Source organism: Odocoileus virginianus, unplaced genomic scaffold (assembly GCF_023699985.2).
Source record: "Odocoileus virginianus isolate 20LAN1187 ecotype Illinois unplaced genomic scaffold, Ovbor_1.2 Unplaced_Scaffold_6, whole genome shotgun sequence".
NCBI lineage: Eukaryota > Metazoa > Chordata > Mammalia > Artiodactyla > Cervidae > Odocoileus > Odocoileus virginianus.
The window spans coordinates 2,857,866-3,002,044 of NW_027224268.1; the positions used below are offsets into that span (position 1 = coordinate 2,857,866).

Below are 144,179 nucleotides of genomic sequence, written 5' to 3' on the forward strand. Positions count from 1 at the left end.
GCTGCCGTCTATGGGGTGGCACAGAGTCAGACACGACTGAAGCGACTTAGCAGCAGCAGCATACAAGTGCAGAGTTGCCATTAAGTGAACAAGCAGTATTGGAGAGAGCCTTGATTTTAAACATGTTAAGGGTGAGATGTTTATTAGACATCCAAGTAGACTTTTCAAGTAGGCTGTTAGACTTCTGGGCCTGGAGTGCAGAGGAGAGATGTGAGCCTGAATATAAGGAAGGGAAGTCATCAGCACAAATGGTACAGAAAGCCATGGAACTAGATAAATCAACAAAGGAATGTGTGCAGATATCCAAGGTGTCCAAGGACTGAATTCTAAACCCTCCAAAATTAAGAAGTTGGGAAAATAACAAGGAAGCAGCAAATGATATTGAAACAGAGTGGCCAGTAAGAGGGAAAGTCAAAGAAAGCACAGCCTACTGCAAGTCACCTGGGAAAGGTGTCCTCATGATGGAAGCTAGTATGTCAACTGCTGCTGCTAGGGCTCCGGCCTGAGACTTATCCCCTCAGTTTAGCAACATGGAGGGTGCAGGCGGCCGGTAATCAAGACAGGTGGGGAGAGCACAGTGCTGGTTAGGAACTCAGGCATTTCATCCAAAGGTATATGTAGGAAGACAGAGTTCATAGGCCCAGTTCCTGTGGACGAGTCAGCAGCCCACAAGTGGTAACATACATAGGAACCACTCAGAGTTTTGTAGAAAGACAGACTTGGATTCATTAGGTCCGGGATGGGGCCCCCATTTCTGAACTGGATCCCAGGTGATGCTAGCACTGCCGACCCCCTGGCCACGCTGTGAGGAGCAGGAGTATAGGGCAAACTTTATCTGCAGCTTCTTTTCTGAGTGCAGATCTAACCACAGACATCAATGTCAGCCCGCTCTGGGTTGATTCTGTATGATTTTCTGTGTTCCAGGGGCTTGATGTCATTGATGGCGTAGCTCAAATGTGTGGCTTGAGAAATGGGGAAGAAACGGAAGGGGCACTGATCATGGAGGGAAGCTTTAGCTCTGTTTGTTGTGCGGCTGAAAGAGGTAGGAGCCTTCTATGCAGAAATGCAGAGGCCAGGTCCAGCACGGCCTGGAGACAGGCCAGGGTTGCCTGCTGGAAGGCTCCTCTTTTTTTTTTTTTTTTTTCCGGAAGGCTCCTCTTTATAGTCAGTGAGCTGGCGGGGTGCCTCCCGGAAGGCCCCTTTGAGGAAGAGTGCCAGTATTTCTCCATGATATGTGTGAGTAATCGGGATCCTAAAGGTTCAGAATGACTCACTGAGATAAATATCCGATAGAGATTCTATCTTTGCTTTCCTTCCTCACTCCACCCTCATTTGACTTTTTAAAATAATACTTTAATTGAGGTATAATTCAGACCATAGAATTCACCCATTTAAAGGGTATAATTCAGGGGACTTCCCTAGTGGTCCAGTGGTTAAGACTCTGAGCTTCCAACTGCAAGGGGTGGGGTTCGATCACTGGTCAGGGAACTAAGATCCCACATGCCACATGGCATGACCAAAAAACAAATGAAATAAAGGGTACAATCCAATGGTGTTCAGCATATTGGCGGAGTTGGGCAACCATCACCATGATCAATTTTTGAACATTTTCATCACCCCTCCAAAGAAACCCCCAAGTCCTTGAGTCACTGGCTCATGTAAAAATGATATCAAAATCCACTATGATGTTTGGAAACTTTCTGCTCAGTCATTTGTGAGATTTAACAAAGTTGGGCACAGGGGAAGGTTAAAAGTCCATCTGCTGCATGAAAACACTCTGCAGAGATGGAAGTTGTCAGTCTAAGAAGACACTAAAGACCAGATCACATGGCCTGGTGGACTCAGAGATGCCAACACATGATCCACTAGGAGCTCTTTCTTGTTGGACATGGGTGAATGTCACTTGACCTGACTCACACCATCCCAGAAACCCTTGGAAATGTCTGTAGTTTTTGTTTCCACCCACAAAGGTGAAAGTAGCCAATTATGATCCTATTTTGATTATTTAAAAGCCACTGCTGGGAGCTCTCTCTATTTATATACTAAATATATTCCAAAAAATTTGAAGTTTTAGAACAGGCCCTGTTTTTATTAGCTTATTAATTAGAGCTGTAACTTTTCCATGGCTGTTTTAGATTTTTTTTTTTAAATACACGTCATCATATGAGAAAGATTAATGACTACTTAGAACCTACTCCTATTTGTACCTTGTTTGCATTTTAAAAGAAAGCAAGACTATGTAAGACAAATGTATTTTAATTCTATTTATTTTCAATGTCTAGCATGCACATCTGTAGTAATTTAACAAAGGATGTAAAACAGCTTGCCTCTCTTGTCATAACTGATTATCTGTGTCATATATTAATAGTTTCCCTAGGTCATAAAGAAAGAGAATGAAAATGTACAGGCCACTATATTTTATAGGAAATGGTATTTGCAACTGCATTTATATAGTCTTCAAACTCATAAAAGACACATACATGTCCCTTTAAAGTGTTAGTCACTCAGTCGTGTCTGACTCTTTGCAACCCCATGGACTGTAGCCCACCAGGCTCCTCTGTCCATGGGATTCTCCAGGCAAGTAATACTGGAATGGGTTGTCATTCCCTTCTCCAGGGGATCTTCCCAACCTAGGGATCAAACCCAGGTCTCCCACATTGCAGGCAGATTCTCTATTGTCTGAGCCACCTAGAACTACATGTTTTTGTATGTTATTATTAAAATGTAAGTATTTTATACATAACTAATGAGAACCTACTGTTTAGCACAGGGAACTCTACTCACTGCTCTGTGGTGACCTAAAGGGGAAGGAAATCCAAAAAAGAGGGGAAATATATATATATTTGTTGCTCCGTCACTCAGTCGTGTCCAACTCTTTGTGACCCCGTGGACTGCAGCACACAAGGCTTCCCTGTCCTTCACCATCTCCTGGAGCTTGCTCAAACTCATGTCCATTGAGTCAGTGATGCCAAATATGTACACGAATAACTGATTGACTCTGCTGTACAGCAGAAACTACCACAATATTCGAAAGCAACGACACTTCAATAAAAATTCATTTTGAAAAGTTTCAGTATTTTAAAAATCACTTACTTTTCAGAAAACCAGATTAAGGCACCTGGGTATCACAAGAATGTTCAAGAAGGTTCCCCTGTGTCAGGAGCACCAGCAACCACTGCCAGGCATTCCTGGGTGGTCGCTCCATAGAGGGACCCGCAGCACTGTGCTGAGGTGACGGCTGCAAACCACACACTCCTGTCATTGGGAAAACAAACCACAATTGAAAAGCAGCTGTACCTTGCATGCCTGGATGTTTCTGGAAGCAAACTGATATGCAAAAATAAAATTTAAAAAAAACCCACCTGTTTTATATGAATAGCCCTGGCTTTGTCTCTATGTACCCTAGGCAAGTAATTCAGTGTCTCTCAGCCTCAGTTTTCTCATCTCTAAGTTGCTGGCTGGCTAGTTGTGAGGCTTAAATGAGATGCTATACATAAAGTGTCAGGATCTAGCAGGTGCAGTGATAGAACATCATCCTTGTTTCCTCTCCCTGGCTTACTTCCTCTCAAGATTTACCCTAGGGGTCACAGCCTCTTAAAGCCTTCCCTGACTCGCTGGGTCCTTTGCACCTGTGCCTCTCTTACAGTTCTTGAAATATAAAATGACTGTGGCTACACCACCTGCACGTTGTGGGCCCTGAGATGTAGGATGACATCTAGCTCATCTCTTCACCCCCAGCACCTGGCAGAGTATAAAGCAATGTGCAATCATTACTTTATAGCATTTCTAGTAAACCTTAGTAACATCTCTGGAAGTTCAGTTCAGTTCAGTCGCTCAGTCGTGTCTGACTCTTTGCAACCCCATGAATCACAGCATGCCAGGCCTCCCTGTCCATCACCAACTCCCAGAGTTTACTCAAACTCATGTCCATCGAGTCGGTGATGCCATCCAGCCATCTCATCCTCTGTCGTCCCCTTCTCCTCCTGCCCCCAATCCCTCCAAGCATCAGGGTCTTTTCCAATGAGTCAACTCTTCGCATGAGGTAGCCAAAGTATTGGAGTTTCAGCTTCAACATCAGTCCTTACCCAACGAACACCCAGGACTGATCTCCTTTAGGATGGACTGGTTGGATCTCCTTGCAGTCCAAGGGACTCTCAAGAGTCTTCTCCAACACCACAGTTCAAAAGCATCAATTTTTCAGTGCTCAGCTTTCTTCACAGTCCAACTCTCACATCCATACATGACCACTGGAAAAACCATAGCCTTGACTAGATGGACCTTTGTTGGCAAAGTAATATCTCTGCTTTTTAATATGCTGTCTAGGTTGGTCATAACTTTCCTTCCAAGGAGCAAGCATCTTTTAATTTCATGGCTGCAATCACCATCTGCAGTGATTTTGGAGCCCCAAAAAATAAAGTCTGACACTGTTTCCACTGTTTCCCCATCTATTTCCCATGAAGTGATGGGACCAGATGCCATGATCTTAGTTTTCTGAATGTTGAGCTTTAAGTCAACTTTTTCACTCTCCTCTTTCACTTTCATCAAGAGGCTTTTTAGTTCCTCTTCACTTTCTGCCATAAGGGTAAAAGTGAAACATCTCTGGAAACCTAATTTTAAATAATAATGTAAATGAGACTATATGAAGTTATCATACTGTAAGTGGGACTATAGGCGTTTTCATCAGTGGGACAATAGGAAGTTATCAATAATGGAAATGGGACTATATGAAGTTGTCAGATTGTGGGTTCTTCTGAAAGCAAGAAGGCACCTTTTACAATCAAGGTAAATAACCTCTGAGGGATGAAAAAATATTTTAGGAAAATATTTACCATTTACTGGGAAGTTATAAATAACAAAGCAAATCTGACCTAAAAGATGAAGGCCCAGTCCTTGCAAAGGCAGTGGAGCCCTGCTGGCTGCAGGCTTCCTGACTGGTGTTTAGAAATGGTAATCGGGAATGAAAGGAACCTCTCATCACAGGAAGTGCTCAGCGAAGAGACAGAGCTGCAATTGTATCCAATTTTTAATCTAAAAAAAAAAGCAGCATGGACAAAAGGAGAGTGATGTGTGAAATCTCATGAAGACACCCTGCTACAGTCAAGTGTAACACTGATGTTTATGTCCTGTGCGGGTATTCCCCAAACCAGGGCAGGCAGGAGCCAAGCTATACTTGTGCTGAATTTCTGTGCTGTTTGTTATTTTTTTTATTATAGGTCATGGGTTGGGAATTCAGGGTTGTGGTGTTTTATGAAACATCCATTTCCAAAACTGACAATGTAGGAAAGGAAAAAAATAATTTTCTCTCCTAACCATCTAGTTCTTGGCTGGGGCTCTGAAACAAAAGACAGATTAATAAAAAGAAAGTACACACGGTTGGGAAAACTGGACAGATACATGTAAACGAATTAAATTAGAACACTCCCTAACACCACACACAAAAATAAACTCAAAATGGATTAAAGAGCTAAATATAAGGCTGGATACTATAAAAACTCTTATTAGAAGAAAACATAGGCAGAACACACTTTGCCATAAATAGCAGGAAGATTGTTTTTGATCCATCTTCTAGAATAACGAAAATAAAAACAAAAAACACATGGGATGTAAAAGCTTTTGCACAGCAAAGGAAACATAAACAAAACAAAAAGACAACCCTCAGAATGGGAGAAAATATTTGCAAATGAAGCAACCAACAAGGATTAATCTCCAAATATACAGACAGTTCATGCAGCTCAATATCAAAAACAAATAACTCAATCAAAAAATGGGCAGAAGATCTAAATAGACATTTCTCCAAAGAAGACATACAGATAGCCAAGAGGCACATGAAAAGATGCTCAATATCACTAATTATTAGAGAAATGCAAATCAAAACTACAATGAGGTATCAATGGTCATCATTAAAAAAAATGTACAAACAATAAATGCTGGAGAGAATGTGGAGAAAAGGGAACCCTCCCACACTGTTACTGGGAATATAAACTGGTGCAGACAGCCACTATGGAAAATAGTGTGGAGGGCTCTTAAAAAACTAAAACACAGAACGCAATCCTGGGCATATATCCAGAAAAAAACATATTTGAAAAGATACATGAACCACTGTGCTCACAGCACTATTTACAATAGCCGAGACATGGAAACAACCGAAATATGCATCAACAGAGGAATGGATAAAGAATATGTGCTACACATATACAAAAGAGTATTAGTCATAAAAAGAATGAAATCATGCCATTTGTAGCAACATGGATGGACCTAGAGAGTGTCAGACTAAGTGAAGTTACTCAGACAGGGAAAGAAAAATACATGATATTGCTTTTATGTGGAATATTTTTTTTAAAGGTACAAATTAACTTATCTACAAAACAGAAACTGAGTTGCAGATGGAGAAAAACAAACTTATGGTTACCAGGTGGTTATGGGATGTGGGGGGAGGATAAATTGGGACGTTGGAATGAACATACACACACCACAGTATATGAAATAGATAACCAACAAGGACCTACTGCATAGCACAGGGAACTCTACTCAATATTCTGTAACAACCTATATGGGAAAAGAATCTAAAAAACGAGTAGCTACATGTGTATGTATAATCGATCCACTTTGCTGTATACCTGAAAGTAACACAACATTGTAAATTGACTATACTCCAATAAAAATTAAAGGGAAAAAAAGCACACACATTTCTGTAATATAAATTTTATCCAATCTGGGAGGCTTCATAAGGAAATGAAGACTCACAGAAACGGTTACCCCTGAGTTTCTACACTAGATCTGATGAAGGGTGGAAAGTTGTGGGAAATTTCAACCGGGGGAAACCCAGCAAGGACAGTTCCTTCAGATTCCTTCCAGCATCGTTCCATCTTCAGAGAAGGGAATGCTCCTCTCCTCCGGTATAGCGGTGAGGGGCACCTCTAACCTGAGGGTCTTATGACCTGCCTCAGCGGAAGGGCAGAGTCCTTCCTGCACCTGCCATTTCTCAAATTCCTTCAGCTTAAAATATTCACTATGCCAAAGTGCCAAATGGGGTAGCGTGTCCTCAACCCCATCACTGAGGACTCCATCAACTATAAGGATGCAAGGAGCGCAGTCTTTGTGCACTCTTGCTAGAAACCAGTTAAATGACACTGGTGCCCCTGCCTCTGTTCTTGCCTCCCTCCTCATCTGCCTTCACACAGCAGCCAGAGAGATGCTTCCTGAGGTCATTCAAATTGCATCACTACCCACCCTCAGCTATCATGGCTTCCTATCAAGCTTGGCAAAAATTTCAAAGTCCTTGTCATGACTCACCAGTGCCCTCAAGAGCCTGATGTCTCAGGCTCCTTCATCCCCTTCTTCCTACTGTGCCTTGTCTGTGTCAGACACCCTCCCATCCTGGGCCTTTGGACTTGCTATCCTTGTAAAAATGATTTTAATGGAAACGAGAGCTCCTTTACCCCATGAGTGCCTTAAAAGAAAACCCCTTTCTTTTCAGGAGATAAGCATAGGATGTAAAAGAACTCTTATCTATACTTAGAAAATGTAATGCTCTCTCATTGACTAAAAGAAAACAAAAACAGATTACTAATTTCCTATCTATAGTTGCAACAGTCACTGACAAAGTTGATACAAAATGAAGAAGACATGCATACATGTACATATGTCGGTTGCTCAGTTGTGTCCGACTCTTTGTGACCCCATGGACTGTAGCCTGCCAGGCTCCTCTATCCATGGGATTCTCCAGGCAAGAATACTGGAGTGGGTTGCCATTCCCTTCTCCAGGGGATCTTCCCTACCCAGGGATCAAACCTGAGTCTCCCGCATTGCAGGCAGATTCTTTACCGTCTGAGTCACCAGGGAAGGCCATAAACTTAGAAAATGTAATGCTCTCTCACTGACTAAAAGAAAAAAAAATTACTATTTTTCTATCTATAGTTGCAACTCACTGACAAAGTTGATACAAAATAAAGAAGACAACTCAGATTTTTAGATCTTGGAGAATAAAGGAATTTCCATTTCAAGTGCCTCTATTCATCGGCACATTCAGTTTGCAAAATTCTGGTACAAATAAAAAAATACCAAAATAAAAAACAAACAAAATCCTACCCGCTAAAACACACCCCAAAAGCCCCAAACCAAAAGACAAACCCTGACATGAACTAATCACACGCGGGTTTCATGTGCTGTGCTTTTTTCTAACCACTGAATAGTTTTTAAGACCGCTCCAAGCAAGTCACATGAAACCACACTTGGTGAAACTTGAAGTTCTAGTTGGCTGTGCAGAGTTCTTCTTTAAAAGACTGTTACATCACAATAGGCAGTGCTGGGAAGCCTCCCGGAGAAAGATAATCAAAACAGAATTCCTCCCAGAGGGCCTCAAGCTGCTTTCTTTAAAACTGTTTGAAAACACAAATATATTTGCTTTGTGTGTTCTGCACATTTGGGGGAATTCTGTCATGAGGCAGGTAAACTGTATAGTCCCTGAAGACTTCAGAGCTCTGCCAAAGGGACTTAGGAGAGTAAAGAGAGAAGAACTGGTGAAAATGTGTAGGTTTAGAGGTAACTTACAAACTATAATGAAAATGATAAAAAGTAAAATTCTATGAACTTCTAAAAAAAAATCAGCTGTAATCACACAGAAGGACTGTTGTATTTCAACATTATACAGGTTGGTTCGACACTGCTTACAAAAGCCTCATGGAAGTGATTCCCTTTTCATCGAGGAGACAAACATTGGGAGATTCAAAGACCGAGCTAACGGACTTCCTCTGAGAGGTTAATGCCAGTTTTTACAAAGTCAGAATTGGCACTTTAGACCTGAAGGGGTTTGGAGCGTGCCACCCTCAAAATACAAGGGCAGAAGGATCACTGCAACTGAAAGCACATGAAAAAGAGGAAACACAGCTAAGCTGTCTGCCCTCCCCCAACTGCCTGAAAGCAAAACCTAAATTCCCCTTGTGAATTCCCTACCAGGGGATAACCACCCGATCACTGGAGGCAGCATAGCACGGGTAGGCGTCTACACAAACCATGCTAGATGACCCATGTGGTCCATCAGTTCCCTAGCTAAAGGACCTTCCCACAGCCTGCTGCCCCTAAAAGCCTACAGCCATTTGCCTTGGTATTAGTTGGAATTTCACTGAAAGTTGTTGTCTCTGCTCTCATGGCTCAGACGATAAAGTGTCTGCTTACAATGCGGGAGACCGGAGTTTGATCCCTGGGCCAGGAAGATACCTTGGAGAAGGAAATGGCAACGCACTCCAGTACTCTTGCCTGGAAAATCCCATGGACAGAGGAGGCTGGCAGGCTACAGTCCATGGGGTCGCAAAGAGTCGGACATGACTGAGTGACTTCACTTTCTTGGTCTTTCTCTGCAAATGGACTGTTCTTTCTTAAAATGTTGTCTAAGCCCAAGTTCTAAACATCCCTTTGAGTTACTCATCACTGAGTTTCTCCTGCAGGTATAGGTGCTGCACATGTAAATAAACTTGACTTCTCTCTTGTCCATCTATCTGTCTTTTGGCATTTCTAACTTGCAGGGTCCCAGCTATAGAGTCTAGGGTTTGTTTTTTTTTTTTTACTTCCCTACAGATCTAAACACATGCCCTTGAGAACATGAAGATTCCCTAACATCAGTAACCAAATGTCCTAAAGAGTTTATGTACCCTGGAGAAATTGTGTGGAGGAAAAACAATGTGTCACTCCTATGACTGAGCAAGAGGGCTGGAAACAAAATTCTAACTGGAATTAATAGGGGAACTTTCAGGGCTCAAGGGAGACCTGTAAAGTGGAAAGAGAAAAGAGAATGGAAAACAACAAAGCTCCCGTCCCCCGATGTGAGAACTTGAAGGCACTATTCATTTAGTCCCACATTTCCAGGGCTGTATTTCTCAGGAGTCAATATGGAAGCTGTCTCAGACAGGGAATTAGAAGGAAGAAAATCTAGCCGCAGGTCATATGTGACTATTTATGATTGTGCTGTGGAGGCGAGCCACAGGACCTCTGTGGACGTTTCCTCAACTGTGAAGTGTACAAAATAACACTCTTTTCTTAAAGGTGACAAAAGGATAAAGTGCAAGCCTTTGGAACTCTGACTGCATCTTCAAGTAACTTGAGGAAAGAAAACAGAAATGTTGATGCTGGGGCTGCATCCCCATAGTAAAAAGTCAAAGTGTTAGTCATTCAGTCATGTCCGACTCTTTGTGACCCCACAGACTGTCTGTCCATGGGATTCTCCAGGCGAGAATACTGGAGTGGGTTGCCATTTCCTCCTCCAGGCATTCCACAGATCTAGATGTAATTGTCCCAGGGTGGGGGGTGGTCAAACTATCCCCCCAAAAGCACAAAGAATGCTCCAGCTACCACACAATTGCACTCATCTCACACGCTAGCAAAGTAATGCTCAAAATTCTCCAAGCCAGGCTTCAACAATACGTGAACCGTGAACTTCCAGATGTTCAAGCTGGTTTTAGAAAAGGCAGCAGAAACAGAAATCAAATTGCCAACATCAGCTGGATCATCGAAAAAGCAAGAGAGTTCCAGAAAAATATCTATTTCTGCTTTATTGACTATGCCAAAACCTTTGACTGTGTAGATTACAATAAATTCTGTGGAAAATTCTGAAAGAGATGGGCATACCAGACCACCTGACCTGCCTCTTGAGAAATCTGTATGCAGGTCAGGAAGCAACATTTAGAACTGGACATGGAACAACAGACTGGTTCCAAACAGGAAAAGGAATACGTCAAGGCTGTATATTGTCACTCTGCTTATTTAACTTATATGCAGAGTACATCATGAGAAATGCTGGGCTAGATGAAGCACAAGCTGGAATCAAGATTGCTGGAAGAAATATCAATAACCTCAGATATGCAGATGACACCACCCTTATGGCAGAAAGTGAAGAAGAACTAAAGAGCAAGAGATTAGCCATCTATTTGATGAAAGTGAAAGAGGAGACTGAAAAAGTTGGTTTAAAACTCAACATTCAGAAAACTAAGATCATGGCATCTGGTCCCATCACTTCATGGCAAATAGATGGGGAAACAGTGGAAACAGTGGCAGACTTTATTTTGGGGAGCTCCAAAATCACTGCAGATGGTGACTGCCAGCCATGAAATTAAGATGCTTAGCTTACTCCTTGGAAGAAAAGTTATGACCAACCTAGATAGCATATTAAAAAGCAGAGACATTACTTTGCCAACAAAGATCTGTCTAGTCAAGGCTATGGTTTTTCCAGTAGTCATGTATGGATGTGAGAGTTGGACTATAAAGAAAGCTGAGCACCAAAGAATTGATGCTTTTGAACTGTGGTGTTGGAGAAGACTCTTGAGAGTCCCTTGGACTGCAAGGAGATCCAACCAGTCCATCCTAAAGGAGATCAGTCCTGAGTGTTCATTGGAAGGACTGATGTTGAAGCTGAAACTCCAATACTTTGGCCACCTGATGCAAAGAACTGACTCATTGGAAAAGACCCTGATGCTGGGAAAGATTGAAGGTGGGAGGAGAAGGGGACAACAGAGGATGAGATGGTTGGATGGCATCACCGACTCAATGGACATGAGTTTGAGTAAACTCTGGGAGTTGGTGATGGACAGGGAGGCCTGGTCAGTGCTGCAGTCCATGGGGTCACAAAGAGTCAGACACGACTGAGTGACTGAACTGAACTGAATCACTTTGCCATACACTTGAAACTAATAAAACATCATAAATTAACTATACCTCAATTAAAGAATAGTATGTATAAGATTTAAAAGACAAGCATAAAAAGGTGGTACAAATAAATCACTTCAGTTATCTGCTCTTAAAAGAACATTTATTTATAATCACAAGCACACCCACTTGTTATGATACCACTGCTCCCCACACTCATTGCAGATGACATAGGTCATCATTTCTTCATCTGGGCTTGAATTCCGCACCCAACTTGGAAGGAAGAGTGTCCCTCTGGGGATGATGGTGACCTGGCAGTTGAATTTCTCGCAGCGCTTGCATTTTATTTTCCTGGTTGGCGTACCCTCCACCACTTGGGGCAGGTAATGTTCCCGTAAGGCAGATTTCGTATAGGAGGCTCTCAACTGCTTCAGTTCCTGGCTGGCCATCTCCATGGCGGTCATTTCGGCAAATTCCCTCGGAGACGTGGTCCCAGAAAGCAAGTTCTGCTGTAAGTGAGAATTGCGGGGGTTCTTCAGATTGGCCACTTTGCTGCGGATGCACGTTTTGTATTTTTGGAGGTTCTTGGGGTGAAGGGCAAAAATGTGCGCTTCGATTTCTTGTGCCAAGTTGTGCCACACGTGGGCTCTGGGCTGGCCTGGGGAGGAAGCAGTCAGAGCTTCGTACAGCAGCTCTGTGCATCTGGCTCTCACGGGCACTGCAGGGTCCGGCTGCCCACTCGCTGCCAGGTCAGTGGACTGGGGGTCCTGGGTGCTGACAGGCACTGCCTTAGGCTCTGCTCCGCCACAGCTATCTTCCGGCACGATCGTTTCAACGGCTCCTGCCACATCTTGGGATGTGAATAGAGAATTATACCTGGAGCTGCTCCGTACCACCTCCTCCTGATTTGGGTCAGGAGGAAGGCCTTGATTTTCTTCTTGACTTCCACCCGGAGGAAATTGTTTAGGGCTGCCCTCTGGCTTGCAGAGAGTATACTTATACAGCGCTTTCCATTCTGACAGCAAATGCTTGGCTTTCTGCTTCAAAGCCGCTGTGGGGCAGTTTTTGAGGACTCTGTACACCACCCTGACCACCTCCGTCTCCTGAAGGTGCTCTGGAGTCACATGCAGAGTTTCCAGCACAGTGAGGTGATTGCCGAGATCCTCAAAATTCCTCTGAGACATCAGCTGCTCGATAAGGGAAACTCTGGCTGTTATCTGGTTTTTGTCAGACATCGTGAGAGTTGCCAAGAAAAAAGGGCTTTCCGTGTTCTCAAGCTTGCGTTTGCCAGGCGCAGCTCCCTCATACATGCACCGTGCTCTCTGCCAGGTACCTAGGCAGAGAAAAAGAAGAAGAAAGTTGCTGAGTCATGTCCAACTCTTTGCGACCCCATAGACTATACAGTCCATGGAATTCTCCAGGCCAGAATCCTGGAGTGGGTTGCCATTCCCTTCTCCAGGGGATCTTCCCAAGCCAGGGATGGAACCCAGGTCTTCTGCATTGCAGGCGGATTCTTTACCATCTGAGCCAGGCAGAGAAAGAGTTAGGTAATAAAGTGGGTGTGACATGTTAGAAAATGCAATCCACAGTGCAGTATGGTTCAGTCTCAAAAGTCTGAGTCTCAGTAGTTAAAAACAACAACAACAAAAAAAACCCAGCAGCCCTATAAATAGCCTCTGCATTAACAATCACTTAAAGGAAGCTTGCTGAAAGAGCTGCTGTAACTTTCCCATCTCTACTTTTACAAATGAATGTCCTTTCCAGATCAAGATTAGTCAACTCCTTTGTGTGGAATTTGGTGGTTATGTTGGGAACAAAAACATGCCAATGTCAGCGTCCATGGGGAAAGGCTGAGGAGGCCAGACTATTTTCCCCTGTGTTCAGCTATTTAAACTGAACTCCTTGCTGATTTTACAGTTTTTTTCTTTAATATATAGCTTTTATTGGCTGTCCTGTGGCTTGTGGGATCTTAGTTCTCCAATCAGGGGCTGAACCTAAATTCTTAAAGAGATAGTAATACAAGACAACCCACCCTGCCTCCTAAGAAATCTGTGTGAAGGTCAAGAAGCAACAGTTAGAACTGGACACAGAACAACAGACTGGTTCCAAATCAGGAAAGGAGTACGTCAAGGCTGTATACTGTCACCCTGCTTATTTAACTTATATGCAGAGTACATCATGAGAAACGCTGGGCTGGAGGAAGCACAAGCTGGAATCAAGATTACTGGGAGAAATATCAATAACCTCAGATATGCAGATGACACCACCCTTATGGCAGAAAGTGAAGAAGAACTAAAGAGCAAGAGATTAGCCATCTATTTGATGAAAGTGAAAGAGGAGACTGAAAAAGTTGGCTTAAAACTCAACATTCAGAAAACTAAGACCATGGCATCTGGTCCCATCACTTCATGGCAAATAGATGGGGAAACAGTGGAAACAGTGGCAGACTTTATTTTTTGGGGGGGGTGGGGCTCCAAAATCACTGCAGATGATGACTGCAGCCATGAAATTAAAAGATGCTTGCTCCTTGGAAGAAAAGTTATGACCAACCTAGACAACATATTAAAAAGCAGAGACATTACTTTGCCAACAAAGGTCCATCTAGTCAAGGCTATGGTTTTTCCAGTAGTCATGTATGGATGTGAGAGTTGGACTATAAAGAAAGCTGAGTGCCAAAGAATTGATGCTTTTGAACTGTGGTGTTGGAGAAGACTCTTGAGAGTTCCTTGGACTGCAAGGAGATCAAACCAGTCCATCCTAAAGGAAATCAGTCCTGAATATTCATTGGAAGGACTGATGTTGAAGCTGAAACTCCAATACTTTGGCCACCTGATGCAAAGAACTGACTCATTGGAAAAGACCCTGATGCTGGGAAAGATTGAAGGTGGGAGGAGAAGGGGACAACAGAGAATGAGATGGTTGGATGGCATCACCGACTCAATGGACATGAGTTTGAGTAAACTCCGGGGAGTTGGTGATGGACAGGGAGGCCTGGCGTGCTGCAGTCCATGGGGTCGCAAAGAGTCAGACACGACTGAGCGACTGGACTGAACTGTGGCTTGTGGGATCTTAGCTCTCCAATCAGGGGCTGAAACCTGAGTGTTTCCACTCCAGGGTTCCCTGGAGTGGAAGCGTGGAGTTCTAACTGCTGGACTGCCAGGGAATTCCCTGATTTTATAGTCTTGAAGTAGGACTTTTCTGAATATAAAAGCATAAAAAAAGAGCCAAAATCAGATGCTGTTCAGAAAGTCCCAAGGAATCTACAGAAATGATGAAACACCACAGGTTGGGAGGCAGCTGGACACAGGTCAGATGGGCCCCAACAGTCCACCAGGCCACACGATGCTGACGTCTAAGTCTTCTGAACATCGGGGTCAAGGTTCTGACTCTGCAATCCAGAGGATTTAGGACTTTGGACTAACGGGTCCCTAGGCTAGAATTCTGTTCCATTAACTCCCCCCCCCCACTTTTAGGTGTAAAAAGCTGGTTATGTCTGTGTGAACCTCATCCGGAGAAGGCAAAAGTTCATTTTATCTATTATCTGTCTCTTTTTCTCTCCACCTAATGCACACAACCTTGCCTACAAAATACCCTTGGATCTGTATCTCCCTGTTTGGTCTAAATGTGAACATAAGCATTTTGATGGCAGGGATATCATATTTTCAAGACTCCATGGACTCTTGTTTTATAGCATGTGATATTAAATAACAATCACCAAAGACACACAGTCTCACAACACTGAAGTGATTATAGAGATAGTTAATGCAGTCTTCCTAGACACCATCTGACAAGGGCTGTAAAGTTTAAGGTCCTTTTAGTCAGCAATTCTATTTCTAAACATTTACTTTTAAGGAAATGAGAGATGTGGAGGCTGTTTTTGTAAGAATTTTCTGCAAACTTAGAAGAAACGATGAGGTTCCAAATGGTTAGGCTTGCACACGAGCATTCATGGCAGCATTGCTCATAACAGACAAAAAGTGGGAACAATCCAAATGTCTATCAACTGAGGAATCGAGAAACAAACCATAATATATCCATACAATGGGGTGTTGTCAATAAAATGAAATTCTGATAGAGACAACATGGATGAGCCTTCAAAGCTTTATGCTAAATTGAAGACACAGATTGTATGATTTCATTTACATGAGATGTCCAGAATACACAAATCTAGAAACAGAATGTAAATTCACGGTGGACGAGGGCTGGGATGGAGGGAATCAGGGAACCAGTGGGGTGGAATGAAGAGGTGGTGGCTATTAATGGGTACACAGCTTTTCTTGGGGGAGGTACAAATTCTTCTCTCAAATTGACTGTGATAACCGTTGTACAGCTGTGAATATGACTTAAAAAAACCCACTAAACTGTACACTTAAATTAGGTGAACTTATGGTACAAAAAGTGTATCTGAACAAAACTGTTATTTAAAAACATCATCGAGGGAATGCCTTGGCGGGCCAGTGGTTAGGACTCAGTAGTCTCACTGCTGAGGGCCCGGGTTCAATCCCTGTTCAGGGGACCAAGATCCCATAAGCTGTGCAGTGTGACCAAAAAAAAAAAAAAAAAAAAAGCTAAAAATTAATAAAAATAAAACAACATCTAAAGTCTATTTATTTGTATCTTTAATATTTTTTCTGGTCATGCTGCACAGCTTGTGGAATCTAAGTGAAGTGAAGTCGCTCAGTAGTGTCCAACTCTGCGATCCTATGGACTATAGCCTACCAGGATCCTCAGTCCATGGGATAAAGTCTGATCCAAATTTTATTTAAAAATCATAAGTGAAGAGAAAAGGCTGAAAATAGATACAAAAGACTTCCGACAGTGTTATTTTCTGGATGGCAAGATCTCAAGTGATTTTTGTTTGTTCTTTTACTCTTTTTTATATTTTCTATTGATGTTTACATATGCACTGTTTTCCTAATCAGAAAAGTTATGGGTCTATTACAATTTCATGATAAACCCTATATGTTCCAGAGATTTGTCTACTGAAAAATGACATGGTACATGGATCACTCCAGTCCTACTGCCCTTTGGAATCAGGACACCAGAAGGGAAGCGCCTCACCTCATCTGTGACTCTGCATTCTTATCAGCTCTCACCTTCCTCAGAAGCCCACTGCTGCACTAGAAACCGTTCCGTCTCCCCTCAAACCTGATCCCCAAATATGAACAGGTGATCACCCATAGCTACAACTTTGAGGTTCCTACTGGTTTTTCCCCATTGCATAGTGCACATGATCAAGGTTCTGGGTCTTGTATTTTTTACCACTTGGTGGTCTTTTTTACTTATTATTCTTTTTTAGTCAGTTAACAAGAATGCAATGGGCCACTGATTCTGGATTGTAAGTGGTATTCTCTAATTATTGAGAACTGGTACCTCAAGATCATTGTTTTTCCTTTTTGAATTCCATTTCTTTTTTTGAATGATCAGAATGAAGATTTATGTGTTGATTAATTTTTCTGTACATAAAGTTTTATTGGAACACAATCCTACCCATTTACTTATATATTGTTCCTTTTAAAATTTTATTGTAGTTGATTTACAATGTTACGTTAATTTCTGCTGTATAACAAAGTGATTCAGTTATATATATATATTGTTTTTCATATTCTTTTCCATGATGGTTTATCACAGGATGTTGAATATAGTTCCCTGTGCTCTACAGTAGACCTTGTTGTTTATCCATTTGTATATAGCCAGTTTGCTTCTGCTAATCCCAAACTCCCAATCCTGCCTCCCTCACCACGTCCTCTTGGCAACCCCAGTCTGTTCTCTATGTCTGTGAGCCTGTTTCTGTTTCATAGAGAGGTTCATTTGTGTCCTATTTTAGATTCCATATATAAGTGATATCATGTAGTATTTGTTTTTCTCTTTCTGACTTACTCACTTAGTATGATAATCTCTAGGTCCATCCATGTTGCTGTAAATGTCGTTATTTCATTGAAATCCACTGCAACAGTAAAAAGGGTCTTCCTAAGAATCAAAGGCTCAGTCAACAAAGAACAGGCAAGACAGCACAGAAAAATTAAAAATACACATCCTCACTTGCTGACTACTGCTCTCAGCACTGTCTGCTTGAGATCTCGGGACCTGGAGGAAGAAGGGAGTCACGACGGTCCGGTCACAAGGAGCTCAGGGCACTTGAACCCTCCCCCACGTGTGGGAACATTTCTGAGCAAGGACACAGTCTCCTCACGTTCTATACTCATTCTCTACGCATCGTTACCTGAGAAAGCAGGATTGAACTGGGCTGGATGTCAGCAAGGGGGTTAATAAGACACTGGTCTAGAGTTCCCCCAAGGAGGTTAGGCAATCTTTAACTCAGGTCAAATTTCTCAATGAAAGGTCAGAGCATTAAGGAGACTCTAAAGGTGAAGTTAATTGTAGCTTCAGGGCTTCAGGGAGATGGAAGCACTGTTTGTTGAAACTTTTTCTTTACTCATGGAAATCTACTGAAGTTAAAGGTTTCATATATATAAGCACTCTGCTCTTCATTTCATAACCTTTTTATTTACTGTTCCTCTACATTTTAAAATTTTTAATTGTGGTAAAATGCACATATAATTTATTGTCTTAACCATTTTGACATGGATGGTTCATTAAGTACATTGACACTGTTGTGCAACCAGCTTTTTGAATGCTAGTTGTCTTGCAAAGCAAACTTTGTACCTATTCAACAGCTCTCCACTTCTTTCTCCCCTGCATTCCCTAGTAACCATCATTCTACTGTCTGAGTTTGACTACTTTAGATACCTCATGTAAGTGGAATCATACAGTATCTGCTTTTTTGTGTCAGGCTTATTTCACACAGCATAATGCTCTCAAGGTTCATCCACATCAGAGTGTCTGTCAGAATTTCCCTCCTTTCAAGGCTAGATAAGATTCCACTGGATGGGTAGATCACATTGTGTTTATCCATCCATCCGCTGATGGACACTTGAATTGCTTCCACCTTTGGGCTCTTGTCAATAATGCTGCCATGAACATGAATGCATAAATATCTTTCTGCTTTCAATTCTGTCAGGTATTTACCCAAAAGTAGGGTTGCTGGATCATATAGGCATTCTATTTTTAATGTTTTGAGAAACTGCCATATATATATATTTTTTTTTGGAGGAGAAAGTGGCTTTATTACTTTGCCAGGCAAATGGGGAACACAGTAGGCTAGTACCTCAAGAACTGTGCACCTCTCTTCCACATTTTCTGCAGCATTTCAATGATGTCAAACTTTCTATTCTCCCTGTGGGACAGTCATGTGGATAGAAAGCAATTTATTGCCTTAGGAGGCTGTAGTATGTAAGCAACTGGGATATAAAATGTTGAGAACTGCCATAAAAAGATGAAGTAGGCTGTGTGTCCAGTTTAGAGTTCTACACAGTTCACTGAATAAATATCTGTTATGTATCTCGTACATGATAGATGCTAAACCTAACGAGATACTCTCTGCCATAAAGGAGCTGACAGCCCAGCAGAATACAGACAAGAAACTGGCAAATACAAGGACAGACAACGCTGCTAAGAGGCACACGCAGGAGGGATGCACAAACCTGAACTGCTGCTATCTGGCTGGCTTCAGTTCTTCACTGCTTTCACTCTACTCATGACATGTTGTTAGAGGGATCATCTTCCACTAGAGATTTCAGCAAAAGGTCCCCTCCTTTTCTCGCGTAAGGCCCTTCAGAGATTCCCCTCTGGTCTCAGGATGGAGCCCAAGGTCCCTGGCCAGTAATGAAAAGCCCCTTCCCAGCCTCTTCTGTGATTTCACTGAATCACTGGCAGGCACTTGCATCCCCCAGCTCAATGCCTTTGCTCCACTAGCTCCCCGAGCCTGTGTGTCTCTCACCAAGAGTGGTTCTCACTCCTGCCTGCCAAGCCGTGTCATCTGGAGAACTTACACAGCCAAAAGAAAAACAATGCCAGGGCCTCACCCCAGACAGAATGAATATGAATCTCTGCGGGCAGGCCTGGGCACATTGCAGCTCTCCAGGTGACTGTGATCTAAACCAGAGCCATCACCACGGCCCCGAACACACAGGCACAACCCCTCTCCTGCAGCAGGACCGACCCGGCTCGTGGGCCTCCACCCAAAGGCAGTTCCCGACCTGCTCCTGGGCTAAACGCACACCACCTCTCCAACTTCACATTCTGCTGGAGGGAGCCTCATTAAGTTGTGAAATGTTTAAAAAAAAAAAACAAAAACAAAAAACCTGCTGTGCACAACTCACCTGAAAACCTTCTCTACAAACTCCAACCGGCGACTGCAATGTTTTCAGCGTCACTGTGTACCCAACCCCCTGCATTCATTCCTGCACTTACCTCCTAACAGTGGAAAGCAGTGCACGTGGAGTAAGTCTGCGTGCTATAGACGCTCATCTCCATCCTCACAGGTACAGGGTTTACCGCCATCTTACAGATGAGGAAACCTGTTAAGAACATCAAATATTTGTACATTTTTTCCCCATGGTGCATATCACACTAAAGAGGAGAGTGAAAAAGCTGGCTTAAAACTCAACATTCAAAAAACGAAGATCATGGCATCTGGTCCCATCACTTCATGGCAAATAGATGGGGAAACAATGGAAACAGTGAGAGATTTTATTTTCTTGGGCTCCAAAATCACTGCAGATGGTGACTGCAGTCATGAAATTAAAAGACGCTTGCTCCTTGGAAGAAAAGCTATGACAAACCTAGACAGCATATTAAAAAGCAGAGACATTACTTTGCCAACAAAGGTCCATCTAGTCAAAGCTATGGTTTTTCCAGTAGTCATGTATGGATGTGAGAGTTGGACCATAAAGAAAGCTGAGCACTGAAGAACTGATGCTTTTGAACTATGGCATTGGAGAAGACTCTTGAGAGTCCCTTGGACTGCAAATGAAATCAAACCAGTCAATCCTAAAGGAAATCAATCCTGAATATTCATTGGAAGGACTGATGCTGAAGCTGAAGCTCCAATATTTTGGCCACCTGATGCAAAAGAACTGACTCATTGGAAAAGACCCTGATGCTGGGAAAGACTGAAGGCAGGAGGAGAAGGGGATGACAGAGGATGAGATGGTTGGATGGCATCACCGACTTGATGGACATGAGTTTGAGCAAGCTCTGGGAGTTGGTGATGGACAGGGAAGCCTGGTGTGCTGTAGTCCATAGGGTCACAAAGAGTCGGACATGACTGAGCGACTGAACTGAATTGAATCACACTAAATAATTTTTTTCTTGTCTGCTTTCCCTACAAGACCACAGAAGAATGATGTCTGTTTCATTCACTGATACACATTTGGCAACACCTGGCCAGGGCTCACTATTACTCAACAAATTCTCTCCTCTCTGCTTGTGAGCATCATCCTTTGCACCACAGACTGGCTTGCTTGTACCCACTGCACCTAAGCCCCTCAGCTTCTTCCATGGGAAACCAACCTTATTTCAATTTTAGTTCAGAAAATCATTTTAAAATATTCTAGTGTAAAAAAAAAAAAACAGAAGCACAGTGCCTCCTGTGAGCTAATCAGCTGGACCACAGGAGTCAAGTCATTTGGGGATAAGGAAGGACTAGAAGGTACAGTTCCCAGAAGTATGTTGAGTATGTTGGTGGTGGAGGGAGAATGCAACATCATAGGATTAATATGAGAATTAAAAGGGATAGTCCTTACAAAGTCCTAGGAACTATGTCACACACTAAGCCCAACTGAGAATTATATAGTAATGAAGAGGAATAATATATATTCATTATATATACAATGAAGAGGTTTACATGTATCTACCATACCTGACATTGTTCTAGAGCAGAGGTTCACAAACTTTTTCTATAAAAGGCCAGATGGTAAATACTTAAGGCTTTGTAGTCCATCCAGGTTCTGTATGGACTACTCAGCTTCACTGTCTTTGTAGTAGGAAGAGCAGCCACAGACAATAGTATCGTGTTACTGGGTGGTTCAGACGGTAAAGTATCTGCCTGCAATGCGGGAGACCTGGGTTCCCTAGGTCGGGAAGATCCCCTAGAGAAGCAAATGGCAACCCACTCCAGTATTCTTGCCTAGAGAATCCCACGGACAGAGGAGCCTGGTGGGCTACAGTCCATGGGGTCCCAAAGAGTCAGATACACCAGCCACAGACAATATATAAATGAACGGATATGGCTTTGCTACAATAAATCTCTTTTTCAAAGACAGAAAGGCTGGATTTGGTTGCAGGCAGTGCTGTCCAACAGCAGTATAAAAGCAAGCCAGACAAAGAATTTAAAAATCTCTAGAGGCCACAGAAAAAATATAAACAGGTGAAGTTAGTAAAACATCTTATTTAACCCAGTGTATCCCAAACACTGCCATTTCATGTTAATTGATATAAACAAATTGAGATAGTTTGCATTCTCTTTTTCATACTAATTCTCCAATATTTGCCATTTTACACTTAACGCACATCTCAGTTCCGACTAGGCACATTTCAGGTACTCAGCCTTATGGACCTAGTGGCTACCATACTGGACAATTCTAGAGCATATGCGAGAACCGATAATGCTGAGGTACACACTTATACCCCTAGCTACTCAATACATATCAAAAACAGAGTTTATACAGTGCCCGAAATATCTGTTGAAAGAATGCATACAAAATCTTAATATTAACTGATGTTACAGGTATATGCAGAAAGTACGCACATCTGCTCTAAAAGCTAACAACAGATCAAAGAGAAATCTCCAAAAGCTGGTAACAAATCAGCAATAACCTAGCTCAGTTTAGACCTAAGATCTAAAGAGAAATTTTAAATTTCTAGCCACAACCCAGGTACACCTCTTTGGCTATACAGGCAGTCCCTTCATCTATGGCGAGAAATTATGCTGTCAGGAGCATCGCGGTTTCTGAAGTGGCACAATACTGCTCTCGCGCCCTTCTGCTTTAAGACGACCAATAGCAAATGTGCAGAGAGCGGAAGGGACAAGGGGAAGGGACTGGCACAAGGGCCCACTCTGGCCCGGGTTCGGGTGCCAGTGGGTGGGCTGGAGTGACAAGCAAAGTCTGCTGCAAGACTTCCAAGGGTGACAGCCTGGCACCCAGCGCGCAGGGAGCGGCGGCCCTGAGGGATCTACCCACGCTCGGCTGGAGCAGAGGGGAAGGCGAAAGCACGTCCGGGTCTACCGGCCCCAGCAACACCGACAGCCTCCCCGAGCGGGGTGGGCTTCCACTGGGAACAGTAGGTCGCCTGTCTGCAGCCAAAGAGACATTGGCGAAACCTGAACACCGCTCACCCAGAGGCACGGGCGAAACCCAGAAGTCCTCGGGGTCCTCGGGGTCCAGAGAGGACTTCCGGTCCCAGGGCGGGACCACGAAAGCTCAACCAATCCATCCAGCGGACTGGAGAACAAGGCCCGGGACCAAACGCATGCGTGCTAGGAAAGTGGTGTCTGCGCAGAGCGATCGATCGGCAAGAGGCCGGCCCCACCCCCACCCCCCCACCCCCTCAGCTCCCAAATTCGGGTCCCGGTCTAGGGCCGGCAATCTACAGCCGGCCACGAATTGAAAAAAATAAAAAGAAATAAACAAACAGCTCTACTGTTGCTTTTGAGCATCGCAGTTTGTTGAACTACCCTTTCTGTTTCCCATCAAGACAGTGCTCGGCTAAATGTTGACAACACTTAGGCCGAAAATGAATTTACTTAACGCGGTAATTAATTCAACAAATACTTATTGCACCCCTCGCATGCATCAGTTGATATGAAAGCAGAAGACATTCATTAAGGAGCCTGGTGCATGCTGCGTGTCCCACCTGTACACATTCTTTCCCTGCCAGGGTCCCGTAAAGACACCCTGATGGTAGGACTAGAGAGAGTGGCAGCCTTCTTTGCTGATCCTTTACTCTAGGGTAACTTGGGGGAAGGTTCAAGGAAGCAGGGTGACTGTATGATTGAGCCACGTGATAAACCTTACCTAGAAGGAGGGAGGACAGGACCAGGACTAACGCTGTAATCAGTAACGCAGGAGCAGCGACTTCCTCTTAAAAACCTGAAACACTGCAGATTTATCCTAGATGAAATCTAAGAGACTAGTTTCAAAAGGCTATTGCTATGAAATTGTTTCCAGCACAAGAACAAAATGCTGCTGCTGCTGCTAAGACGCTTCAGTCGTGTCCAACCCTGTGCAACCCCATAGACAGCAGCCCACCAGGCTCCTCTGTCCCTGGGATACTCCAAGCAAGAATACTGGAGTGGGTTGCCATTTCCTTCTCCAAGAACAAAATGAGACACCTGTTAATCTAATTTATTGAACAGCCCTGGCTCTGTAGGGTGTAAGTAAGAAGAAACTTTAAAATTTTTCTCACCATTGCCTTGAAACACACTCTGTTGACTCTCTTCCTGTATCTTGGCTCCTCTAGGGCTGGAGCTTGAGGCTTGAGCAATCCCACAGCTTTTCTTTTCCTTCCAGTTTTATTGACATATAATTGATGTGCGGCACTGTATAAGTTTGGGCTTCCCTTGTGGCTCAGCTGGTAAGGAATCTGCCTGCAGTGTGGGAGACCTGGGTTTGATCCCTGGGTTGGGAAGATCCCCTGGAGAAGGGAAAGGCTACCCACTGCAGTGTTCTGGCCTAGAGAATTTCATGGAATGTATAGTCCATGCAGTCACAAAGAGTTGGACAGGACTGAGCAATTTCACTTTCACTGTATAAGTTTAAAATGTACAGCATAATGATTTGACTTATATACATCATGAAATGATTACCACAGTAAGTTTAGTGAACATCCATCATCTCATATAATATAAAAGAAAAAAATTGTTTTCCTTATGATGAAAGCTCCCAGGATTTACTCTGAACAAATTTCATATTAAACATACAGTGATTGTTAATTATCTTTATCAAGTTGTACATTATAGCCCTATTGCTAACTCGTAACTGGAGGTTTGTGTCTTTTGACTACCTCCATCCAATTCCCCTTCCCCTTACCTCCCCATAGATTTTTCTAGTCACTTTCAGTATAAAGAAGCAATCTTAAGTTGTTAAAAAGTCCAGACCTTCGATTACTTAACCAATTCAAAGCACCAATGCTCCCTCAGTTCAGGTGTGATCTGTAATTCTGTGGACCAGCAAAGGACACATGGATCTATTCCTTCACTATTCTTCTTGTACCCTTTATTGGCTTCCTGTGCTTTTTTTGGGTCTCTCTGGGATAAGGACAGGAAGAAAGAGGGGTAAAACAGCTTTATCTGATTAGAATTGTGGATTGAATGGTACTCCGCCTCCCCAAGAAAGATATATTCTCTTCCTAACACTAGAACCTATGAATATCACCTTATTTTTTTAAAGGGGGGGGGGCTCTTTATAGATACAATTAAGTTAAAGATCTTGAGATAAGATCATCTCGGATGACCTGGGTGAACCCTAACCCCAGTGATGAGTATCCTTAGAAAAGACAGAAGAGAAGACACAGAGACAGAGGAGAAGCCATTGAAGATCAAGGTGGGCATCAGGGTGATGCAACCACAAGCCAAGAGACTCCTAGAGCCACCAGAAGCCACAAGAAGCAAGGAAGGAGTCTCCCCAGAGGGTTTTGGAGGGGCATGGTCCTGCCAACACTTTGAGATTGAACTTGTAGCTCCAGAACTGAGAGAATAGATTTGTGTTGTTTGAAGCCACCCAGTTTTTTATGGCAGCCACAGGAAACTAATTAATGATGGTGTTACCTGGTATCGGAGCACTCCAGAGGCTGATATTCAAAGACTGCCTCTTTTGTGTGCTCACTTTGGGGATATTTTTTGGAGACCCCCACCCCCTTGCTGGGGGGCCCCTACTCACCCGTTCTCTGGTTCAGATGGTACAGTGGTTGACACCAGCTCCTGCATTTACTGGCATGTTGCACCCAGCCTTCTGTTGAGTCAGGCCACCTGCAGACAGACCTCCTAGGTGAGGTCCTTCCAGAACAACCCAGCTATTTGCTTGCTACGCACTTAGCCCTTGGGAAAGTCCTAGCAGCTCTGCCCCCCTCCCCACCCCACCACAAGCCCTGGAAGCAGAGGCCGCTCCCTCTGCCATCAGAGGTTGACTTAAGCAACCCCTGCTAGCGCCTCACCTGTAGGGTTTTTCCAGGGAGTCAAACACCTTGTGCCCTTTCAATTCAGTTCAGGAGCATCTGTCAGTCTCTCTTGAGTGGTTCTCTCAAGTTCCCCTCCATTTGCTGGAAAGGTCTGAGGAAGTTTCTAGAATTCTAACAACCAGCTTCCAATTTTGCCTTCTCTTGTGCATCAGCTGAAAAGGGGTGACAAACCATGGTTGGCAGATGTAGTGTTGAGCTCCCCACTTAGCCCCATGTAGACTGTCTCTCGAGAAGAGTGCCCAGAGGACACTTAGACACTGAGCTCAGATCTAGGTGAAGTCAAAGTCAGGAAATTCCCGTTTAATATCCTCTTGCCCCTGAGGTGACCCGGAAGTCATTTCCATACCTCTTGTTCTCCCCTCCCACACCTTCTGTCCATTCTGCCCTTTCTCTGAAAGGGAAGTTCTTTTACCATAGATTTGTGGCAACAGAGTAGGAGAGAATGAAGGATCCACAAGCCTGGCTTCCATTACTTGGTGGTACATATCATTCAAGAGTCAGCAAAACAACATTGATACTACTTGGTCACTGTTGAGGGGAGCTTCACAATCCATGTAATCAGAAAAATAGAGAAAAAGTACAAAAAGAGATGGGATGAAAGGATGCCAACTCAAACACCTCTGCCTGTCTATTCAGCTGACTCCCGCATTGCTGTTAACAAGTTTGAGCTGAAGCCATGAGGAACACGTCTACATGTGATGTGGACTCTTCCATGAGAGCCCCCACTGCATTTGGTTCTCAGGGTTTTCTTTTACAAGGATGTTGTTTTGTAAGAGCATTTCATCAGAGGAGCAGCATGTGTCCAACTTTTTGTGACTGTAGCCCACCAGGCTCCTCTGTCCATGGGGATTCTCCAGGCAAGAATACTGGAGTAGGTTGCCATGCCCTCCTCTCAGGGGATCTTCCCAACCCAGGGATCAAACCCAGGTCTCCTGCATTGCAGGAAGATTCTTTACCATCTGAACCACCAGGGAAGCCCAAAATGTAAGCAGTGAACAAAAATCCACTGCTTCCTTGGTCTTTCGTGCTTGTACCCCACAGCATGAAGGCTTATTGTCCCAGATTCACCACTGTACACAGCATTCATAGACCCCCTTTCCCCACATAACCAGGGCATGCTGCCAGAAGTGACCATTCATCAGGAACGACAATATGAAGGAGAACCATGCTCATCCCAGGTCTTCTGAGTCTTCAGTGGGAGATGCATTTGCCCAGAAGTGTACCATTCTGATTTATGGTGCCCAAGAGAAGCAGTTTTTCCATTTCAGCCTCACTTTCCCCCCATAACAACCTCCCACATTCTAGTTGCTACGTCATTTGGTGCATATAATAGTATTTATGTTATTATTCATTTCAAACCTGACTGAATCACCACCTAGGTTTCTAGCTGCTGAAGATGATGGTGTTCAACTCCTTAGTCATGACGAGAGTAAATCACTTAGCTTGCTATGTTGGCTGGGACAATTACATGTACTCAATACCAGCTTTTATGTGACAGAGTTCATGTGGTGGACTCGGACAGGTTTTTCAATCCAGCTTTCACCCCACCTTCTGCAAAGCCCATCAGGTGCCCTGCTCTGCCCTAGCCAGGGGGCAGCTACATGATCCAAGGCGGCCTGATCGCACACCCCTCCCTTGAAAGTGACTTTTGTGGAGCAATGTGGAGAGTAATTTGGTAAGAGATTATTCCAGCAGATGGTGGCTTCCTGATCAACAATGGCTTTTTCCTATCTACTTGTAGCCCTGGAGCTCATTTCCAAGGCTGGGTTGCTGGGCTTTCCATCCTCCTACACGCTCATCTTTCCTTACTTTAACTTCCCTTTGCTGTAGGTTAGCAGAGGTCTGTTTTCTGTTGCTGGCTACCAGCAAACACTGACTCAGCTTCCATCTTAATGCAGCTGTGTGATCTGACTCATCAGAGGAGAATCCCTGATCTTACACAGTGCTGAAAGTGCCTTCTTACCTGTTCCTTGGTATTAAGGCAGTGGAAGCTACTATTATAAAAGAGTAAATGTTATTTGGGCTTCCTTGGTGGCTCGGTGGTAAAGAATCTGCCTGCCAATGCAGGACATGGGTTCGATTCCTGGGTCAGGAAGACCTCCTGGAGAAGGAAATGGCAACCGGCAACAGGTATATACTCCAGTATTCCTGCCTCAGAAATCCCATGAACAGAGGAGCCTAGCGGGCTACAGTCCATGGGATCGCAAAAGAGTCGGACACGACTCAGTGACTAAACAACAACAACAATTACTTAGTAAGGTTACAGTTCCAGCTCTTTATTCCTTAAGCCTGAGTTTTTTTTTTTTTTATAAGGGTAGTTTCCTTTTCATTTGTCAGAGATCAGCAGAATGGGACACAGGACAAGTCAATGTTGACAGGGTGAAGAGGGAAAGACTGAGAGGCCTGCAAGCTTGGATTCTTCAAGATCTCAGGGGTGAGTGACTGGAAGGTTCTGGGTACCCAGAAAGAAACATGGGTTCACAAGACACTAGGGAGAGAAGAGATGGAATGAAGAGGAAGCAAGAGATGCTGAAGACAGCCCTCTTTGCTGTTTGCCAGCCACACACGTGCATGGAAGTTGCCACGAGAGGGCACTGCTGGAACTTTGAGAGAGGAGCTGGAAACCAAAAGAGGCAAGTGCCAACCATAGCTTTCAGTGGGGGAGCTGTGGGACTCCAGCTCAAATTCAGGAGGAAAACTATTTTAAAAGGACAGTGAGAGGGAGCGCAAAGGGGGATGTGGAAACTTTTATCACTGCCTAGAAAGACCAACAAATGTTGGGGAGATGGGGGTTCCAGGCACCCGAACAGCGGGAAAGAAGGCCCTCAGGCCTGAACCCCTGGGCCTGTTGAACCCACTCCTCAAGATTCCAATGCTGGGATTTCCCTGGTGGCCCAGTGGTTAAGACTCCTGTGCTTCCAATGCAGGGGACCCAGGTTCCATCCCTGATCAGGGAGCTGATCTCATATGCTGCGTAGCATGGCCAAAAAGAGCCAGGGGTGGGTTCCAAAGCCATTTGTCTCCAGGCCAGGGTCCTTGGGTATCCTGGATGGCAGGCTAGGGGACATCCCCAAGGTCAAAGTCATTAGTGGCTGGATTATGCATGAGTCTGTGGAACTGCATTCACAACCTGCCTATATTGAGAGATGAATTCATGTCCCAAGTCAGCAGGCACCAAGTCACACTGATGAGGTTCATTTTAATGAGGGGTAACACTTTCACTTAAGTGAAACAATGACCACCCCCAGAAGTCCCCCTGTGTTCCTTCCTAGCACCCTCTCCAAGGGTAAACACAATGCCAACTTCGCCACCACAGATTCATTGCATCTGATCTCAAAACTTACATGAATGTGTGTTGGGGGGGGGAACATATATACGGAACCATACAGTATATACTATTTTTTGTTTTTGTCTTTTTTACTTTCCAGGTTTGCTGTGTGGCTTGTGGGATCATAGTTTCCCAACCAGGGACTGAACCCAGGCCCTTGGCAAGGAGAGCGTGGAGTCCAACCACTGGACCACCAGGGAATTCCCAGGCTTCTTTTGATCAATGCCATATTTCAGAAATTCATCAGTGTTCCTGTAAGTAGCATTAGTTTGTTTGTTCTCATTTCTTGCTAATATGTCCCTGAATAAATATACAGTTTATCTATCCATTCTACTCAAAAGGGACGTGATGGATGTTTGAGTTGTTCTAGTGTGACTATTATAAACTGTGCCATGATGCCTTTCTATCAAGTATATACCTAGGAGTGGAGTCCTGGGTAGGTAACATGTGCTGTTTTTGGTCATAAATGACATGTGACCATAAATTGACAGATCGTCTTCTGTATGATTTTTGAACCCCCAAAAAGTCACTTCCAAATGTGTTTTGAGCAACATTGCCAGTGAAATACATATATAGGCTCTCAAAGAAATTACTGAGAAGGAAAGAGTAATTAGTTCTTACCTAATTGCACTGAATCTGTCACCCATCATGGTCTAGAAAGTGGCCACAGGGTGGGAGAAACCATAACAAACAAAACCACAACCTAGAAATGGAAAACAATTTCTATAACATTCCCAAACCAACTAGAGATATACACAGAACAAGTTTTGGTCAAAAATAGGCAGATGTAACCTTTCCATTCTAAACCCACTTCGGGGAGCCCTCCTCAGCTCCAGGAGGGGCTCTCACCACCCCACAACTGCCTCTCAGATAAAAGTCAATTTGCAAACTGTTCTACAGAGTTTTTTCACATGTGCGCTAAGGATGGAATTTTTATGAAGCAGGCTAGGGTATTTAAAGATGTAAGAGTTCCCAAGAGGTCATAAATAACTACTCCAATCTACAACTCCATTTTCCACAGGAAGAAAGAACCCCTATCTGTACACATTTACAGAAATCCCAAATTGCTAACTGCTTTGCCATTCCCTGGCCACACAGAATGAAGCTGCCTCCATGTAGCTGCAGGATAAGGCTTTGAGTGAAGACTGAACACAGTGATCTGGCATTTGCAGTCACTGTTTCACTGACTTGAAGAGGAAAAAGAAAAAGGTTGAACTCATTTACAGTGGCCTTTTAGATCTGACCTGGTCTAAACCTTCTCAAAGGGCCTCAGGCCTGTTAAAGGAGTTTTAAAAATATCTACAGGCAAACGTGGTTAGGGGCATTCCTCTATAAAAGGCAGTTTGAAAATAGACACATGTGTCTAACAACTACCCCTAGCCCTCATCCCTGCTTGGGGAGCAACTATCAGGCATTTGGTCTATCTGTCTGATAGCACTTCACTGACCAAAAGAACTGCATTTACTTGAAATGATGCTAAATAGTCATTATCCACTTGGCCATGTCAGATTTCTACAGCACTTTAAATGTTCTAAAAGGCAAGAATATTTGACTTAGAAACAACCATTATTGGAGAAGAAGTATCAAATTATAACATATTCTAAAATTTTTGGATGCCGTTTGCAGCAAGTTGGATGTACCTGGAGATTATCATACTAAGTGAAGTAAGTCAGATAGAGAGAGACAAATATCATATGATATCACTTACATGTGGAATCTAAAAAGATGATACAAATGAACTTATTTACAAAACAGAAACAGACTCACAGACTTAGAAAACAAACTTATGGTTACCAAAGGGGAAAGGTGAGGGGAGGGATAAATTAGGAGTTTGGGATTAACATATACACACTTTATATAAAATAGATAATCAACAAGGACCTACTGTATAGCACAGGAATTCTACTCAATATTCTGTAATAACCTATATGGGAAAAAAATCTGAAAAAGAATAGATATATGGACATGTTTTAACTAAACTACTGTGCTGTACATATGAAATACTCTACCCCAATGTAAAATACAAATAAAATTACAAAAAAATAAAAAAAATTGATAGTTCTTTCTCAGAACATAGAATGCTTTTACTTTATGTCTGTTTATTTTGCAGAAACTAATTCACCTGATTTCTTCTGGTCTGACTGGAAAAAGATTTAAGCATCAGTCCTGGAAAAGTAAGTTCCAGAAAGCAGTAGTATCAAAGGTGAGAATGTTAGTTGCCAAGTTCCAAGCTTCTCAGGAGCCCACACTGCTGCCCAGCTTTTCTCAGTGCCATCCCCTCACCCAACTGACTCCTGGAAGGTCCTACGGGGCTGCTGTCGGGAGGCCATTCTCCGTGGGTCTCGGTGTTTCTGCCCATTTTCTGTAAAAGGCGTTGGCTGCTTTTGTTCTGTGCTGTCTTATCAAGGCTGGTGGTAGGGCACACAGCCTGGGAGAATAGAGATAGTATCTTATTTCTCCAGAGCAGATTTGTTTCCTGACAAAGGCAAAAAACCCAGTCTCCTTCTAGGGCGAAGTTTGGGCAGGTGGGCTAGTGGTCCCCTTATAAGACTGGGGCTTTCCTTAACTCAGGACTCTTCAGCTGGGACACAAGCTCGCCCTGTACCTGGCATCCCTCTGGACCCGCCTCTTTGTTGCCCCGCCCCCTGGGAGACTCGGGGTGGGGGGTAAGGGGCAGTGGGGTGACCCTGAGGCCCATGCTACCTGTTGTCCCATGAGAAATAAAGTCTCTCTCTGACCCAGGAGGCTTTTCTTTTCTACTGATACCTAAGAAAACTGTGACAGGTCAACTTATTAGCTTTGCAAGGAGGGCAACGATTCTTGACATCTGAAAACATCTTCAGGTAAAAGTATTCCAGAGTCATCCCACAAGTCTTCTATGCCTAAGGGAAAAAGAAGAGCACCAAAAATATAGGCGACATCAGGCCACGCTAGAGATCAGTGCAGTCTTCAGGAGGCATCAAGTGCCCGAGCAGAAGGGGTTGTTCAGTATTCCTCCTTGCTTAGGAGGGGAGCAGGCGTGATGCGGAAGGGACAGAAATGGTGGGAGTTAGTGTCCAGAGGAGGGAGCCCCTAACAGCGACGGGAGGAGAGAGTGGGAGAGGATGAATGACAAGGGGAGTTCCATGTTGGGTGGTGGCCAGGGTCCACAGGTATGGGAGTCGTGGATGAATTATTTGACCTTGGGTTTGCCAAAGGAATCCAATGGGATTCCGTGTGCTGCAGGCTAGAGATCCATGACTATAGGCTGTGGACTGGAATTCGAAACAAGATATTGGTATTTAAGGTCCAAGAAGTTAGTCCCAAAGACTGTGGGCTTGCAGTGGACATAGCCCCAGGGCAGCCCTCTGGGGCTCAGGAAGAATGGTCACCTGACACTGGATTGTGTTTTGTTTGAAATCCCAGATAGGCCAAGAGAGGACTTATTTTTGTCTCATGTAACGTCAAGCAGTGACCAGTGTGGGACAGGGTAGACCTGCCACCATGCCATCAGGAACCCAGCTTTCCTCCAGCTGTGTATTCCATCATCGTTTGTGGCCCTTGCCCTCATGGTCACAAGGCAGCTCCCAGAGCTCCTGCCTTCACAATCACATTGCGGGCAGGAAGGAGGAAGCAAAATGGCAAAAGGAACTGCCGACTGAGAGCCTTCTTTAATGATCCTTCCTGGAAGCCTCACCAGTGACTTCAGTGAGCTCCCCCATCTGAAGGAGAGGTTGGGGAACACAGCCTTTTAGTTGAATACACTGCAGTCCCCCCATATATATTTATACATGGTTATACTGGTAAGGAAAAAGGTGAGAAAGGATATTGGGCAGGCAACTAGAAGTCTCTGCTACAGATACTAGAGAAACATGCAATATTACTAAATTCAATTTAAATCAGCTTCATATTGATTTTCTCCCTATATGTAACATAGTTGCAGGCCTCCCTATTTCATTTCAGTTTAACATCTCTTCCTATAACATGGGTTACTGGGGCACTGACTGGCCTTCACTGCACATTCTCCTCTCTATCTTCCTTTACTCTAAGCCATAACTATGCTCTCAAATTTCCTTGGTCACTGAGGAGACACGGTGGGGGAGGTCTTCTTCAGGTTCTAGCACAGTCATATAATAGAAATCACTTGTGTCAGTCAACTTTTACTGTGTAACAAACCACCCCACATTTTCATTTTCACATCTTAACACAACCACTTTATAATATTATCTCTTACCATTCTGTGGGCTGATTTCACTGAGCCAGGCAGTTCTTCATCTGGTCTCACTAGAAACACTGTTTTGGGGGTTTCTATAACTAGTAGTTATCCTAACAGATACAGCCACAGTCCTGTGTCGACTTTCTTGGGCAAAGAACTTCACACTAAACGAAAACAATGTATTTTTTCCCACCATCTTAAAAGTTCGATTTAAACCCTTGTAATCCTTCTTCAGATCCAACCAGTCCATCCTAAAGGAGATCAGTCCTGGGTGTTCACTGGAAGGACTGATGCTGAAGCTGAAACTCCAGTACTTTGGCCACCTCATGCGAAGAGTTGACTCATTGGAAAAGACCCTGATGCTGGGAGGGATTGGGGGGCAGGAGGAGAAGGGGACAGAGGATGAGATGGCTGGATGGCATCACTGACTTGATGGGCATGAGTTTGAGTAAACTCTGGGAGCTGGTGATAGACAGGGAGGCCTGGCGTGCTGCGATTCATGGGGTCGCAAAGAGTCGGACATGACTGAGAGACTGAACTGAACTGAACTGACTGAATCCTTCTTTTTGTCTTTTTTTTTTCTTTTAAATAATCCTTCTTCATTGTTGAAGAAGGATTATTTAAAAGAAAAAGACAAAGAAGAAGGATTACTATGAGTTTCAATATAAAAAAGCTTAAGAAAAAGGCTTCAAATTTTAAGGATTAGTAGGTGGACACATTCTCGCTTTCCTTCCTTTTACAGGTCAATGCCTTCGTCGCTTCCAGGGCTAACAGGCAAATACCTGGGGAATCTTCTGTTTGGGAGCTGTTCTGAACTGCCTTCCAACCTAGAATCTTAAAACAGAATATACTTTCATCCGCATGAATGTACACTCAGGATTCATTACCACACAAAGCAGTTCTTGAATTCAGAAGAAAAGAGAAATAGACAAGGAGGCATTGGTCTTTTTTGGAACCTGGTTACTAGCATCATTTGATTTCGATAATTCTCTGAGACCGTCAGGTCAACAATTTAAGCTAATTGGCATCATAGTTATGAGGCCTAAGAAAGCAGTTGTGTGTTTCCATAGTAGCAAGTAATTTTAAGAATTTTTAAGAATATAAGTCAAAAATAATATAAGTATTTTCACAGAAAAAAAGAATATAAAACATTTTCTAGCAAAGCAAATAACCATACACATAATTAAGCATACAACCAACAACACATTTTATTACTTAGAAAAACTTTAACCATGACACAAGGTGGTTATTTGGATATTATTATTACAAAGGACTTAAATATACAACCTTGGTTGTAAAAGATCTGGCTAAGCCACTTAGGTAAAAGTCTATCTGTGATGTTATAGTTTCTAAGAAGTGCCATAAAAGTCAAACAGTTAAACATTTCTCTGTGCTGCCTTTTTTTTTTTTTTGTAATTCTAGAAACATCACATAAAATGGTTCATCAAGTCATGTAGACACATCAAATGTACTGGGGTGGGGAGGGCTGAACTGATACATCCACATTTTATAGACTCAGAAATGAATGAGAAGACACAATGGTACTATGTTTAAAGCAAATATCAGTATATTGTATACAAGAAAGGCATCTTACAATAATGAGTCTGTTTGTACACCACAATTTTTCAGTCTGTATTTCTAAAATCGGGGGGGGGGATCTATGATTAAAAAAACAGAGAATTGACATAAAAAGTCAAATATAAAGATATAAAAGATAACAGTAACATTCAACCATCCACAGATAAAAGGCCATCTGGACATAAGCCTGAAACCAGCAAGACACCGTCCACTGCAATTTCTCCAGTCTTGCCCTTGCCACGTTCAGCTTCAAAAATGATCTAATAATGGAGAGGGAATAAAATATTACTTGAAAATATTTAAAGCAATGATAAAGTCCCACTATTTAATTGCTATTAAACTGAACTCAATTCATATGTCCCTATTCCATAGAAATAGGCTTTGACATTGAATATATGGTCATTTATTTTCCAGATGCCTGGTATCTATACTGAGTGAACTACAATCAGAGAAAACAGGGCTCCTGCAACACCTAAAAGAATCTGGAAAGCCGTGGAAAGCTGAGAACAGTAAAGTTTAAGAGGAAATTTTGGAATTCCTTCCCATTTAGAAGGAAAAAAAAAAAGCAAAACTAAAGGAATAATACGAGTTTCTTTTCAAAACCCAGGCTAGAAGAAATTGAATTATCATTGTGAACCCTCCTACTTCACTGGTGGGAATGCAAATTGGTACAGCCACTCTGGAGATCTGTATGGTAGTTCCATAAAAAACTAAACACAGAGCTACCATATGATAGGCCAATCCCACTCCTGGGTGCCAAGAAAACTGTAATTTGAAAAGACATATGCATCCCAATGTTCATTGCAGTGCTGTTTACAATAGCCAAGATATGGAAGCAACCTAGATGTCCATCAACAGATGAATGGATAAAGAAGATGTGTGTATATATAATAATGGAATATTACTCAGCCATAAAAAAGAATGAAATAATGCCATTTGCAACAATATGGATGGATCTAGTTGGTCCTACTGAATGAAGTGAGACAGAGAAAGACAAATGTGATATGATTTCACTTATATGTGGAATCTAAAAAAATAGTGGGGAAAAATAGTACATATGAACTTATTTACAAAACAGAGCCACAGACATAGAAAACAAACATGATTACGAAAGGGGACGGGGTAGGGAGAGATAAATTGGGAGACTGGGATTAACATATATACACTATCATATATGAGATAGTAACTGTGAATTCCCTGATGGTCTTTTGGTTAGGACTTGGTGCTTTCACTGCCAGGGCCCAGGTTCAATCCCTGGTCCAGGAACTAACATGGATGGACCTAGAGAATGTCACATTAAGTGAAGTAAGTCAGACAGAGAAAGACCAACACCATATGATATCACTCATATGTGGAATCTAAAATATGACATAAATGTGGACTTCCTTGGCAGTCCAGTGGTTAAGACTCTGCACTCCCAATGCAGGGGGCATGGGTTTGATCCCCAGTCAGGGAACTAAGATCCTGCATGTGGCATATTGGGGCCAAAAAATAAATAAAATAAAATATGACACAAATGAACCTATCTACAAAACAGAAACAGACTCACAGACATAGAGAACAGACTTGTGGTTGCCAAGGTGGGGGGGAGGGATGGATTGGGAGTTTGGGGTTAGCAGATGCAAACTGTTAGAGAATGGATAAACAGCAAGGTCCTACTGTAGAGCACAGGGAACTATATTCAATACCTTGTGATAAACCATGATGGAAAAGATTAGGAAGAAGAATTACAGTTAAGTCCCCTACAGATGAGCCTTCACGTTTCTAGCTTTCAGAGATGCAAATGTATGTTCCATTCATGTCAGGCCTGAGTGACATTACAGCTTGCCCTCCGTCTCCTATTGCTGACGACCCTTCAGCTCTACCATCTCCCACCTCCTCTCTCTCCTCCAGTCAGTAACTCTTCTTGCCTGTTCACTCGATGCCAGCCCCTGTGTGCCAGCTATTGTACTGTACTACTGTACTTTTCAAGATACTGTACTGTAAGATTAAAAATGTTTTCTTTATTTTTTTTGTTTTTTTTATGTATTATTTGTGTGAAAAGTATTATAAACCTATTACAGTACAGTACTATATAGCCAATTGTGTTAGTTGGGTACCTAGGCTAACTTTGTTGGATTTACAAATGCGTTCTAGGAACAGAGCTCATTCATGTGCAGGGGACTTACTATACAGGGGACTTACTCCATATAGAGGTAGAACTGAATCACCTTGCTGTACTGCAGAAATGAACACAACATTATAAATCAACTATACCTGAATAAAATAAATATTTTGGAAAATGACCTTCTAGTTTCCATTCATTGTGATAAGTGCTGGGCACAAAATCAATGAGCAGGATGTGCTTTTATGTAGTAAGGAATTTAGAGCACGGTTTGGAAGGAAGTTGGTGGGAGGAGCCTGACACATGAGCAGTTCATTTCCACAGAATATGATACGCCTGCATCTGACAAGTATTATCATTAGTTGTGCTGTTAAATACCTTGCCTATTTCACTCCAGAATATAAGCTCTTTAAGTGGAGGGGAAAGTCTTATTTATCTTTGTAGCCCCAAGGCCTAGGTAAGTGTTTTGCTTTGTTTGTTAAGTCACTGAAAAAGAATGTAAATATCTCATTTAATACAGTTTTCCACTTACGCTTTTGGGAGTATCAGTTCCATGATACAGCTGAATTTTCCCCATCTTCCACTGTTCATTAGTGCTCCTGGTTTTCTCCCAGGCCAGGGCACTGTTACTATTTTTTGCAAACACTCTAAGCTTCCCTACTTTGTTTCCAGTCAGCCGGTAATGAAAGAGCAAACAGAAGTTGCTCTGGGGTTGCAGGTTGGGGAGGAGAAGTTTCAAACGGCCGATGTCCTTCTTCTGACCTGTCAGGGCCGAAACAGCCATATAGTAGCCAACAGCTGGAAGAGAAGAAAAACCCACAGTTAATGAGGCCATTGCAAAGGGTTTGGCTACAGTGAATAAAATAGCTGTTAAAAAATGAACACTAGGCTCCTATAGGGAAAGCTCAAGTTCTTTTCATTTCAAATATTTAGGAACAAAATTTTCATGCTAACATGAATTTTAGTATCCTAGGGCTGAAATTCTTTGCTCTGTAGAGAGGAAAACTGAGAGTTAGAGAATGAGGAATCTGTTCACATTCACAAAGCTTGGTAGTAGTAAATATGGGGTAAGAATCTAATTTAATAGTCTTTGAGCACTATGGTATTTAATTCACAAGATACATGAATTTGTACTAATGGTATCATGGAGCTCAGCCACCATGTGTAACGTATCACTCCAAGTCCTGTTTGAAGATGGCAGGAACACAGATCACCTTCTGTTTCTCAGATCCTTTTCCCAATAATTTTGTAACCAGTGTAGTAGATGTTTGCTCATCTGCAGCCTTCTGGTTGTGGCTTTGATGGACTTGAACAAAAACTCTCATAGGGTGGTGTTCGAAGAAGTTGACAGAAAGAAGATATTCCTCTAGAAGCCAGGAGAAAGACATGGTGGGTGGTGGAGTTTTCTGGTAGTCCAACTCCTAGAGACATTCTCAGGGCCCAGGTTGACATAGCTTTAGTTTTCACTGGGCCCAGAGACTGTCTGGTCTTCTTCCCTCAGTTAGTAAGTTTGCCAGATTCAGAGAATAAAAGTACAGAATGCCCTGTGAAGTTTTCATTTCACATAAACATGTCTGAGATGTACTAAAAAGCATGTGCTGCTTATCAGAAATTGAGGCATCCTACATTTTATCCAGCAGTGCTACTACCTACAGTCTTTTGTGACCCACCATGGTAGGTTTCCTTTTCACTCCAGTTCAAGCCCACTTTGATCTGTCCTTGAGATTTCATCCTTCTAAAAATGCTGATTCATCCCGTGTTGAGTGAACCTCAGGGTTATTTGCAAATCAGGGGTTTGTAAATAGGGAACTTCTATCCTGTACCTTAATCCCACGTTCTAAAAGGAATTTTTGTTAGGAGATACCCAGGTTTCCTGATTGCATGTAAGAGCTTACAAGGAAGGCTCTCAGGGAGGAATCAGTGACAAGGAAGGATCTAGAAGGATCTTTTACCTGAGGACTGGGCATATACCTCCCCAAATAAACACTTTGATTGGTAAAGAACCAGATTTCCTGAAGATATAACAGTTATTTCTAATTACAGTCAGCCTTAAATGACCAAAATTCAATTTATGCTCCAAATGGGATCTGCTAACCAAATGCTCTGCCTCAAAGGAAGTTAGAGCCCATCAAGAATAGACAGTGGAAAGTAGGCAACTCAAAGCTTCGGCAGAGAAAAATTCAAAGTTAACTGGAAAGAAAGAAACCCTCCAACGATAGGTGGGCAAGTCCAGTCCAGGAGTTCAGAGTGCTGATCTGTTGCTCGATATTATTTCAGTGCTCTGAGGGATGACACTCCTAAAACTCCAGGTTTAGGGAAAGGTCATATTAATATTTTCTTTCGAGATTCATTTTCCCCTCCTCCTAAACTCAAAAGAAAACCACAGAGCACCATAGCTGGTAAACTGGGGAAAAGAAACAACCTCCTTCTACCTTTTCCCAAATACTCTTAAACCTTATACAAAGTGCTACATCTGTGTCTCAGCAGCAGGGGAGTGAATATGGAAGAGGTTTGCTGGAGAATCCTTTACAGGGTAGGTGGGTGGGAAACAGACTAAGTCAATCATTTATCAGGGAAGACTTGGGAAGGTCTAAAAGCTTCCAAACGTGACCAACAACCCTGACTTCACAAGCAATGAGAACAATTACCCTTGAATCATTGGATAACTTTAATTCCGGGGCCGGATCATAGGACATGGATCAGTGAAGACTACATACCATTATCTCGGTCCGCAGGATTCCAGTCGAAATCATCTTCTACGTCCTGTTTCCAGTCACAGACGCCATGGTCAAAGGTGCAGTCAACTGAGATATTTACATCTGCTAAGAAAAAGGGTGCATTTCAGCATCATTAAGCGGATTAGGAAATGTTTTAACATTGGGAGCTTTGGAAGGCATGGCCATGTTTGCAATTGCTGTCAAGAGTTTAGGGAATTTGGGACTAAAAGATGCAAACTAGTATATATAGGATGGATAAACAACAAGGTCCTACTGCACAGCACAGGGAACTATATTCAATATCCTATGACAAACCACAAGGGAAAGAATATAAAAATAAATATGTGCATATGAATGTATGACTGGATTACTCTGCTGTACAGCAGAAACTAACAAACATTGTCAATCAAATATATTTCAATTTAAAAAAAGTTTAGCTAAGTATGGCTGTCTTGGCATCCATTTTGTTTGGCCCTGCAGTCTGCGAGGGCCTTAAACTGGCACCAGCCCTCACGCAAGTGCAAGCCCTAGATAAGAACCCATGGAGTCACTGAGGAAAGTGAATTCCTCACATGACTTTCCTAATGTCCCCTGTGATTGACACCCTCCCCTGCTTCCCAGGGCCTTGTGTCTGCCTTAGATAAGATCCCCCTGAAGCTTACTAACACCCCAATTGTTTTTGTTGGAGTCCATCAATGCAACCTTAGCCCAACAAGCCCAAAGCACTACACACACATGGACCCTCCTAGAGGCGTGTGCCCCACGTTCTGCTTGGACTTCCCTCTGGGGCCCCTGGAGGCCTTGCCATGTCATCCCCCAAGACCTGGAGTAATAAACTTGTCTATTTCAATTTCTTTTGTGGTCTTTTGTTGAAGCATCTGGCACCCAGGGGCTCAATCTAACAAATGTTCACTTAACAAATCCTAACAACTGCATGGAGTACAGGGTCAGCTAGCACAACCTTTGACCCAGTGCCTCCAGTTACTTTTATGTAGATTGGGGTCAGCAAACTAACATCCTGGCCCACTGCTTGTTCTTGCAAATAAAGTTTTATTGAAACACACCATGCCTATTCATTTATATATTGTCTGTGGTTGCTTTTGAGCTGCAGTGATAGAGCTGACAGATGCAACAGAGAGTGTATGGTTCACAAAGCCTGAAATATTCACCCTCTGGCCCTTTATAGAAAAAAGTCTTGACCTCTGATGTAGGTGTCAGAAATTACCACTGGGAAAAAGAGGAAAGACTGAGATGTTTCTGATTTGTAATGAATACCAGACTCTGGCTTGGAATGGGGGGCTTTTGCAGTTTATACTAAGGAATACAGGAAGGGTAAAGAAAGGGGAAAAGCTAAAGTGATAAGGGGCAGCAACTAGTTGTTGATGCATTAACGATTTGCAAAGCATCTTCACGTACATTACATCATTTGATGTGGCTGCCACAAAAATTCTACAATCATGCCCATTTTCAAGAAAGTAAAACTGAGAGTCATAAGTGATTTGACCAAGTCCTCCAAACACTGAAGGCTGGAACTAGACCTGACTCCTAAACTAGATTGGAATCCAGGCTGTCCATCTACATATATCTTAAGCCAGTACAAACACACGGCCTCTTCTCTCACTTTCCTTTCTTCTTAACCAGTATTTTCCCCTATTCCAGAAAAGATATTTTATTTCTAACTTCTAAAATTAAAAGATGCCAGGTAATGCTTGCTTCCATTCTTCAATATTCTTTATGAGTGCTATTACTCCTAAAATATACTCGTTTCTAATATATGTTACTCACCTTTGTGTTTCAGGTGGGATGATGTAGTTTTTCTTTGGACCAGAACCAGATCAACTTCACCCGCTTCATTCACCTTAGGGGCTAACAATGAACACTTGATCAGTAAAAAAAAAATCCCTAAAGCCCCACATACTAAGAAGGTATGAATCAATGAACAAAGAGGGTTTATCATATATGGCTTATACACAGCTGGCCACTCATAACCACGGGCTCCACGTCCACAGATTCAACCAACGACAGGTTGAAAATATATATTTAAAAAATCCAGAAAGTTCCAAAGAGCAAAACGTGAATTTGCCTTGCATGCCAGGAAACCATTTACATAGCATTTACATTGTATTAGGTCTTTTAAGTAATCTAAAGACTACTTAAAGTATAGGGGAGGATGTATTTAGGTTATATATGAATACTGCACCATTTTATATAAAACTTGAGCATCCATGGAATTTTGTGTCTGCAGGGGTTCCTGGGATCAATCCCCCAGGGATACCAAGGGACAGCTGTGTTCTACTTACAGAGTATGTTACAGCAGTGTTTCCCTAACATTTCCAAAGCATTCATATTGGTGCCAGTTTCCTCATCTAGAACATCTTTTTTGAAAGGTGCCCCCAGTGGACCTCATTAGGCATCACCTAACTAACCTAAACACAGCATATTAAAAAGCAGAGATATGATTTGCTGACAAAGATCTGTATAGTCAAAACTATGGTTTTTCCAGTAGTTATGTATGGATGTGAGAGTTGGACCATAAAGAAGGCTGAGCACTGAAGAACTGATGCTTTCAAGCTGTGGTGTTGGAGAAGATTCTTGAGAGTCCCTTGGACTGCAAGGAGATCAAACCAGTCAATCCTAAAGGAAATCAATCCTGAATAGTCATTGGAAGGACTGATGCTGAAGCTGAAGCTCCAGTACTTTGGCCACCTGATGGGAAGAACTGACTCATTAGAAAAGACTTTGATGCTGGGAAAGATTGAAGGCAGGAGGAGAAGGGGACAACAGAGGATGAGATGGTTGGATGGCATCACTGACTCAATGGACATGAGTTTGAGCAAGCTCTGAGAGATGGTGAAGGACAGGGAAGCCTGGTGTGCTGCAGCCCATGGGGTCGCAAAGAGTTGGACATGACTGAGTGACTGAACAACAGCAACAACAATGAGGCAAGCACAGACAAGGCAAAATAGAGAGGGAGCAACAGATGCCTGGTGAGAATGAAAGAGAAAGTCCTAGATTGGGTCAACATGGAAATCACCCTGCAGGAGCCGAGGCTGATGATGGCTCTGCATGGTCACCAGTGCCAATGGTGATTCTCCGGCTCATGTAGAAAACTGAAGCTTAAGCCCTATATAGAATGTTGCTCTGTCTATTTTACCTTTTTAAATTATAACCACACAACTCTGACATTCTCTTTTCACTGAGTGTGCCTGTGAAAAGTGCCTTCAAGAAGGAAAAAGGTAGAGATCAGCAGATCTACCTGGGCTGCAGGGGGGCTCTTTGGGGTTTAGGGGTGCATTGCATGCAAAGCTGGGCAGCCAGATGACTGAGCTGGAAGGACAAGCAGGCTTCCTTGGTCAGGAGCAGAATGAGGGGCTGCATCAAATAGGACACCCCCCAGGTAAGTGGAAAGGACTGACCTTCTGTGCATCCCACAGCAGCAAATGTGATTTTGTATCTGCAGAAGATGTTAGTTTCCAGACCATACAGAGAACCTTGCTTCTTAGGATTTAAAGCTGACCCCATCTTATTTAGGCTTCCCTGGTGACTCAGATGGTAAAGAATCTGCCTGCAATGCGGGAGACCAGGGTTCGATCCCTGGGTTGGGAAGATTCCCTGGAGAAGAGAATGGCTACCCATTCCAGTATTCTTGCCTGGAGAATTCCATGGGCAGAAGAGCCTGGTGGACTACAGTCCATGGGGTCGTAAAGAGCTGGACACGACTGAGCGACTAACTGTCACACTTTACTTCACCATCTTAGTTACGGCATGAAACTATCCTCCTCTTTCCTGTCATTTGCCAGGGGAAACTACAATTCACTTTTCTTAAGATGCATAAATTAACAAAAGTCATACTTGATACTCACAAAACACATCTCCACGAAGGCTTTGCTTCTGCTCCACATGGTTCTCATCTCTTTTCTCATCCTCCAGTTTTTCTTTCTTTCTGTGTTCATTCCTCTTTTTTTCTCCATGAGGGTTCCCATCTCTGGAAACATTGTCTTCAGAACTGAAGGGCTCCAAGTCAACCTTTGGGGTGGGAGTCCCTCTGGATCCTTCAATGTTTTTCATTTTTACCTTCTTTCTCATGCTATTCTTGTGAGCAAGCAACTTCTTAATTCTGTCCTTGATGGTACCGGGTGCTCTGAGGAATTCTTTCACAGAATTTTCGGGGATAACTAAAACCAACAGTAAAAGAGAAGTTCCACATTGACCAATAATTAGATCTCTCACAAAAATGGCGCACTTAAAAAATGTCAAAGTGCAGTCAATGAATGCTTCCAGAATCAACACATATAAGGCTCAATCATCTGATATTTTAGAAAGAACTGCATTTGCATCTGTTTTAAGTGGTTTCAATGGTTACAGCAGGATCTTAACTACCTTAATCATTCGAAGACAAACTTTCATTTTGCTTCATAAACTATGATGATGAAATACCTGCTCCTACCAAGCTGGGTTATAGATCACAACGTGATGGATTTTCCACAATCCTCTAATATTTCTGCTTTCACATTGGTATTTGTCAAAGCTGCTATCGCCCAGGGAGCCCTGTAATTTGTTTAAATGTGATGTTAAAAAATTATAGCTAGCATTATGTTGAACCATATGTACATTGCCTATAATGAGCCATTTATGACATACAAAAATGGTGATTTTTGATTCAGTGTATATGTATCTTTGAATTTCTTCACCTCAACCAACTAGTATCAAAAGCTAAATGATTTTACTTATTATTTATAGAGAGGCATCTATATTCAGTTTTACATTCATTTCGTATTTCTCACCACCAAATTAAATTCTTTTTTAAAATGTAAGTCCATGGCTGATTCATGTCAATGTATGACAAAAACCACTACAATATTGTAAAGTAATTAGCCTCCAACTAATAAAAATAAATGGAGAAAAAAATAAAATGCATCTTTGTAATAGACTGACAGACATAGAAATCAAATTTATGATTACTAAAGGGAAAAGGGAGGGAGAGATAAAATAGGAGTTTTGGATTAACAGATACACACTACTGCTATATGTAAAATTATCAGGACCCTAATGTATAGCACAATCCCTGATTGGGGAACTAAGGTTCCATAAGCCACTTGGTGCGGCTGAAAAAAAAAAAAGAATTTAAAAAGATTAAAAACTCTGACCTTTAAAATCAAATATATTGTCTTTTTATAAAACATCCAGGCATGTGCTAGTCTGAGACCAAGCAAAAAGGGTCTAATACCATCTGAACCAATTCACTTGATTCTACAACCTGGATAGAGTTCAGAGGGAAATGAAATAAGGGAGTAGGCACCAATTTCAGTGTTCACAAAGAATATTACAAAAAGGCATTGGATTGGGATTTCATTAGAATATTTTTCTTGTGTGTGTTAGTCACTCAGTCGTGTCCGACTCTCTGCAACCCCATGGACTGTAGCCTGCCAGGCACTCTGTCCATGGAATTCTCCAGGCAAGAATACTGGAGTGGGTCGCCATTTCCTTCTCCAGGACTAATACAAATAATGCATCATTACTCATTTACTTGACCTTCAGATAGCCCGTTTCAGTTGATTGGCCAGAAGCTGCGTAAGTTCTGATTTTAAGTAATGTGCATATATACATCTTTCTCTGGAGGCCCCACTGTGCAACTCTGTCTACGGGACCCAGATTCCTTTCCCAGGATCCAGAGTGAAAAATTAACAGGAAATACCCATTCCCTGGAAATTTACTTCATGCAATCAGTAACATGACACTAATGACCTTTAATATTATAAATAATGAGGAGAGGGTTTCAATCCACACCAGGCAAACCTAAACATCTGCCTTTGGTTTCTGCTTTGAAGTTTTGAGTTTTCCCACTGGAAAAAAAAATCAATCAACATTTGCGGTGTCAACAATTTCACTTCTTTAGTATGTAAAGGGCTGGGGCAAGGGCAAAACAAACTCTGCCTATGCATGACTATGAATGGATAGATTTAGCTGTGTCTAGGTGCTGCTGTTTCATATTGGACATAGCTGATGACTGTTTCTCTTGAAAATTTCTTGATTAGCACATCTTCTTTTTGAGAATATATAAACGTGGCAGGAAGCTGTGGCAGGAGGGTCTGGCACATTTGGGGATTCCAGACATCAAAACAGGGACTTCCAAGGTTTTCACACGCACAGGCCAGTCTTATGTAAGTGAAACTGACAATTTCTCTTGGGAGAAATCTGAGATTTCTCTAAATATCCACTTTGTCAAAAACTTCAACCTACCTAGATCCTCACTTTACTTGGAGAAGATCACAATGATGTGAGAACATCTTTCCCAGGAGAAGCATGACTCTGACAATTCATTTCCCTGTGCTGAGCTCACCAGATGTTCTCCTACCACCTAGCAGCAGAAACTCCCCTCTCATTCGTGTCTTAGACATAGTCTTGGGTGGAGAGGCTTAGTCATGGGTGAGGAATACACTGCACCATGAGATGCAGGCATTGGGAAGTGGGTAGGACAGCAGAAAAGCTGAGCCAGGAGTGTCTGATGGGGAGGGCCCAGGGGAGGCATCCACCCCAGAGGAGTAGCCATGAGTCATGGACACACCACGCTGCCTTGAGGCACACAGACCTGGAACCCAGGTTCCTGGGTATGACTCCCAATTCCTCACACTTTCTAGTCCTAGGACCTCGAGCCCACTTCTCTTTGCCTCAGTCTCTGCATTTTTCAAGCTGGGATAGGGACTTCCCTGGTGGTCCAGGGGTTAAGAATCCACCTTGCAATGCAGGGGACACGGGTTCAATCCCTGGTCGGGGAACTAAGATTCCCACATGCCATGGAGCAACTAAGCCCACATGCCACAACTAGAGAATCCGTGTACCACAACGAAAGATTCTGTGTGCTGCAACTAAGATCCGACACAGCCAAATAAATAAATAAATGACAAGTTGACTTTTAAAAAAAAGCTAGGATAAAAAGAGGGCATTCATAAGGTTGAAATGAGTGAATACATGTCAATTACTAAGATCAGTGCTCAACATATATTGGGCCTGTGTTTACTATTATTTTTAGAATTCATCACCAGAATGTCAAAAATCTTCTACTAAGTTAAATTTTTTTCCAGATCATACCTCTTCTGCTTATGTTATTACTGAAGGAAAAAGTATTGGAATGGCCTCGTTGTACTCACACCTATATTCTTGAATATGCTCTGTAAAATGTGAACTTCTAATGATTAAAGCATATTTTCAATGACTAAAGAAGCTGCTTTCCAATGGGAACCATCATTGAATTTTGGTAAAGAAGCCATTGTCACTATTACTCCTCCTATGAGTGCATGGTTATAGAGCATTTAACACATTCTGGGCTGGAGTTAAGCCCTACATATGGATTTTTTAATTATTATGAATTATTTCATATAATAGCCAAAACAGTATTAAGGCTCAGACACTATTATGGACTTCCCAGGTGGCACTAGTGGTAAAGAACCCATCTGCCAATGCAGGAGACATAAGAGACACAGGTTCAATCCCTGGGCTGGGAAGATCCCCTGGAGAAGGGCATGGCAACCCACTCCAGTATTCTTGCCTGGAGAATCCCATGGACAGAAGAGCCTGGCAGGCTATAGTCCATAGGGTTGCAAAGAGTTGGATATGACTGAAGCGACTTAGCATGCATGCACGCACTATTTTGAAGAGAGAAACTGAGACCCTAAAAGTTTAGTTTGTTCTCAGACCATAGGCATTAGGCTAGGGAGCCAGGAATCAAGCCAATGTAATTTGATTCCAGAAGCCATGCTCTTGGTAACTAAATGACACAGTGTCCTTTCTTAAATTGACTGTTACTAACCAAGTTGGTTAGTACTAGAGTTCTGATTTCCTTAGAATGACATATAACTGCTGTCAAACTAAGGCCAAATTATCTAATGGTGCATTATTAATACACACATATTCCCTGGTGGCTCAGATGGTAAAGAATCTGCCTGCAATGCAGGAGACCTGGGTTTGATCCCTGGGTTGGGAAGATCCCCTGGAGAAGGGAATGGCTACCCACTCCAGTATTCTTGCCTGGAGAATTCCGTGGACAGAGGAGCCTGGTGGGCTACAGTCCATGGGGTGGCAAAGAGTCAGATATGACTGAGAGACTAACACATACACACACATATAAGAACAGTAAAAAAAAAAAAAACTACACACATCCACATTTAGGTTGCATTGTTCTTTGGATATAGGTGAATAAGGATAATTGACTAACTCTTCTGTACTGCCATGTAGGGTCTGGACTTTTTCAAAAACAATAAACTCATAATAAAAGCTGCTTTATTATTATATACAAGCAGTTCACATGGATACAAATGTATTTTACAACACAGCATTTTATAATGCTGAACACTAATTAGATGTGATTCTCTCATTTTTTCTATGATTTTTCTTTGCATGTAAGGGTGGATTTTTGCCATGCTTTCAGCAATATGTGTTAAGAAGTTAAGATCAATTTTCAAAAGAGACATGGCTGTTTATTTTACAGAGAATCAATCAAAGCAGAATGGAAAGGACTGGGCAAATAACATAGTGAGCGCCCTGAAGATAGTTTTCTCTTGTAAATAAACATTTTGGCAAAAGACTAGAGAAATGATTCTGCTGCAGAATGGATAGTAACAAAATGGATGATTTTTCAGATATCAAAAAGAACATTGTGAAGAGTTTGAGGTTTTGAAGAAGCAAGAAAAATTTGTTTTAAACTACTCCCCTAAATAAGCTTAGAGCTGGATGATCAAAGGAAAAAAAAGTTTTCTTAGCATAAGAAATGTTTAGGTTGACCAAAATAACAAACAGCTCATGCAACTCTATGTCAAAAAAACAAGCCAATCAGAAAAATGGACATTTCTTCAAAGAAGACATACAGATGGCCAAAAACCACAAGAGAAAATGCTCAGCATCACTAATTATCAAAGAAATGAAATCAAAACTACAATGAGCTATCACCTCATACCAGTCAGAATGGCCATCATCAAAAAGTCCCCAAACAGTAAATGCTGGACAGGGTGTGGAGGGAAGGGAAGTCTCCTGCACTGTTGGTGGGAATGTAAATTGATACAGCCACTGTGAAGAACAGTATGGAGAGTACTTAAAAAACTAAAAAGAGAACTACCACACTATCCAGCGATCCCACTCCTGGGCATGTGTCCTGAGAAAACTCTAATTCAAAAGATACATGCACTGCTATGCTCATTGCACTATTTACAACAGCCAAGACATGAAAACAACCTAAATGCCCATCAACAGAGGAATGGATAAAGATGTAGTACATATATACAATGGGATATTACTCAGCCATAAAAAGAAAAAAAACAATGCTATTTGCACCACATGGATGGACCAAGAGATGATCAGACTAAGTGAAGTCAGTCACATAGGGAAAGACAAATATCATATGATATCACTTATACATGGAATCTTTAAAAAGTGATACAAATGAACTTATTTACAAAACAGAAACAGACTCACAGATTTCAAAAACAAATTTATGGTTACCAAAGGGGAAAGGCGGAGGGGTGGATAAATTAGGAGGCTGGGATTAACACATACTCACTACTATATATAACATATATGAACAACAAGGACCTACTGTGTAGCACAAGGAACTCTACTCAATATTCTGTAATAACCTATATGGGAAAAGAATCTGAAAAAGAATGTGTGTGTGTGTATATATATATATGTCTGAGTCACTTTGCGGTACACCTGCAACTAACACAACATTGTACACAAACTATACTTCAATAAAATTTAAAAACTGTTTGGGTTGATGTGGGATTTATAATCTCTAAACACTGGGCTACAATAACAAAAACATGGGTTGCAAACAGCTACCCACTGGCACGCTTGCAAACGGTGCCTTCATTTGGACGTTGACGACACACTGCGGTTTCAAGAGGGAGCAAGTGATTAAGAAGGAAGAGCACTCCAGGCCTCTTTTGGCCAGTTCGTCCTAATCTCTGTGATTCTTTGGTCTGGGGGGCAGGGATGAGTACGTGGAGGTGAGGTGAGTTGCTGCCTTACAGACACAAGTATTTTCCCAGTGCATCTTTTTTTTTTTTTCTATGCACAGCATTTTTCTGCATTTTGCTTTTACAGGATTTCAGAGTCAGGAGGAGCTAGACCTTAATGAATATGATTGAAACTGTGCTAATAACAGTCTGAGCCAGAGCTAACTTTATTGAGCATCTACTATGTGCCCAGCTGAACTAACCCGTCTATCTATACTACCTCATTCAAGTCTCAATGAACCTATGAGAGAGGTATTGGGAGGAATGTGGGGGCCCCCAAACATAACCCAAGAAAAAGATTGGGGTGCTGGTGGTTTACTTAACAGGTGATTCCAGGAGGCGGAAGAGGGGTAAGAGGGACAGTGAGACAGGAAGGGAGGAGAGTCGAAAATGGTGCCTCAATGGACAGGTAATCACAGTGGGTGACGAGGGATATCTGGGGACCAGCATAGAACCCACCTCAGAGTTGGCCTGCTGCACAGGGGAGGCCGGGGGATTGAGGTGTAGACCCTTGGCCCTCACGGCTTGAGGACTGACTGTCCCTGGGGGTGAGAACTTGGGGGTTTAGCCCCAGGGGGAAGCTACAAGGCCACAACGCAGACAGAGTCCACTGCACTGGGGCTTGGGACATGCACAGAACTGTCCCCCACCTCACTGAAGTCAAGGGTCTCTGAGGGATGGTGGCCTGGCCCCTTCTGAGGACTCGCTAAAGGACCACCATGGGGCCCATTTCAGATAGAAAGACACAGAGTTTAGAGAGGTGAAGCACCTGGCGAAAAACCACAGGCAATACGGGGTACAGCTCAGATTCAAATTCAGGCCTTCCTAGCCCTAAGCTGGGCTGTCGACCAGATGACCTGAGACCAGTGAGGCCAGAATGGACATGTGCAAAGTTGGTGGCATGAAGGAGCCCTTGACCACTGATCCTGTGTGGAAAGTGTACTGATTCCATCTCTTCTCTGCAGGTCTCTCAAAATTATGGTATCTTTCCCACCATCCCACCTACCCATGCACATCCCTGCATAGGAAGCCAGTCTCTCAGTCTTTCTTTGAATAAAGTTTCAGAAGGACGCCACAGACACGTCTACACAGAGGGACAGAAACCACAGCAACAAGCTATTGGAGACCGAGGAGTTGCTGAATCCCATCTCCAGCCCAAGGCGGGGCCCCTCCTGGAAGCCATGGTCCCCACTCTACAGATTTTCTTCACTCTGAGACCCCACATGGGGAAATTTGTCAGAGAGAATGCAATCCTGCCCTTGGCCTACTTCGGCTATGGGAAGGCACTTTTACTTTTGTTGCTGTTCAGTCACTCAGTCGTGTCCGACTCTTTGTGACCCCATGGACTGCAGCACACCAGGCCTCGCTGTCCATCACCAACTCCTGGAGTTTGCTCAAACCCATGTCCTTTGAGTCGGTGATGCCATCTATCTACCTAATCCTCTGTCGTCCCCTTCTCCTCCTGCCTTCAATCTTTCCCAGCATCAGGGTCTTTTCCAGTGAGTTAGCTTTTTTACTTTACGTTCCTCAAAATATTGACAGGCACTATGTCTGCTTTTCCACACTTTTTTTTCCTTTTTCTTCCAGGTTAAACACTGCCCAGTTCTTTTGGCAGTTCTTCAAGGAATGTGATTTCCAGACTCATCTTCCTTGCTTATACTCTTCTGTACATCATCTCATCCAGTGCCGCTGGGGTATGATGAATCTTTTATGAGTGTGGTGCTCAGAGTCCAACATGGTGTGTGGACTGTTTATTTTTGCTATCACTGAGTTCGGCTCTGTTGTCATCAGGAGTATCAGCCAGGTGGGGGTACAGGATGGGATACAGGTCAAGGGACGACTTACAGCCATATTTATTGGAATATGTGGCCATGCTCCTAAGGCATCTATGAGAGAGTAGTGTCAGGGTGGCCAACGAGTCTTGGCACACAATGAGCCAATGCTAAAAGGGACATGATCAGAGGATAAGCCCAGGTGACTAAACAGAGTGGGACATGGTTGGTCAGGCACATGACCATCCTGTAATCTTTGCTGGCTGGTCTTGGAAGACATTCAGGGTGCTCACCATGATTTCCAGTTTTCTTCTCTTTCAGGATGCATGACCGGATTAAATATATTTTCTCCCCTGCTTCCAAGCTTAATCAGATTGTCGACACTTCTTTAACTGCTGTGAAGAACCCTCAGCCTTGGATTGACACCATGGTACCATAAGACAGTGGGACCTCTGTCAGCTGGCATTCCTAAGTGACAATGTGGACAAGAAACGCCCTGACAACTCTCTCTGGGTATAGCACAAGTGGCAAAAGAAACTGTGATTATTGTAGCTTTTGACGCAGTGATGTTTTCTTATTATACATTGAGTGTATCAGAGTTTACCTGCTGAGCATTAAAGAATTTATCAGCAAAAACCATGGGACTTGACTCTACATCAAAAAAAAAAGTTTATAGAGGCTTGAGGAGGATGACAAAGGGAGGTTAGCTTCATTGTACTTTTTTTTCAGGTGTACGTTCTGAAAAAAGTCCTGACTCACATGGTTAAAAACCTTCTCTGGTTCTAAGCCACTGATACTTCAGGACTGTTTGTTATTGCCCCGTAACAGAGCCTCTCCTGACTGATACATTTGCTCAGTGTCATTGTCCTCAAATCTTATTTTCAGTATTTGAAAACATGTCGTAAGCAGAAGACCCTTCAGTTTCCAAACACTGTATGCACGCATCTTGCCCCCTCCCCCGCCCCCACCCCGCTCCCGACACACAGAGGGAAGGAGCAGGGAGAAGGAAAGGAGGAAGGAGACAAGGCGTGAATGCTTTATAGGGAAGAGCGAAGATACTGTGACCAAGTGTACTTACGGGCACACTGCAGTCCGCTGCCTTTATACCCCTGGTTGCACTTGCACTTGAAGGATCCCTGGGTATTGAGGCAATTGGCATGGACGCTGCATGTGTGTGTATTCGCAGCGCATTCGTTTATATCTGAAAATGTGAACAGTCCCATGAATCATCCTGTGGTAACAGCACTTGCTGAAAGACTATCCTCAGAACTTGAGTAACTCCAGGGCCAACCACTCCACCCAGCCAGCGAACCCTGTGTGGCCGGGGAACTGAGAAGCACTGAGGATGCCTGGTGCCTTGGCCCAAAGCCCTGGTTTTGCTTGCTGCCCGCCACCTCCCCCACAGCAACTGCTTCTCCGGCTTATCAATGCTACTGACATCTCGAAGCTGTTTGGGCTTGATTGCTTAACATTGTCATCTGCCAAACTTACCACTAAATAACAATATCAGAAAGTAAATTCTGTACATGGAAGGGCTTGGGACTCCTAGTCCACAAAGAACAAGATGCACTAGGAAGCACTGACATCATCTGAAAAATGTGAACCTTTTCTTCATAGGCTGCCAGGAGCAGGGGTCAGGCCGGTCTGAGCTCGTCTGTTGGGTTTAGACTCAGAAAGTTTACTGAATTCCACCCATGTGACAGCTTCCTTGGCCGTCTTTTCCCTCCCACTTTTTTTCTATACTTCTCAAGGGCTTCCCAGGTGGCACTTGTGGTAAAGAACCCACCTGCCAATGCAGGAGACATGGGTTTAGATTCCTGGGTTGGGAAGATCCCTGGAGAAGGAAATGGCAAACAACTTCAGTATTCTTGCCTGGAGAATATGCACACAAAACAGGCTATTGTTTGCTTGTTTAATTAATTAATTTCTTTATGGCCGTGCCACGTGGCATGTGTGATCCTAGCTACCTGACCAGGGATCGAATCTGGGCCACCCTGCACGTGAAGTGCAGAGTCTTAACCACCGGACTGCCAGGGAGGTCCCCTACTATTGTTTTTAACTCTGCCACAAGGGGGCTCAGGTGCTGATCTTAGTTCAGTTCAGTTCAGTTCAGTTCAGTTCAGTTGCTCAGTCGTGTCTGACTCTTTGCAACCCCATGAATCGCAGCACGCCAGGCCTCCCTGTCCATCACAAACTCCCGGAGTTTACTCAAAACTCATGCCCATCGAGTCGGTGATGCCATCCAGCCATCTCATCCTCTGTCGTCCCCTTCTCCTCCTGCCCCCAATCCTTCCCAGCATCAGGGTCTTTTCAAATGAGTCAACTCTTTGCATGAGATGGCCAAAGTATTGGAGTTTCAGCTTCAACATCAGTCCTTCCAATGAACACCCAGGACTTATCTCCTTTAGGATGGACTGGTTGGATCTCCTTGCAGTCCAAGGGACTCTCAAGAGTCTTCTCCAACACCACAGTTCAAAAGCATCAATTTTTCGGCACTCAGCTTTCTTCACAGTCCAACTCTCACATCCATACATGACCACTGGGAAAACCATAGCCTTGACCAGACGGACCCTTGTTGGCAAAGTAATGTCTCTGCTTTTTAATATGCTAACTAGGTTGGTCATAACTTTCTTTCCAAGGAGTAAGCGTCTATTAATTTCATGGCTGCAGTCACCATCGGCAGTGATTTTGAGCCCCCAAAAATAAATCAGTCTTACTGTTTCCACTGTTTCCCCATCTATTTCCCATGAAGTGATGGGACCAGATGCCATGATCTTAGTTTTCTGAATGTTGAACTTTAAGCCAACTTTTTCACTCTCCTCTTTCACTTTCATCAAGAGGCTTTTCAGTTCCTCTTCACTCTCTGCCATAAGGGTGGTGTCATCTACATATCTGAAGTTATTGATATTTCTCCCAGCAATCTTGATTCCAGCTTGTGCTTCTTCCAACCCAGCGTTTCTCATGATGTACGCTGCCTATAAGTTAAATAAGCAGGGTGACAATATACAGCCTTGACGTACTCCTTTTCCTATTTGGAACCAGTCTGTTGTTCCATGTCCAGTTCTAACTGTTGCTTCCTGACCTGCATACAGGTTTCTCAAGAGGCAGGTCAGGTGGTCTGGTATTCCCATCTCTTTCAGAATTTTCCACAGTTTATTGTGATCCACACAGTCGAAGGCTTTGGCATAGTCAATAAAGCAGAAATAGATGTTTTTCTGGAACTCTCTTGCTTTTTTGATGATCCAGCGGATATTGGCAATTTGATCTCTGGTTCCTCTGCCTTTTCTAAAATCAGCTTGAACATCTGGAAGTTCTCGGTTCACATATTGCTGAAGCCTGGCTTGGAGAATTTTGAGCATTACTTTACTAGTGTGTGAGATGAGTGCAATTGTGCGGTAGTTTGAGCATTCTTTGGGATTGCCTTTCTTAGGGATTGGAATGAAAATTGACCTTTTCCAGTCCTGTGACCACTGCTGAGTTTTCCAAATGTGCTGGCATATTGAGTGCAGCACTTTCACAGCATCATCTTTCTGGATTTGAAATAGCTCAACTGGAATTCCATCACATCCACCAGCTTTATTCGTAGTGATGCTTTCTAAGGCCACTTGACTTCACATTCCAGGGTGTCTGGCTCTAGGTGAGTGATCACACCATTGTGATTATCTGGCTCGCCCATGAAGATCTTTTTTTGTACAGTTCTTCTGTGTATTCTTGCCACCTGTTCTTAATATCTTCCGCTTCTGTTATGTCCATACCATTTCTGTCCTTTATCAAACCCATCTTTGCATGAAATGTTCCCTTGGTATCTAATTTTCTTGAAGAGATCTCTAGTCTTTTCCATTCTGTTGTTTTCCTCTATTTCTTTGCACTGATCGCTGAGGAAGGCTTTCTTATCTCTCCTTGTTATTCTTTGGAACTCTGCATTCAAATGGGTATATCTTTCCTTTTCTCCTTTGCTTTTCGCTTCTCTTCTTTTCACAGCTATTTTTAAGGCTTCCTCCAGACAACCATTTTGCCTTTTTGCATTTTTTTCCATGGGGGGGATCTTAATCACTTCTTAAATCACAAATGTTTGCTTCCTTTGACAGTTCCCCATGTGGACTACCCCCCTGTCCTGTGGCATCTCCCTCTAGGTCTCAGGAAACAGGCTCCAGCTCTGTGACACAGCCTGAAGATGGACCCCAGAGATGGTGGGGTCTGGAGCAGCTTGGAGGATCCCAGCTCACAAGAAGTGAGGATTTTACAAGCCGGATTAGGATGGCCTTTAGGCTTGAGGGAAGAGCTATGGAGGCTTCATACGATGTGTTCAAAACCCAGGAATGGATACTACCCCAACACGATTACACAGGACATGTCCTGGTCAGCTCTGAGCTTGGGGTGGAAAGAAATCCTACTTTCCCTGCTGCTGTTAGCTTTCCGTGTTACACACACATGTCTGTCATGTGCACATCATGTAAACAGGACACTCCAGGGGGACGAGATGTCTGCGGGACCAACCCCATCCATGCTCTATCAAGGGCAATGGAAAGCCGTCCAAGGGTTCCCCAAATACCCCACTTCATTTGCTCATTGAGGCTTGGAATTCCTTCCCTAAGGGACAGGATCTCTGATTTCACCCGTATAGGGCTGAGAGCTGAGTGATATCTTAGTCTTATCATAGAGTGATCTTGATGACCCCAGAAAGTGAACATTTTAGGGGACATAGAGCTGGAACCATGGAAGGGTTGAAGGAGGAGCGAGGAAAGAGCACATCGCACCTCCTTCATTCATTTTTCTAAAGCCACTCCTGATGGAGACTTAGGCAAGGGCCACTGAGATCAAGATTAAGCAGGACTTGGTATTCCTCCTTTTATCAAATATAAATATGCTTCACTGTCCTCATTTTTAGGGCTTCCCAGGTGGTACTAGTGGTAAAGAACCCTCCTGCCAATGCAGGAGACATAAGAGATGCAGGTTCCATCCCTGGGTCAGGAAGATCCCCTGGAGGAGGAAATGGCAACCCACTCCAGTATTCTTGCCTGGAGAATCCCATGGACAGAGGAGCCTGGAGGGCTACAGTCCATAGGGTCACAAAGAGTTGGACACAACTGAAGTGACTTAGCAATTTTAGCTATACCTGGAGATAGAATAAAAAATATCAACAAAACAAAACCAATAATTTTTTTTTTCAAAAAACCCACAAAAATCATCTCAAGCTATTTATCTCCAAAATAGAGCTACAGAGACTGCTATTCTTTACTTTAAACTTTGACAAACTTGGCTTCATGTAATTCATGTCATCAGAGTTCCCAAATGACAAAAATTTTTTAAAAATATTACTTTCTCTGTGTTGTTAAGCTGGTCAGTACAGTAGATGGTTCAACTAATAGAACTGATGTCTCAATATCTGTAGAGAAAGCCTATAGGTTTCTTACCTACACAGTCGTACCAGCCATTGATATATTTCAGTTCAAAACCAACATGACATTTGCAATAGTAGCTTCCAAATGTGTTCACACATCTTCGATTGTAGGGGCAGAAGGCTTTATCAGAGACACATTCATCGATGTCTAGGATGGAGAACCAGGACATGTCAGACACACCAAGAAAGCACCCTCCCTCAAACACTCTGATGCCCGCACCCAGAGCACACAGTGCACACACGCACGTGTGGTTTCTTCACTGGAAAACTCTGATTATTTTGCTACCAAAGTCCTATCCTCCGGGAAGAGTTCTGGATCCCCGAGGCACATTCACTGGATTTCTATCACTTTATACACATTATTTTAGAGGTATTATCTTGCTGTAATGGCATTACTTATATGCACATTTTCTCTCTCATTAGGCCCGGCCTTTTCTGAGGCAGGGAACTTGGCACTTGGTACACAGACACTCTGTTTTGCCGAAGGAATTAATATTATTCCAGCTATGGATATTGCATGGCAAACCTAATACACAAACATTCAAAGCTTGCATTTCACAAAAGAATTATTTCGTTAGCAACTGCCTCCAAATCCTTTCATATTGTTCCAAATCACAGAAACACGGTTTTTAAAGAACGTACTGATACATAAATTGTGGGTCAAATGGCATAAAGCCATGATGCAACTTAGGAGACAAGAGGCTTCCTTCCTTTACTACCATGGAAAGTCACATCACAGGGGGGCCGACAACTATGCAGACCAAACCATTAAGACTCAGACTTTGCCTTAACTTTCAGATGTCAAATCAAGTAAATTTGGAACCATCATTATTTTGTAACAGTGGTTAAACATGAAACTTGGGGCTGGCTTCTTGTTCTTTTTGCATTCTTGATATAATTAACAAGTAAGTGTTGGATTGACCAAAATTATTTTTCAGGGATTACTTTCATATACATCAAGTTTCTCCTCCAATAAAAATGGCACTTGACAAATCAAAGAGGCGTGTGAACACTTGGATTCATTTGGCCAAGAATTAGCCTTGACATAAATCTGATTTTACTGAAGAGCACTAAACTCTGTGAACTGAATTAAATATTTGCCTGCTCTCAAAGAGCAGAACCAAATTTTTAATTTATACAGACTTCTTATTAAAGTGGTTAACTGATTTAGGATCTATTTGGGTGAGCTTTATTTTTTTTTTCTTCTTTTGTTAAATTTATTCTTAAGTACCTTGTTTTTTTTTATTAAAAAAATTTTTTTTTCATTTATTTTTATTAGTTGGAGGCTAATTACTTCACAACATTTCAGTGGGTTTTGTCATACATTGACATGAATCAGCCATGGAGTTACATGTATTCCCCATCCCGATCCCCCCTCCCACATCCCTTGGGTGAGCTTCCTAAATGTGGTTTATCAAGTTATGTATCAATACATTTAGGGTAAATAAGCACCAACCACCTCAAATGAAAAATCTACTTCTATTGTAGTCCAGAAGTTAGAATATTAAATCATAGTGCTATTTGCTTGCTTCCATCAAAAAAGATTAAGAACTCTTTTGAACATTCTGTTTGGTTTGACATCCCATATTAATGCTATGTGTTAACTTGGTCATAATATTATCTATCTTTAGTGCAATATATTTAAATACACTAAGAGTATATACAACTTGGTAGTTGAAGCAAAAAGTGCAGGGTAAATATACAAAAATAAAATTACTTTTATCTTTTTCCATTATGGCATCAGGCAACCCAACAAATTATAGAGAAGTGTTTTCTCTAGCATGGCAAAGTGTGTTTAGAACATATGTGCTATAAATGTTGTCATGGAAATGGACATAAATCTGTCATTTCAGGAACTTTCGATGTCTAGTCAACAAGTAGGCTGTGACGGATGAAAAAGGAGGAATGGAATAAAAAGAGAAGTCAGGGGAGGAGGTGACCCCGGATACTCTACCTAGACAAGCTCTTCCATTGGGGGCCAAGCGGAGGCCTGGGGAGGGACACAGACAGCGCGGCCCCTCTTCCGTGTCTTTACAGCTGTACTGGCAGTTGGTCATGGCACACGTCCTAGAGTCTGCAAAAAGAGGCACGGGTCAGCCTTTTCCCCAAGAGATGATTAAAAAATGCTCACTAAGGAACAATCCCTGACCCCTGAGACATGAAATGTAACACGTGGAATGGTATCAGAGGATAAGCTTTATCATCTGAGTCCCAGATGGAGATCCAAACAGAATCTGTGCAGGGGTGGTGTCTTGATGGCCCCATGGTTGATTCTGTTGGCCAATGCATTGCACTTGACTGTCTTTAGGCAGAGCATGCACCCCTCAGTCACCAAAGACGGCATCTCTCTCTCTTCCTATACAAGCTCCAATCTCCTTCACGTCACCTGGTTGGTCTCTACTATTGGTTGAAATGCAACCTCTGAGGAAGATGATTCATTTGAATAAATAGGGTAAAAAATGCCAATTCTATCCATCTCTCTATTCATATCTAGCCTCAGTGAGAGTCACTCAAATCACAAAACCTTGTCTTTAAGGTGCGTGTATTAAAACGCGCAGCAGATAAGGCTGATCAGCTACCCAAAAGCCATTCCCATTACTGAGGCTGAAAAGCCAGTTACACATCTTTTTCCTAGCTTCCCCTGCAGCAACAAGGGAGTGGCCATATGATTCAGTTATAGCCAAAGAGATATTAAGATAAGTCTGCTGGAGTTTCTGGAAAAGATGCTGCTGCATGACAAGACGGATGGACATAAAAGAGGCGTTTGTTTCCTGGCATCACTCCTTTCCCTTCTGTCTTGCCTACTTTTGATGTGTGTGTGATATCTGGAGCTAGGGCAGCCATATTGTGACCACAAGGCCACAAACATGAGGATGAAATCAATACCCTGAAGATGGCAGAGGCTGAGTCCTTGCTGACCTGTTCTGGAACTGCTTGCCTCCAGCTTTTAAAAATAAAGATAATTTAGTTCAATTTTTCTGTCACTCATTGCTAAATAGACCTTGTCTCACAAAAACACATATCCCTAGTAGGGTTCCGGTATATATGGATCAAAAGTGCCTATAACAGGGTAGCACAGTGAACATCCTCTCTTTATCCACCCGCATCTGTAACATGCCAGTCAACCAGCTGGACAAAAGAGGCTGCAAAGGGCTGGATAAATAAAATCAGCATTCAGGGCCACCTGGTCACTCTAAGCTATAAACAGGAAGGCAGAGGCAACCCTCACATGTATGGTAATAGACAAAGAGGGTACCAGGACAAACACACAGGCCACGGTAATATAGAAAACACTGACCAATGGTTATATTTCTAGTTTATCCCTTTTCTCTTGAGTTGTCTTCTTTCAAAATTAATCTTCAAAATTTATCTCATTTTATCCTTCCATTTGGAGAAAGATATCTTTTTTGGCACTAATTAGGCTCTTGTGGAATGTTTCAGAAACATCCACTAGCATATATCTTTTTAAAAATGTTAAGTGATGACTAGAAAACTCTGGACAATTGTTCCCAAGGGGCTGGGGGGTGAAGGGGGTAGCTCTGGCAAAGTTCTATTTGGTAGTGGTTACATGGATGCTGGCTTTATAAGAATTCATTAAGCTACATATTTGTTTCTTGGGGATTTCTGTTTAATTTATAATAAATATTTTTTAAAATACTAAAAAAAAAGACTCTGAATGCCTGCTTTATCTCTTAAGCATGCTTGCTAATGGAGACTGTAGTGGTGTTGGGGCACTTTGCCAAGTGGGGTGAGCAGCTAAAGGATGAGGCGGGGTGGGGGAAGCGAGCTATGCATGAGCCTGGATTTTACAACCGAGGGAGAGCCCAGGATAGGCTGGGGAGTCAGAGGACCCTGCAACCATGGGAAGCTGGCAGAAGGCACAAGCTGCAGGCTTTTTGGGGGCGGCAGGGTGGATGGACTTGCTTTTCAGCTGCAACATAAAACCTGAAAAGCCTTCCTTCTCAATAAGTGAACAGATATAGACATTTAGGCTCCCACAGGACATGGGTTCTCTTTATCAGAGAAGGGCTTTTCTTTTCAGGAATGTGAACTGGAATGGACTTCCAACAAGAGTCACTAATCTTTGAGTGTGGGGCAAGGGGCGTGAGAAAGAGAGCTGGTGGGAAGAACTGATGTCCTGAGATGGAACTGAGATTTATCACCTTCCTGAAACAATATGCTTATATTTTCAGTATGCTTATTTTTTTCATGAAGAATCCTAGTTCATCCCTGTATATAGAGAGATACTCAATTTATCTTTCTCCTCAGTTAGTCTTTTTATTTAAAAACGACGTGGCCAGAACAAGCAAATCCAGAGAGACAGAATGCAGGGCTGGGGTGGAGGAGATGAGTGGAGAGTGACTGCTAATGGGGACAGGGTTTCCTTTTGGGGTGATGGAAATGTTCTGGAGAGTGGTCATGGTTTGCACAACATTGTGAATGTACAAAATGCCTGAATTGTACACTTAAAATTGTCAAAATGGTGAATTGCACAATATACGTATTTTGATACAATTAAAAATAAGTCCTAGACGGAAGGGACATATATATATGGCTGATTTGTGTTGATGTTTGGCAGAAACCAATACAATTTGTAAAGCAATTATCGTTCAATTAAAAAATAAATAAATTGAAAAAAATAAGTGCGCAAAGATATTTTAGTCTAGGGTGATGTGAGTGTCTTTGGGGTGGGGGGTTTTCCCCTCCAATAACTCAAGTCAACTTTGCCCCAAGCATTAAATGGCAAAAGTCAAGGCTCTGGGTTGACTGAGAGCAGACCAGCTGCTGAAACTTACTGGAGCATGTGGCGTCCGAGCAGGAGACCTGGGTTCAATCCCTGGGTCAGGAAGATCCCCTGGAGAAGAGAAATGGCAACCCACTCCAGTATTTTTGCCTGGAGAATCCCATGGACAGAGGAGCCTGGCAGGCTATACAGTCCATGGGGTTGCAAAGAGTTGGACATGACTGAGCAACTAAACCACCAAAAAATCACATGCTAAAATGATCACAGTAGCACTATTCTCAACTGCCTCAAACCAGAAAGAATCCAAATCTCTCCTCCCAAAAGGATAGATAAATGACTTGTATACTCATGCAATAGAATACTATGCAGTAGTGAGACTGAACAAACCACAAGTACAAACAACTGTGGATGAAACTCACAAACATGATATTGACTGGGAGAAGCTGGACACAAATGAGCACACTGAAACCCAGGCATGAGTGAAAGAAGCAAAACAAATCCAGGCCAATGACTCTGTGGTGTGAGAGACAAGGTACAGTTCCGTGTTGGGGGCTGGGGGCAAGTGATGGAAGGGAGCATGAGGGGTCTTCAGGAGAGGCTAAGTTTCCATTTCTGGATCTGAATGCCAGCTACATGGGTGTTCTTGAACACTCATGGGGTTGTTTGTGTGTTTCCTACTTGAATAAAAAGTTAAAACCTATCATCTAGATACTGCTGCCTTTAATGCTGTCCCAGGTAGCCTATGATAGATGCCAACCGCACAATCTCCTTTCAATTATTATTCTGAGCGGCCTCATGCTGGCCAAATAGCCTTGTCTCACATCTTTCCTGAGGGGGCCCTGCCAGGCAGCTATTACTGGTAGTCAGGTCACAGGACAATATTTAATCCCACATAAAGGTGCTCAGAGGATGCTGTTACACAAGAAGGTTACAAAAATATGTATATAGATACCACATTTTTAAAATAAGCATAGGAAAAAACACCTAGGGAAATTCCCTAGCATTCCAGTGGTTAAAACTCAGCATTTTCACAGCTGAGGTCCACTGGTCGGGCAACTAAGATCCTGTAAGCCATGTGGCACAGGCAGAAATAAAAAACCTTGGGAGACCAGGCTCTACACATTTATAATGGCTACCTCCTGGGAAGATTGAGAGGGACTTTCTTCTCTGAGCTTTTCAGGGTTTAAAACGTGAAACATTAAGAATGAATTAGCTTTTATTAAAATAAAAAATGATACATAAGAAAAAAAAAACTTGTAAAGCCATCATGGGTTTCGTCTTTGGGTACATGGTGATGTGGGTGCCACATGTCATTATTCCTTCAAGGCAGATATAGAAAGGAGAAAAGAACCAAATTCCATGTAAGATCAAAATTCAGCACAGTAACAGGCAAAGGCCACTGTGGAAAATAAGTAAGTGGCTGCTTCACCTCTGAAAAGAACCTTACGTGGAGATTTTCCAACACCTTAGCTGGACACCTGAACCCCCTTCTCCACCGCCAGTCCCCTACACACTACCATCTCCTGTCTGGATCCTAACTGCTTCAAAGGCATGAATTAAATAATGCTGGTTGGACGTAACAGGAAAGCCAGGGATATTCCATCACTTGGCCCTAAGTCAGAGGCATCTCTTGGAAGAAGCATTCTGGGGAAAGACATCAGTTGGGTTGAGGCCTGTGGCCATCAGTGGATATACATGGACTTTGATTAGGCAGCCCTGGGGCAGGGAGGCTGTGGGGAAAAGCCAGACAGGCCCACATCTGAGCCAACTGGACACTTCCTCAAAGTGAATATTTTGCCGGGACTTGAAAAGCAGCATGAAAAAATACCTTCTCCATTCCAACTCTCTTGAGAAGGGATCTTGGTACAGAATCCAAGACATATGGAAAAAACAGGTCTTCTGATGGGAAACGCTCTGGTAAGGGACATGGTTGAATTATTACTTATGAGAGCAGGGCTCCTGCCGCGCTTCCCTCAAGCCTTCTGGACACGGTTCTGAGGAGCCCCTTGGCGGTGCTGGCCCCCGTCCTGGGGTCAGGACAGGAGAGCTAGAGGGTCCTCCCTCAGCCTGCAGGTATGCCAGCACAAAGAAAGGCTATGTGAGCATCTGGCCTTGGCAGTGAGGTTGGTTGGGGGGGGAGGGCAGCAGAGTGGGGCAGACCCCTGGCTTTCTCTGGAATTCAATTCTCCCTTTTAGAATCCTGGCAGGGCTCATTCTTAAGGGCAGCTGAGCTGGATTTGTTGCTCTTTGCTTAACTGTGTCATAGAACTGGAGACCCTTTCTTAATTAGCGCAGGTTTCTTGGTGCCTGGGCTCCTCCACACTGTGGAGATCTGGGGCCAGATCACCCTTAGCGGGGGGCTGCCCTGTGCACTATAGATGTTCAGCTGGGCTCTACCCACCAGAATGTCTCCAGGCACTGCCAGATGACCTCGCGGGTCAGACTCCAGATTTATCAAATAAAAATACAGGATGCCTGGGTAAATGTGAATTTTGGAAAAATGACTAATATTTGTTCAGTGTACATATGTCCCATACAACATTTGCAACATACATACACTATATAAAATTATTTGTTGTTTATGTGAAATTGCATTTGAAAATAAGATTTAAATCTAACTAGGGATATGTATTTTATCTGGCAAGTCTTCCTAGGGGACAAAACTGCCCACCTTCAGAACCACTGCTCTTAATATTATAACTGCTTTAATATCTTCAGATAAACAGCCTATGACAAAAATCATAAAGTGCCCTTTAAAATATATCAATTGCAATAAAAATATGCATGTCATTCAACCCAACAATTCCATTTTTAGATATTTACCCTATAAAAATACTCAAAGGTGCAAGGATATGCATAGAATAATGACTGATACAGTGCTATTTGTAATGGCAAAAAATTGGGGACAACTTCTATAATAGCGGTTAAAGTATTTTTACATAAATGACACAAGCATTTGCTCGCGGAACTAGGATAGAGCCTTAAAAAATATGAGACAGCTCTCTGTGTGCTGACATGCAGAAATGCCCATGAGAAATATCCATATTTGTAACTATAACAGAAAAGAAACTGCAGAGATTAACTCTTAGCTACGGGTGGAGGATGGACTGTGGGTGTTCACACTCACTTTTTAATTTATATCCTTTTGTTTTGTTGCATTTTCTTAAATAAAATATATGCATTTCTTCCTTAGCTTAAAAAAAAATACACATTATTTGTTTTGAGGGAAAATAATGTTTTTTATCTGGCATCCTAAGAAAAGCATCAGAATGACTTTGACATTTTTCTAGAAGAGACTGATTGAAAAATGTCATTCTGAAACCACTTTCGTTTGAAGATTGGAGTTACAAACTGCAGAATCCTGAGTGCTATGCTGTGTCCCAAACACCACTGCACAGCCTGAATTGATTCTGAAAGCTCTGGGGTAGGTCTGTATTACCACCGTGGTCTCTAGTACTGACCTTGACTGCAGGTTTTCCCGGTGTATCCTGGAAAGCATCTACATTTGTTTGGTCCCACACACTCACCGAACTTGCATCCAGGTTCACACATAGCTGTGGAAAGAAAAGGTATTTTGATGATTAAAAAATAGGAACCAATAGGCATATGAAAAGATGTTCAACACAGCTAATTATCGGAGAAGGGCAAATCAAAACTACAATGAGGTATCATCTCACACCAGTCAGAATGGCCATCATCAAAAAGTCTACAAATAATAAATGCTGGAGAGAGTATGGAGAAAAGGGAACCCTCCTACACTGTTGGTAAGGAATGTAAATTGGTGCAGCCATGAGAAAGAACAGTATGGAAGTTCCTCAAAAAGCTAAAATAGAGTTGCAATCCCACTGTTGGGCATATATCTGAACAAAAATTTAATTTAGAAAGATACATACATGTACTATCAACAATGGCCAAGACATGGAAATAACCAAAATATTCACTGAAAGGTAAACATATGAAAAAGATGTGATACATATATACAATGGACTATTACTCAACCATAAAAAGAATAAAATGCCATTTGTAGCAACATGGATGGACCTAGAGAGATTATCATACTAAGTGAAGTAAGTCAGAAAGAGAAAGACAAACACCATATGATACCACTTACATGTGGAATCTAAAATCTGAGACATATAAACTTATCCGCAAAACAGAAATGGACTCACACACATAGACAACAGACTTGTGGCTGCCAACGGGAAGGGAGGATGAGAGAGGGAAGGACTGGGAGTTTGGGAGTAGCAGATGCAAACTAGTATATACAGATGAATAAACAACAAGGTCCTACTGTATAGCACAGGGAACTAACTATATTCAATATCCTGGGATAAACCATAATAGAAAAGAATATAAAAAAAATACAAATATATATGTATAACTGAATCACTTTGTTGTATAGCAGAAATCAACACAACATTGTAAATCAACTATATTTCAACAAAGAAATTAAAAGGAACAGGGGTAGTCAGCCCAGTGAAATGCACATGTGTTAAACTTAGTTGCCTTCTGTGCGGCAGAGAAATCCACGGTGACATACAATACAGAGGGTGATCTGCTTCCTCTCCAGTTTGTTTTCACCTTTAAAATACTGAATAGTGCTTCGCTTCTGAACTACATTACCAGTCCCCATCCCCTCACCCCCTTCCGCCCCATGAGTACAAGTTGACCATAACTTTGCCTAGCACTGCCATACCTCCAGTGGCATTCAAAGAAAAAGAAAGCCTCCTACATCTCAATTAGCCAGTTTTGTATGTAAACACAAGAGATTTAACAAAAGGAATATGATTTGTGAGCTGGAAGAAACTCCATAGTTATAGTAGGCCAAGGTCCTTCTCCCCCATTCTACTGTTTTTTTTTTCTCTTCTGTATTATTTTCCCCGTTTCTCTTTTGAATGATCAAAAATTTTCAATTCTGTGTGTTATCAGCCAAAATGAACAAAGCACAGGTTGGAGGCAGGGAGACGCTGCCTCCGGTTCCAAGGATGGGAACCACAAGCATGATGGTGATGGTGAGAGTGGTGGTGACGGAGGCATGCCAAAGGCAGGATTTGGTTTTCTGTTTTATCCACTTCTGTATCCAGACACCTGACACAAACTAGGAACTCAATAAATATTTGTTGGATGACTGAAGTGGCAGGAGAAACAAGGATAGGACGGGTAACAGATTGGATTGGGGGCAAGAAAATGTAGTCAAAGATGGTGGAAAGTTTGAGTCTGGCTCATAAGGAGGAGATAGGGAGAAAACACTATGGATAGAAAGAAAGGAAAATGGGAGAACCCAAAGACACGAGGGGAGTGAGAGGAAAAGCAATGAATGAGAGAGAAACTAGGCAGGACTAGGCAGGACTCTCACATTTTCTGGATCTACTAGGAGTTCCAGAAACAGCCAGCATATGAAAGGATGACTCAGCAATTGCCAGAAATGCTTGCTTACTTCTCTGCACATTGATTATCTGGCTCATAGAAGGTCCACTCCTAGGCAAGCCTGTTCCTAAAGACTCTGGCATGTTCCCATTTGACCCAACCCTACCTTTGCTAATGTCACCATTCATCTCCCAGCTACCTGGAGTCAAAATCTCAGCTGTCTCTATTTATTCTTGTTCCCCAAACAATCACCTAACAAACAATCCCCAAACAATCCCCAGACAAGCACCCTACCCCTTGATCCCTGTTTCTACCACCAATTTCCTCAAGTATTGGGTTAGCCAAAAAAGTGTGTTTGGATTTCTCTACAGTCACTTACAGAAAAACCAGAACGAACTTTTTGGCCAAGCCAATATTTATCCAGCTGCTGGGAACCACTTTGCCCATAGATGTCTGGGAGATTTGTCGCATGCCTCTCTCTCTTCACTTTCCTCACCTCAGTCTGTGACCAGGGCTTGGCTGACACACAGGTCTAACAGCCTAGCCCCTGGTTTCTGGGCAGGACAAATGCTGCGGTGTAATTTACACTCCAGAGCTCCCTGTGGGATCAGGATGAAGTCAAACTTCTCTTGAAGCCACATCTTTGCCTCGCTTCTTCCCCAGTTTCCTCACTCCCTTACAGATTTCTCTCGAGTGCTTCTCAACAGGATATTTGTGCAAGAATCACCTTCACAGGTGCTGTTCCTAGGATATCGATGTCCGATGTGACATTAAAGGGATATTCCAGAAGTATAGCTCTGATAATGCCATGCATTGCCTCAGTTCAGTTCAGTTCAGTCGCTCAGTCGTGTCCGACTCTGCGACCCTGTGGACTGCAGCACGCGCCTTCCCTGTCCATCACCGACTCCCGGAGCTTACTCAAACTCATGTCCATCAAGTCAGTGATGCCATCCAACCATCTCATCCTCTGTCACCCCTTTCTCCTCCCACCTTCAATCTTTCCCAGCATCAGGGTCTTTTCCAATGAGTCAGTTCTTTGCATCAGGTGGCCAAAGTATTGGAGTTTCAGCTTCAGCATCAGTCCTTCCAACGAATATTCAGGACTGATTTCATTGCCTAGAAGTCATCAAATAATCTCTGTTGGGTCCTGAATCCAGGACAGGGGTCATAACCATGACCTGGCCTCCGCCTTCTTTTAGTCTTACTCTGTTCCCTGAACCCAAGCAACGATAAGGTCAAACCAGACTGCCTGCTCTTCTCTGACCTACTCTGAACTTTCTACCCAATCTCTATTGTTACCCCACCCTGTGGCACCCCTCCCCGCCACCCCAATGGTTAATATCCTAATAATCCTTCAAGGACTACCTTGTAGGGCCCTTCCTTCCAGAAGCTTGTACAGATTTCTCCAGCCACACATGAACTTCTGCTCATCTCTGAGAACTCCACAGAACTCTGGCAGGCTTCTCCCATGAAACTGATATCTTCATCTTATTCAATAACTAGCCAGATATTTCGCTTCTATGTTTGACTTCTATTTACTATCTGATACTAAGTGCTTTCAGAACAGGGATATAAACATTCATCTTTGTTTCTCCTCCTGCATTTACTAGTGTGAACATGTTAGACATTGAAATAGTTTTGAATGACAAATAAAGCACTAAATGTAGAATTTTGAACAGGGAAACATTTCAAGGCTTGAAGCAGATTGTGAGAGAAGGTAGGGGAAAACACACTTCCCACCAAAATTCTTCTACTTTTGGAGGCAAATGAGATAGAACTGGATTTCCAGGGTCTATTTTGTTATGGTTATGTTCTTGGAGATGCAGCTTTAACTGTAAATGTTAGAAAAATAAACCTTTTTTTAAAGCCCCAAAGACCTCTGATTGCTCCCTGGAAAGTTATTTTCAATGTAGTCCAGACAGGAAAGCCCAGGATAAATGCCAAATAGAAGAGAGGAGAAGTGGTGAACATTAATACCCTTGCTGTTTGGAGGTCAGCACTCCAGAAAGACGTTTTTGATTTACTGTAACTTCGGATCTGTGATGGGAACAGCCAGTCTATGGCACAGGGAAATTCTGTTTATGTCTAAAATGGCCTGAGATTTAAGTGTGTTTTAGATAAAGGAAGCTCTCTTGTTTAATTTCCCTGCAAACTCCTCCATCTTTCTGGAGTGTTGGATGGCTCTTTATTCCATATCTCACTAAGTGACCCATATCTGAAGGCTAATGATACTGAGTGAAGCAGACCCTGCCCTGGGAGCAGATTTAAGCAGGGCGGAGGCTGAGATCTAGAAAGCTCTGGCATAGAAGCAGGGCCTCTGAAGGACTGAGGGGTGATCAGTCAATGGAGGTGAAGGCTGGGGCAGACTGCACCCTCACAGGCTGGAGCCTGGCTCTTCCTGTTCAGGCAAGTTGGCATGCATTTCTATCTCATCACCATGCACCCCACGGCTTAGAAATCAGAGGCCTGGTGATCAGCGACTAACTAGTCTGTTACCTGGTGCTTCGAGAAGCATATGACTTTACCATCAAGAAGGACCATGCCAATTAGATGTAATATGATAGCATAGATACAAAAATCATTGTCATTTACTGTGTCAACATTTGACGGGGGCAGACGGTGGGCTGACCATCTCTTTGGCTTGCCAAACACGCAGTGGGAGTGGTGTGTTGGAATGCCCTTTAGCATCTGGCTTTCAATTCTCTTCAGGCCTCTGGTATGAATATTGGCCACAAAAGCGGTGAGAACGTGATTGGTTGTGTGCACCATGGTCAGACTGCTCTGATCTAGTTATAGAATAGCCCTTCCAGAAAAGCAAAGCTCACCCTCATTTATTCACCAGAGACATGCAAGTTTTATGGCCGGAGGTCCTGAAGTTCGTGTGGCTGTAACAGAGATTCCAAATCAGGTATCCTGTGTGGTTTTTGGCCCTTTCCACCTGACTGACTTCAAAGAAAAATGTATTATGTTGTGTTTAGAAGGAGAAAAAAGCAACACTGAACCCCCTCATCACCTGCTGCTTTGATGGACAGAAGTCTGCAAGGGAGGAAATGGAGCCTGAGGGAGCTTATCTACCTTGCCCAAAGTCACCCACGTCAGTCTGGTTCTCAAGATAATGCCCTTGATCATGACCCACCCGACCAGTGTGAAGACCACCCTTTTCAACCAACAAAGTCCCAGGGAAATGTTCTAACTTTCTTCTGCTAGGCAGGCAGTGATGGCCTTCAAACATTTCTTCTACTATCTTCACACTCTTGTCATCTCCTCGTAAGGAAACTGCGACAGTGCAGGGTTTTACATAATATCAAACATGTGGGAGCGAGATCATTGTCCTCCAATGTTTCATGGATTTCAGACATGATCAAGTTCTGCCCACAGCTACGGTCTACCCAGATTATTTCTGAACCAGCTAAATCAAAGAGGAGGAGGTTGGGGCAGGGAAAGAGCAGAAAAAGAAGGTAGAATTATTCTTCTTAAAAATCACTAACACTTTTGGGCTTTATAGTTTATAATCCAATATGATCCACACCAGTGCCTAAAGTATATGGGATGTGCAAATGTCTGTTCATCCCACTTAACAGATTAAGGATTCAGGTTCTATGCCACCTACTAGATACACAAGGCCTCGAGACCAGATTCCTGCCCTGAAAGAATGCACCCCTGGTTAGTCAGCTACAGAGAATACAGATTTGATTCTTTTACACTGTGAGTGTCCATTATTATAGAAATTTACATGAAAAACAATGCAACACAAAACTGTACTCATCCCTAGCCTCCCCAACTCTTGAAATTGTCAGAGGCCTCTCTTGGAGTTCCTAACACTGGTCTGAGAAATGAGGTCAAAAGCAAATTATGCAAACTTAGTGTGAAATGTACACAATAGAACCATGCATATCTTGCATCCCTTGCATCTTGCATCAGACACCATCTAGAAATTGGCACAATGGACTTGAAAAATGTGAGTAACTGAACTACAAAGTAAATGGCTAACCTTTTTGTTAAGCCTACTGGTTGGGTGATTCATAATTAGAAAGTGGAATTCATTAGAAATCAGTTGGAAAAATTATAATTAGAATGAGGTATTTCTTTACCTGTTTTTGCCTAACTCAGTTTCTCTAGATTAAAACAAAAACAGCCATACTGACTAAGAGAACATCAGAAATAATTGATGAAAGAGGGCTCCTAAAACAAACACATCATATCAAGGGTGATGGTGTCAGCCACATTTTGAATGGGAAGAGATCTCACAAGAACTTAGACCTTGGGTGTCAGTTAGGACTCTGTCCCTGCTCTGGGAAAGCCACTGGTAACCTGGTGACAGCTTATGGTGTCACAGAGAAAAACTGCAGGACCCAGGCCAACTACCTGAACACCGGGTGGTCTGAGTTTTTACAAAAGTACCTTCACAGACTCCCTTGCTGCTCCTTCTCCAGCCATAGCAGCAGGCCAGTATGGTTCCATAGCGACAGACACCAGGCTGGAGTGATGATGCCAACAACTCGTGATCCCTTCGACTGTGGATAAAGAGCCACATGTTAGTACTGAGAAAACAGGAAGCACCACAGAGACTCTGCCCTGCTACTCTATGGACAGGAGACATGACAGTTACCTGGTCAATTTCCACAAACCTGCTGGAAGTGCTAGATCGGATTTTGAAAACCTGAATTTCAGATTGTCAGCCTCTGCTATCATCCCTTGCCAACCTTCACCAATAATTGTGTTAAGTCACTTCAGTCATGTTTGACTCTTTGCGACCACCATGGACTGTAGCCCACCAGGCTCCTCTGTCCATGGGATTCTCCAGGCAAGAATACTGGAGTGGATTGCCATGCCCTTCTCCAGGTCCCCAATATTTAGCATCAGCCATTTCCTTCTTCCCCAGGGTTAAAAGAATTGGATTACATGGGACTTCCTTGGGGGTTCAGTGGATTCTTATCCACCTGCCAGTGCAGGCCACACAGGTTCAACTCCTGGTCTGAGAGGGTTCTACATGCCGCGGGGCAATGAATCCCACGCGCCACAACTAGTGAGCCCGTGCTCTGCAACAAGAGAAGCCAGTGCAATGAGAAGCCTGTGCACCGCCCCTGGAGAGCAGCCCCCACTCTCTGCAACTAGGGAAAAGCCCGCGCAGCGACAAAGACCCAGCGCAGCCATTAAATAAAGAAATAAATAGAACTGGGTTACATATAATCTATGAAACTAGGACACATGAAAGTGGCCCAAATCGTCTGCTTCTGAGCCCTGGAGAGGGCCCGTTTTCAGATCTGCCCTGTACAGACACACTGGCTCCCCAGGTCTGTGTCCAGCTCCGTGCCGTGTGCTCACGTGACTCCCCGGCCCCCAGGGAGTCTGGCTTTGTCCCAGACAAGAACGCTGCCCCCTGCCCCACTGGCCACCTGGGGGCCACCGAACAAACTGGAATCTCGATACACTAGAGACGGTCAAAGCTGGAAAGACGCTATAGAGAGCCATCATGCAAGCCGTCTCCTGTTCCAGATGAGGCAACTCCAGCCCGAAGGAGCAGTCACAAGCCCAGCAGAGCCCTGTCAGCAGGTCCAGCCCAGAGCACCCTCCTCACTCCTGGAAACACAATTCACTCAACTCTTTATCTGTAGAGCAGAGGCTGGCAGATGTTTTCCATAAAGGGGCAGATGGTAAATAGCTTAGGCTCTGTGGGCCACGGGGTCTTTGTCCAAGTGCAAAAGCAGCTGCAAGCAACAGTAGATAGATGGGCATGGCCGTATTCAGTAAATATTTATGGACACTGAAACATTTGAATTTCATAAGCTTTCCACATGTCATGCAATAATATTCTTTTTTTGGTTTAGTTTTAACCGTTTATAAAGTAAAAGCCATTCTTAGCTCAAGAGCCACATAGAAACAGAGGGCCACCTAGCCTTGGCCTGAGGGCTGCAGTTTGCTGCCCCTGACCTAGAGGCCGGAAAGAGTGGGCCCCGACCCCAAGCGCCAAGGCGGTAGCTCACTGTGCACTCAATGACTGGACAGGGTTACCACCAGATTCTGGAGGAAAAGACTTCAGCTATATATTTGGTGGATGGCTAGGGTTGTTTCATCTTGCATATTAAATACACGATAAAATGCATGCATATTGAACACCCGGGCGCTTTAACAGACCAGGAATGTACATTTGACGGTGCTCTTTCTGCTGCAACTGTCACCACCATCCAATTCCAGGACATACCTAACAGCACTTAATTCCCAATTCTCCCCTCCCTCCATCCCCTGGCAACCACAAATTCACATTCTGTCTCTAGATTTGCCTATTCTGGACATTTCACATAAGTGTAATCATATATTATATGGTCTTTTTGTGTCTGAGTTTTTTCATTTAGCATGTTTTCAAGGTTCATTCATCTTGTGGCACATAAGAGTAGTTTGTTCTTTTTTACTGATGAATAATGTTCTATTGTATGAATAGACCACATTTATCTGGTTGTCAGTTGATGGACATTTGGGATGTCACTACTCTTTGGCTATTAAGAATAATGCTGCTATGAACACTGTGTATTAGCTTTTGCATGAACATATGTTTTTGTTTTTCTTGGGTATATACCTAGGAGTGAAATTGCTGGGTCATAGGCATTCTATGTTTAAGTTTTTGAAGAACAGACACACTGTTTTCCTTCCTTTTCTCCTTTGCCTTTTGCTTCTCTTCTTTTCTCAGTTATTTGTAAGTCCTCCTCAGTCAATCATTTTACCTTTGCATTTCAGGAAATGAATGGAAGCCTGGCTGCACTCCATGCAGTAACAAAGAGTCGGACATGACTGAGCGACTGAACAAGAACAAAACACTGTTTTCCAAGACAGCTGTATCGTTTTACACCTCCACCAACAGTGTATGAGGACTCCAACTTGTCCACGTTCTCACCAGCACTTGTTATTGGGCATTTTTTTAATTACAGCTATTCTAGTGGTTGAGAAGTAGTACTGTGCTTTGATTTGTATTTCCCAGATGGCTAATGATGTCGAACATTTTTTATGTGTTTATTGGCTCTTTGTGTATCTTCTTTGGAGAAAGGTCTATTCAGATCCCTTGCCCATTTTCCAATTGGGTTATTTGTCTTCTTATCCTTAAGAAAGAAACACAAAGATCAAAACTAATTGGTAAAAACAGCTGTCCCCATGCCCTGATGAATAAGGTAATGCAATTTTACCTCACCCTGAGAAAAAAAATCTTCCATCTAGATCCTCAAAGAGTCAGTTTATTTTTACCATGTTTGTATTAAACTTTGACAAAGTGCCCACATCTGTTTTTTCTTCCTTTAACAACATGGAGCTGAGTTTGGGGAGCAGAGTGGAGGGAGAAACTGACTCTGCCTGGAAAAGAAGATGTCACATTTCAGGTGGATTTAAAAAGAACACATGACAAAGAAGAAACCTATAGAGAGGGATGTTCTGCCTATGGGAATTTAACTCCATATTTTTTATAAGGAACATGTAGTTCATTTAGTGAGATTTTAATCTATCAACAAATCATGGAGCTGACCTGTAAACTTCTTTTTTTTTTAATATTTTTATTTTGTATTGGAGTATAGCTGATTTACAATGTTGTATTAGTTTCAGGTATACAGCAAAATGTTTCAGTTATACATATACATATATTGATTCTTTCAAAATTCTTTTACCATTTAGGTTATTACAGAACATTGAGTAGAATTCCCTGTGCTATAGAGTAGGTCCTTGCTTGTTATCTATTTTAAATATAGCAGTGTGCACATGTCAATCTCAAACTCCTAAATTATCCTTCTCTCCTACCTTTCCCCTTTTCCCATTTTTCCCCTTCTTGACCTAAGATTTGCAAGCAATCAGTGCCCCAGCTCCAACAGGAAGGGCCTTACCTATTCCCTGATGCCAAAAAACCCAGGTTCATCCTCAAAAGGAGCCATCAAGAACATGAGGGGTGAGTGGCCTGTAAGTTGGAGCAGAGAAAGTGGTGTGTGTGTGGACCAGGGGAGTGAGAAGGGAAACAGACAGAACAGTGGGAGGGAGAAGGAGCAGGAGATAAACCAGGGCCAGAAAGGAAGGGCCTGTGTCCACATGAAACATTTGGCCCATCCTAAAGGCGCCAGAGAGTTATACAGAGATTTCAGACAGTTGGAAACAGCAAGGATTTTGCAAGACAAAAAGCAGCTTCCATAGAAGTGAGGTGAACTCAACAGGCGCCAACAAGATTATTGAAACATTACACCAAAAGCAAAGGCAAGAAAAGCAAAAGCAAACAGGTAGGAACTACATCAAACTAAAAAGCTCTGCACAGCAAAGGAAACCAACAAAATGAAAAGGCAACCTACCAAATGGAAGAAAATATTTGCAAATCATGTATCTGATAAAGGGCTAATAACCAAATATAAAATATAATGTAAATATTTATCATATAAAAGGAACTCAAACAACTCATTTCCAAAAAAAAACCCACTCTGATTTTAAAATGGGTAGAAAATGTGAAGAGACATTTTTTCAAAGGAAGACATTCAGATGGCCATATGAAAAGATGCTCAACATCACTAGTCATCAGGAAAATGCAAATCAAAACCACAATGAGGCATCACCTTACACCTGCCAAAATGGCTATCATCAAAAGATAACAAATAACTAGTGTCGGTGAGGATGTGAAGAAAAGGAACCATCCTACATTGTTGTTGGGAATAAATATTGGTACAGCCACTCTGGAAAACAGCATGCAGGGTCCTCAAAAATTTAAAACAAAACAAAACAACCATACAATCTAGCAGTTACGTTTCTGGGTATTTATCCAAAGAAAATCTATATGCTCCCCTATGTTCACTGCAGCATTATTTACAATAGCCAATACATGGAAACAACCTAAGTGTCTATCAATGAGTGAATGGGTGAAAAAAGAAGTGGTATGTGTATACAATGGAATATTATTCAGTCACGAGAAAGAATGAAATCTTGCCATTTTCAACAACATGGATGGACCTTGAGGGCATTATGCTACATGAAAGACAGATTCTGTATGACCTCACTTATATATACTTAAATGTAGAATCTAAAAAACAGATCAAAAAACCACCCCAAGCTCAAAGATACAGAGAAGAGATCTGTGATTGCTGGCAGGGGCCACAAAACAGGTAAAGGGGATCAAAAGGTACAAACTCCCAGTTATACAATAAATGAGTCCTGGGAATGTAATATACAGCGTGGCCACTATAGTTAATTGTGTGTGCCCATGCTCAACTGCTAAGTCATGTCTGACCCTTTGTGACCCCATGGACGTGTAGCCCACCAGGCTCCTCTGTCCATGGGATTCCCAGGCAAGAATACTGGAGTGGGTTGCCATGCCCTCCTCCAGGAGATCTTCCCCACCCAAGGATCAAACTCACGTCTCCTGTGCTGGCAGGCAGATCTTTACTACTGAGCCACCAGGGAAGCCCCATCATTAATAATACTGTAATGCATATTTTAAAGTTACTAAGATAGTAAATCTTAAAAGTTGCCATCACAAGAAAAAAATGCTGTAACTATGTATGGTTTAGAGATGGTAACTAGACTTACTGTAGTATCATTTTGCAGTGTATCTAAGTATCGAATCACTGTGTTGTACATCTGAAATGAACATAATGTTTTATAACAATTATACATAAAAAAGGATTACTGAAACTGTGAGATGTGAAATTACAAAGAACCAAATTGAAATGTTGGAATATGATTTTTTTTTTTAAAAAAAAAAAGCTTACTTAGAAACTTTGGTGAAAAAGCCCAGGCTTCCCTGTACGGGTGGTCAAACCAATTTCATATATATTTGTCAAAGTCAATTAGTTTTGATTGTGGAGAATACTGCCTGGGGTTAACTAAGAGGAGAAAGTTACCAGAAGGTGAAATTCATATACTGTTTGTACATTAACAGAACTCTACAGAGAAATCTGCTTTCTCGAGTTTTATTGCTTTCACATGTTTGCCTTTAGGTGAAAAGGTGAAACTGAGAAATCTGAGGTGTATTAATTTCTTCCAAGACATCATTTTTGACATTGTACAAATTATCACTTGTAAAGTTCTCCAAAATGTTAATGATGAACACTTAAGCCATCAAAAACTTGTTAATGAAGTCAGATTTCTTATCTACTATCTGGGATTCTTTCCCTGGTCACAAATGCATTTTAGTGTTACAGCTCTGTTGGAAGACATCAGAAATTCGACATTACATCTAGCCTTCTCCTCACTTGTTTAAAATACAGAAAGAACAACTAAGACTCAACTCATGATTGAGAAATATACAATGGATTCTGGATGTTCAGGCAACCACACAAATCATAAAACATCGCTTCGGTCTCCGGCTGCTCTATGGATGCAGAGACATGTTCTGTGCATATTTCCTACAGGAGAGCAAGCACCTTGAAAGAATTCTGTAGAAGAAGCCATCAGAGAACCATGAGAGTCCATAAATGAGCAACGTGCCTGGTAATTAATGAGTGTGCAGTTCATGCAGTCACCCAGTTTTGAGAAACAACTTCAAAGGGACAGCCACAAATGGGGTTTTACTGGTTTAATCATCAAGTTCTACATCTGGTAAGGAAAGTGGGAAAACAGTTTAAAAGAGGGAAATCACTAGTGGATAGAATGGCTAATAATTACTTGCTGATTTGTAGATGCAGGAGGAAATTCACTTATTACACCAAGAATCCAGTTCTGCATTCTATGCTTGCTAATTTTTTAAATTCACATATGGCAGCTATTTAAAATTATGGATAAAAAGAAAACTAATTATTAAAAATGTTTCTGATTAAGCTGAAACAATATTATTGAGGGGAAGAGAGAATCTACCACAGGCAAGCACAATATTGATGATAACAGTGGGACACATTTTCTTATAAAATATTTTTAAAAAACTGCTAAAAATTTTTTTTTAAGTTTTTGTTTCTTGATAGTTCTCAAATGACATTGCAAGTAAATGTTAGAAAACAATTCACATTACTTTCCCAGCATCGTCTCCTACCTGCCTTTTGCCCTAATTCCAGGGCCAATCACTAACTTTCCCACCACTAATTCGACCACTGTTTTAATATCTAGTTGTGAGTACTCTGGGTAAGAAATACAGACTATTAGGTGAAACCATATGAAACTATGATGTTAGAAGTTAAAAATGTCCAAATATCTGTTATATCATATGTTACAATTTAACAATCACAGAAGAGAAGGCTAAGTGCTCAGTAAATCCATTTCTGTGTCTTCTGGGCACAAAGCTACACTATACTTCCCAGCCAGCCTGCTGGTTAGGTGGGGCCACATGACGGGTTTTGGCCAAGAGAATAGGAGTAGACTGTCTTCAAGCCTGTGCACAAAGCCTCCTGTGGGATCCTCGACTCCGTTTCCATCAGCCCAATATAGAGGACACTGTGGCCCTGGCCAAAGATGGCGCCTCAAGATGGATGGAACCTGGTCCCATGTGAAAGCATGTAGCAAATGTGTTGGACTTGAAGGCAGGCAAAGAAATGAACTTCTACTTTGTTCAGCCACTGTGATTTTGGGATGGCTTGACACATAGAGTTAGCCCACCTTGATGAAGAGAGTAATATTCTAAGACCATTTCTTTTCCTAAAGTCTAGTACACATGACGGAGAAGGCAATGGCACCCCACTCCAGTACTCTTGCCTGGAAAATACCATGGACGGAGGAGCCTGGTAGGCTGTGGTCCACGGGGTCACGAAGAGTCGGACACGACTGAGTGACTTCACTTTCACTTTTCACTTTCACACATTGGAGAAGGAAATGGCAGCCCACTCCAGTGTTGTTGCCTGGAGAATCCCAGGGATGGGGGAGCCTGGTGGACTGCCTCTATGGGATCACACAGAGTCGGACACGACTGAAGTGACTTAGCAGTAGCAGTACACATGATCTTTTCCTCATGTGTGAATCCACTGAAACAACAAACAAAAACTTAGAAAGCTATCAGTGTGATTTGCATTTAGTTTCATATTTAGTGAAGCATTTTTTTAAAGTACAAAACTGGAGCAGTGCATTCTGGGAGATCAAGAATGCATGGTTAAGGCATAGTCTTGAATTTAAGAGATGTCTGAGTATAATGAGCTCATATGCATTTGGCTGGATTAATGAAACTCCATGGAACTTGATAAACCTGGGGTGATCAATAAAAAACGAGTTCCTGATTCTTTCAGGAACTTAGAAAGAGAAAGCTAGAAAGAGAATTCTTAGTCTTGGACTGAAAGAATCCCACCAACATTCTCTGCCACCCTGGGAGTCCTGACCAGGCTAGACAGCTGCTTGTGCATGTGTGGTTGTGTGCTCTGCCTCTGACCTCTCTTCCTAAACAACACTGGACATATAGAAAGCACCCAGTCCTGAGGCAGGGAAGTGGCACTGTGAACAGTCTCTGTGGGGAGGAGGCCGTGAGTTGTGGCTGTCTGAGCTACATGCTGAATTGCCCAGAGCTCCTTTCACGCATCATACAGCTTGCTGTCTACATTGATCAGATTAATCACAAATCGCCGTCTCCACAGCTGAAGTTAATTTTTAAAACATTCCAGGGATTGTGTAAGTCATATAGTATTTCTTCATGGGATTCCTTATTTTCTGCACAAATACACTTTGCCAGAATTCTTAGTATGCTTGTTTATGGTAATGTTCCAGGAAACTTTATGATATTCTCCAAGACAAATTGAGATGCTAAAACTTTTTTGCTGATGTTTTTACATTTAAATATTGCCAAACGAAAGAAATGGAAGAGTTTTCTAAATACGGACAACAAGGTCCAGCCAGAAGAGATTTGTTTTTGCTTTCTCCTGTTTTTAACATAACTCCCAGCATGGTAAGTCCACAGTACCCAGTTAGTTAAGATAAACTGTGGGCTCTCATCCATCTTTGACATACAGAGTCCAAGTCCAGCAGGCCCAGGGATGCCCCCAAAACATCTCACTTTACTGGATGTGTAGGCAGCTGAGAACCCAGTCCAAAATGCTCAAGCTATCAAGTGTATCCCAGTGTGTGTTGATGCATCTTCAAATTTCCCATGCCATGAGTATACAAAACTTTGAACTCTCCACTGCTTCTTCTATTTCTCTCACTTATTCTTAATCCAATGGAGACTCACTGGAAAGTTTTAAGGAGAGGGCTGACCTCATCTAATTGATTCTCAAGGAGAAAACTCTAAGACATGGACTAGAGGGGACAAAAGAAGAAGCAAGGGGAAACCCTTGGGGGGGGTGGTTCCAGTGAGAGAGGACAGTTATGTGGCTGGGGGGTGGCAGGTAGGAGGGAGAGAAGGAGATGGACTTGACACATGCTCTGGAGTAGGACTTAGCACCTGACTGCGTAAAGTGGGGAGGAAGAGTGAGTTGTCAGGAATGATGCCCAGGTTTTCGACACCAATCAGTCTGGACACTTCTGGAACAGGGGGAATGGATGAGAAGCAGGGAATGAGTTTTGGAGAGCTGACCAAGAGTTCGGTTCTGGATGTCCTAAGCTCAGTGAGACATCTCGAAGGATAGGGCAAGAATTGACAAGGGATTAATCTCCAAAATATATAAACAGCTCATGCAGCTCAATATCAAAAAAACAAACAACCCAATCAAAAAATGGGTAGAAGATCTAAATAGACATTTCTTCAAAGAAGACATACAGATGGCTAAAAAGCACATGAAAAGATGCTCAATATCACTAATTATTAGAGAAATGCAAATCAAAACTACAATGAGGTATCACCTTACACCAATCAGAATGGCCATCATCAAAAAATCTACAAACAATAACAGAGGGAATGGAGAAAAGGGAACCCTCTTACACTGTTAGTGGGAATGTAAACTGGTACAGCCACTATGGAGAACAGTATGGAGGTTCCTTAAAAAACTAAAAATAGAGCTACCATATGATCCAGCAATCCCACTCCTGGGCATATATCTGGAGAAAACCATAATTCAAAAAGATACATGCACCCCAGTGTTCATTGCAGCACTATTTACAATAGCCAAGACATGGAAGCAACCTAAATGTCCATCAATAGAGGAATGGATAAAGAAGATATGGTACATATATACAATGGAATATTATTCATCTATAAAAAAGAATGAAATAATGCCATTTGCAGCAACATGGATAGATCTAGAGATTGTTATATCGAGTCAAGTAAGTCAGAGAAAGACAAACACCATATGGCATCACTTATACGTGGAGTCTAAAAAAAGTGGGTACAAATAAACTTATCTACAAAATAGCAATAGAGTTACAGATGTAGAAAATAAACTTGTGGCTACCAGGGGGTAAAGAGGGGGTAAGGGATAAACTAGAAGATTGGGATTGACATATACAAACTATTATATAGAAAATAGATAACCAATAAGGGCCTACTGTATAACACAGGGAACTCTATATATTCTGTAATGGCCTATATGGGAAAAGAATCTAAAAAAGAGTGGATATATGTATATATATAACTGATTCACTTTGCTGTACACTTGAAACTAACATTGTACACTTACTTACATTGTAAGTCAAGTATTCTCCAACAAAAATTAGAAAAAATTAAAAAAAGGGAATGCAGCAGAGAGAGCCTAAGATTTAAGATTCACATTTTTAGGTCATCAACATACAGATGACATGAAAGAGTAAGGACTGGCAAGATCACCTAGAGATAGTTTAGATAAGGAAGATAATAGGGTCAGAGACTGATCTCTGTAGAAATGAAGGCTGGGAAAGGAGGCTGAGGAGTAATCAGTGTGAGAGAAGGAAAATGAGAATGCTTTGTGATGTTTTTAAAATATGCCCACCAATTCTTTGATATTCCTCCTTTTAAAAGTTAAGCCCAATTCCCCTTCCCTTATGAAATAGAGCAGGACTCTATAGTCTTTCCCCAACATGTCTTCCTCTTGCTTTTTGTCTGTAGAAAAATTTAATCAGATAAGTGAGAAAATGCAGAAGCAAAGGAGACACAGTAATAATAGTTTCAGTTCAGTTCAGTCACTTAGTCATGTCCAGCTCTCTGCAACCCCATGGACTGCAGCACACCAAGCTTCCCTGTCCATCACCAACTCCCAGAGCTTGCTCAAACTCATGTCCATCGAGTTGGTGATGCTATCCAACCATAATAATAATAGTTTGGTCATTAAGCAAAGTCAAGGACCTTTAGTTCCTCCTCAAGGGCTATAGATAATATTCTGAGCTATATCCTTTGAGTTGTTTCATAGATACTAAAGCCCTCACCATGTGCAAGAATGTAACTATACAGTGACCAGGCTGTAGCCATGACATAAGCTGCCACAATTCTGAGAACTGGCCTCAAAGAAATGGGAACAAACCAACCCTGGAACTGAAGATTAACTGTACTTAAAACAATCAAGATTAACACTGATCAGACCACCACATGATCAATTCCAAGATAGGACTGTCAGAGTTGACTATGTTGTTTCCACTTGTAGCCCCCTCCCCCCATCAATACACCCCTGAAACTCCCCTATGAGAGCTTTTGCCTACTGATTGTCAGTGAGGAGTTGGCCTTTGGACATGAGTTCACCCTGTCCTCTGAAATTAAGCAAACTTCCTTCCCACCAATCTTGCCTCTCAAGTATTGGCTTTTGAGTGGTGAGCAGTTGGACCTAACACTGATGTGGGACTGTAGTTAGTGACTGGTTTCTGATGAAGAGATTATCGTGGGAGTGATGGAGAGTAACTTCTGAGATTAGGACATAGGAGGCATTATAATTTCCTCTTTGTTATCTCTCTTTTGTAACTCTTGATATGTAGGAAGTCAGCTGATAACCTCATAAGGACACTCAAGCAGCCTTATGGAGAGGTCCACAAGGCAAGGAGCCCATGGCTGTGTGAGCACATCATCTTGAAAGAAGATCCTCCAGGTGGAGTCAAGTCTTTCGATAACTGCAGCCTCGGCCAACAACTCAACTGTAACCTGGTGAAAAACCCCAGGCCCCATTCAGGCACACTGCTCCTGAATTCCCCATTCGCAGAAATGGTGAGATAATAAATGTTGTTTTAAACCACTAAGCTTTGCAGTATTTTGTTGACTTGCAATAGATAACTGTAATATATGTGGGGGCCAGAAATCGAACAAAGGGAAAACTTGAAGGACAAGGTGATAATCTTTATAAAGGTATTTGCTGCTTTGGGATTTTGATTTTTAATTTGTATTAATCAAATCTGAGATACTATGGACTATTATTATGTACACTAGGGGAAAAAATGTTGCCAGGTAAACTAACTTATTGCTCATTATCTTAAAAATTATTTTGTGCAATTGTGTGATAATTCTGAGCATGAATTGGAAATAATGGGGTTATCATTAAAGAATTCAGCCAGCGATGCCCTGCTTTGCTCTCTACTGCCCTCAGATCAAAGCTCAAATTCCTTACCCAGACATGCAGGGCTCCTTACAGAGCCCACGCTGCCTGTGAGCATGGCAAGCTGGACACGTAGACTCGGCATCCTCTGAGGCCCTCCACCAATGACTGCTGGGAGCACAGATACCCCAGCTCCTGAGCCTCAGCGGGGATCATTCTAAGGCTTGGGCCCTACTGTCTTCTAGAACTCCCCAGCAGAATTAAATCACAATAGTAACTCATTTACATAACATGTCTTTCCCTTCTCTGTCCTACTAAAACTAGAACTTTTGGGGACAACCTCCCAAATAAACCATGCACGTTTGAATTCTGGTCTCAGAGTCTGCTTCTGAGAGAATGGAAACCTAGAGAGGAAGGGCTTGGGAGAATGGAGCACCAGGAACTCCCCACTTATTCTACACACATCCCTTGATGGTGCTGGGCAAGCATCAAGCTCAAAAGGCTCACTGGTGATAACATGTGAGAAAGTGCTTTGTAAGAACGTCAGCTTTTATGTATTCAATTTTTCTTGAGAAACAAATTTGAAATATTGGAATGTCACTGTTGTTAGGGCAGAAGACCAAATCCAATGCAGTTCTTGAGGAATTATCTAATTTAAATTTTCTCCATCCCACTGTCTGTCAAAGAGACCCAATACTTATTTCTTAGGATTGAAGAGACAGTTGACTGAAAGCACACTGAAAAAGTGTTGACACATAATAGTGTTTCAACAAAATTAGCTGAATGCCAATCTGATTTATGAAGACTAGATAATATACTTATTCATTTTAATGTTTACATAACCTTAGATTATGTACATAAATTACATAGAAATAGGACTTTAACACCCCTTAAACCAATGAAACGATTGAAACAAGACTGCTCAGAAATGATTTCTATACTGTAATTGGGCATTTCATGGTCACAATTTCCTAGAAACACTTAGCTCTTGAGTTTTGGGTATATTCCCACAAACCCTGGTTTTAAGAATAAAGAAAGGAATGATATGCCAACCACTCACAAGTCATTAAAATCAAGTTTAAATATAAGATCCAATCCATAAAACCAAGAACAACAGACTCATAGCTCAGACTTCCTGTGGCAGGCTGAATAATGACCCCCCAAATAATGGTCATGTCATAATCCCTGGAATCTCGAAATGTTACCTTATGGAACAAAAGGGAAATTTCACATGTGCTGTTATGCATCTTAAGACAGGGAGGTCACCCTGTATTTTCTGAGTGGGCCAGGTATAATCACAGGGGTTCTTTTTAGAGGGAGGAACATGATTAAGAGTTAGAGAAAAGGCAAGGTGACAAAGGAAGAAGAGATGCAGTGATGTGCATACAAGCCAAGAACTGTTGGAGCCTCTATAAGTCTAACAGACAAGGAATGGATTCTCCCATGGAGCCTACTGAAGGAACAAATCCTGCCAACAGCTTAGTTCTAGCCCCATAAGACAAATTTTGAACTTCCAACCTCCAGAACTCTAGGAAAATAAATGTATATCCCTGCTCCCACCCCTGCCCTATGCTGCAAGGCTTGTGGGATTTAAGTTCCCTGGCCAGGGATCGAACTGATTTGATCTTAGTTCCCTGTGCCCTCGGCAATAGAAGCATGGAGTCCTAACCACGGAACCACCAGGGAAATCCCAAATTTATGCTATTTTAAGCCACTAAGTTTGTGGAAAATTGTGACAGTGGCAGTCCCTTAGCAGGGCTCTGAGAAGAATCAATTCTCAAACAGGGTGTAGTTTGCAGAAAGCAGGCCTCTGTCCATGAATACATGAACTCAGTAATTCCTTTCTCTCTCACATTATTGTTACTTGAACCCAATAGAGAAAAAAATGTATATTGCATAAATATAAGAAGGGAGTTGTTCCACACATCAAACTCAAGAACAGCAAAGTTAATAGCATATTTATCTTATGTGCCCAAGGCAGAAAGGTACCAGTGTCAGGACCTGGAATGCTGGAGATGGAGTTCAGATCAGTAAGTGTTCTAGACTAACACCATGCAATAAAAATATAATTCTAGTAGCCATATTGTTTTAACTGTAAAAGAAACAGGTGAAATTAATTTTAGTAATATACTTTATCTAATGCACTATATCCACAACATTATCATTTCAACATGTATTCAATATAAAATGATTAGTGAGATGCTTTATGTTCTTTATTACAAAGTCTTCAAAATATATTTTGCAATCATAGCACATTGCAACTTGGACTAGTTATGTTTCAAGTACTCAACAACTACATGGGGCTAGTGACTACTGTATTTACTGTATTGGACCAAGCAGGTTGAGAGCATCTAAATAGTCCCAAAGCCCAAATGGCGTTAAAACGCATGGGGATCACATAGGGAAATAGTCAGTACTTTATAAGAACTCTGTATGGTGTGTCAGCTACAAAAATACTGAATCACTATGTTGTACAGCTGCTGCTGCTGCTGCTAAGTCGCTTCAGTCGTGTCTGATTCTGTGTGACCCCATAGATGGCAGCCCACCAGGCTCCTCCATCCATGGGATTTTCCAGGCAAGAACACTGGAGTGGGTTGCCATTGCCTTCTCCATTAATTGACTACTAATACACTAATCGCCATTTAAGAGGCATATAATCTTCTAGGTCACTGAAATTAAGGTACGGTGTCTCAATTAAAAAATACAACAACGGGTGCTTATCTTAGAAATCCCTATAAAGCAGTCAGTTTTTATTGAAAGTCGTAAAACCTCAGGAAATAACCAGTGGACACGCTCTCGTGCTCCGAGCTCCTTGCCTTTTTCACGTGCCGTCTGTAACCTGGGGGCTGGGGGTGATTACACCTGGTCCCTGGGCAGTTCCTGAAAAACTGAGCATGAGACGTTTCCAAGCATGTTGCACAGATAATGAGCGTACCAGTTCGTGAACCTGAGACCACAGAAAGAAACCACAGCTCACTTCTTTAAAACTGTGCAATTGAAGAATCCTGACATCAAGCCTCCATTGTAATATTCTTGGGTTTAACTTGGGAGCTTTTCGACTTCTGATTTAATTTGGTGGCCCTTTGAAACTGAGGCTCCTGGAGGTCAATTTGTCCACTGCTAAAACAACTATTAATCTCATCTCCAAATAGCACTTGATGTCTCTTAAGTGGGCTTTCTAGCGATGCCAGAACCTCTAGCATTCCAGGAAATGTGATCATGAGCAAACTGCATCTCCTTACATTTTTATCACGAAAAGGAAAATTGAAACTTGCGATCATACATTCTAAGAACCGGGTCTAAAGCTTATTCTATTTGAACTTCAAAATCCCTTAATGGTGTGACTGACACTGATGAAAGATTTTTCCTGTAATTCAAACAAAGATAGCTAGGCTCACCTTTAAGAAGCCCATTCCAAACCGAGGCTCTCAGCCAGCTCTCCACAGAAACTGTTGACTAAAAATCTAATAGTGCAGAGGTCCTCACTCAGCTGGAAACAAATGTGCAACCCCCCCAGCCCCTTATCAGTACTTTGGGCAATGTCTGGACCCAGTTCTGATTGTCACAACCTAGGGAAGTTGCTACTGATCTAGTGTGCAGAGGTTACAGATGCTGCTAAGAATTCTACAATACATAGGATCGCTCTCTAACCACCCTGAACAAATAATTGTCCTGCCCAGCCCAATAGGGCTCAACAGTGCCACAGCAGAGAAAGAAACTAGGCTATGCCTCAGAAAGCAAGAGAAACAGGAATACTTTTTCAGTGAGTGATTCCCAAAAGGCTGTTCTAGGGCTTCCCTGGTGGCTCAAAAAGTAAAAGGTAAAGAACTCGCCTGCCAATGCAGGAGATGCAGGTTCGATTCCTGGGCAGGAAGATCCCCTGGAGAAGGAAATGGCAGGCCACTCCAGTATTCTTGCCAAGAAAAGTCCATGTACAGAGGAGCCTGCAAGGCTACAGTCCACGGGGTCGCAAACAGTTGGACATGACCGAGCGATTAAACAACAGCAACAGTGCAGCACTGGGGAAGAGCAGGGACTCCAGACCAGATGGCCTGGGCTTCAATGCCGGTGTTTTCATTTACTGACTGTGCCTCTTGGGGCAAGCTGCTGGACCTCTCTGTGCCTCCTTTTTCTCTTCTACAACACGAGGATTATAATAACAGTATCTTCCAGGCAGAGCACTTACAGGCTTTAAATAGGTTCATATCTCTCACGTGTTTAGGACCGTGCCAGGCCTACACGATGCACTATAAGTGTGTATTTATTAGGTGGCTTTGCTGATCTCTGGAAAAATAAGTTTCAAGGCTTAGAAAAGTTTGTGAGAGGTAAAGAAACAGCTTCAGACTCTGAATTGCCAGGCAAGAGAGAGTCAATTTCATCTGACAATCCCAGCCTTTCTTTCCAGGTTCATCAACCTTAATCACAAAGGCATTGAGTAGAGGGCCCCCCAGCCCCCCATGGAGGGCTCAGTAAACCCTCACCATGGATCGTCCTCTGGTTTTCTCCCTCCTTCCCCAGCAAAACTAGCCACTGACGATCAGTTGGCCCCCTTCCAATAGAGTGGAAAACACAGGACGGTACAAGCACGGAACACAGCCACCCACAGACAGACACACACGCCGGCCCAACGGTGGATGTCTGCTGCCCACCGAGTCCGAACGCACCGGTGGGTCCGCGCACGTCTCCCTCCTCCTAAGGACGCAGCCAGGTGGGGCACAGCTGATGCCAAGGAGGTGCTGCGAAGCCCGCCAGAGGGGCGCGCGGGGGAGTCCATAGGCGCACCCAGCCTGACATCCTCTTTGAATTCCGGCTCAACGCGCACAGATACACATGCCCACGGGTGCCTAGGGGGACGAGGGACAAAGAAAAGGGGCCAACGGTGGGGGGCGGAGAAGCTCATGGCCCGGGGCCAATCGTCAGCCAGACACTCACCTGGTTGCCTTCCCTACTCCACCTGCCACCCAGGAGAGCAGAAGTGGGAGCGCCAGAGCCCAGGGCTGCAGCATCTTCGCGGGGGGCCTCCTTCTTCCGTGCCTCCTGCTGTGCCCCCTCGGGAGGGTGCGGAACCCCGGGCGCCCCGGGGCCACCACCTCCGCTGCGGTCCGCCGCTCCGGGCCTCGGCTCCTCCTGAGGCTAGGTCCTCGCGGGCGGGAAGGGGACGCCGGGCAACTGCGGCGGGGGCTTCTCGCGGCCCGGGAGAGGCTAGGGGCGCCCCGGCGAGGCGCACTGCGGCTCCTCTCCGGGTGCGCGAGGGAGGGCGGGGCGGGCCGTGCACAAGTGGCCGGGAACCGCCTCCAGCATTCACTCTCTCAATAAGACACTTCTGTCTTACTTTCTGCGCTTTCATACTCTGCGAGGTTTTCTTCCCAGATGGCAAATCATGGGCGGCTAGAGCTGGAAGGTCACCAGGTCCTGGGCGACCCCTTCAGCTGACAAGTGATCTCTCCTGCTCATTTGCAACAGCTTTCCTGACATGGGGGCCGCCAGAGGATATTGTAATATAATAACCAGTGCAGAAATCACGGTAGAAACACCAGTGCTATATGAGCTCAGAGCATCCACGTGGGTTATTTAGAGGTTCTTTGTTTTGACAGCTTGTTATAATTGAATGAATGACTGGTCCCTCCTGCACCCCCTCCCTGCATCCACACCCTGTAGCTTCACGGTGGGCAGAGCCTCTGGTCCCACACTTTGGCTTTAGATGTGGCTGCGTGACTTGCTTTGACTAATGGCATAAGGACTCAAGGAGAATGAGGATCAGGGGGAACAGAGCTACTTGGTCAACTGCAGACCTGTAGCAAGCCTAGTGTATACCAGCCAACCCGCAGATGCATGAATAAACTCAATCATGGTCAGCAGTGCCAGCCAAGCTACTGAGGCTTATTGGGATAATTTGTTACACAGCAATAACAAACAATCTGATACACCTGTGACCTGGTATCAGAAATAAAATGAAAAATATAGAGAAAGAGGAGATTTGTCTTGACTGTAAGCTTGACTCCTGGTTACATAATGGGTATATGCCTTAATTCTAGGCAGTGAAATATGCAAAATGGGGATATGGCAGATGTCTGCTGCAGACCATGGACGTCTGTACTGGTGTAAGCCATGCTCCACTGGATCTTCTGTTTTATGCATGAAGACATCTTAATGGACTCAGTATTCTTGGTTAGTAACCACTTAAGCCTTGAACTGTTCATAGCTAATAGTGACAAGCATTATCCTAAACACTTTACACACATCTTACTGAACACTCACAACTGTATAGGTTAGGGGTGAATAGCTCCCTCATGTTTGAAGCATCCAACTGAGAGGCAGAGAGGTGAAATGACTTGCTCCAGTTCACAGAGATAACAAGTATAGCACCAGGATTGGAAACCAGCGCCTAACTCCCCCTGGGCTGTGCCACTATTATACTGACCCCTTTTTTTCATCTTCTTACTCCTTGGTAACTTCAGATGTCAATGAGTCTCATAAACAAGGTAATAAGATGACCTCTTCAAGGCCATTACTAAAATCCTTTGAAATCTTCATATCATAACTAGTTCTATCAACTGAAAATATCAAAATTGAATGGAAAGAATATAAAGGCATGAACGGTATACCTACAAGTATCTTAAAGCAAATGCAAGATTAAACTTGTCTAAGTGTGGGTTTTTCCACAAGCAGATGCTAAGGCAAGGATTTGAGTGGAAGTAGATTGCTCTACCAGAGAAGGAACTGGCAACCCACTCCAGTATTCTTGCCTGGAGAATCCCAGGGATGGAGGAGCCTGGTGGGCTGCCGTCTATGGGGCCGCACAGAGTCGGACACGACTGAAGCGACTTAGCAGCAGCAGCAGCAGCAGATTGTTCTACAGGCACACAAAACAGTAGTAGGGGAGTGAGGGAGTGAATCGGGAAGGGAGGAAAACAACAGCAGGAATATATCAAGTTATCATGGGGCCACTGAAGCGTCAGGCTGCCAGCATCACCCAGAGCCAGCCTAGATTGTGCATCGCCACATGATCTCGCTCAACAGGCGAGGGAGCTTTTAGACACCATCTGAATTCAGAGATTGCCTAAAGGGCACTACTTTCTATCAGGGCACTGATTCTAGGACTTCTGCTTGCTGAGCTGGAGGCAGAGAAAGCTGAGGGCAGAGAGCTGAGCCAAAGAAAGCCCTTAGTCCTGCAGATGCCAACTGGTGAAGTCCTATTGAAATGTTAAGGCTGGAGGCATGTGGGCAAGGCACCACAGTGACTGTGACCTAAAATCTAGAAATTGAATTGAACTGAGACTTAAGTTTTCACCCATGCCACTTCTCCCCAAACATTCAGACCCAAATCACTCCCTCCTCCACAAACACCATTATTCAAAAAAGTCCTACTAGAACATGACGAACCTCCCACCGGCTTAGCCCTGAGTTATCAAGGGTCAGAATTACATCTTGCATAACATTTATCTGCCACTTCCTAGCTTTAGTTTCAGCATTTTGATGCCATTTCTGCTTTGTTTTTTTCAGCGGTGACTTTTGTTTAATTAAAGGAGGTGATGAACATGACAAGGGGAACATGAAAGGGGAAACTTTCAGAGGAAGTCAAACACTCCTCCGCCAATGCACCCATTATTTCCTGGGAAGAGCTAGTGACGAGGGCATGGTCAGAAAACATGAGGAACAGAGAAGAAAACCTGGAAATGATGTGCGGCCAGGCGAGAAGATGCTGGTCACAAACCGCCACTTAGAGGCAGGTGTTTGTAATAACCACACCGGCAGGGCTGACTTTGAAGAGAACTGCTCTTTAGATGGCCCTACTGAATTCTACAAAGGAAAAGCAATCTTTGATCAGAATCATAAAATCACCCGCCCTTTTTACAGGGATACTTATTTTTTCCCAATCTATTTCCACTTAGCCCCCTGCATGGAACAGGTGTGATGGGGTATTTTTGTGCTTGCTGAATATATACACATAACACACATATAAAGCTTTCAACCCTTATGATCTGCCTGAGGTTGAGATCCAGAAGTTATATTGAAATACCAACACCAGAAGTAAAGCACTGTTGGATGAAAAGGCAGGGTGGGAGGGTGTCCAAGCCAGAGTTTTCAAACTTTAATGTCAATACAAATTACCAGGGGGTCTCTTGTTAAAATGTTCCCAGGTGGCGCTAGTGGCAAAGATCCTGCCTGCCATGCAGAAGACACAAGAGAAATAGGTTCAGTCCCTGGTCTGGGAAGATCCTCTGGAGGAGGGAATGGCAACCCACTCCAGTATTCTTGCCTGGAGAATCCCATGGACAGAGAAGCCTGGCAGGCTATGGTCCATAGGGTCGCAAAGAGTCGGACACGACTGAAGTGACTTAGCACGCACTTGTGAAAATGCAGGTTCTGTCTGTGTGGCTCTGGAATGAGGGCTGAGTCTTGATTACAAAAAGGAACCCAAGTGGTGCCCAGGCAGTTTGTTGAAAACCACTTAGGGCAGTGAGGGTCTAGAGACCACCTGGCCCAGTAGTTCTCAAGTTCAGCTGCATATTGGGATCATCTGGGAAACTTTGAAACTACTGATGCCTGTGACCCACCTAAGGTGAGTCTACTGTCTGGACTACGGCTTGGGCATGGGGACAGTTGTAAACTCCTTGGGTGGTTCTATTGGAGAACCAAGATTGAGATCCATTGATCTGGACCAGCGCTGACATCTTACAGATGGAAAAACTCCATGTGTGAGGCGCCTTGCCTGAGGCCACACCCGGATGAGTTTCCATCACATCAGTCCTCCCCTTCAAACTTTACAACATTTTCTCCATCACCAATCCTACCGAAGAAGAAAATGGCATTGCTTCTTCACCTTCCCCATCAATTGTACCCCAGCAACATGGTCTAGAAATAGATGTCTTTTCCTAGTCTGTTTCTTTTCATGTCTGCTTGTTACATGAAAGGAAGCAGTGAAGAAGTGTTAGACTCAATGCAGACACTGTTAAATTCTGCAGGAGAAAGTGTGTCTTTAGGGACACATTGCTTTCCTTCATCCCGTGCCTGTCAAGGACTCTGTTCTTGGGGATTTATGGTAGAAAAAAAAAATTCCAAACAACTTCATTCTTCCTTTCTTTTCTCCCTTCCCACCTCACTGCCTCCATCCTTCCCTGCTATATTGCTGGCGAGTCTGACTCTTTACAACCCCATGGACTGTAGCCTACCAGACTCCTCCGTCCATGGAATTTTCCAGGCAAGAATACTGGAGTGAGTTGCCATTTCCTTCTCCAGGGGATCTTCCCGACCCAGAGATTGAACCTGGGTCTCCTGCATTGTAAGCAGATGCTTTACCATCTGAACCACCAGGGAAGTCCATAAAACATTTACCTGGAAGCTACAAAATGCCAGGCCTTGGTATTTATTGTCCACTGAGTGAGGACACTTAGTGGAGATGGGTACACAGATGGTCCCTGGTTCCTTTTACTCCCTGGTGACATGGGCTGGACAACCAACAATATAAGAACATATGATCTTTAACAATAGGACTCTCACTTCTTAGGAAGCAGGGAAAAATGAAGGTAAGATTAAAAGAGGAAAAAAAATCATAATCCATATTCTCCTCAAATTTTGCCAACTCTCCACTTGAGATTTGGGGAAGAGAAAGTAATTGATATTTGTTGAGTGATTATGACATGCTAAACATTTTAGTCTTCCCTGATAGCTCAGTTGATAAAGAATCTGCCTGCAATGTGGAAGACCTGGGTTTGATCCCTGGGTTGGGAAGATCCCCTGGAGAAGGGAAAGGCTACCCACTCCAGTATTCTGGCCTGGAGAATTCCATGGACTGTATAGTTCATGGGGTTGCAGAGTTGGACACGACTGAGTGACTTTCACTTTCAAACATTTTAGAGCGAGTAACTGTTTACTCTTAACAACACCTATATAAAGTACATATCACTACACAATTTTACATCAATGGGAGATTTAGAGCAGACAAAATCTTAAGATCACTTATCAACATAACAGAAAGAACATGAATTTTGAAGTTAGATCTCACTGAAGATTAATTTTGCCACCAGATTTCATTCTTCATGACATGAAGTGGTGGTGGTGGGGAGGGGAGCGGGGGTCAGTTCACCGCCAGCAACAGTGAATAATGTTGTATGTGGAGGGGAGGGGAATATGTTATAGTGAGGAGCAATAGGAGTTTCTTCAGATTTTTAAGTGAGTCTATGACCCTTTCAATATGGTTATTTTATAGAAAAATCCCCTTGTCCATGAATAGAATCTTGTTGTCTGCATGTGAGCTCCCTTGACTTTTACCAAATTCATGTTTCCAAATTAAGGCACTCAATCATCAGGGGCTTTTTTGTCTTTATTGGGGGAAGGTATGGCTTGAGTTCATCCTGAGCACTTCCTTCCTGTCCCATGTGTAAACATCTTTTGCTATTTTCTTGTTCACAATTGAATGTAATAATAACTTGGCATACGCCTACCAGGCTTGTCTATTTACTTTTTCCTATGTAAACCCTATAGAATGATTTCTGAGAGCTAAAGCCAGGAAACTCAGTTTAGATAGGCCTTAAGAGTAAAGGCTTTTACTCAAAGTCACTCCAACTTGATTTAGGAAAGTTGGGTTGAGAAATATTCTGTGAACTCTAAGATTAGAACTACATTTGTGGCCTTTTAAAAAAAAAAAAAGATAAAAATAGGAAAATTTGTTATAAGAAAAAATTTGTTAAACATATTTGCCTCTCTATTTTCAAAAAGTTCTCATACATGGTTTATAGATTTATTCATTCCTTTAACAAACATTTAGTGTCTCCTGGCCATCATGGGCTGGACAGTGTTTGGTTGAGATATAAAGATGAATAAGACATAATCTCTACCCCTAGGTGACAGAAATGTAAATATATTATTAGAATAAATAGCCTAAGTCTTAAAGAAGTACTTTAGGGTGCTGTGGAAATAAAAAAGTGAAAGTCGCTTAGTCATGTTTGACTCTTTGTGACACCAGGGACAATATAGTCCATGGAATTCTCCAGGCCAGAATACTGGAGTGGGTAGACTTTCCCTTCTCCAGAGGATCTTCCCAACCCAGGGACTGAACCAGGTCTCCCTCATTGCAGGCGGATTCTTTACTAGCTGAGCCACAAGGGAAGCCCACAGAAATAAAAAAGGGAAAAGGTAAATTCTTTGTGTTCTATACATGCAAATGTTTGTCCTTGCTTGACTCCCTGCATTCATGAATTGTCTTATAAAATGATTTTTAGATGGCAAGATTTCTAGAAAATAGAAAACCCTGACAACTGTATTCACTCAGATAATAGCTTGCCACAAACCCACTGTCCTGACTCGCAGGAGTTCTGCTATTCTTGAGTGAGGCACTATTTTTTTTTAAAGCCCAGAACTGGAAATTAGAAGAATCAGAATTTAGTTCCAAGTTCAATCCAGTCTGCCTGTTTGGGTCTCACTTTCTACATGTATATTGTGCTGGCAAAGGATTCTGGGGGCTTCCCAGGTGGCTTAGTAAAGAATTTGCTTGCCAATGCAGGAGATGCAGGTTTGATCCCTGGGTCAGGAAGATCCCCTGGAGAAGGAAATGGAAACCCACTCCAGTATTCTTGCCTGGAAAATTCCGTGGACAGAGGAGCCTGGCAGGCTATGGCCCATGGGGTCACAAAAGAGTCAGACACGACTGAGCGACTAAACAACAACAAAAGGATTCTGGACCCTTCACCGTCTTTCTCCAAAGTTGCCTGATTCAAACATTTTGTTTGGGAGGAGGGTGGGGAAAAAAATCATCTATGTCCCCAAAGACCGTATTTGAAATGGCAAAGTTGGGTTAACTTCAGCAAAGGAATCTTGATCTCAAGAATCAATGGATAGGCAAATGAGTGGATTTTTTTCTTCCATTGTGGTTAAGATCCATCCTGCTTTGCTTCTAAGAGTTTATTCCACATTCTGTGAGAGCTGTTACATGTACACATTAATTTGTTGAGTGTCCATTTGGGGCCAGGCACAATGCCTGGGGTTGGTAATATAAAGTTCAGGATGTCTAGGGTTATTTGACATTAGTGCCCTCAGCCACCATGCCTACCTTTAAAGCCACTGTGAATTTTCAAAACACCCTCATGAAAGTGGTACTGTCCTGGTGAGAACCACTGGCCTAGCATGCTGACGAGCTTCATGAGCCTGGCTGAAGGGTTTGGACTTCATCCTATGGGCTCTGGGAGCCACTGAGGGACTTTAAACAGGGAGTAACATGATACATGCCAACATCTGTTGGATCATCAAAAAAGCAAGAGAGTTCCAGAAAAACATCTACTTCTGCTTTATTGACTATGCCAAAGCCTTTGACTGTGTGGATCACAACAAACTGGAAAATTCTTCAAGAGATGGGAATACCAGACCACCTGACCTGCCTCCTGAGAAATCTGTATGCAGGTCAGGAAGCAACAGTTAGAACTGGACATGGAACAACAGACTGGTTCCAAATTGGGAAAGGAGTACGTCAAGGCTGTATATTGTCACCCTGCTTATTTAACTTATATGCAGAGTACATCATGAGAAATGCTGGCTGGATGAAGCACAAGCTGGAATTAAGATTGCTGGGAGAAATATCAATAACCTCAAATATGCAGATGATACCACAATTATGGCAGAAAGCAAAGAACTAAAGACACTCTTGATGAAAGTGAAAGAGGAGAATGAAAAAGTTGGCTTAAAACTCAACATTCAGAAAACTAAGATCATGGCATCTGGTCCCATCACTTCATGGCAAATAGATGGGGAAACAATGGAAACAGTGACAGACTTTATTTTCTTGGGCTCCAAAATCACTGCAGATGGTGACTGCAGCCATGAAATTAAAACGACGCTTGCTCCTTGGAAGAAAAGTTATGACCAACCTAGACAGCATATTAAAAAGCAGAGACATTACTTTGCTAACAAAGACATTCCTTAGTCAAAGCTATGGTTTTTCCAGTAGTCATGTATGGATGTGAGAGTTGGACTACAAAGAAAGCTGAGCACTGAAGAATTGATGCTTTTGAACTGTGGTGTTGGAGAAGACTCTTGAGAGTCCCTTGGACAGCAAGGAGATCCAACCAGTCCATCCTAAAGGAAATCAGTCCTGAATATTCATTGGAAGGACTGATGCTGAAGCTGAAACTCCAATACTTTGGCCACCTGATGCAAAGAACTGACTCACTGGAAAAGACCCTAATGCTGGGAAAGACTGAAGGCAGGAGAAGAGGATGACAGAGGATGAGATGGTTGGATGGCATCAAAAGTTTGAGTAAACTCCAGGAGCTGGTGATGGACAGGGAGGCCTGGTGTGCTGCAGTCCATGCGGTCACAAAGAGTTGGAACACGACTGAGTGACTGAACTGAACTGAACATGATACGTGATCAAATATGTGTGTTTAAGGGCACCGAGACTTATGAATCCATTAATTACCAAAGGCTTCTTACGGTGAACACCTGCAACTCTTTGAGAGTTTCTTAGTCACTGATGGCAGCCTGAAACCAACGATGGATAAGGACTTGGTGAGTCAGTACCCCAGCCACCTCACCCCTGGTTGGGAAAACTGAGTCATATCATACATGCTCCCTTAGCACCCCCAGTGGGAATGATGTCCAGAGGCCCAGAGTGGAAACAGGCTTCATAACTTACTCTCCCATGGCTTCCTTCTCTTCCTTGGCTCACTTTCCCCTCCCATGCCAATGTTTCCAGGAATCACCTTCCAAATACCAGCTGGCATTCACCTTCTTGCCTCCAGGGAAACCCCAAACAAGACATTTATGTATTCTGGTAGAAACAATTTCCATTCAAACTTTGAATTATGTCTTATGGCAGATTTGGAAACAGAATCTCCTTTTAATTCCATCTAGCATAAATTCTATTGTATGTGTGAGCTCTGAGGTTCCCCAAGGCCAGTTTGAGAAGAGTGGGGTGTTTTGCTCTTCTTTAGATGGAGAACTGGTCATTTTAGTATGACCCATTCATTTATTCTAGTCTGATTATAGCCAAGTGGATAAAACCCATGAGTCTAATCCTAAACTCATTGTTTGGTCACACACCTTTCACTTAGTGAACTTGTAAGAATGTGGTATTTTCTCTATGGTATAAAATTTGTATGGTGTGAAAATGAAGAAAACACATCTTTTAAATTTTGTTTTCAGTGCAACAAAGTACACTATAAATTCCCTAAATCACAGATTTATGACATATGTGAATTCTGGTATTTCCTTCTTTTGTCAAATGCATGATACTGCTTGGATGCCAGGGACATGAATTTATGTAATGAGAAACATATGGTATAAACACAATATGACAACTATTATATATTTCTTTGATAAACAGAAAAAGAATATGTAATTTTTTTGATGCTAACTACTCTTCAGATTGTAAAGATAAGCTATCCCATGTTTGCTACTTGGCTCCATTAAGATGACTTAATTACTAAAACATTTTAGATGACTGCATATTCTCAAGAATTAAAATACAATATAGATCTGAAGGAAATATGTGACTGTGATCAGAGTTTACTGTTAAAAAGTCTATTTTGTTTGCTTTCAGTCAATAAAGGTTTACATGGCACAGGTCCATGGGACAAAGCAGGGAACAAGAGAAAATTCCTGCTCTGAGAACTTCCTTATAATGAGGGAAAACAAGCAATTAACAATTAGATAAAAGCAAACCAAACCCAACAATACCTAAAAAAGATCATACACCATGATCAAGCTGGATTTATTCCAAGGTCACAAGGACAGTTCAACGTTGGCAAATCAATCAGTGTGATACACAACATCAACAAAAGACAAAAACCACAAGATCATCTCAACAGGAGTAGGAAAAGCATTTGACAAAACTCAATATTCATTCATGATTAAAAACTCTCAAAATGGGTAGAGAGGGACCATATTTTAACACAATAAAGGTTGTTTACAACAAACTCACAGCCAACATAATATTCAGCAGTAAAAAGCTGTAAGCCTTCCCACTAAATTCAGGAATAAGACAAGGATGCCCACTCTCACCACTTCTATTCAACATAGTATTAGAAGTCCTAGCCACAGCAATCAGACAAATATCTAGGAATAAATTTAACCAAGGAGGTATAAGACCTACACTCTTAAGACTTGAAAACATTGATGAAGAAAACTGACGATTCCAAGAAATAGAAGGATAGCCCATGCTCTTTGAATGGAGGAATTAAAATTATTAAAATGGCCAAACTACTGAAAGTAATCTATAGATTTAATGCAATTCCTGTCAAAATACCCATGACTAAAACAAATAATCCTGAAATTTATATGGAACCCAAAAGGACCCCAAATTGCCAAAGCAATCTTGATAAAAAGAACAATGCTGAAGATATGACCCTCCCAGACTTCAGACAATACTACAAAGCTACAGTAATCAAAACAGCATGGTATTGGCACAAAAACAGACACATAGATCAATGGAACAGAGTGGAGAGCCTAGAAATAAACTGACACGCCTACAGTCAATCTACAACAAAAGAGGCAAGAATATACAATGGAGAAAATATAGTCTCTTCAATAAGTGGTGCAGGGAAAATTGGACAGCTACATGTAAAATAATGAAATTAGAACATTTTCTCATACCATATACAAAAATAAACTCAAAATGATTTAAAGACCTAATTGACCTGAAACCATAAAACTCTGAGAAAAAAACATAGGTAAAACATTCTCTGAAACAAATCGTAGCAATATTATCTTGTGTAAGTCTACTAAGGCAAAAGAAATAAAAATAAATGGGGCCTAATTAAACTTTTGCATAGCAAAAGTAGCCATCAATAAAATGAAAAGACAACCTACAGATTGGGAGAAAATATTTGCAAATGATGAGACTGACAAGGGGTTAATATATGAAATATACAAACAGTTCATACACCTCAATATCAAAAAACCCAAACAACTCAGTCAAATATGGGAAGAAGACCTAAATAGACATTTCACCAAAGAAGGCATACCGATGGCCAACAGGGATGTGAAAAGATTCTCAATATTGTTCATTTAGAGAAATGCAAACCAAAACCATAATGAGATATCAGCTCACACCTGTCAGAATGGCCATTATCAAAAAGTCCAAAAATAAGAAAATGTTGGAGAAGATGTGGAAAAGAGGGAACTCGTCTATACTACACTATTGGTAGGAATGTAAATTTGGTACAGCCACTATTCCAGTCACTGTCTGGAAAGCAGTATGAAAGTTCTTAAAAAACTAAAAATAGAGCACCGTATGATTCAGCAATACAACTCCTGGGTATATATCCAGAAAAGATAAAAATACTAATTTGAAAACATACTTGCCCCCCAATGTCCATAACAGCATTATTTACAATAGCCAAGACATGGAAGCAACCCAAGTGTCCATCAACAGACAATGAGGTTTAGAAGACACTATATATATATATGTGTGTATATATATATACATACATACATACATACTCAGTATATACATATTATATATATATATATATATATATATACATATATATATATACACACACATATATATATAGAGAGGCCTCCCAGGTGATCCTAGTGGTAAAAAATCCACCTACCAATGCAGGAGACTTACGAGATGTGAGTTCAATCCTTGGTTCAGGAAGATCCCCGCCTAGGAGGAGGGCATGGCAACTTGCTCCAATATTCTTGCCTGGAGAACCCCATGATGGACAGAGGAGCCTGGAGGGCTACAGTCCATAAGGTTGCAAAGAATTGGACATGACTGAAGAAACTTAGCAGACATGCAGGGTATGTATATATACACACATATATGTATGTTTGTGTGTGTATATACACACAATGGAATACTAGTCAGCCATAAAAAAGAATGAAATATTGCCATTTGCAATGTGGCCGGACCTAGAGAATAGTATGCTTAGTGAAATAAGTTGGACAGAGAAAATACAAATACCATATGATATTATCTATATGTGGAATCTGAAAGATAACACAAATGTATATGCAAAACAGACACAGACTTACAGAATATAGAAAACAAACTTGTGGTTTGAGAGAGGAGAGAGAAGGGGAGGAGGGACAACTTTGGTATATGGGATTAACAGATGCAAAATACATATATACATAAACAACAAGCATATACTGTGAAGCATGGGGAATTATAGCCATTATCTTATAATAACCTATAATGGAATATAATCTGCAAAAATACTGAATCATTTTGCTATATACCTGAAGTTAATACAACACTATAAATCAAATAAACTTCATTAAAAAACTATAAAAATTTAAAACCAAGTACATAAATGCATAAGTAATATAACACGCTTTTAATTGTAGAAAAAATTTTTAAATAATCTGGACATCTTGTTACCTACCTAGGCCCTCTCTTGATTTGGCTTTATAAATCACAGGAAAACAGAACTGGAGATTTTAGTCAAGTCATTAACTTGTGTTTGGCTTTACATGTCATTTATTTAAACTGCAACTGCTTTTTAAAGCCTATCTTTCAGGACTTCCCTGGTGGCCCAGTGGTTAAGATTCTGCCCTTCCAATGCTGGAGTCCTGAGTTTGATCCCTGGGCAAGGAACTAAGACCAGTACATGCTGCATGGTATGGGGGGGAGAAAAACCTGTCTTTCAAAGAAACATTTTAATTAAGATCTTTTAAAATAACAAAACATTCATTTGATCTCCTTTGGAGACATGGAGAAGGGTATTAATCACAGCATGTGTACTTTTCAAATGTGACTTTGGACCTCATGCAAAATAGCAGTCCAAAGCTTAATTATTACTAAGTCCCAACTGATCATGAATAATTCAACATCAGGAAATGCAGAGAAATAATAAAAGTGCAAACTTCAGCAATAAAGCCACACAAAACTTCCTACTTCTCAAATAAGGTCAAATGCCTTTAGAGTAGTTGTGTTATATTATTGAGCTTTGCTTCCACTTTGGGGAGCTAACTTAAGAATATTTTCTCTACTGTTCTTAATGAATCGAACCACAGACATGACCCAAACCTGCAAATGAGTGTCACCTGGATGTCAACACTACTACTGAAGTACAGTCCAGCTCCAATCTCCTTACCCTGAATGTGACATGACCCATTTTCTTGTAATGAGAGCATCATGAGCATGTAATTCTGAGATCAAATATGGCTGGACTTCCAAGACTTACAAACCAAGTGTTCTATCTCAAGCTGCTACCAATTCTTGGTGAAAGTGAATCATTTGATCATGGTATTTCTTCACCAGTTTTTAGGGACAATGAGAATACTCTTAGATGTTTGACATTTAGAAAGTTTGTACTCTGATTTAACTGTAAGTACGAATAGATACAAGACACTGTCATTGGAGGAGGTGACAAGTCTGCTGTGCTGTGCTGTGCTAAGTTGCTTCAGTCATGTCCGACTCTTTGCGACCCTATGGACCATAGCCTGCCAGGCTCCTCTGTCCATGGGATTCTCCAGGCAAGAATACTGGAGTGGGTTGCCATGCCCTCCTCCAGGGGATCTTCCCGACCCAGGAACTGAACCCATATCTCCTGTGTCTCCTGCATTGCAGACAGATTCTTTACCACTGAGCCACCTGGGAAGTTCCTCAAGTTTGCTATCCATGGTTTAATCTCTTCTTGTGCTTTTCCCTTTCTGTCCTATGCAAATTGATGCAAGGCCAGCTGGAAGTTCTGGTTTCTACTCTTTTTCATAAAGGCATGGACATGAGAAATAATGAATTCTAAGACAAATTTTGGAAAATAAACTACAGAAGTAGACCCCATTTTACCTGATTATCCTCTATCTTTATTTTGTTTTGACTTTATTTTATGATATAAAATTTCAGAGCTAGATGGCACCTTGTGCATGATCTGGATCACTTCCACAAATATAGAACTGAGGTTAAAGCCCCACTTCTTACTAACTGCATCACATGGTATGCATTATTTTTCTTCTTAATTTCCTTAACTGTGAAACAGGAAGAAGCTACTTTGCAGAGTCATTGAGAAGTTACATGAGTTGATATAAACTCAGCCCTTAGAGGAGAAGGAAATGGCAACCCACTCCAGTATTTTTGCCTAGAGAATCCTGTGGACAGAGGAGCCTGGTGGGCTACAGTCCATGGGGTCACACAGAGTCAGACATGACTGAAGCGACTTAGCATGCATGCATGCATTGGAGAAGGAAATGGCAACCCACTCCAGTATTCTTGCCTGGAGAATCCCAGGGATGGAGGAGCCTGGTGGGCTGCCGTCTATTAGTCACACAGAGTCGGCCATGACTGAAGCGATTAAGCAGCGGCAGCAGCAGCCCTTAGAATGGGCTTCCCCAGTGGTTCAGTGGTAAAGAATCTGCCTGCAATGCAGAAGGTGCAGGAGACATGGGTTCGAACCCTGGGTGGGAAGATTCCCTGGAGGAGGGCATGGCAACCCACTTCAATATTCTTGCCTGGAGAATCCCATGGACAGAGGAGCCTGGTGGGCTACAGTCCATAGGGTCACAAAGAGTCGGACACAACTGAAGTGACTTAGCACTCACACATAGCCCTTGGAATGGTGCCTGGCACAGGGCAAGCACCCACTAAGTGTTAGATGACATTGGGGTTGGAAATATTTTTTGTGAGACATATCCAAGGCCCACAACTAGAGAAAGGCAACCAGGACTTCTGACTCCCAGCCCCAAGTTCTTTCCATAACACCACACTATAAAACTAACCTTGGTTTTGGAGCTTGGGGGTTAAAAAGTTCACCTCCCAGTTATACTGTTGATTAGTATACCAAAGAGGCTGTATATTGTCACCCTACTTATTTAACTTATATGCAGAGTATATCATGAGAAATGCTGGACTGGATGAAGCACAAGCTGGAATCAAGATTCCGGGAGAAATATCAGTAACCTCAGATATGCAGATGACACCACACTTATGGCAGAAAGTGAAGAACTAAAGAGCCTCTTGATGAAAGTGAAAGAGGAGAGTGAAAAAGTTGGCTTAAAACTCAACATTCAGAAAACTAAGATCATGGCATCTGGTCCCATCACTTCATGGCAAATAGATGGGGAAACAATGGAAACAGTGACAGACTTTATTTTCTTGGGCTCCAAAATCACTGCAGGTGGTGACTGCAGCCATGAAATTAAAAGACGCTTGCTCCTTGAAAGAAAAGCTATGACCAACCTAGACAGCATATTAAAAAGCAGAGACATTACTTTGCCAACAAAGGTCCATCTAGTCAAAGCTGTGGTTTTTCCAGTGGTCATGTATGGATGTGAGAGTTGGACTATAAAGAAAGCTGAGCACCAAAGAATTGATGCTTTTGAACTGTGGTGTTGGAAAAGACTCTTGAGAGTCCCTTGGACTGCAAGGAGATCCAACCAGTCCATCCTAAAGGAAATCAGTTCTGAATATTCATTGGAAGGACTGATGTTGAAGCTGAAACTCCAATACTTTGGCCACCTGATGTGAAGAGCTGACTCATTGGAAAAGACCCTGATGCTGGGAAAGATTGAGGGCAGGAGGAGAAGGGGATGACAGAGGATGAGATGGTTGGATGGCATCACTGACTCGATGGACATGAGTTTGAGTAAACTCTGGGAGTTGGTGATGGATAGGGAGGCCTGGTGTGCTGCAGTCCATGAGGTCACAAAGAGTTGGACATGACTGAGCAACTGAACTGGATACCAAAGAGGTATGCATTTGGTAGACCTAATTTTGTGCATAATGACAAATACAGAGCCAATATTAAATGTAAGAATTCCACTAATGCTTCCTATCATAAAAAGATTCTCTGAAAGTTGTCTTCTTTAGCTTCCTATTTTCTATAATAAATCCTCTAAAGGTTTATTCTTCAGCTATGTTAGATCCCAAACACAATCATGTCAATAAAAAACTCAGTCTAGGACTTCCCCTGTGGCACAGTGGAAAAGAATTCACCTGCCAATTCAGGGGACATGGATTTGGTCCCCAGTCTGGGAAGATTCCACATGCCGAGGAGCAACTAAGCCTGTATACCACAACAACTAAGCCCGCACTCTAGAACCCACAAGCCCCAACTACCAAGCCTGTGAGCTGCAACTACTGAAGCCCACATGCTCTAGGGGCAGTATGTCACAACTACTGAGTTCACGTGCCAAGAGCCTGGGCTATGCAACAAGAGAATCCAGCATAATGAGAAGTCAGCACACCGCAACAAAGGGTAGCCATCACTCGCTGCAACTGGAGAAAGCTCATGCAAAGCAACAAATACCCAGTGCAGCCAAAAAATAAACAAATTAAAAATGTTATTTCTAAAAAAAGAAAGCTCAGTCCAAAAGTGTGTACTATCCATACACCCTAAGATTCATAGTAGCAAATATTAACACTAGCCAAAACATGAAAGCAACCTAAATGTCCAAAATCAGGTGAGTGGATAAAGAAGGTGCAGTACAAAATACAATGGAATATTACTCAGCCACAAAAAAGAACAAAACAATGCCATCTGGACCTAGAGGTTATCATACTAAGGGAAGTAAGTCAGAGAGATACAAATATCATATGATACAACTTCGTGTGGAATTCAAAATATGACATAAATGAACTTATTTACAAAACAGGATGAGACTTATAGTCATAGAAAAGAAACTTCTGGTTACCAAAGGGGGAAGGGAGGGGAACAGGTATAGCGGAGTTCAGGATTTGCAGATACAAGCTACTATACACAAAACAGTAAACAACAAGGTCTTACTCTATAGCACAGGGAACTATATTCAGTATCATGTAATAAACTATAATGGAAAAGAATATGAAAAAGAATATATGTAAATATATTTAAAGCTGACTATATATATATATATATAACTGAATCACTATGTTGTACAATAGAGACTGACACAACATTGTTAATGAATTATACTCCAATTTAAAAAATAGTAAATGGAAAAAATGTATTATCTCATGGTGGTGTAGAGAAACATTTATGTTTCAATGAAAAGTACTGTTTAGATCACACCCTTCCTGGTTTTCTGAGTCTAGCCTTTCATTGTCTTTGAGCTATTTTATTGCAAGCTGTAAGTTACTAGTATAACAATGCAAAATCATTCATATCTACAGACATGTACATCCTGTCTTCTGGAGATTCAAGTAACTACCCTCCCTCATGGTGGAAGAGGACAGTTTTGGTTCCATTTGCAAGCTCATTTCAAAATTTCTGATTTATATGTGTCTGTTCTTTGGCTTCTCCTTTGAACTAGTTGTAATATCTTACTAGTTCCCACAGTAATTAAATAAAATCTTTTTTTTTCCATTTATTTTTATTAGTTGGAGGCTAATTACTTTACATCATTACAGTAGTTTTTGTCATACATTGAAATGAATTAGCCATGGATTTATATGTATTCCCCATCCCGGTCCCCCCTCCCACCTCCCTCTCCACCCGATCCCTCTGGGTCTTCCCAGTGCACCAGGCCCGAGCACTTGTCTCATGCATCCAACCTGGGCTGGTGATCTGTTTCACCCTAGATAATATACATGTTTCGATGCCGTTCTCTTGAAACATCCCACCCTCGCCTTCTCCCAGAGTCCACAAGTCTGTTCTATACATCTGAGTCTCTTTTTCTGTTTTGCGTATAGGGTTATCGTTACCATCTTTCTAAAGTCCATATATATGTGTTAGTATACTGTAATGGTCTTTATCTTTCTGGCTTACTTCGCTCTGTATAATGGGCTCCAGTTTCATCCATCTCATTAGAACTGATTCAAATGAATTCTTTTTAATGGCTGAGTAATATTCCATGGTGTATATGTACCACAGCTTCCTCATCCATTCGTCTGCTGATGGGCATCTGGGTTGCTTCCATGTCCTGGCTATTATAAACAGTGCTGCGATGAACATTGGGGTGCACGTGTCTCTTTCAGATCTGGTTTCCTTGGTGTGTATGCCCAGAAGTGGGATTGCTGGATCATATGGCAGGTCTATTTCCAGCTTTTTAAGAAATCTCCACACTGTTTTCCATAGTGGCTGTACTAATTTGCATTCCCACCAAGAGTGTAAGAGGGTTCCCTTTTCTCCACACCCTCTCCAGCATTTATTGCTTGTAGACTTTTGGATAGCAGCCATCCTGACTGGCGTATAATGGTACCTCATTGTGGTTTTGATTTGCATTTCTCTGATAATGAGTGATGTTGAGCATCTTTTCATGTGTTTGTTAGCCATCTGTATGTCTTCCTTGGAGAAATGTCTGTTGAGTTCTTTGGCCCATTTTTTGATTGGGTCATTTATTTTTCTGGAGTTGAGCTGGAGGAGTTGCTTGTATATTTTTGAGATTAATCCTTTGTCTGTTGCTTCGTTTGCTATTATTTTCTCCCAATCTGAGGGCTGTCTTTTCACCTTGCTTATAAGTTTCCTTTGTTGTGCAAAAGCTTTTAAGTTTCATTAGGTCCCATTTGTTTATTTTTGCTTTTATTTCTAAAATTCTGGGATGTGGGTCATAGAGGATCCTGCTGTGATTTATGTTGGAGAGTGTTTTGCCTATGTTCTCCTCTAGGAGTTTTATAGTTTCTGGTCTTACATTTAGATCTTTAATCCATTTTGAGTTTATTTTTGTGTATGGTGTTAGAAAGTGTTCTAGTTTCATTCTTTTACAGGTGGTTGACCAGTTTTCCCAGCACCACTTGTTAAAGAGGTTATCTTTTTTCCATTGTATATCCTTGCCTCCTTTGTCGAAGATAAGGTGACCATAGGTTCGTGGATTTATCTCTGGGCTTTCTATTCTGTTCCATTGATCTATATTTCTGTCTTTGTGCCAGTACCATACTGTCTTGATGACTGTGGCTTTGTAGTATAGTCTGAAGTCAGGCAGATTGATTCCTCCAGTTCCATTCTTCTTTCTCAGGATTACTTTGGCTATTCGAGGTTTTTTGTATTTCCATACAAATTGTGAGATTATTTGTTCTAGTTCTGTGAAAAATACCGTTGGTAGTTTGATAGGGATTGCATTGAATCTATAGATTGCTTTGGGTAGTATAGCCATTTTGACAATATTGATTCTTCCAATCCATGAACACGGTATATTTCTCCATCTGTTTGTGTCCTCTTTGATTTCTTTCATCAGTGTTTTATAGTTTTCTATGTATAGGTCTTTTGTTTCTTTAGGTAGATATACTCCTAAGTATTTTATTCTTTTTGTTGCAATGGTGAATGGTATTGTTTCCTTAATTTCTCTTTCTGTTTTCTCATTGTTAGTGTATAGGAATGCAAGAGATTTCTGTGTGTTAATTTTATATCCTGCAACTTTACTGTACTCGTTGATTAGCTCTAGTAATTTTCTGGTAGAGTCTTTAGGGTTTTCTATGTGGAGGATCATGTCATCTGCAAACAGAGAGAGTTTCACTTCTTCTTTTCCTATCTGGATTTCTTTTACTTCTTTTTCTGCCCTGATTGCTGTGGCCAAAACTTCCAAAACTATGTTGAATAGTAGTGTTGAGAGTGGGCACCCTTGTCTTGTTCCTGATTTCAGGGGAAATGCTTTCAATTTTTCACCATTGAGGGTGATGCTTGCTGTGGGTTTGTCATATATAGCTTTTATTATGTTGAGGTATGTTCCTTCTATTCCTACTTCCTGGAGAGTTTTAATCATAAATGGATGTTGAATTTTGTCAAAGGCTTTTTCTGCATCTATTGAGATAATCATATGGTTTTTATGTTTCAATTTGTTAATGTGGTGTATTACATTGATTGACTTGCGGATATTAAAGAATTCTTGCATTCCTGGGATAAAGCCCACTTGGTCATGATGTATGATTTTTTTAATATGTTGTTGGATTCTGTTTGCTAGAATTTTGTTAAGGATTTTTGCATCTATGTTCATCAGTGATATTGGCCTGTAGTTTTCTTTTTTGCTGTGGCATCTTTGTCTGGTTTTGGAATTAGGGTGATGGTGGCCTCATAGAATGAGTTTGGAAGTTTACCTTCTTCTGCAATTTTCTGGAAGAGTTTGAGTAAGATAGGTGTTAGCTCTTCTCTAAATTTTTGGTAGAGTTCAGCTGTGAAGCCATCTGGTCCTGGGCTTTTGTTTGCTGGAAGATTTCTGATTACAGTTTCGATTTCCTTGCTTGTGATGGGTTTGTTAAGATCTTCTATTTCTTCCTGGTTCAGTTTTGGAAAGTTATACTTCTCTAAGAACTTGTCCATTTCTTCCAAGTTGTCCATTTTATTGGCATAGAGCTGCTGGTAGTAGTCTCTTATGATCCTTTGTATTTCAGTGTTGTCTGTTGTGATCTCTCCATTTTCATTTCTAATTTTGTTAATTTGGTTCTTCTCCCTTTGTTTCTTAATGAGTCTTACTAATGGTTTGTCAAGTTTGTTTATTTTTTCAAAAAACCAGCTTTTAGCTTTGTTAATTTTTGCTATGATCTCTTTAGTTTCTTTTGCATTTATTTCTGCCCTAATTTTTAAGATTTCTTTCCTTCTACTAACCCTGGGGTTCTTCATTTCTTCCTCCTCTAGTTGCTTTAGGTGTAGAGTTAGGTTGTTTATTTGACTTTTTTCTTGTTTCTTGAGGTAGGCCTGTAATGCTATGAATCTTCCCCTTAGCACTGCTTTTACAGTGTCCCATAGGTTTTGGGTTGTTGTGTTTTCATTTTCATTCATTTCTATGCATATTTTGATTTCTTTTTTGATTTCTTATATGAATTGTTGGTTATTCAGAAGCGTGTTGTTTAGCCTCCATATGTTTGAATTTTTAATAATTTTTTTCCTGTAATTGAGATCTAATCTTACTGCACTGTGGTCAGAGAAGATGACTGGAATGATTTCAATCTTTTTGAATTTACCAAGACTAGATTTATGGCCCAGGATGTGATCTATTCTGGAGAAGGTTCCATGTGCACTTGAGAAAAAGGTGAAGTTGATTGTTTTGGGGTGAAACGTCCTATAGATGTCAATTAGGTCTAGCTGGTCCATTGTGTCCTTTAAAGTTTGTGTTTCCTTGTTCATTTTCTGTTTAGTTGATCTATCCATAGTTGTGAGTGGGGTATTAAAGTCTCCTACTATTATTGTGTTACTATGAATTTCCTCTTTCATACTCGTTAGCATTTGCCTTACATATTGCGGTGCTCCTATGTTGGGTGCATATATATTTATAATTGTTATATCTTCTTCTTGGATTGATCCTTTGATCATTTAAATAAAATCTTTAACATATGTTTATATCTTTATCATTTCACCTTTAAAAAAATTATCTTTTAATTAATCTTAACCTTTATAATAAGAGCTATCTGACATATTAGATGAAATATTTGAAATATAATACAAATATATATATATATACATATGTTTACATATAATTAGGTTTTATTTTATTTGTGAGGCATAGATTTATTAACTCAAACATTTCCAGTTGAAAGTGAAGTGAAAGTCGCTCAGTTGTGTCCGACTCTTTGCGACCCCATGGACTATACAGTCCATGGAATTCTCCAGGCCAGAATACTGGAGTGGGTAGCCTTTCCCTTCTCCAGGGGATCTTCCCAACCCAGGGATTGAACCCAGGTCTCCCACATTGCAGGTGGATTCTTTACCAGCTGAGCCACAAGGGAAGCCCAAGAATACTGGAGCAGGGTAGCCTATCCCTTCTCCAGTGGATCTTCCAGACCCAGGAATTGAACCAGGGTCTCCTGCATTGCAGGCGGATTTTTTACAACTGAGCTATGAGGGAAACCCATTTAAGGATTGGAGGAATGAATATTGTTAAAAAGTCCATACTAGGGGGTGAGAGGAAGATTCAAGAGGGAGAGGATATATGTATACTAACAGCTGATTCACAGTGTTGTATGGCAGAATCCAACACAACATTGTAAAGCAATTAGCCTCCAATTAAAAAAAAATTTTTTTTAATGGAGCAGGGGGAAATGAAAACAAAAACTGGGTCACAGACATCATTAGAGCCTAGAATAAAGCCTCATCTGGAAGATTCCCTCTCAATTAATCAATTAAAGGATCTAGTAAATGTTATTTTTTTCTTAAAAAAAAAGTTCACACTGATCAAGGCAATATACAGGTTTAATGCAAAATCCTTATCAAATTATCAATGGTATTCTTCACAGAATAAGAATGAATAATTCTAAAGTTGATATGGAAACAGAAAAGGTCTCAAATAGCCAAAACAACTGGAGATATCACACTCCCTGCTTTCAAACTATACCTCAAAGCTAATCATCAAAATGGTATGGTACTGGTGCAAAAACATACACATAGATCAATGGAACAGAATAGAGAACCCAGAAATGAAACCACACATATGCAGGCAATTAATCTATGACAAAGTAGGCACAAATATACGATGGAGAAAAGACAGTCTCTTCAATAAATGGTGTTTGGAAAACTGGACAGCTATGCGCAAAAATAATCAAACTGGACTACTCTCTCACACCACGCACAAAAAGAAATTCAAAGTGGCTTAAAGACTTAAATGTTAAGACCTGAAATCATAAAACTTCTAGAAGAAAACATAGGCAGTAAGCTCTTTGACATGACTTCTAATATTTCTTTCCATATGACTCTTCGGGCAAGGGAAACAAAAGCAAAAATAAATAAATGGGACTACATCAAACTAAAAAGCTTTTGCACACCAAAGTAAGCAATACACAAAACAAAAAGGTAATTATTGAATGGGAGAAAATATTTGCAAACAGTATACCTGATAAAAGATTAATATCCAAAATATACAAAAAATTATACAATTCAATACCCCCCCAAAAAAGAAAGCAAACAACCCAATTTAAAAAATGAGAAGAGAATCTGAATAAACATTTTTCAAAGGAAGACATATAGATGGCCAACAAGTACTTGAAAAGAAGCTCAACATCACTAATCATCAGGGATGTGCAAATCAAAACTACAAGGAGGTACCACCTCACACCTGTCAGAATAGCTATTATCAAAAAGACAACAAATAACAAATGTTAGCAAGGATGTGGAGAAAAGGGAACCCTTGTGTACTGTTGATGGGAATGTAAATCGGTGCAGTTCAGTTCAGTTCAGTTCAGTCGCTCAGTCATGTCCAACTCTTTGTGACCCCATGGACTGCAGCACGCCAGGCCTCCCTGTCCATCACCAACTCCTGGAGTTTACTCAAATTCATGTCCATTGAGTCAGTGATGCCATCCAACCATCTCATCCTCTGTTGTCCCTCTTCTCCTGCCTTCAATCTTTCCCAGCATCAGGGTCTTTTCCAATGAGTCAGTTCTTCGCATCAGGTGGCCAAAGTATTGGAGTTTCAGCTTCAACATCAGTCCTTCCAATGAACACCCAGGACTGATCTCCTTTAGGATGGACTGGTTGGATCTCCTTGCAGTCCAAGGGACTCTCAAGAGTCTTCTCCAACACCACAGTTCAAAGCATCAATTCTCTGGTGCTCAGCTTTCTTTATAGTCCAACTCTCACATCCATACATGACTACTGGAAAAACCATAGCTTTGACCAGATGGACCTTTGTTGGCAAAGTAATATCTCTGCTTTTTAATATGCTGTCTAGGTTGGTCATAGCTTTTCTTCCAAGGAGCAAGCATCTTTAATTTCATGGCTGCAGTCACCATCTGCAGTGATTTTGGAGCCCCCCAAAAATAAAGTCTCTTACTGTTTCCATTGTTTCCCCATCTATTTGCCATGAAGTGATGGGACTGGATACCATGATCTTAGTTTTCTGAATATTGAGTTTTAAGCCAACTTTTTCACTCTCCTCTTTCACTTTCATCAAGAGGCTCTTTATTTCCTCTTTGCTTTCTGCCATAAGGGTGGTGTCATCTGCATATCTGAGGTTACTGATATTTCTCCCAGCAATCTTGATTCTAGCTTGGAAGGGAAGGTTATTTTCCCAAAATTACCGAAGTCCTTCCAAATATACACCTTCCCCCCCAAATAGAATCACAACACAAAAGTATTTGGAAACTGAAACTTAAATGAGTAACTATGTCATTCGTCTGAGTTTCTGGAGAATGAAAATACGGGAAACACTAAAACCATTTGAACATTTATCTGTGATAGGTAATCAGAGACAGAACAGTAGGTAATTCAAAGTGACAATTTCAAACATTTTACTGGGTGTTAAACATTTTGGGAGTGAGGGCCTCATCAGACATCATAGGCAATGTTCAATTTCCTGTCAAGATGCTTTTCCCATTGTACACCCAGAATAGATGACTGTCATTTTAGTAAACACTCTGTCCTTAGTATACAGGAAAAGGCAAAGTCACAAATGACCCACGTGTAGAGATTACCATACTAAGAAAAGTAAGTCAGACAGAAAAAGACAGATATCATGTGATACTGTCTATATGTGGAATCTAAAAAAATGACACCAACGAACTTATTCACAAAACAGAAATAGACCCATAGACATAGAAAACAAACTCATGGTTACCAAAGGGGAAGGGAGGGAACAAGTTAGAAGTTTGGGGTTAGGACTCCCTTGGTGGTCCAGTGGCTAAGACTCTGAGCTCTCAATGCAGGGGGCCCAGGTTTGATCCCTGGTCGGGGAACTAGATCCCACATGCCACAACTAAGACCCTGCACAGCCAAATAAATAAATAAAAATAAATACTTTTATTTTTTTTTAAAAAGAACTTTGGGGTTAGCAGATACAAATTACTATATACCAAACAGATAAATAAAGCCCTACTGTAGAGCACGGGGAACTATACTCAGTGTTTTGTAATAATATAAGAGAATAGAATCTGACAAAAAATATATATATATATAATAAATATAACTCACTTTGCTATATACCTGAAACACAACATTGTAAATCAACTATACTTCAATCAAGATTTTTAAAAATATTTGAAACCAGAAAAAAAAATGACACATGTTCAGTGAGTTGTATATGACACACAAAAATATAGCCAAAGACTTTATAAATGTCAACATCTGGGTACTATAAATGCTGATATTCAAAATCTATCATTTAAGCAGATGAAAGAATATATATTTGGAGGGAAACATACTGGCAGGAAGGTTATGGTTCCAGACCTTCAGGAGTTTAATGGTTTGTTTTTTTTTAAAGAGAGTTTGAAGTTGGTTGAGACAGGACTGGTGTTTTAAATAAAATATGGGTTTCAACAGCAGCACATATTTCCTATGCTATAAAGATGCTGTTTTGATTTAGAGCTGTAGTGTTAAGGATTTTTTCCTGCTATTTCCTTCTGGAGAGGCACAGGACAAATCATTTCATCCTGAAGTCTAAGTGACAATAATGGTTCTAAGAAGACTACATCATCCTGTCCTGTTCATTCCTAGAACTGTTGTCCAGGGACTAGATATCTTCCATAGGTATGGAGAGCCTGGACCTTGTTGGAAAGATGAAACCTGTAGGATTCTGGCAGTAGGAACTGAAGAAAAGGAGTCAAAGAAGGAAAAAAAAAAAGAATCAAGATTTGATAACAAAATCAATATAAGTAGTAAGAAAGCAGAAACAAAAGTTAAAGACAATCTTAAGGTTTTCATTTGGGAACCTCTCACTGCTACAAAGCAAGCTGTTAAAAAAGTATCACATCTGTATGAGAAAGAAATAAGAGAAACTTATTCAAAGAATGATGTCCAACGAACAGCTAGAAGCATGGAACTAGGGTTCAGATAAGAAGTTGAGGCTGATCCACATTGAAAGCTAGTTACCCACAATCTTGGAGCATTCTTCGGATTTATAGAGAATGAAAATTAATTTTCTTTGTAGACATTTGGGAAGAGGCTCTGAACTATCATTTATAAACAAAAAGATTGAGATTTACTGCTTAGCATCCTCTGAAGTTGTTATAACGGTGCTGAAAATGTTCAACAGAATGATAATTTCTGGCCACATTTAACATCATTGGCAACAAATTCCTTTGATGAAAACGGGCATTGATCTCAGAGAGTGCGAGGCAGCCCTGGCCCCTGAGGCAGACATGACGTGGACATGGGCCCACTGAGCACAGATGTGGCGAGACCCGGTGAATCCGGGCAGATCTGTCCAGCCCTGAGCTACAAGGATGCTCACCAGCTCTGTCTTAGCAACTTGCTCTCGTGTATTCAGGCCTCAGCAAAGACCACGAAGGTCATGGGCAGGCTGCCAAGGGACGGTCCCTGACCTTACTGCAGAGCGGTGAAGAGTGAAGTTGAGAAAAGCAAACTTCTCCCTGTTGTCAAGGAAGTAGTGCGGGGAAGGCACTGAAGTGAGCATTTCTAACGAGATCCCAGGAGCTGGGCAGTGAGCATTTCTAACGAGATCCCAGGAGTTGGGCAGGACCACCCCTCCATCTCTGTCACACTACCTGTTTCATTTTTCTTGTGACCTTTCACGTTTTGAAATTACTTATCTGTTTGTGTACTGGATTGCTCATGGGTGGGCTGATCTATTCGTCTACTAGTAAATTCCCTAAGAGCAGAAGAGCAGGGACTTTTTTTTCCCCACAATTCTTTCTTATACTTTAATCTTTGTATTCTCAGCGTTAGCAGAGTTCCCCTGGTGTTCAAATCAAGTAAGTAGGGAAAAAAATTGTAATCTGCTTATCTGAATCCTATCTCCTTGTGATAATCTGCTCCCAGTGGAACATACTAGATACAGCACTGCCTAGATTCTGGCCTCAGTGGAGCCAGGCTCACTATGATCTCAGCTAAATGGACTTTGGTAGGAAGGGTGCGACTTCAGTGAACATAGAACATTTGCTGGGCAATTTTGGGGGGAGATTCAGCTGCAGTATTGTACACTGAAGGGAAAATCCTCCAAATGGGACAGAGGGTTCATGGTGCAGGACCTCCAGTTTCTGTTGAAGCTGAGTATGATCACTATCTCATTGTTCAATGTAAAAGACAAGGCCTGAAATTTCTCAACAATGCATGTTTGTGTCATAGACTTGGGGATTAAAACCACATTTCTCTGGATGGGGGACCGGATCAGAACCTGGCCTGCAGTTTTTGTACTTTGCAGAAATCTCCTTAATCTTGGGGTCTTCCAGTAGGGAAGAGTCCTCTGGGTTGGCCTGCGGTTTATCTGGAGAGCCCAGAGGGCTATGCAGGCTTCCCAGATGGTACTAGTGGTAAAGAACCCGCCTGCCAAGGAGACACAGCAGCTGAGGGGTCGAGACCTGGGTCAGAAAGATCCCCTGGAGGAGGGCATGGCAACCCATTCCAGTATTCTTGCCTGGAAAAGTCCATGGATAGAGGAGTCTGAAAGACTGCAGTCCATGGAGTTGTAAACAGTCAGACTCGACTGAGGACACACACACACCAGAGGGCTGTATAGTATGACAGTTATGCCCCTGGAGTGGCATTAGTGGCTCCATTCCTCCTTCCTGTATGAAATAGGGGTGACAACCTGGTTAGTCACTGTATTTTATTCCGGGTCTGCTCAACAGCATTGTGTGCGTGAACATACAACAAGGTACTACTGTAGAGTACAGAGAACATATTCAGTATCCTATAAGTCATAATGGAAAAGAAATGTTTAAGAAAAGATGTGTGAGTATATATGTATATATCTCTATTAATATGTATATTTGTGAATATATATATATATATATATGTATATATATTTCTGAACCACTTTGCTGTACAGTGGAAATTAACACAACATTGTAAATCAACCATACTTCATTTAAAAAAAAATTTATTTATTTATCTGGCTGTGCTGGTTCTTAGTTGCAGCATGTTCTTAGTTGTGGCATGTGGGATCTAGTTCCCTGATCAGGGATCAAACCCGAGCCCCCTGCATTGGGAGCTCGGAGTCTTAGCCACTGAACCACCAGAAGTCCCTATACTTCAATTTTAAAAAGATTTTTTTTAAGTTAAATAAAGAGTCCTTTGATCTGGAAGTCACTGCAGTTGGAGATTCCAATGGCTTTCACCAACCCCACCATGGTCTCCCAGGCTTCCAAGAATGCTATTTTACTGGTGAGGACATCGCCTTTCTTGGGGGTTTGGGGAAAAGTCTTCCCCAGGCTGGAATCCCAGCCATTAAGATAAATGTCCAGATGGTCCATTTTTAAGTCCTTAAGGATCTTCTGACAGATTTCCTTCACCAGCTTCTCTCAAAAAAGATGGACCATAACTTATTCATGATGAAGAGGTCCCCGTGCTTCACAACCTTCTCTCAGATGACTTTCCCCATCTTATTCTTCTTCTGATAAGACACAGGCACAGTCAACGTGGTGGTTTCCTGCACCAATGGCCTCCTTCACAGGCTCCTTGACTTTGCCGGTGGGAGACTTTCATGTGTCCAGGCCCACAGTGGATGCCCTGGCTTTGGTATTGAGCACCAGAAAGTGGCCATGGTCAGTGCAGACACAGTTCTGAGCAAGGAGATAGGGACCCTGTGCCCTGGTAAAGAGGACCGACCCTCATGTGGGGATCTGTTCAGCATATTCACTTTTGTATTCCTAGCACTTAACACAGAACTTGGCAGATCACAGATGCTCCAGAAGTACAGGTGAATGAATGAGGCTTTTCAAGATTAATTCCTTTATCCCTTTACTCCCCTCTTACTGCTTCAGTGACTGCTCCTTCATACCTTAGGATCTAGACCATAAGTGATAGAAGGCAGTGCCACCTGACTGCCAGTCCAGGAAGTGCGAGTTACTGGTCTAAGCTGAGATACAAATCTTCTACCAAAATGTACATCTGATATGCCAGTCAGCAGTGTTTATCAGGATGACTTTTTTTTCATAGTAAGATTTTATTGATGAAGGAAATTGCACTCCATTCTAGCACAGGCTAATCTCATAAAACAGTGTGTGAACTGGTACCTGTGTTCAGGATGCACTGTGACCAGCACAGACACAGGGGTTAAACAACTAATAAAATATATTTTCTGACTTCAGAAAACTCACAGGAAGGAGAAATACACAGTTTAAGATACAATTACCAAATTCTGTGTCAAGTCATATAATAAACAGTTGTGGGAGAAAACACGGAATTCTTTATGTCAGGAGAAAAGATATTTCTGATGTGCTAAATAAACCTTTGGAGGTAAATTAGCAGCATGGCTTAATTTAGCCATTGCTGTCAGTCACCTTCATACAAGAGAAAAAAAAAGAAAAAAAAAACACGGAATTGTGGAAGTAATAAGGAATTGTGGGAAAGAATGGAGAATTGTGAGAGCTGTGGGAGAAAACAGAATTTTAAAAGAGAATGGAGAATCAACACAGAGAAACAGAAGTGTGAGAGTAATATTAAGAGGAAACCGAATTGTGAGAGAAAAATGGAGAACTGTGTGGGAGAATGGGAAAATCCCAAGAGAACACGGAGTATTTTAGGATAGAGGATTATAGACGAGATATGGAACTGTGGAAATGAATGGAGACTGAAGGAGCTGCATGGAACTGTGGAAAAAATAGGGACTTGTGAGAGTTGGGAATTGTGAGAAAGAATGAAGAATTGCTAGAGAATAGATAGCTGGGAAAGAGAACAGAGAACTGCCTGACAGGAAAAAATGGGAGAGAAAACATGGAATTGTGGGAGAGAATGAGAAATTTTGGGAGAAACAGTGATTTGTGGCGACAATGAGGAATTGAGGGCACGAGTAAGGGATTGTGGGGGCTAGATGGCATTGTGGGAGAAACTTATATGGAGAGGTTGCATGGAATTGTGGGAGCAAGTGGGGGGATTTTGGGGGCCGTGGGGAATAGTGAAGGGTGCACAGAATTGTGGGAGTGATGGGGATTATGGGGGCCACTGGGGATTGTAGGGGAACAGTGACGAGTGAGAGAGAGGGCTTTGTGGAATTGAGGGAAAATAGTAGGGGCTGCCTGGAATTGGGCCATAGAATGAAGAATTATGGGAAAAGCGGTGATGGGGGAGTGAGTAGGAAATGGGGGAAAAGAGAATTATAAGAGCAAAAAGAATCATGGAGAGATCAAGAATTGTAGGAAATACAGGAAATTGGGGGAGGGAATGGAGAATTCTGGAAGAGAATGAAGAATTGAGAGAGACAAGGAATTGTGGAAGCTGGAGAAATACAAAAGGAGCACTGATAAAGATGAAGAACTATAGATTTGGAAAGGCAACTCACTTTACGAGGACCAACCCTAAATCGAGCTAGCAACCCAGAAAGAGTGGCTGATTGACCTCTGCTAACCCTTCAGGTCTGACAGGGGCAGTTCCCATCACAGTGTCATGGACTGGCACTGCCTCATGTGTTCCAAGGTCTGATATTACTATTCCTATTATTCCAGACCATATCGCTGCTTCACACAGGGTTGGCTCGGCCTCCATTCAGAAAGTTAAATGCAGCGGATTAGTGCACTTTGCCACACTTGAAACTCTACCCTGAGGATCCCTGAAATGTGTGCCCCATACCCATTTTTCATGTCACTTTGAGTTGTCAGTCCAGAAAGAAAAGGAACATAGGTCTTTGCTCAGTGACATTTTCCCTCTTTTGTACTTTATTTTCCATTGAAACTAGGAAATCTGCTCATTCATCAGGAAATGGCCCATTTATCATTTTTATGAATAAATGTAATGAGAATGCTAGTTTCAACTTGGAAGTGCTATACATATAAATCATTGGCTTTGGAATGGAAAAAAAAATTCTTTGCTGACCTCTGGCCAAGAGTTGAGAGCTTCGTATTGCTGCATTTATACATTGATGATTTTGTGTTTACAATTATAACCAGGGAGATCTCCTGGATGTAATTCAGGACTCTTTCACTTCTTGGTCAATAATACTTTCCATATGTTAGTTTAGAAAAGCTGTACCTCTCTCTTAGCAGCCTTTCCCCCTCTAAAACGCCAACAGCTTTTAAAGACTTAGGGATATTTCACTTTTTCAGTGGGAAGAACATTGTCATGTTACAGATAGTTACCTTCTCTCTGAAGTATTTTCATGCCTATACATATATGCATGTGTGCTCAGTCACTTCAGTTGTGTCCGACTCTTTGTGACCCCCTGGACTGTAGCCCACCAGGCTCCTCTGTCCATGGGGGTTCTTCAGGCAAGAATACTGGAGTGGGTTGCCATTTCCTCCTCCAGGGGATCTACCCAACTCAGGGATCAAACCCACATCTGTGTCTCCTGCATTGCAGGCAGATTTTTTACCACTGAGCCACCTGGGAAGCCCCTATACATACATATGGACTCTTTAAAGACTCTTTAAGCCAAAAGTCAGCCTCCCTTTTGCCCGTGTCCTCTCATCACTCAGTATCCCTTCCTGGAGATAGTATTACCATTTCCTATGTACAAATGATTCATTTTCAAAATGAACATGTGTTTGAACTCAAACTGTTTTCCACTAATATTATTCAATATTTGATGTAGCAAAATTCCACTCCAACAACATAATTTGCAATGAACTGAAACAATATGACCCGAATGCGTGTAGCCCCACAATGACTGTAAATGGGGTTAAGTAGTAAACCAGTCAGTCAGTACACTGGAATCAGACACCTGAATTATCACCTAGTCAGTGACTTCTGGGCCAGGGGAAACTTTGGGGGTCATTGTCAATCTGTAATTTGCTTTCATGTGCACCAAAACTTCCTACCATTTTAACCCACTTCAACAGCTTCAGTCCAACTTAGAAAGGCAAAGCCCAGAATGTCCTGAGACAAACAAAAGACCTGCTAAGTCACTGGGGAATGGTAGCCAGTGTTTTCCAGCCTGTTTCAAAATTGAGACGTAATGTGCTGGAATTTCTCAAATCTGTGCCATAACAGTTAGGGACGGCAGAATCTAAATCTTTAAAAACACAATCAATAAAGGATGTACACTCTCTGAAAAGAAATCACAGACTAAGACTTGTTATCAGTCGTGTCTGATTCTTTGCGACCCCATGGACTGTAGCCCACCAGGCTCCTCTGTCCATGGGGATTCTCCAGGCAAGAATACTGGAGTGGGTTGCCGTTCCCTTCTCCAGGGGATCTTCCCAACCCAGGAATCAAACCCAGGTCTCCTGCATTGCAGGTGGATTCTTTACCTTCTGAGCCACCAGGGGCCCTTATAATTGAGACAGAGCATTTAAATATATCATACAGGTGAGACTGGCACAAAACACCCCCCAGTGTGGGGACATGAGGCCCAAGGACCACAAACAGAACCAAGACTCTGGGTGGGGCCCTGTGTTAGTGTAGGTCCTCCGTGAAGCATTTGCGATGGGCTTAAACTATGAGGATTTTATGAGGGCAAATGCCTGTGGGAGAAATTGAGGAGGACGCTGGGGAAGGCTGGAGCCACTTCAGTCCTTGATGGAGGTCAGACCCCAGTGAAGGGGAGCAGGAGGGCAGGCTGGTGGAAGCACCCTAGACTCCTGTGCAGACTAAAAGAGGGTCAGGCTGCTCGGGTGTCTTGGAGCCCAAGTCCACCAAGGGAGTGAAGTGTGTCTCCGGTATCAGGCTGCCTCAGGGTCCTGTGACACTTGGCCACTGGCGGGGAGCCCCGCCCAGGAGGCGTGGCCTCAGCCCAGATGCTGAGATGGTGTTCCAAGCACAGCCGCTGGGGCCCTTAGTTAACTAGGCTCCTGCAGGTAGAAGTCAGCAAGGCACATGCTTATAACATTCTCAGGCCCTTCTGTTTCAGAATTCCCATCTAAAGCTGACTTGGGAGTTGATGTCACAACTAGTCCATCTCCTGAAGGTTGGACCCCTGGGTGGGAAGATCCCCTGGAGGAGGACATGGCAACCCACTCCAGTATTCCTGCCTGGGAAATCCCATGGACAGAGGCACCTGGCAGGCTATAGTCCATGGAGTCACAAGAGTCGGACACGACTGAAGCAAATGAGCACACATACGTACTAGTCCGTCTCCAGCCTTGTTCTGATCAATCTCTATTTGCTCAAGCTCACCACAATCAGCTCTCTGTATCCACAGGTTCCAAATCCATGGATTCAACCAATCATGGGTCAAAAATACTCAGACAAAAAATTTCCTGAAAGTTCCAAGAAGCAAAACTTGAATTTGCCACAGTCTGGCAACTATTTCCACAGCATTTTCCATTGTGTTAGTATTATAAGTAATCTAGAGATGATTTAGACTTTACAGAAGGATTGAGTAGGTTATATGCAAATGCTATTGAACCATAATCAGTATCAAAGTTGCAAAGAACAAAGAGCTTTACTTCTTGTTTAGTTCCTAAGTCATGTCTGACTCTTTGTGACTCCATGGACTACAGCATGCTAGACTCCTCAGCCCATGGGATCTCCCAGGCAAGAATATTGGAGTATGTTGCCATTTTCTTCTCTAAGAGAAGACTTGGGTTGTAAGGAATTTCAATTCAGGAGACACAGATTCAGATAAAACAAAGACTGACCTGGGGAAGAGAAAGGTAAAGTCACAAGGTTTTTAAAGTTGTCCTGCAAGAATTATGATTGGTTCTGATACAAAAAGGATGTATTTGTCCTTAAGGGCTAGGCTGTCACAAGTTATTTAGGATAAGGATCCCATAAGTATCTGAAATTTCTGGAACACTGTGAAGATGTTCTGGATGCTTGCGTTAAGACAAAAAGTGGTCAAAAGTTCAGATTCCATCTGGGCTGAGATGTAAAACCACCTCCTCAGCGACCTCCTGGCCCCATTTCAGACAGCTCTCAGCAATACTGGGCTTCCCAGTTGACACAGTGGTAAAGAATCCACATCCCAATGCAGGAGATGGCAGGAGATGTGGGTTCGAACCCTGGGCCGGGAAGATTCCCAGGAGAAAGAAATGGCAACCCACTCCAGTATTCTTGCCTGGGAAATCTCATGGACAGAGGAGCCTGGTGGGCTCCAGTCCATGGGGTTGCAAAGAGTTGGCCACGACTGAGCACACACACACACTTAGAAATACTGACCCCACTTTGATTTTCCTTTCACAGTACTTCCCTATTTTATCTAAGGGACTTGGGCATCCATGGATCTTGGTATCCAAAGGGTTGGGGGTGGGATGTCTTATAACCAATTCCCTGCAGATACTGAGGGAAAACTGTATTTAGAAAGCTGTACAGAGTTCATTTCCTGAGAGTAGGTTTACTTATTCAGCTATTATGATATCTTTAGTAAAAGGAACTTTTAAAGTATTGTTAAGACAACTGGACTGGTGAGCTTTAACTGGTGACTGATATCAAGTTTCTGGTGCTCGGAAGAGGTAGATCAAGTGAACAAACGCTCTATACAACCTGGGTCCTGACAAGCCCAGCATCTTTAGGAGTGCAAATGCTGCCTATGCACCTGTAGGCTGCAACACTGACACACTGATGGGGGCATGGTAAGACTTCTGGCTGAGGTAGAAAATGAAGATTTCAAAAAGACGAGTCCCCAATGGTGAGAGAAAAATCCTCCAACTCTGCCAAGTTGTCTTCAATCAGCTTCACAAGGGCTCCATGTGACAACCACAGGGCTTCAGCAAAATCCCTTTCAACAGAGGACCAGGAATGCTCTATTCACATATACTTGGGCTACAGTTTGGCTCCTCTTTCATGATTTGTTCTTGTGTAGGAGGTGGAGATAAGAAAACTCGGCAAATTCTTGGAGAGTAGAATGCCTATCTGTACAATCAAACCCAGAGAGAGAGGGTGGACTCTGCACGCAGCAATGTGCCACCTTCACCCACACAGCACCCCTCCCATGTGTAGCAGGAAAACTCAGAGCCAAGCCATCAAAATACTGGAAAGTGTCTAACCTCAGTGCTTTCATCAAAGTTCTAAGAAACGCTGGGCACAGATACATGCACCCTGATGTTCACTGCAGCACTGTTTACAATAGCCAAGACATGGAAACAACCTAAATGTCCATTGACAGGTGAATGGATAAAGAAGATAAGGTGTTTACACACACAAACACACACACACACACAATGAAATATTACTCAGTCATAAAAAAGAATGAAATAATGCCATTTGTAGCAACATGGATGGACCTAGAGATTGTCATACGAGTGAAGTAAGTCAGATAGAGGAGAAATATCATATGATACCCCATATATGTGGAGTCGAAAAAGAAATGATACAAATGAGCTTATTTACAAAATATAAAGACTCACAGACTTAGAGAATGAACTTATGGCCATCAGTGGGGAAGAGTGAGGAAAAGAGATAGTTAGGGAGTTGGGGATGGACATGTATACACTGCTGTATTTAAAATGGATAACCAAGAAAGACCTACTATAGAGCACAGGAAACTCTGCTCAATGTCATGTGGCAGCCTGGGAGGGACAGGAGTTTGGAGGAGAATGAATACATGTATATACACATGGCTGAGTGCCTTCACTGTTCACCTGAAACTACCACATGATTAATCTGCTATATTCCAATATAAAATAAAAAGTTTAAAAAAAGAAAAGAAACATTGCCCAAGAAAGAGGTTTCTGGAATTTTTGGTCTTCTCTTATTTAAAGTTTATTTTTAAATTTTGTATTTGTTTAAACTTCTAATTTTTTTTTTTTTTTTTTTTTTGCCACACCATGTGGCATGTAGAACTTCCCTGATCAGGAATCAAACCCATGCCTGCTGGAGTGGAAGCATAGAGTCTTGACCACTGGACTACCAGGGAAGTCCATAAACTTCTAATTTTTGGACAGATAAAATTCACAAGTACAAAGTGCATATGCCAAGAAAAACACACCCTGTTTCTTCTCTCTGCAACAAGGGCATTGATCTCTCCTGGAGCCCTGTGTGCATGGAAAATGGTAGAAAGTTAAGAAATATGCCTATGCTTTTGTGTTCCAGGAAAAGGCTTACTGCAAAGAACTACCTTTCCCCATAGGACTTAGATAAGACTTGTGCACAAAACCCTTGTGATGTACTACAAGGCCAGATACAGGCTCAAAATGCTTTTTTGCCTTAAAAATGATTTGCCGAACTGTTGTCTCCAGTGATCCATCAGAACAAAATGCTTGACAATCAAACCTTGGTGAAGTCCCTCTCTTTTCCTGAGACCCTGGAATCCCCTCAGCTTGAACCAATAGATAACCCTCCTGAGGACAGGCAAGGCTTCCGGTGCAGGCATTCTTGGAGGACTGTCCCGTGTCCTGCCTTACCTAGTCCTTCCCCATGGAGGAAGACCCCTTCCTGTCTAACCCTTGAGAGCCGGAAGATCTGTGCTGAGGTGTTCTTCCCGTTATAATCATCTCTTGCACCCCATCACTACAATATTTCTGAATAAAGTCTTGAAATATTGTATCTGGTTTTCACTTGATACCCATCTCCCAATTCTCCCCCTTGGAGGCAACCACTATTCCCAGATTCTTACAAATTCTTGCCTTGGTCTCTATCAATAAAAATGTCAATATTTACATAATTTCTACTTCCTTATTTCCATGTAACAGGGTCATTTACAAATTATTCCCTGTTAGTACAAATGAATGACCTTATTGTATTTGAAGTCTATAGTTTTCTATGGCGTTCTATGGGTGCGCCATCATTTATTTACAGTTCCCTATTGATGGACACATAGGTTGCTGTACAAACTCTAATGCAATGAATTATGCATATGTTTGTCATTTTTAAACCTGTGTATACCCACAAGAGAAAGACTGTCAGCAGATGGGGTAATGGTTCCCTGGAGAATGAAGCAGGCAAGGCTTTCTTGACATAACAGGAGCCATATTTGGCCTAAGCCATTTTGTGATCTAAGCCTGGCCACAATGCTTGCCCTTGAACAGGTCTCAGTAATTAATGATCTTAAGGGAACAAAAGAATGCAGAAACAATGCCTGCTATAAGGCAAGAGAAGTAACAACAGCAAAGGTCAGGTGAAGAAATAGACCAGTAAACATAGAAAACAAACTTATGATTACCAAAGGGGGAAGGGTTGGGGGGAGAAGGGATAAAATAGAAGTTTAGTATTAACATATGCACACTACTATATATATATTATATATATGTATTTTGTATACATATATAAAATAGATAACCAATAAGAACCTACTTTATAGCTTGGGGAACTATACTCAATATTGTGTACTAACTTATCAGTGAGAAGAATGTGAAAAAGAATATATATATATGAATCACTGTTCTGCACACCCAAAACTAATGCAACACTGTAAATCGACTACTAGGTTGTTCAGTCACTCAGTTGTGTTCAACTCTTTGTGATCCCATGGACTGCAGGATGCCAGGCTTCCCTATCCTTCACCATCTCCCAGAGCTTGTTCCAACTCATGTCCATTGAGTCAGTGATGTCATCCAACCATCTCATCCTCTATTGTCCCCTTCTCCTCCTGTCCTCAATCCTTCCCAGTGTCAGGGTCTTCTCCAATGAGTCAACTCTTTGCATCACGTGGCCAAACGATTGGAGCCTCAGCTTCAACATCAGTCCTTCCAGTGAATATTCAGGGTTAACTTCCTTTACAATCAACTGGTTTGATCTCCTTGCAGTCCAAGGGACTCTCAACTGTACTTCAATTAAAAAAGATTTTTAAAAAATCAGTTGTAAAGATCCCCAGTTCTGCTTCAATAGTAAAGAGTAGCCTGAAGTGCTCAACCACAGGATCAACTGGAATCTAAGGTATGATAATATTGACCTGTGTGACCCTCATTATTTCAATCAAGCTTGGACTCTGTTGGCTGCCCAAAGGCCCTTCATGAATACACATGAACCCTTGGCTTAAAATTGCCCCAGTTTTGCTGTTGGTGAGACACTGCTTTGGGAAAGGTTCCTGGTGTTCTCCTTACTTGCTGCAAGTAATAAATCCTTTCTCCTGATCTTTGGCTTGGTTGTGTCTTTTGATACCCACTGAGAGGAGAACCCAGTTTTCAGGTAATAATACCTTTGGGAGAATTCTGGGTCAGGCAAATAGATATTTTTAATTTTGGTAGCTTGTGCTGGATTATTCTAGTAAACCCAAAGTGTCAATTTACATTCCACTGACCAAAAAGAAAAAAAAAAAAGCAGAATCTCAGGTCTCAGCTCAGATTTACTGAATCAGGGTTTGCATTTTACCAAAGCTCCAGGTGATTTGCCTGCTCCTTCAGGCTTGAGAAACTGCCCCCAGAGCAGTGGTTCTCATCCAGCCAGAGACTGGAATCAGGTAACTTAACGCAGGTGGACTAAGAGGGGGTCCCTTTGGCCTGCATGACCTTTGGTAGTGTTGTATGAAAACTTTTGTTTTAACCGCATCTCTGTCTTTTTTATTCAGCCCACTTTTTAACAACCATCTAAAGATTTCCACTTTGCTGAAATGAGTCCTGTGGTTTTTCCCTTGCTGTTTTCTCTATTTCACTCCTGTCAATATTTCTGCACTTAATATCTCAATAACCTTTTAAAAATTTCCACCAAGTCTGGAAGAGTCCCTTGACTCCCACTGGACCAATTGAATCAGACTACTCGGGAGCAGGCTCTGGCCATCTCGGGTCATCAACTATTTCACAGAATTGAGCACCACTTCATTCAAACCTTCTTACCCTCCAGCTCAAACTCACTTGTGAGTTCTTTGGGATGGACTGATTTATCTCTATAGTTTTTATTTTATTTTGATACCCTTGTAGATCTGTTCATCTCTTTCTCTCTCTAGATCTGTGTTGTCCAATATGGCACATACAATTATAATTTAAGTGAAAATAAAAGAAGAAATTTAGTTCATCAGTTGCACTAGAGATGTTTCACACACTCAAAGGCAAAAGGTTAAGTTAAAATTAATTAAAATAAAATAAAGTAAGATAAAATTCCCCCCCCCCCATTTTTAGCGTCTAACAGCCACATAGTTACTGATTCCTATATCAAACAAAGCCCACCAAATGAGGGCTAATGTGATGGAGTGACAGTGTATCGTATGTAAGGGCTACATGGCTCTGACAAGGTAAGGCACAACTATTTTTAAAATTGGGAGAAAATGGAGACAGCATTTGTGGTTTTTTTTAATGTTTCAATAATCATATTGGTGGGAGTGTGAGGACTGTTATTCTGAGGCCATTTGATGTATGAGATAAAGCAAATGATTACAGATTACATTTGGGGTATTCTAATTACATTATGTCTTATGTCTTGGAAAACCAGGATGCTTGTTGTGGAAGAAAGGAGTTATAAATGTAATGGAGAAATGCTTAAGCCAAAGCTCTGTATTCTTATATTTGAATTGGAAGTATCATTACGAGCTCATGAGATTTTATGTGTGTGTGCACATATATGGATTACCCCATCCTACTCCCAGGCTTGAGTCACTGAAATGGACTAGAAACAGTGACTGACTCGGTAGCAATGAATATCTCCAGTGACCAGACTGGACTAATTAATTATTTCTCACTAAAAAACCCCAGGACTTCTTGGAGAGACAACTGACTCCAAGTCTGGCCCAGGAAATATACAAGATGAACCTGCATGATAATTGCCTGACATAAGACTCTTGATTGTCAAGGTACCCATTTCAAAGACACCTATCTCAATGGATAAAGAAGTTGTGGTACATATATACAATGGAATATTACTCAGCCATAAAAAAGAACAAATTTGAGTCAGTTCTAGTGAGGTGGATGAACCTAGAGCCTATTATACAGAGTGAAGTAAATCAGAAAGAGAAAAAACAAATATCATATATTAACACATATATATGGAATCTAGAAAAATGGTATTAATAAACCTATATGCAGGGTAAGAATAGAGACACAGACATAGAGAATGGGCTTACAGACATGATGCAGGAAGGAGAGGGTGGGAAGAAATGAGAGAGTAGCACTGAAACATATATATTACCATATGTAAAATAGACAGACAGTGGGAATTTGCTGCATAGCACAGGAGGCTCAAACCTGGTGCTCTGTGGCAACCTAGAGGGGTGGGATGGGGTGGGAGGTGGGAGGAAGGTTCAAGAGGGAGGGGACACATGTATACCTATGGCTGATTCATGTTGATCTATGGCAGAAACTGGGAATTCCCAGGTGGCTCAGTGGTAAAGAATCGGCCTCTTAAGCAGGAGACCTGATCCCTGGGTTTGATCCCTGGGTTAGGAAGATCCCCTGGAGAAGGGACCAGCTACCCACTCCAGTATTCCTGGAGAATTCCATGGACTATATAGTCCATAGGGTCACAAAGAGTCAGACACAACTGAGAGACTTTCACTTTTCACTTTCACGGCAGAAACCAACATGACATTGTAAAGCAATTATCCTCCAATTTAAAAAAAGACAGCCATCTTGAATAAACACAATGCCAGTTGTATGACACAAGCTACTAATAAACCAAGTAGACAAGGAGTCAGGCCACCCCGATGAAGTTCCCCTTTTAGAAAGGCCCTGGGTGGCCTAGACAACTGACCACTTGAGTGACCCCGTTTCTCCCTTCACACTCCCTCACTGCCACTCTTATGCTTTCCATCTGCCACTGAAGAGTGAATCCTTGAAACCCCAGATCCCCACCTTCAGACCCTAATAAAGGTAGAGCCCCAGGTCTGCACACCCTCCCCCTCCTCTCTCTACCTGTGACCTGGCTGTATGGTCCTTGGGCATATTAGGTAGCTTCCCAGATTTGTGAGTAATAAATCTCATTCTTCAAAGTTCCCTGAGGCTCGGTGCTAAGGTACATTTCATAATTATAAGAACCACAAAGCCTGGTCCACCCACAATATTGGCTCTGGTTTGGGAAGTGTCTATGGGGGTTGCCACAGGTAGTGGGGGCCCAGGTGAGCGCTTCAGGCATTTCTGGTCAATAGCATCACTATCAAAAGGCTGACATGACAGAACAGAGTCTGGAACATCTTCTGATACCAGATAGCAAGGACACTCTCAAAAGCATCCAGGATCACATCAGACGACTTAGAAATCAACTTGATGAGGCTCCCACTGGCCAAATATAAGCTCTAAGAATAATACTAATTGCCATGGACTGAAATCCATCAAATGTTTAAATACATGAGTTCATAATAATATTCAGAATGATGATGATGATAATTTCCACCTTTATAGGTGGATAGGACACTAATTCATAGTCTTAAAAAATGATAAATGAAGTGAATCAGAGATTTATCCGACCTTTCCTCTTTGAACTATTCAGTTCAGTTCAGTCACTCAGTTGTGTCCGACTCATTGTGACCCCATGGACTGCAGCACACCAGGCCTCCTGTCCATCACCAACTCCCGGAGTTAACTCAAACTCATGTCCATTGAGTTGGTGATGCCATCCAACCATCTCATCCTCTGTCATCCCCTTCTCCCTTCCCACCTTCAATCTTTCCCAGCATCAGGGTCTTCTTTCCAATGAGTCAGCTCTTCACATCAGGTGGCCAAAGTATTGGAGTTTCAGCTTCAACATCAGTCCTTCCAATGAATATTCAGAACTGATTTCCTTTAGGATGGACTGGTTGGATCTCCTTGCAGTCCAAGGGACTCTCAAGAGTCTTCTCCAACACCACAGTTCAAAAGCATCAATTCTTCAGCACTCATCTTTCTTTTTTTTTTCCATTTATTTTTATTAGTTGGAGGCTAATTACTTTACATCATTGCAGTGTTTTTTTGTCATACATTGAAATGAATTAGCCATGGATTTACATGTATTCCCCATCCCGGTCCCCCCTCCCACCTCCCTCTCCACCTGATCCCTCTGGGTCATCTTTCTTTATAGTCCAACTCTCACATCCATACATGACTACTGGAAAAACCATAGCCTTGACTAGACAGACCTTTGTTGGCAAAGTAATGTCTCTGCTTTTTAATGTGCTGTCTAGGTTGGTCATAACTTTTCTTCCAAGGAGTAAGCATCTATGAACTTTACCAGTAGGTAACAGAGAGTGAATGAGGAGACTCTTTCTCTATAAAAGTATTCCAACTAATAAATGAAAAAGAACAGATAAAGTTTAAAAAATAACCATTTTGCAACCCTTGTAGAATACACAGATAATGTATAGGTGTTAGACATCAGTGGCTGTGACATCATTGAAACAGAGACAGACAGACACTGTGAGCCCTCTGACAGGAAAACACCTTGCCATCCTGTGGTCTGGGCCAAAGAGAAGTGACTTGAGTCTGACAAATCTCAGGATCCAGATGTTGAACTGCAGAAATATGGAAGACAGAGGAATATATTGAGCTGTGTGAGTCAAGAGTGCTGTGCTAGTTATTTACTGTTGCATAACAAATGACCCCAAAACATAGTGGCTTAAGACAACAATTCACATTTATACTCACAGTTTCCTTGGGTCAGGAATTCTAGAGTGTTTTGGCAGGGTGGTTCTGGCTCAGGGTCACACATGAGGTCACAGTCAAGATGTTAACTGAGGCAGATGTCATCTGAAGGCCTGACTTAGGGCTGGAATACCTGCTTCCAAGGTGGGTCATTCACATGGCAGCTAAGTTAATTCTGGCTGTAGGTGGGATGCCTCAGCTCCTCCTCACATGGGCCTCTCTCGGGCTGCTTAAATGTCCTCATGATGTGGTAGCTGATTTCCTGCTGAGTGATCTAAGGGAGAAAAACAGAAACAGTACAATGTCACTGATGGCAAAACTTTAGAAGTCACACACTATCACTTTGGCTGTATTCTGTTGGTCACACAGACCAACCCTGATACCATGTAGGATGGGACTATACAAGTATATGAATGACAGGAAGTGTGGGTCATTGGCACCCATTTTGAAAGCTGGAAACTACGAGTATGCCATCAGCAAATGCCATGCTGTCAAAACACTACTGTTCAAATAGTCTATGAACTTCATCAGATAAATTATAAGCAAAAGAAAGGAATGAGCAGGGAACTTATAGATTGAAAGAGATATAAAAGCCATCAAATTTTAAAATGTCAGCAAAACTATATAATATCTAGGTACATCTGTCAGGATAACAAAACTATGTAAGAGATTACTAGAAAAGTAAATTAATATTTTCTCTTGTAATATTAATTATAATAAATACTTGGTGCTTGGAAGTGATTACTAGAAAAGCCAAAATGGTTTCTTATGGGGAATGGGTGGGAAGAGATGAGGACTGGGCACAAAGAAGGGGCTTTTGGGTTGGCTCACAAAAATCTTTCTGGATGTGGTAATGGTTACAAGCACAAGGGTGCTTGACTTAGACTACTTCACTAAGACATATATTTGCTTTGTGTGATTTCTTGTGTGTATGCTTTATCTTACAATAAAAATTTAAAAAATAGAAATCCTAGCCCTGGAGGTATACTGTTAAATCTTCTTAAAGATATTTGTTGAACTTTGTGCAAAAGTCACAGTTCCTTTCAATATTAGAAATTAGGAGGCCAGAACACAAGTCTGACTATCTATCTACCCATTTATCTATTCAGCTGTGCTAAATCTTAGTTGAGGCACATGAGATCTTTAGTTGCAGCATGCAAACTCTTAGTTGTGGCATGTGGGATCTAGTTCCCTGACCAGGGATTGAATGCCGGCCCCCTGCACTGAGAATGCGGAGTCTTTAGTCACTGGACCACCATGGAAGTCCTCACAAGTCTTTTTTTTTAATGAAAATTTTCAAAAGGAAATGCAAGCATGCCAACATATTTACAACATTCCTACAGTTTTTTTTCCTTCCACTAATTTTCAAGGTAGTAAAAATGAGAAATTTCAAATAACTCCTAATGAACTGTATAAGCACAATCATTCTGTCTTTCCTCAAAACCAAATCATTGTATTTGAAATGGAAATAGGAAATTGAATGTGATGGAATGTCCTTCTACCCACCTTTCAGGACAGGAATATTCAATGCAAGTAGCACCAGTATCCCAGGCCTGCATTTTGAATAAAAGAATGAAATCCATCTCCTCCTACCTCCTCTGTCAATAAGCTGGGCTTCCCAGGTGGCCCTAGTGGTAAAGAACCCACCTCCCAATGCAGGAGATGCAAGAGACGTGGGTTCGATCCCTGGGTCAGGAAGATCCCCTGGAGGAGGGCATGGCAACCCACTCCAGTATTCTTGCCTGGAGAATCCCATGGACAGAGGATTCTGGCGGGCTACAGCCCATGGGATTACAAAGAGTTGGACACAACTGAGCAACTTAGCATGCATCCAAAATATTGGAGGCTTCCCTGGTGGCTCAGACGGTAAAGAATCTGCCTGCAATGAAAATAAAAAAAGAAATAACCTCCCAGCTAAAGATGTAGGTTCTCATAGTTCCTTATAAAGCCCAAGAAAAAGAAAAAAGAAAACACACTACTCTAATCTCAAGATATTACTTAGCTATTGGAGCTAAAATAGAAAAGCAAATCCAGTCAGATCCATCTTTTTTCTCAAGTGAAAATGATTTTGCAGTGAAAACCAGGTAAATTTTACTGGTGAGTTGCTGAGTGAACTGTTTCCACAGGGTATCTTTTAGTTTTCTAAAGGCTGTTACAAGTTCAGGGCCGCTCATTATTGGTGGAGAGAAACCAGTTTCTGATCAACGTTGCTTCAATCAGTCACAGTGAGCTGAATTTCTCATGTGCTTACCACCTTGTTATGTATGCCCTACTCTCATATTAAGGAATGTTTTCATAAACTGGGTACCAAAAAGGGAAGAAGAGCCCTAATGAAAGTCTCCCTGGGATGCTCGGGGACTGGGCCAGAGTTGAAGAAATTTCTGGAGCTTTTTCATGTGTCTGTCAGGAGTGGGCCAAGCCTGCATTGCCTCCACAGAAAATTGAGGGCTTTGCTGTCCTTTTTTCTTTCCTTTGACTCTTTTTCTTCTCAGTTCAGTTCAGTTCAGTCACTCAGTCGTGTCCGACTCTTTGCAACCCCATGAATCACAGCACGCCAGGCCTCCCTGTCCATCACCAACTCCCAGAGTCCACCCAAACCCATGTCCATTGAGTCGGTGATGCCATCCAACCATCTCATCCTCTATCGTCCCCTTCTCCTACTGCCTTCAATCTTTCCCAGCATCAGGGTCTTTTCAAATGAGTCAGCTCTTCGCAACAGGTGGCCAAAGTATTGGAGTTTCAGCTTCAACATCAGTCCAGTGCCCCCAATGAACACCCAGGACTGATCTCCTTTAGAATGGACTGGTTGGATCTCCTTGCAGTCCAAGGGACTCTCAAGGGTCTTCTCCAACACCACAGTTCAAAAGCATCAATTCTTCGGTGCTCAGCTTTCTTTATAGTCCAACTCTCACATCCATACATGACTACTGGAAAAACCATAGCCTTGACTAGACGGACCTTTGTTGACAAAGTACTGTCTCTGCTTTTTAATATGCTGTCTAGGTTGGTCATAACTTACTTGGGTTTCTCTTACCTTGGACGTGGGGTATCTCTTCATGGCTGCTCCAGCAAAGTGCAGCCGCTGCTCCTTACCTTGGACGTGGGGTAGCTCCTCTCGGCCGCTGCCCCTGACCTTGGATGTGGGGTAGCTCCTCTTGGCCGCTCCTGCGCCGTCGCAGCCGCCGCTCCTGTGCCGTTTTTCTCCTCATCCTCCTCTTTTTATAGTTTAGAAATTAAATTTTAATAACATTTAATATATATTTATATAATTATATATATGTGAAGTGAAGTCACTCAGTCATGTCCAACTCTTTGTGACCCCACGGACTGTAGCCTACCAGGCTCCTCCATCCATGGGATTTTCCAGGCAAGAGTACTGGAGTGGGTTGCCATTTCCTTCTCCAGAGGATCTTCCTGACCCAGGGATCAAACCCAGGTCTCCCACACTGTAGGCAGACGCTTTACCGTCTGAGCCACCAGGGAAGCCCTAATTATATATATAATATTTTATAGTAATATATAATATAAAAACATATATAATAATATATGTAATGTTCCATAATAATGTTTATATATAATAATGGTGATGTGAATGACATTCACTCTTCTCAAACATGTTGGTTCAAGAATCTCAAGGCATGTCAAATTATCTGGGCCAGGTGGGTAGTTCCTCTATCTGTGTTGTCTGAGAACAGTGAATGTCATTCACATAATCATTATTATATATAAATTTAACTTAAATCAATTCGGTGAACACTGAAAATACTTTAGATATCAGATTTTTTTCTTTTTAGGCATCAAATATACAATATCAATATGATCTCTTTCCATCAGTGTCATTTTGAGCAAGGCCTGGAGGTACAGAAGTAGATTCACACACCACGGAGCACCTCCAAAGGTCAAGGATCTAAAGAAACGAATGGAATCTGGATTCTGACCCACAGACTATCTTACCTGTGTTTAGAGACATGTGAGTAGGCAGAGGAGGAAGACTGTCTGTTAGGAATGCCCCTCTGTTGGTATCCTCTGCTTTAATCAGCGGACACCTCCTCCATGTTGGGATGAGCTAACTGGTAAATCCATCACAGGACTGATCAACTGGAATGACAGAGGAGTGGCACTCTGAGTATGTTTACTAGGAAGTATAGCTTGGAATTTAGTCTTTCTGAAAATTTTTCTTGAAAAAAAATATTTAGGGGAGCTTGCTCAAACACTACATATTCCATCCATTGCTCTAGTGGGCACTTCTCAAGGGAGTTTTGCATCAGAACCACGTGGTAAGGGAGTTAAGAATACATGGGCATGGCTCCATCTGGGATACAGATTCCCAGGTCTAGGGTGATGTCAAGGCAGTTCATGGAGAACGCTCCCTAGGTGGTTTTGTGTCTGCTCCAGGTGACCCTCTCACCACAATCTCCATTCTCCATGAGGTTCCTGCCCCAACACACAGGAGTGATTCACTTCAGGCTCATTGTTAGTAAATTTCAGGATAAACATCCTAGAGTTCTATAATGGAAGAGTATGTAAAAAGAGAATATATATCTGAATCACACTTCTGTACACCTGAAACTAATAGGACATTGTAATTTGCTAATATTTCAATTAAAAAAAAAATCCAAGAGTCCTAGTAAATCTCAGAGAGGATGGCAATGGGGAGGTGCTTATGGAGTTTGAAAAGATCCCCAGCTGATTCCAACATTTGGATCATTTTCCCAATTATTCTAAGAACCACACCTCTACCATTTATCCTTGGACAAAAGGATCCATCAGAAAGATTCTCATCCAGACAAAATTATTTTGATCCCTAAGCTCTTTGCTTCAGAATTGCTTTTTTGATTTCCATTGGCCTTACTAGAAGAACAAACATACCAAATAATTTTTTATGGGGTCATGGATAAGGTCCTTCGTCACTTTTATATGGTTCTCTTTGCTAGGACTGGGGAGAAGAGAACACCTTAAGAATTAGTTTATGCTTTATGAATGCTGGCTCATGTAACTGCCTGTGTTTCTCTTCTTGTCTTGGCTGTTTGGAAGTTTAGAACTAATTATGTTGAGCAGTTCACTCTATTTGCTTCTGCCCAATTTCTTCACTTCTTTTTTTAAGATTTTTTTTTTTTAATGTGGACCATTTCCAAAGTCTTTATTGAATTTGTTACAAGATTGCTTCTCTTGTTTCTGTTCTAGTTGTTTTGGCTGCAAGGCACAGGGGATCCCAGCCCTGACCAGAGATCAAACCACATCCCTGTCAACTACAAATTGGCACTTGCCATGGGTGCTTGCCATCTACCTCTACAAGGATTAAATCATGTGCTGCTGCAGCTGCTGACCTCAACACCCCCTGAAGGAGTTCAGGGTGGAGAGCAGAAATGAGGCACTCTGTGCTCTGGGAAAAGTGGCAGGCAGGTCTTCAAATAGACATTCTCAGGAGCTGATTTTATGAGCCCAATTCTTGTATCTCCTCATATCTAGAAAAGCACTAAAATCCTTCATGGTGACACTGTTCCTCATACTAGTGAAGACTTCACAAGACTAGTAGAAGCCCAAAAAGTGCTTCATGGCATGGATTTCCCCTTCACCAAAATCACATATATACTGGCCTTCTCCCCTGCCTCTTTGGAGAAATTTCTCAGAGCTATCCGAGGTGCTGTCTCCTGGGCTGCAGTCCTCATTTTGCCCCAAATAAAACTTAACTTGCAATTCTCACATTGTGCATTTTTTCTTTTAAGTCGACATCCTCATATCTAGAAATGCACTGAAATCCTTCATGGTGACAACTGTTTCTCATGACTAGCAGAAACCTTCTGGAAAAATATGTGCTTGATTGCATGTATTCCCCTTCACCAAAATCACATATATACTGACCTTTCCCCTGCCTCTTTGGAGCAGTTTCTCAGAGCTATCTGAGATGCTGTCTCCTGGGCTATAGTCCTCATTTTGCCTCAAATAAAACTTAGCCCGCAACATTCACATTATGCATTTTTTGTTGTTGTTGTTGACATCGCCCTCATTGGAAGGTGAAGTCTCAACTACCAGACCACCAGGAAGTCTCTCCACTTGTTTTTAAAGTTAACTTTACCTCTTATGTCTAAACGCTGTTCAATGGATACTTCTGAGATATAGCAATCAATACATTTAACACAATGTATAAGAAGTATACTAGTGAACAGTATATTTATGATTGACAAATTTGTAGCAGTTGATGAGTTTCAAGAATATGTAATGTTTTGTATTTGTCTTAGATCCATTCTTGAAGGATAGCCTGCTATAAACAAACAAAACAACAGACAGACACTACTGTTTCCTAGATATACTGATGAAATATTTGGTAATTTAATAGGAATATGTCTGACTATTAGTGGGGGAAGTGGAGTCCATAGGCAGACTACAGTTTACTTTCAGTTCAGTTCAGTCGCTCAGTCGTGTCCGACTCTTTGCGACCCCATGAATCGCAGCATGCCAGTCCTCCCTGTCCATCACCAACTCCCGGAGTTTACTCAAACTCATGCCCATCGAGTCAGTGATGCCATCCAGCCATCTCATTCTCTGTCGTTCCCTTCTCCTCCTGCCCTCCCAATCCCTCCCAGCATCAGGGTCTTTTCCAATGAGTCAACTCTTTGCATGAGGTGGCCAAAGTACTGGAGTTTCAGCTTCAGCATCAGTCTTTCCAATGAACACCCAGGACTGATCTCCTTTAGGATGGACTGGTTGGATCTCCTTGCAGTCCAAGGGACTCTCAAGAGTCTTCTCCAACACCACATTTCAAAAGCATCAATTTTTCGGTGCTCAGCTTTCTTTATAGTCCAACTCTCACATCCATACATGACCACTGGAAAAACCATAGCCTTGACCAGACGGACCTTTGTTGGCAAAGTAATGTCTCTGCTTTTTAATATGCTGTCTAGGTTGGTCATAACTTTCCTTCCAAGGAGTGTCTTTTAATTTCATACAGTTTACTTTAGTCAGTGTCTTTTCCAAATGGTTTTCATCTAGGGCCTTCCAAAATGGAATCACTTGGGGAAACTGGAATAACAGATCTGTTTTCTCAGCTACATCCAAACTGATGATCCTTTCTAGATTTCTAGGGTTCTTGTGGATGTCTGACTCGTGACTATCTCTAGTGTCTTCTTGATATTAATGGGGAACCCAGACACAATTTTTTGCATACACCAAACACACATACATACATACATATATATACTCATATGCATGTTATATGTTATATAAAGTATATTTTAAGAAAAATAACATTTAAAAAGGAGCAATTCTTTATCAATTCTTCTATTCTTTCTTCTTATTCCTATTTCCTGACCATGGTGGTATGTATTTCATATGGTGCATGTATTTTCTTTAAAAATAAGAGAATGACCATTCTATAAATAACTGCTTTGAATCTGGGCACATTTTCTTCTTTGCTCTGGTGAGATCCTTTATAATACACCATAAAATGAGAACCCAATTTCCTCAGCCTATAAAATATCCAGAAGTATTCAAAGCTGCCTTCAAAATGCTGGAAACCATAACATCTGAGGCCAGTACTCAGAGGAATGGCCTGGGCCTCACATATGGAGAAGCTGTTAAAACTTCATCGCAGAAGTGTTCAGTTCTTCAGTCTGGAAGACCTGCTTTCAAGTATGTGAAATGTGTCCTGGTGGAAACAGCATGTGAGCTGCTCGGGGGCTACTGAGACCCTGTGAGCAGGTGGCAAGGGCAGTGGGGGGTTGGCTGGATATAAAAGACATGGAAAATAATAAGCTTGTACTTGATGGTGATTGCCAGCTTAGCTGTTTCTAGGTCCCTTCCATTCCGTTCAGAGAACTGACCTTAATAAGGTGTCCCCGGAGTATTTGGAAAATGACCAGAAAGAAGGCTCCAGGGGCATATTTAGAGAAGAGAGCACAGACACCAATTTGCTGCATGTTTAGACACGTGCTGGATAACAGAAGTCTCTGCAATGAGGCAGACATTCTATGTCCGTGCTGCCCAACATGGACCCCACCAGCCACCTGCGGCTATGAAACCCTTGAAACGTTGCTATTGTGACATGAGAAGCAGATAACTTTATTTTACTTTAATTCACTGAAATTTAAATTGCCACGTGTGGGTAGTGGCTACTCTATTAGACAGTTTCATGAGGATAATGGAGTACGATTTGGCTCACCTACATGCAAAACAGTAGGACTGTTCAGTCTGTAATTCTTAGCTACTTTCTATCTCTAAGGCTGTGGTCCCTGAGGATTTGTATCACTCACAAAGACTGTGTCTGCGCTCCAGTTTGTCTCTCTCTGTCATTCTTGCTGTTGCTTCCTCCTTTGCAAATAAACTTGATTTCTTCCTCCCCAGCCTGCTTCTTGCACACAATGTCAGAGGACAGGGCTGTCTGCTAGCACTCGACCCCAAGGCTTAACTCAAAACGCTGAGAACAAGTCCCTCAGGGCAGATCTGCTTAGACAGAGTTCTCCAGCACAGGGCTGGAGCCATCTGCCTTGACACGACTGGGCTACCTCTTCCAAACAAATGTCAGGTGAATTTAAATCACTTCCAGATGAGGAATGTGGGTCAGTGACAAGGGCGAGAGCCTGAACAAATTGTGAGCTTGACAACTGTTACTTCTAATTGCACTTGAGCCAGGCTGTGTGATGGCTGAAAAATCAAGACAGGACTCTAAATTGGGCTAGCTCACTAAGTCATTTTAATGCCCCGAAAGCGGAAACTCTGGTGATCTTAAGCCCAATTAAAGAACTTGGCCCAAAACACAAGATGTGGTGAACCCGCCTGACCACATTTTACAGTGCTAATCTGGATCACAGCAGGGCCAGCGAAGCCCCACATCTGATGGTAGCAAATGAAAACTCGACCCAAAATGTGTGAAAAAAAGCGAGTGTATCTAGAAACACAATGATTGAAGAACAGGGATTAGTGGTTACTGTATGTCAGGCCCTAAGCTGGGAGCTGGAAATACAGATAGAAAGGAAACCAAGCCTCTGCCTTCAAGTTGCTCACTGTCTAGTAAAAAAAATAGAAAAGACCCAAATATTGTAATAGATTGTGGTAAGGACTCTCAAGAAAGAGCAGGTGAAATACTGTGAGGACACATCAAAGAGCCTGGATTCAGCCTGGGGTTTCACCAAGGGGGCTTCCTGGAGGCAGTGGCATGGGAGCGGGTTGCTGCTGCTTAGTCACTTCAGTCGTGTCCGACTCTCTGCAACCCCATGGACTGCAGCCCGCCAGGCTCCTCTGTCCGTGGGATTCTCCAGGCAAGAATACTGGAGTGGATTGCCATTTCCTTCTCCAGGGGATCTTTCTGACCCAGGGATGGAACCCAGGTCTCCCACATTGCAGGCAGATTCTTTACCATCTGAGCCACCAGGGAAGCCCTAACAGCAAAGTAAGAGTTTGCCAAGTGGGCAAGGGCATCCTGGACAGAGCATCTGTCCAAAGGCAGAAGTGAGAAATACTTGGTGTATCTGGAGTAAGTCAGATGGTATATCCTGATCCTCAGGGTGGAAAGTCATTTTCTTTGACAACTCAGGCCACACAGAACTGCCTAAAGTAGAAAGTCACATGAAATACTTTGCTCCAAATTCCATGCTCCATAGACGTCCAGTGCTAACTATGTGATGTATCCTTACAGACTGTATATATAGTGGTGACAAAGCGCTCAGCACAGAGTTCAACAGATAATAAATAAGGTTAGTTCAATAAATGATGTGCCTGCATGGACACAGATGTATGGAATGGCCACAAAGTCCAGACACAGGCTCCCTCATTCTCCCACAAACATGTATCTCCCCACATGCTCCTGAACATCTTCCTCTCTGAAACCTGGAAACCTCCAGAGGGAGCCTTTTTAGCCGGTTCGGGGCCTTGACTGTGAAACCGTCTCAGGTATAGAGCTTTCAGGCCCCTGGGTGTTTTTGCTGGGAGGTTGATTTTAGAAACTCCCACTCTCATCCTGTTGAAGGCTAGACCCTTTTGAATCCCGGAGGGCCTGCCCCTAGGAGGACTGCCTTGGAAGGCCTAAGCTACCATTTTAAACCTATGCAGTCACTTGGCCGACAAAGGTCTGTATAGTTAAAGCTATGGTTTTTCCAATAGTCATGTATGGATATGAGAGTTGGACCATAAAGAAGGCTGAGTGCTGAAGAATTGATGCTTTTGAACTGTGGTGTTGAAGAAGACTCTTGAGAGTCCCTTGGACTGCAAGGAGATCAAACCAGTCCATCCTAAAGGAAATCAACTCTGAATATTCATTGGAAGGACTGATGCTGAAGCTGAAGCTCCAATACTTTGGCCACCTGATATGAAGAGCCAACTCATTGGAAAAGACCCTGATGCTGGGAAAGATTGAAGGCAGGAGGAGAAGGGGATGACAGAGGATGAGATGGTTGGATGGCATCACCGACTCAATGGACATGAGTTTGAGCAAATTCTGGGAGATGGTGAAGGACAGGGAAGCCTGATGTGCTACAGTCCATGGAGTCACAAAGAGTTGGACACGACTGAGCGACTGAACAAGTTTCTATCAGCCTAGTCCTTTGCTACTCAGTGTAGTGCATGGATCAGCACCACCTGGGAGCATGTTACAAGTGCAGAGTCTTGGGCCCTACTGGACTGGAATCTGCACTAGAGATCCCCCAGTGATTCTGGTGCATGTTACAGAAGCTCTGGCCCAGTCAACATCCCTGTTCCTAGGAGAAACCCAAGTGCTGGCCTGGACCACAGCTTGGCCAGCCCTTTCTCCTCCCCCTCACTTGCCCTGGCTTTTGAAATTCCCATAAAGAGAAATCAGTCAATTTCTGGAGGGTCCATCGTAGCATTTTCTTCTTGCTTTAGCTAGGAGCCCTTCTTCACTTTCTTCCTGACCCTCCCAACATCCTGAGTTCTCCTTGGAATTGCTACTCCGGGAGTTGATCCTCTGCTGGTCCATCTTGGTGGCTTCTGCCCTTCTGGCCTCTGTATCACCCTGTTAGAGATGCAGAGAGACAGGAAGTTCTTTGAATGAATGACCTGTGGCTCTTCCCTGTCATGAGTTTGAATCCCAACCAGTTGTGTGACCCTGGGCAAGTTATGCCACCTCTCTGTGCCTCTTGCAGCTCCTGAATTTGCTTGCCTAGACAATTACCTACACTGGCATCTAAATCACACCTTATGTCATTGTTCCAAGATGGCCACATCTACCATCTTCTAAGGCTAACTCAGGCCAATGTGACAGACAGAAGCATTCCAGACAGTGAATGGATTGATTTGTTATCTTCCTGATTGTTATTTATATAGACTGGCTGGCTGTTGGCCCTACCTAAAGGACAACACAAGGGTAACAAATTGTTTTTTTTTTGGGATTCCTTAGACCTCAACTGACTATTATAGGTTCTTTGATAGCTACCTTCTCTGGGAATCAAGTGTCCCCATGAAGGCAGGGTGATGCTGTCTTCCTTGGTGTTCTATTTATTGAAGTAGGAAGAGGATACAAAAAGCTGGATCCAGATACAGTAAGAATTATCCAGATCTGCCACTTGGTTGGTGTATAAAATGTATAGATACATAAGACAGATTTTAGTTTTAGAAGGAAAGTTTTTTAAAAATAAGATACAATGTACATACATGTAACCTGTTAGCTTACCAGAAGTAAGTCACTGAGAATCTTAACTCCCAGCTTAGCCAAGATGACAAGAGAAGAATGTAATGTGGGGGTGTGGGCAGGTCGGGGTTAGGGAAAGGGGGTGGCATGGCTACAACTACAAAAAAGTGAAACAGTCCATAGGGGAGAAGGCTGTATGTGAGTATAAGGGGAAAGCATTATTTTGTCCATGTAAATGATTGTGAAATCCAGTAGGATTTATACTGCTATTTATCCTGAAGAAAGAATTCAATCACTTAACTAAAATGAAATCAGAGGATAGTGGTATCTAGGAGATGATCACTCAAAACCCATTATCACGGAGGTATCTTCTGGGATGAAGGCACCTCTGTATCAGGAAGACATACATCACTACATCACTTGCTCTGACACACCCTCTTTGGCCCTTTTATGTGATGGCACCAAATCTGCAATAAGATCTTTGAACTTTAGGTTATGATGATGTCCCCATAGTGTCTGAGCTGTTAAGGAATGTTGTGGAATAGAAAACAAAAGGAAAGGAAAATAACCCAAACTCTGCTTCTCATGAGCTGCATGGTCTGTGGTTTATGAATTTTGTTAAGAACCCTAAGGATTGGACATAAAATTCCTTGTAGCAAAATGTTACTTTGCCATGGATGAACCTTAAAATCATTATGCTCACTGAAAGAAGCCAGATACAAAGAGCACATATTATATGATCCCGTTTGTGTGAAATATCCAGAAAGGCAAATCTACAGAGACAGGGCTGGGGGTGGGGTGACCGTAAATGGGTACCAGGGGTCTTTGCGGGGTGACAGAAGAGTCGCTAAACTGGACTGTGGGGATGGTAGCCCAACTCAGGATGGTTCCCAAAGATCATTGCATGGTAAATTTCAAATGGGAGAAGCTGATGGTATTTCTGAAACTATACCTCAATAGAACTGTTAAACATTCACATTGCCTCACTCCATCAGGAGCATCACAAAGGCTTCTTCTGGGGCTCAGTGACATTGCTGTGGCTCACTCCAGCCCTTCTAGCTGCCAGCCTTTTTGCCTCTTGATCATCACCTTTAATTTGTAAAATGCACACAGTGAATGCAGGGTGATTTGGGATATGTAGGGGAGGGGTAGGCACTGGAGACATGTCTCTGATGCCAGTTAATGTGATATAGTGTGAATTTCCAGCACCCTGGTGCTACCATAATCATCATTATGAGCTTACTGGACCAATAAGATAAGGACTGGAAAATAAGCTGCAAGCTGAGTTGCCTTCTCTTTGAGTCTTTAATTCAGAGTTGGCCAAATCATTGCTCACTTAATCTAGCCCCTCTTCCATGTGGGGCTGGATTTTTTTTAAGACAGTTTTTTAAACAGCAGTTGTAGGTTCCAGAGGAAGGTATAAAGGGCTCCATACATTCCCTGGCTTCACACATGTGTGTCCTCCCCATTATCAACACCCCCACCAGAGTGGGACATCTGCTATAATTGATGAACCTATACAGACACATCATAATCACCCAAAGTCCATAGATTACATTAGCGTTCACTCTTGGTGTGATATATTACATGGGTTTGCACAACTGTATAACAACATTTGTTCCTCATTATTGGGGCTGGATTTTGAGTTTAAACCTACTGGAAAATGCTGGACTTTCCTGGAAAGATAGCACTGTGTCTATAGAGAGTTGTAATGTGTCTGATACACAAGGCTGTCTTAATCCTATTCCCCTTTGGAGGTGTGCCAAGTAGATACAGCTGAACCTGTTATAAATTTGGAAAGACCTGGGGAAAATTCTGATGATCAAATCTCATTATATTGTCCCTCTGTTGTTAAAAACTGTAACTGTTGCTTGGAGACTACAAATGTGTCTGTAGAAGCTGTTTTGTTCTTCTTCACAAAGAAGCTGTTGCTTGGAGACTACAAATGTGTCTATAGAAGCTGTTCTGTTCTTGATGTGATTTGTCAAGGGGCTTGGCTGCCAAACCTTTTATCTATTCTTGTGCATAATTCTACAGTGCATAAGAAATAAGACATTTCTTTAAAAATAGCATGGCTCGCTAAAAGAAAAGAATATGTGCCTGAAATCTTTTCATAGCTAATAACAGCATTTGATAAGATAAGTAGTTCTAAGCCTTCTGTGGGACCCCATGGCACATCCTTACTTTAACCTAGCAGATGTTTGAAATTGTTAGTTGCTCAGTCATGTCTGACTCTTTCATGACCCCATGGACTGTAGCCTGCCAGGCTCCTCTGTCCATGGGATTCTCCAGGCAAGAATACTGGAGTGGGTTGCCATTTCCTTCCCCAGGGGATCTTCCCAACCCAGGGATCGAACCTGGGTCTCCTGCACTGCAGGCGAATTCTTTACCATCTATTTAGATGATGCTTAATACTTGCCTTCCCT

General features: G+C 42.2%; 2 protein-coding genes and 1 non-coding gene across 8 annotated transcripts; 1 reads left to right on the forward strand and 2 right to left on the reverse strand.

The window, feature by feature from the left end:
• Window positions 1–11,775: 11,775 nt before the first annotated feature.
• Window positions 11,776–22,982, reverse strand: TCEANC (transcription elongation factor A N-terminal and central domain containing). Of its 4 annotated transcripts, none has more exons than XM_020894918.2 (3): window positions 22,874–22,982; window positions 19,948–20,054; window positions 11,776–12,967 (listed from the first exon to the last, which is right to left on the reverse strand). In XM_020894918.2, the coding sequence occupies exon 3, from the start codon at window positions 12,942–12,944 to the stop codon at window positions 11,808–11,810; it is 1,137 nt and encodes a 378-aa protein (XP_020750577.2). In that variant the 5' UTR covers window positions 12,945–12,967; window positions 19,948–20,054; window positions 22,874–22,982; the 3' UTR covers window positions 11,776–11,807. The 4 variants fall into 4 exon arrangements, with proteins under 4 accessions (XP_020750577.2, XP_020750578.2, XP_020750579.2 ...); XM_020894919.2 differs by lacking the exon at window positions 22,874–22,982 and adding an exon at window positions 22,719–22,867; XM_020894920.2 differs by lacking the exon at window positions 22,874–22,982 and adding an exon at window positions 21,398–22,710.
• An 11,437-nt stretch (window positions 22,983–34,419) lies between these two features.
• On the reverse strand, window positions 34,420–88,503 carry EGFL6 (EGF like domain multiple 6). Of its 3 annotated transcripts, none has more exons than XM_070462609.1 (11): window positions 88,142–88,503; window positions 71,328–71,440; window positions 65,021–65,113; window positions 58,770–58,889; window positions 56,829–56,963; window positions 52,493–52,615; window positions 43,499–43,810; window positions 41,421–41,501; window positions 39,636–39,737; window positions 37,451–37,716; window positions 34,420–35,074 (listed from the first exon to the last, which is right to left on the reverse strand). In XM_070462609.1, the coding sequence occupies exons 1-11, from the start codon at window positions 88,213–88,215 to the stop codon at window positions 34,964–34,966; spliced, it is 1,530 nt and encodes a 509-aa protein (XP_070318710.1). In that variant the 5' UTR covers window positions 88,216–88,503; the 3' UTR covers window positions 34,420–34,963. The 3 variants fall into 3 exon arrangements, with proteins under 3 accessions (XP_070318710.1, XP_070318709.1, XP_070318711.1); XM_070462608.1 differs by having other exon boundaries at window positions 39,636–39,740; XM_070462610.1 differs by lacking the exon at window positions 52,493–52,615 and having other exon boundaries at window positions 39,636–39,740.
• A 28,557-nt stretch (window positions 88,504–117,060) lies between these two features.
• Window positions 117,061–117,179, forward strand: LOC139033441 (small nucleolar RNA SNORA19). The gene has a single exon (XR_011486020.1). It is a non-coding gene; the product is annotated as a small nucleolar RNA SNORA19 (small nucleolar RNA).
• The last annotated feature ends 27,000 nt before the right edge of the window (window positions 117,180–144,179 follow it).

Coding starts and splice junctions, on each gene's coding strand:
- EGFL6 (XM_070462608.1), bottom strand. CDS start 88,215: ATGCTGCAGCCCTGGGCTCTGGCGCTCCCACTTCTGCTCTCCTGGGTG. Junction 43,811..52,492: donor CAGCGGACTGCAGTGTGCCC/GTAAGTACACTT, acceptor TGTTGGTTTTAG/TTATCCCCGAAAATTCTGTG. Junction 39,741..41,420: donor ATCCCACCTGAAACACAAAG/GTGAGTAACATA, acceptor CCTTTTTCTTAG/CAGATGTAAATATCTCAGTT.
- TCEANC (XM_020894922.2), bottom strand. CDS start 12,944: ATGTATGAGGGAGCTGCGCCTGGCAAACGCAAGCTTGAGAACACGGAA.